This window comes from Cataglyphis hispanica, chromosome 21, assembly GCF_021464435.1.
Source record: "Cataglyphis hispanica isolate Lineage 1 chromosome 21, ULB_Chis1_1.0, whole genome shotgun sequence".
NCBI lineage: Eukaryota > Metazoa > Arthropoda > Insecta > Hymenoptera > Formicidae > Cataglyphis > Cataglyphis hispanica.
The window spans coordinates 4,551,884-4,696,062 of NC_065974.1; the positions used below are offsets into that span (position 1 = coordinate 4,551,884).

Consider the following 144,179-nt stretch of genomic DNA (forward strand, 5'->3'; position numbering starts at 1 on the left):
CTCTATGAATTTATGGAATCACTATTATTCTGTTATAGGTTTTCTCAATAAGGAGCTTAAAAAATTTTTTTATATTAATTATGTAAAATAAATTTAATATCTTTCTTTTTATATATTGACAATTACTTTTTTACATAATACATTTAAATATTTTATACTTTTAAATATTATATTTGATATAAAAAAAAAGATTATTCATTGTTTACCTGGTTACTATCTTTAGTTTCCGAGCAAATATAAATATTGACATTTCCGGTCATTTTTCGATTGTCGGTATTTACGTTATTCGGTGATTTTTTATTTTTCCTTTCGTTGTTAACTTTATTTTTCACAGGCAACGGTATTGTATTCTTGCGTGTTTTGGTGTATGGATACGAGTTATCGCACATGGACAGATAATTATATTGACGTGAAGCATGACGTGTTGTTTGTCGATTGTTACAAACATTGGGCAAGTTGTTACGATATTTTTCCATTATATGAGATTGATACACTTGGGATTTTTGTTCAGAATCCTTCAAGCAAGGCAAAATCGGCTTTTTCTCTTCCTATTTGAAAGAAATTTATTTTTATCACTCTTGTTTAACCAATTTTATTCTTATACATTTGAAGAAATAAAAAGGTCTTTTTGACATTAATTGAATCAATATCTTTGTTTGCTTTATTCTTCTAAAAACTATAAAATATCTACGGAGAGAGAGTATGAAAAATTCCCAAAATGGATACTTGCATCCTAGGTACCATTGAGTACTGTTTCACGATAGTTTGCACCGTGTCTTTGATAGAATTGTTGATCTTTTTAATAGAATTGTTTATCTCTTTGTTAATTATCTCATTCAGCTTTATCGAATTGATGCTTTCGTCGTGCACGAGCAATTTCTTTCTCGCCGATACATTCGCGCAAGTTTCTCTATTGATTTTCTCTTCTCTGCATGTTTTCAAAGCGCGCATGCAATTCGCTTCCCGCGCTTTCTTATCATTTTTATATACTTCATTTCCTAACTCTTGTGCTTTCATAATATCTTATTTCTTTTCCCCTCAATTACGTCAAAAGTCAAGGTTTTTAAAATTTCTTCTTATCCTTTTTCAATTTCGTTACTAATATAGGGGTTCAAGATTAATGAATTGATCGTCTGCGAAGAAATATAATCTTTAATCTTTCATAAGTCACGAAAAGGATAAGCTACGGTTGTATTGCGCAGGAGTGTCTCTCATGTAGAAAATATTGTGTCCTGTCCCTTGAGTCTTTAAATTCTTTGTCGTTTGAGAATGTATCGCTTTTCCGCTCGTTTCGATTTTTGATGCTAATCATCTCTGGTCGAACAAATTTCTTAATCCCATTACCGTTTTTCATGATTTCCTTAAGCTTTACTACTATATAAAATGCCCTGTTCTTTCTCTCTTTCTTATATTTCTTTCTTATTAATTTCTAAAAATACACACATTTCTTGTCACTCTTTATTCATACTTAAAAATTTGAACTACTTGGTTAACTGTCACATTATACTGACATTGAATAATGGCTTCTTCTAATGACAAAAAAAAAATAGAATATCAAAAAATAAATTACATGCCTTTCATTTTTATAACATGTCAGATATGATTAATTCTGAGTTTTATTAAACCGAATTATTTCATCTTCAATATGAATTTTTACTTAGGGTCGAGACTCTTGGAATTTATTACTATATGTATATAAAAATATTCTACATGTTGGACAAGATGAAAAAGTATACATCTGTTAGGGAAGAAAACCAGTATAACAGCTAAAAGAAAGGCTATTTTTAAGGTTCTTTTTTTTTTCTAGTAAATAATTGATTTTTTTTTACATCACATTATTCACATAATTTGAACTACTTTTTGTCAAATTTTTGTTAAATAATATTGATATATTATTTTTACAATAGTGTGAACCGCTTTAAAATACAGGCGCACGCGTAGCGAGCCAACGGAAGCTTTGAAACAAAAAAAAAAAAAATATTTACTTAAAATATAAAACAATAGCTTCAGTTGCACATATGGATTTAAAAAATAATAATTTGTTTCAAAATGACGGACTTTGGAAGGAAAAAGTTCCAAAATCGATTGACCTCTGTTTTTTAACATTACAAAAAAAATGAAAAAAAATTATTTATCCAAAAATCCATAACGTGCAACTGAAACTATTGCCTCATATTTTAAGAAAATACTTGTTTTCTCTTCTGCTTCGGAGCCTGTCTTTTTTAAAGCTCACAATATAGGCTATTGCAGCTATAAATATTAATATTTTTTAACAAAAATTTTACAAAAGGTAATTTAAATTATGTACTTTGTGATGTTAATAATGCAATCCGGAAAAAGAAATTATTTACTAGAAAAAAAATTATTAAAAATAGTTTTTTTTTTAGCTGTTACATTGCGGTTTCTCTTCTTAAAGTGCCTTTTGATGCTGACGCTCGATACTCATTTTTAGCATCAAAAGATATTACGTGAATAAAAATGACAAATTAGTACATTATTTTAGTCACATGATGTTTTTTGATAAAAATAAGAGTCGAGTGTCAGCGAAAGGCACTTTTATACTGATTACAAAATAGAAAATATTTTTGATTATTAAAATAATAATAATAAATAATCTAAGAAATTATTAAAATTAATCTGGAAATATAATTAAAAAACGCAACTTAAAAACAAAAGTGATCAATTGCATTCTCAGGAACTTTGATTTTATTTATTATTCTCTCATTTTACTGGTTTTTAAAAAAGATTAATTAATTGATGTATTATTTAGCTTGTTAATTGCGTTTCCATAATTAGAATTTTTTGTAATTTATAAGCCTTTTTAACAAATTTTACCTGAAAATACAGTCATCTATTCGCTTTAAGAACTACAGTAGATCAATTCTTATATGATAACCTTGGCTTATGCCGACTGATTAAATATACGAATCAATATTGTTTGGTAGAAATATTCGGTACTACCGAGAAATCTGTTGTACTTTTGATTTATAGTTGTTTTAGAACAGATATATTAACAGCAGCGTATTGTTTAATTAAACATATGATTAGCATAGGCTTAATTAAAGCCAAATTAAGTTATTACACTCGCGTATAACACCCACAAATATAAGTAACACGAATTTTTTAATTATTTAATTAAATCACAACTATGTGAGAAATATTTTTAATACATTTATAATACAAATTGTCATTAATCGTATTTTAATTTTATGACATTCTATAATGCTAATAAATTAATTTTCTCTATTGCACGCCCTTTTTTTAAATTTTTGGTTTTATAGAACTTATCAATATTTGAAATAAAATTTGTTAAAAATTTTATAATTATTAAAACATTTGGATAATAAAATTCTAATCTAATTACAAAGATTCTTCATGGCAACACTACGATAGGTTTATAGGACATCATCATTATTATCCGTGGTCTCATCGGCTGAAGTCGAAACACCAGATCGATGATGTTTGCCAGGATAATTACAAATCGATGACATTTCGCTAAACGATTCACTTTGAAATCTTTGTTTTGCTTTGTGGATTATACTGCACTCTTCTTCGTATTTCTCATGCATTGGCTGAAAATGCAGATATTAATTACAATATTAATTATATTATATTAAAACAAAAAATATTTATATACAAAACGACTGAAGAGCGTGAATTAATTTTAAATTGCCTTGGGTTGAGCATTTTGAATGACAAGATATAAAAATATATAAAATATGACAAAAATATAAAATATATAAAATATATGAATATATCCTAATTTCTGATAATTTCCTTTTTTTTTGCTTATTTGATTAAATTTTAATTATACCTTAAGCCAATTAACAGCTTTGTTACACTTTGACATAATTCCTCTACGATCTTTTGTAGGTGGAAACAATTGTTTTAATTCTTTACGTTTGTCTACGCGCTGGAATAGTGATATTAGAGGCCTTTCGGTTTCCGTCACCTTCTTCCGAAACTCACACATCACATCTTTAAAGATTTGCGTTTCTTGATAAGGAAGGTTATTCCCCTCGTTTAGCTTTGTAGAGACCTTGGAAAGTATCATATGAGAGATATTATATATCTTTAACCTTTTATCCCCACAATGTCTGCACATTGTTGTATATAATCATAATAATACACATAATCTCTAACAACCGCACATTACGATTAATTAAGGATAATAATAAAAGAATTGATTTATTTATTAAATGCTTATAATTAAAAAAAAAAGAAAATATATCAAACTGCATTGATATAACACATTACAAATCATATGAAATACACAAAAAAAAAAGTTTAAAAATTCTCTATCAACTTTCAGATAATATAAAAGTAAGACAAATTTTCCTACTGAAGTTAATCTGCTGACTGATTCATGAGCACCGCATGTAATGGATGTATCATAGGATACAGGATCTCTTGATTTAGCGCTTAATGAATCCTTCATGCTTCGAAGAGCGTTCAAAGTCGTCCATCTTCTAGCTTCGCGTTCCTGAATTAATCTCATCCTATCGTGTTCCTTCAATTCTTCTATTAATCCCGGTGTTTGATACGGCGGTAGATATTTTTTCAACATAGGTGTCTCCAATCTGGTTTCGCGGACATTAACATCGTATTTTGTCTTTCTCGTTTGCTGTGATTTCTCTGGTAATGAACTGCAATAATTATAAGAAAAGTAAAAATTTGTCTCTTATTTTAAAGATTAATACACTTTCTTTAAGCATTTTATTTAACTTGACGTTAAAGACAATTTTTCGTCGTTGAAATATCACCTTTTTTAGTACCTTATTTTTGCTAGCTCTGATGAACAAACTTCTGCACAACTTGGAACATAACGTGAAGCTTCATCTGCATAAGTATTTTTAGCTTGTTTGCAATATCTGTAAGGTTCGTGTGCAACGTTACATGGAAGCAAAAATTTCCGTTGATTCCAATCATTATAATCTTGACAGTGGATTATTTGGTCAGGTGTCCTAAATTGCGGTTGAACATTACAAGACCAAACTTCTGGCTCGTTTGTAAACTTTGAAACACAAGCACCACCCTGCCTTCCTCGAACATTTCTCATATCGCGAATATTACACTGAATTTGACGATCTTTCCTTAATTCAGTGGCTGATCCAAACGTGGAAGCGATTCTTCCATGTCTTTGAACATCGGAATGTCTTTCTGCTCGATTTGTACGGAAAAATTCTTCTGCGTGTCGCGTACTGAACAGTCAATGATATCAGAAACTATGTCAGACTTAAAAACATGTGTATATTACCTGGATTGTCTTTGAGTTTGCACATCGCGATCACAAGTTTTTCTTCGCTTTCTTCTTCTGTTATATTGCTTCTCTTTAATTAACGTTGCCTTGTCACAAGTTCGTTCTTGTCTTGGTGAACTACTATCAGATTCACTGTAAAACATCGAGTTATAATTTTTTTTTTTTTGCATGAGATGTGTGAATTAATTATAATTTTTAATATTTTTTCCGTCATATACATTTTATACCTTTCCTTATAATATTTGAATTTATCGATCCAGCTTTTTCGTCCTTTCTCGTCTCTCTGGTCCTTTTTTTCTTTTAAGCAAGCTTTGAAAATTTTGGCATCAGTATGCGGTGTCTTTGCACTTTTCTTGTATTTTTTAAATTTTTGCAGATTCGTTTGGATACTCTTCTCGGGTATTTTCGTAGATCCTCTAATTTCACGCGCAATGATCTCTGCGTCTTTCTGCAACATTTTAATGTCTTCTTCAAACTCCGTGGATTTTGCCATTTCTGTATCGCCTATACATGCTTCCTCCGCTGCTTCCGGTTGCTTCGTTAATTTTTTCTCCACAAATTTTTCACGCCCTTTTCCTTGGTACGTGACGCCGTACAGCAGCAAACTAGCTAACGGATCGTACAACTGAGCTTTTTCATTTACTCTTGATGCTTTCACGTCTTTACTCGCTACTTCTAGGTTTTCAGTTTGTCCTTCTTTGACAGAATATCTCTTTCCGTCTTTTTCTTCCGCAATATCATTTAACTCTACAATCCCTTCGCCGTTTTTCGCTAATGATTTTCTCCGATTAGCTCCAATTACAACTTTTTCTGGAATTTTTTGCTTTTGATCTGGCTCAATATCTATCTCAGCATCTACTGATATTCCTTCCGTAGCGACAATTTCCCTTCTCTTCTTTCCTGCAAATTATACGAATAAGCAGTTTGATTAAATATTCTGTTCTCTTCTTCGTGTAGAATTTTAAATCGAAAATCACTATCCCCTGACCTGATTTTTGCCAATCGATAGTCAGTAATTCGTTGCCTGCTTCCGACATTCCGTTCGTTTCAGATATTTCCTTATTATGTTCGGTTATGGTACTCATAACCGATTGACAAACTTCATTGTCTTTTTTAATATCGCAAAATGTTTGTGGTGTGCAAGTGCAGGAAATCTAAATAAATTCAGCTTTCATTAATGTATAGTTTAATACAGTAGAATTAAATATACTTACAATAAAAAATTTCTGATATTTTAAATAAAATATAAGAAATATATATATATATATATATATATATATATAATCAATACAATAGACATATATAAATAGATATATATATATACATTTTAATTAATTTGTATAAAATTATATATTTCTATTTTTGCTTCCTCATAGAGGAAGCTTTGTTTTTGTGGAAATTTTTTTTTTTTCAAATTTTGATGCCAATGTGTTCAGAATGTTTTAATACATAAAAAAAAACATATTTTTACAAAATGTCTGTATGTGTGTATGTATGTATGTATGTGCACCAAAAGAATGTGATTGCTTTAACTTCCGTAAATTTTGAGATAACGGGCTGAATTTTTTGATATGAATAGAGTATTGTTGAAGGTTAATGGATATTGTACTTGGGTAGGATCGGTGAAGGGGAAGTTCATTTTTTATAAAATTTTGAATTAAAAAAAAAAAGATGTCTTCCGAACTTCCAAAAATTTTGAGATATCGGTCTAAATATTTTTATGATATGAATAGAATATCATTAAAGGATGGTTGGTATTGAATTTGATGAGAATTGATGAAAATCATCAATTTTTTATGAAATTTTGAATTTTTCTAAAAATAGATTACTCATATTATAAAGGGGAGGAAATAAAATTATGAGGAAGCAATATGCAAGTTTCTAATTTGCACAATTTTTTACTTGTTGTGTAAGTTTCTGCGCGCACACATCGATATTGAAAATTTAAGATTATCACGGAACTAAGAAATAGCTATAGCATACGCGAGTAAAATCACTAGAGACATTTCGCTTATTAGTCTCCTGACTATCGAAGGATGTATCTGATAAAATATTAATACGCTCTCTTGGATGAACGCATCTCCGCTTTAATTGCGAGTCTTTGATCTCGTCTACTTCGAAATATACCGTATCCTTTGAAATCGGCTGCAGATACCTAAAACACGTTATATTATATAAACACAAAATAACTATATATCATGCACATCAGCCTCTCATTTATTATATATTAATATTCATTAAAAATTTTACCTCGGTAATTTTTTTGTTGCAAATTCCTTCTCGTGAGGATATTTCAACTTTACACCGTCAGCTCGTACATGTGAGTCTGGTTGACGACAAATCGTCCTGCGTCGTGCACGATGTGAATCATAATTTCTGTTGTAAATATTATCTTCGGAATCGTCATGGTCCGAAATGATTGGTAAACAGTCTACTTGCCGATCGTGTGTCTTCAGGAGCGTGCTCCGTTCATTTTCTTCGTCGGAGGTAGACGTGGAATCAGAGGTAGTCTCTTTACACTTCGCCTCCTTTTTCGTAGTACGGATTCGTCGATAGATATTCGTTCGAACAGGCGAGACATATCGAGCTCCACGAAGCATCCGAGCTATTCTGTCTACGAGAGACGGTTTTCTCGTTCGCCATTCGCTATCGCTCTTCTAAAAGGGAATGAAAATTCGACGTAAATGGCCAGCGTAGAAATAATTGATTAAAAATAAAGTGGATACACGTCAGCGAAGTAACAAGAAGTTATTTTATCGCATACCGTTTCCTTTGCCAGCCAAGGAATTTTCGTGAGCGCAGCAAGGATTCTCCTTACGTGGCTCCGTTTCTTCTCTTTGACAACGTCGTCTTTTAAGAGTAGCTTCTCGGAGCCATCGTCCATCTCGATGTGAACCACCTCTTCTTCATCTAGTTCCTCTGTGGGCCAAGACTCGGTATTCGCTATCGACGTAGACGAGCTGGAATCGTCCTTGCGCGGGGAAGAGCAGGATTTCCTTTTCAACCTAGTACGAAGCCTTCTACGAGCTCTCAGCACGAAACAGGACGTCGGATCCTCGCTGCTCGAGGTAATTTCCTTCGCCAATGGATCGTTAAAAATCTGACCATACATTTACAGCTTAGTTCTCTCCATTATCGATATTATTAATTATTAAGGTCAATTTATTTTTTTCTTATTAATTTAATTAAAATAATGCCTTTTTACTGAGAAGATTAAAATCGGTTTTATGAAATAAAACCGATAATTTAGTTTTCTCTTATTTAATAATTAATTATTATTTTATTTTAATTTCAATTATAATTAATATTACATACAAGATATGTTTATGAATTAGTTTCTTTTCTTTCTTTTGTTTGTTGAAATGTACAGTTATATATTTTCATCAATTAGAAAAAAGATTATGTATTTGCATTCTTGAAAAATTGATTTTGTTGTACAAACAAGTCCCTATTATTCTTTAAATAATATATAATAAATTAAGATCTTGAGATGAATAAAGCAACATCTCACTTGAATCGTAACGTCTTCTCTTATTTTTTGTGCTTCGATGTCTTTGAAAGGCGTTTTTCGACGCTCAATTTCGATCTCTCGTGATGATCTTTCCTGATAAGCTAAAACATGTATCAATGATTATTTTTATCATTTTGATTTTCAATCGACTTTCTAAGTCGTGAGGTAAATTGTAGATTTGGAATAAACTTGTATTTTTTTTTTTTTTTTGTAATATGAATACATGTAGCGCAAAAATACATAATTACTGTACATACTATAACTATAGATCGACTCTGAACTACTTTCATCGATATCGTCATCTGTTTGAACGGATTTATCCTTTTTTTCTATGATTATTTCGTCAATTTTTTCTCTCTCTTTTTCTTCGAGTATTTTTTCTTCCGGCATTCTTTCTTCTATTATTCTTTCTAGAGGTATTTCTTCCGGTAGTTTTTCTTCCGGTATTATTTTTTCTTCCGGTATTATTTCTCTTTCTGGAAGTCTTTCTTCCGGTATTATTTTTTCTTCTGGCAGTCTTTCTTCCGGTATTTCTTCTTCTGGCAATTTTTCTTCTATTCTTTCTTCTGGTATTTCTTCTTTAGGTTTTTCTTTTATAATTGGTTCCTCTTCTTTATCGATACCTATCGGTACTGGTTCCTTCTTTGCTATCAGTTGATCATCCGATGAATCTCTGATACGATCAAAAATATAATCGTGTCATCATAATCAAACTTAATAAAAAAATAATTACGTTATGCACATTTTTATACGATATTATGTTTTAATTATAAAATTATAAGTGTTTTTAGATTGTAATAAAATGCAAATATGATTTTTATTAAATATTTTATTAAAAAAAAATTATAGTATATATATATATATATATATATATATATATATATATTTTTTTTTTAAACTTATAGTAGAAATAAAAATTATATAATTAATATTCATAAATAATAATTTATGTTTTTAAATTACATTAATTAATTGTTTTTAAATTACATTGTTCGCAACGCGCAATAAATAGCTTATATTACTATCGTTTTCATACTTTGTCAAATTCTTCGTTGAAAATGTGACATATGATCTAGATTGAGTAGTAACTAATTAAAGTAGTAACAGTTAAGAGTTGAAGTTAAAAGTATTAAGTTAAAAAATTGAAAGGTTAATAACTTTTAATTTTAAACATGTTAACTTTTAATTTAAACTAATTATTTTTAAATGCATTAACATTAATTTATTAATTTTCTTTATGCAAGTTAAAATAATTCATATTAAAATTGTGTGAAGATGGTTGATTGTAATGCGAATATTTTATTTAACGTACAACAAGTTTGTCTCAAGAATGTGCCAATTCGCTGTTGGACAGAAAATTAATTTTTAACTTTAATGCGTTAATAATCTTTTAACTTAATTTTAACTGAGTTAATTTTTACTTAACTAACTTTAGTTCATTTTTGCCATTAACTTTAAACTTAACTTGATTTAAAAAAAAAAAAAGAAAAATTAACTTATCTATTTCGCATATGATTTATTAACGGAGCTCACCTTTCTTCGCTCATGTCCGACAAATCGCCGTACTCGATGGGCGATCGACAAATCGTGCAGAGATTCTGCAAGTCCGCGAAGCATTGAATGCAGAACAAACCGACGCAATCAGGTGTGGCGCATTTAATGTGCGGTTCCTGATCGGGACGTTCCACGGCACCGCACAGAAGACACATATTCTCCTTTCGAGGGAATAACTTGTTCAGGAAAGGGCAGATCGCCAGGCATCGCTCTCTGAACGTGACCCTCTCTATTCTCTCTCCCTCGGTCATGCCGAACTTGCGGCGCAACTGGCGCCGTGCAATTTTCAGAAAACTTCCTCTCGATCTGCACGAGTTTGGATCCATTAACTAGATGCGGTTTGTATGCATGAAATTGATGTCTCGCAAAGTAAACGCGAGTGAAGTAACCGTGCTGTACGGTTAATCGAAACAAGAGTTTTATTCTCGATCGGTGTTTTAAAAACGGTTTAAGAAGAATCTTTATTTTGATGAGAAATTTCATCAACAGTTAAATAATAAAGTGTAACGTTTAATAATGTGATTATTAATTAAATTTTATTAATATTTGTTTTTACAGCAATTAGACCAAAACTTGATATAGAAAGTACTTATTTCATATTGCTTATAAATCAAATACTTTGCTATAGCTAATTGAACAGGTGCATTACCTGATTATATGATTGTACAACCAAGCGGCTCTTTGTTTGGCTCTTTCCGGATAATATTTGCACATCACAACGTGCCGCAATCTCAATCCGTATGGTTCGAATATCGCCATGATCCAACAGAAACCGATCAGCGTCATAATCTGCGTATATCTATCTAGATCGGGAGGGATGGGATCTGGAAGGCAGGGCATCGTATCGATCTCCATATCCTTTGCGTGCGGCGTGAAGGCTTTCACGATACTTCGATAAAGGTTGGCAAGATAGCCGTTACCAGACACATAGACGCCTACAGAATTGGGTCGTTGGACCTAGAGATCGATATGTACTTTTTGCCATCACATCACGCGATATTACTTTTCATTGTGATTGTTCTACGTCATCGTATATCCGACTACTGATATTCCAGCACTTCGCGCGAGTCACGATAACAAAATCACACTTCTAAGCTAACAGATAGTTCGATCAATTCAATTCAATTTTTAAAATATATTGCAAATGTATATTTTGATTTTTTAGTTCCTCTTTCTCTTATATTGTATTTATCATGGAATCAAATCAATAATTATTTAAAAACTGAATATGTACTATGCAAAAAAATTAAAGGACCACTTTTTTTCTTCTACAGAAAAGGCAATTTTCAAGTGGCTGCAACATCGTCGCATGTAATCGGATTAGGATCAATAAAAAAGCGTTACAATGTTTGAAGTTTCTAGTTTTAGTCAAGTTCAATTGTTTTTATTTGTTATAAAATTATATTATAAAAAAGCGACATCAGTTGAGTGATCAAATTTTTCAAAAGTTTATCAAAGAATGTTGAAGAGAAAAAAATTGTAGCACAATTTCGTTAATTGGATTTTAAAAAGCAGAGTTTTATCTTTAATTTGCTTTTTCAATGAATGACCTACGATTTTTTTCGAGTTATTTGTTACTGAAGTAAAAACAATTTATTGATTTTGAGCGTTCATAATAAGTAGTGAAAATAATTATCGCACAATAATTATTAAAACAGCAATTTAAAGATAGAAGTCGATACTTTAAAATGCACTAATTGCTTCGGTCTTTTGCATGAGTAATTGGGATATTTTTTACTTATAAATATTGTAGAGTTAAAAAATGTTAGCGTTTTTTTATTAATTTGCATTGATTTAAATGAAAAAGGATAAAAATGCAATTTTTACTTGATTTTAAAGTAACGATTACACTTTAACAATGGATATTGATTGAAAAGGCAATTAAGGCATTTTAAAATGCTGACTTTTTTTTAAAATTGCTTTTTTAATAATCATTGTGAGATAATTTTTTCACTAATTATGAATGCTTAAAGTCAATAGATCAATTTTACTTCAGTGTAAATAACTTGGCGAGAAAAACTCGAACATTTATTAAAAAAGCAAATTAAAGATAAAACTTTGCTCTTTAAAATCTAATTAACGTGCTACAATTTTTTTTCTTCAACACCGTTAAACTTTAAACTTTTAAAAAATTTGATCAATTGATGTCGCTTTTTCATAATGTAATTTTATAAAAAATAAAGACAATTGAACTCGATTAACGGATTCTGAAATTAGAAATTTTAAGGATGTTCTGGATGTACAATAGTAGCAAAAAATTGTCAAAATTAAAAAGGAAACATGTTTCTTACGTTTATACTGTTTGAAAAATTAAAAAAATAAATTTGGGTTATGAAAAAAATTAAAGTATCACAAAATAATATGGATTTTGACGTCTTCATAAAAAAAAATAGTTTTAATTAATATTTTTCCTAATTTATAGCAAAAACTTTTGATCGTGAATATTCTCTGAAATCAACTGCAAAAAACAATGAATAACAAGTAATTTGCAGAAAGAGAAAAAGAGACAGATAATATTTTTCTACAATTTTTAGTAAATAATTTTTAAACAAATTAGTGGATCTAAATCAAGTTTTGCACAAATATTTATTAGAATTTCCTTAATATATGAGAAAATTTTTATTTCATTGATAATATTTTTTCTTTGTCAAATTTGTCAATAAGTGCTACAATAGGCGATTTTCCATAAGAATCAATAGCAACTTTAAATTTAAATAACTTCCAAACCGTTAAGAGAATTGTGCTTAGTTTTCGCACAAATATTCAGAAGAAATAGTAGAACAATCTATGAAATTTTAATGCTTTTGTTAATATTTCGATATATGTCACATACATCCTTAAGTTTTTTTATTGATCTCAATCCGATTATAAGCGACAAAGTCGCAGCTACTTGAATATTGCTTTTTCTGTAGAAGAAGAAAAGGCTTTTTAATATTTTTTTTGCCTAGTAAATATTCAAAGTATTCCAAACTTTATAAAATATCGAGACACATTATTTTTTTAAACAATATTTGCAATTAAGATACCTTTGCTTCGATCCGTCCATGAAACCTAATAGTGCTAAGGATCCAATAAAGACTGTAATCCGCCATCATGTGGATACAGATTTTAAATGTTGTTATGCACAAGAAGACTGCGGATTTGGCGAGTTTTACTTTCTCTACCCTAATCAACGTGATGGACGTTAATGGAATATATTGATTTCTTTCGCGACGGTTTAACGGTAATATGGTTTCCTTTTCCTGACGCGTTCTTATCAAATCGATAGTGCGCAGATCATCAGTCAGATATCGATTATCGAAACGATCGTTCGTTAACCATTTGTGCCGATAATGTATAATTCTGGAAAATATCTCGATTTATCGAATATTAAATTGCAGCTTGTTAAAATAATGTCTTTAATATTACCTCAGTAGCATGAACAAAATAAAAAAGCTGGCCATAAAACTCATCCAATCAAAAGCAGCCAAAAATTTATCGGTCCTCGATCGCACCTCAGTGATTATAGCAGTCGATATATCTTCGATAGTTTTACTTTGATTCGTTTCAAAATGGAAAGAATGCGAAAATTTCACTTTGACGTAAAACATCGCTTTTATATGGCGAGTGAACTTCTTGATTTCTGTTTGAGAACGAGATCTTTTTTCAAATTATTTCCGTGAAGTTTATATGAAAATATTTAAAGGCTTCGTAAAGCTTTATAAATATCTGTATTTGTAGATTTTTAATATTTTTTTTTTTTTAAAACTGCAAATTTTTATTTAAAAATGTTGCTTAAAGTTTAAAATGTTATAAATTTTTTGTGAAAGAAAAAGAAAAAAAATAATTAATTAAAAAAGAGAAACTTACTTTTGCGTACAGCATCAACTATAGTATCGGCAATGTAAGAGACGAGCATGCAAATGAAGTCTAAAGGTTTCACTATGTAACACAAGGCGCCCACGATGTACGTCAAATTGCATACCCATTCGAAAAGAGGGCCAAGCTTCGCCTTGCAGTCAGTCACCGCGCCATCGAAAACTCTCTGACACCTGTCGAACGGCGTACCCAGTTTCTTGTTGCAGATATTCACGATGCTGCCAAGCCATTGAAAAACCGACGTGATCACTCTCACTGAAAGATACATTTTCCGAGTTACAATGATCGATGGATTCGCGAAATCGCGAGGCGAAGTACGTGACTTACGTATACTAAGCACGAGTCGTTTGATAGCCACAAGAGTTCGCTGAATCTTCTTTACAACCATCTTCACTGTTTTTATTACTTTCGATATCGCGTCTTTCAGAGCGTAGAATGGCTCTTTTATTAAGTCAATTACATTTTTTAAGACTTGCTTTAACTGCTCCTACAGATGCAATTTATATTAGTAAGAGAGATTTAAAATAATAACAAATCAAGAAGCTTAAATAATCTCACGAGAATTTAATGATTTGATAATGTAGAAGTAATATGGAGCGAATAGTGCTTGAATAAGTGTTGATTAATCAAACAAAGAATCTAACAATTTGTAAAACTAAGAAAACCGATAATAGATTCAAGGAAGTATCAGCCGGATAATGCGTAGACATAATAGGAATATATAAATGAACTTACCTATAAGAGCTTACCTGTCCACAGATTAAAGACTCCGAAAGGACACTGGTATTGTGCAAGGTATTCTTTCCCGGTCCGGTAATAGTTAGAATAAAGGCATAGGCCATCAAGGCCTGTCTGCCACGTTTAGAAAAAAATTGCGGCAGCAGTAAGAATACATAACACCTATTTATTTATAAATACTTGTAGAAAAATGTGTTAAAGAAAATAATACTCTATATATATACATGTTAAAATTATCTTAAATTTTTATTTTTTTATATAGGATGTCCCATTTTAAATGACAACCTCAAATATTACTTGAATAATGCATTTTAGAGAAAAATGTTTCTTATATATATGTATATATATATATATATATATATATATGTATGTATGTATGTATGTATGTATGTGTGTGTGTGTGTGTGTGTGTGTGTGTGTCAACTGGTATAAAGAAAATAATAATTTTTAAGAAAAAGTATGTAATTATTTACAATATATTTTTTTTTTAATTATTATTTGTTTTTTTTTACATCAATTAATACGTCTCATTATTCTGTACATAAAAGTATTGCGATAACAATATCGAAAACTAAATATTTTACGAGATATTTTGTATTTTGTATCAAAATATGTCAGATTAATATATCAAATAACTCAGAAATTACTTAATTAAAAAATACTTTATTATAGTGTTTTAAAAAGCTATCGAGATAAGCTAAATAAATATGTAATAAAATATGGGAATTTCCGTTTGAAAAAATTGACTTGGGCCTGACTGGATCCAACACGGATCCCCGATCTAATATCTATAGTAAGATAAATAGATAAAGATAAATAAGATAAATAAATAAATAGATAATAAGATTAATAATGAGATTGTCTATTGGGCCCCTTTGAATCCTACAACTTTCATCTGAAACATTTTTCTCCAAAATGCATTGTTCAAGAGATATTTGAGGTCGTCATTTAAAATGAGACATCTTGTATAACAGGATAAAAATTTTAGATAATTTTGATTTTTGTTTTTTTAAAATAATCTATAGATTTGGGATTTTTATATATTTTACATACATAATAATTTATGTTTGTATCTTTATATTTGTGTTATCACTGAAATTCGTAAGAAATCACCTCGCGCGGTAAGAAAATGCCAATCCGAGCGTGAGAATCATTCCAAGAACCGAGCATAACATCGTGGCAGACGTAAGGGTGAAGTTCAATTGAATCACGAAAAATACGAAGAACATATATGTGAGAAATATACCGCCCAAAAACCCGAATAAACTCTTCAGAATATAATTCTCGAGCGTGCCATCCGTGCGAAGAAGCTTCACTTTTTTATGAAGCCAAGTATATTTTAAGGGAGAAATTATGCGGTTCCAGAAATTTTTAACCCTCTTTCTGCATCTATAGAAATATGATTTCACATAACAGTTTAATTTTTTTCTTTTTAATTGTATAAAATAATTAAATATAAAGGAGAATTTATGGGGCGTTAAATAAATACCAAAAATCTGGTAAAAACACTTGTACACTTTTAAAGGTAAATATAATAAAATATCAGAGAGAAAAATTTCTAAAGATTAACATTAATATCGATTGTGTGTAGGTAGGTCATTGCTTCAAGAAGTTAGTGGGGCTTACTTTAATCTCTTTCGTCGGAGGCGCTGCTTCAAAGTGAAACGTGGCTTGACACCTTCGAAGATCTCAATCGATCTCAATTTCTCATCCTCATAGCTTAACCTAGCTTTTTCAACTTTTCTAGCTTTAAGAAGCAATTGAAAAAATGCCATGACCTTATCCACTTATTCCATTTAATCTTTTATGCTATTCGATACTGGTACGTTCATATACGTCTTAAGAAGTATATTAATTGCTCGAATATACAATAAATCACTATATGATAAAAACGTCACTGAATGTCATGATAATTTCAATATATAAACTGAAGTTTCAAACAACTTGTTTTCATTCGTGTATTCCTTGATCTTTTATTGTTTTTACATTTTATCTATAAATGAGCTATCTATGATTAGAATCCTAGATGGATATTACAAACTTCTATATATACATTGTGTCCTGAAACTTTTGACACACCCAAAGTGTAAAGGTAGATTGGGCCAAACTGAGTCGGAAAGTCCTGTATCATTTTCCTCTATAACACTTCAGACAGAAGTTATTATTGAGTAAAGTCTGGCTAATCAGCGCCAATCTTTAGCCGGGCATACGTCAGTGAGCCGCGCGCCTGGTAGTGGGGCGTCGCTGTAACAGCTGAACGCTCACGCACAATATCAGACGCGCGGCTCACCAACGTGCGCTTGACTAAAGATCAGCGATGATTGGCCAGACTTTACTCAATAATAACTCTTTTATTAGACGTTATACGAAAAAATGTTACAGGACTTTTCGACTCAGTTTGATTCAATTTATCTTCACACTTCAGGTGTGTCAAAAGTTTCAGGACACCCTGTATATATACTAAAGAAAAAATAAATAATTGTTATATAGAAAAATGTATTGCAAATAATTGCATACTTTTTTTTTAAAACAATTATTTTCTGTACACCATTTGATTTATTCTTATTATTCTATATATAAAAGTATTACGATACAATTATCGAAAACTAAATAATTTTCGAGATATTTTATATTTTATACTAAAATATGTCAGATTAAAATACAAAATAACTCAAAAAATTTTTAATAAAAAAATACTTTATTATAGTATTTTGGAAAGTTCTCGACATAAGCTATAAGAATATGCAATAAAAAAGGGGGATTCCATTTAAGAAATTAAAGGTGACCTTGACTTGACCTTAACAATGCCATCCAAGGTCAAACCAATGACATCATTTTATGTTCCCCTCAAAGCCATACAATTTTTGTTCAAAATGTTTTTCTCTAAAAACAAAATGGTTTTCTCTAAAAACTCTGCTTAGTTTTTGAAAGAAAATGGGTGGTCTAGGGCACCCTGTATATATATATATATATATATATATATATATATATATATATATATATATACAGGGTGTCCTGTATATATATATATACAGGGTGTCCTGTATATATATATATATATATATATATATATATATATATATATATACAGGGTGTCCGATAATTCACGGATTATTTTCTATTCAGAATAATACTCTCTACCTTCCCTTAAAGGGTAATCCACGAATTATCGGACACCCTGTATATACATTATACATATACATAATATTGTACATAATATATGTATATAATATATATATATATATATATATATATATATATATATATATAGTGATTCAGCAAAACAACCATTGAAGGTGAGTTCTTCATGCAAAAACAAAACAAAATGTCACATGAACATATGTTTAGAAATGCCTGGCTTATGAGCGATAATTGAAAAATTTTTTTAACGATAAAAACTGACAGAATATATCTATAATGACACATGATCTATGTAATACATCTTCCACTCAATTGTTTATCTACTCACAATTCACAACAAATACTCAAAATATTTTTTGACCTACTTCAATGCATAGACATGTCTCATATCATGGACTGTCGCACCTTTCCAAGATCCCATGACGATTGCAAATAGTTTTGCAGGCATTCATGCGTTGCTTTTTCATTTGTAATTTTAATTGCATAAACTAAAGCTTTTAAGTGCCCCTACAGATAAAAATCTAATGGATTTAGGTCAGGTCATGATACTGGAATTGCAATCTTTCGATTACAACTCATAAACCAGACAATTCCAGACATATGTTTATATGATATTTTTTTTTTGTTTTTTTTTGTGTAAAGTTTTATCATCGAAAGTTTATTCAAATATTTCTGAACCACCCTGTATATTGTATAGAAGCCTGCGATGGATACAAATGTTTTTATATACTTTATTCAGATTAGATACTAAAGATTGATTATCTTTTAATACAATATATGTATAATGTTTTATACATTTATTTTATTACATCTACTTTGAAAAAAAAAACTTCTGTTTTAATTTCCAAAATTTAAAAAAAAATTATTTTAAATAAATATGTACTCGATATAAATATGTATCGAGAAAGATTTTTCCAAAGGTACATTAACATCAGCGGCACAGTCTGATATAGTAGAGTTCCAAGCTGCCAACAAATGATTACAAAGGCAGTCATCGGCAATTGAGCGAGTAATGATAAAAGCTTACCTGTGTTATCAAATCTTATTTATCAAAGTATAATATTTGAATATAGAGAAATATATAAATAAAGAAATTTCTCTTTTAATTATAAATACCATTATTTTATATGACGGTATATATAAACAGGAAGACCGAATATAATCTCCAGAAATATTAATAACCAATTAAATTTAAATAGCAAACTATAATTGTACGATGAAAATATGAAATAAATTTATCTTTCTTCTTATCATCTCATAACACTTATCATATCATTTATTATTAAAATCGAGGATGTCAAATATTTAAAAGATATAAAGTCCTTGCGGTTGTTCAATATTTTTTGCAATATTTTTATATAACATATTTACAATAGACATCTTACACTTTGCCAACTATATTTTGAGTGTCTTTCAAGTGAGACCAATGGAGCAGCGCTCGTATCATCAGCTCCGTACGTTCTCCAAGATCTCACTCTACATCGAACGTCGCCAGTGTTGGTCTTCGATCCTTCGAAGAGGACCACCTGACATGTCTCGCTGAGCGTCAGAGCGAGATATCGATGTCACTGGCGCGGTGGGCGTCGAGGTGTCGTCGGAGAGGGGCGCGCAATCTAAACCCGATAACGAGCCAGCTGGCGGCGGCAGTGCCGTCGTTTACGTGGAGGTACGATCGTCGCGAGAACCCGCTCTCGGCCTGGTGGACGATACCCCGGTGCCGGACCTCTCGTGTCCGGTGGAAGGCCAGGCTGCCGCGGAATAAATCGCGCGATATATAGCTCGCGGGCAACTGAAATTCTCCCGCGAATCGCCGCGAGGGGCGAATCTGAAAGAGAGGGAGGAGAGGAAGAGAGCAAAACAAACATGCCGTGACCTCCCTCAGATGTGACAATGTGTACAACCCGACGAAGTCGACGGTGCTCATAGCGCGTGCGACTTTCGATCGCATGCCACCGAAGCCGTAGACGCTTCGTCGTCATCGTCGTCGTCGCCTTAGCCGCGTGTGTAATCGTGTTGTGCAGTGATATCTCGATCCTGACCTCCCCCCCCAGCTTCTACCACCATTCAGGTGCTCAGACCGATCGCGATGACTACGAGGGAGCTCTACGTTAAGGTATTGTTCGCGAGTTGTTGAGGGAGAGATACTAGATATCTGATGCGCATCCTCGAGGAAGATGGCAGGTCTCTTTTCTGACGTAAAAATTGCGCGCCGAGAATTCTCGCATCGTTTTACATCCCCCGAGAGAGAGAGATCGACGCTTCAAGGGGATGTTTCCGTTCAATATGTAGCTTACACGAACGCGATCAAAGCTTTCAGGTATTCATCCCAAATCGATGTCTTGGATTCTTCCACTTGACAAATAATGATTCTTAATGCGAATTCAGGTGATAATTGAGATTGTTAAGTGATTTTCTGGAATTTCTGAAGATGTTTGTGGAAATAAATGTGAAGTATATGTATGTGAAATACGTACGAAGTGTATTCAGTAAGCAAAAGGGATTATTAGAAGTTCATTAAGATTTAATACCAGATTTTCTAAAGATTTTAATTGTTATTTATAATTCAATATCAATCATACGCTGTTGCGATTTAGACAAATTATATTATTATTGTGGCTTATTTTTTTTTTTTAGTCACATATAATATAATCTTAGAGTCTCTCTTGACATATGTGAGATGATATACGAAACTTACCAGCATCAACCAGGAAACTCGTGGAGCTGAAAATGTCTCAGTATTCAATCAGTGGAAATTGCAGAAACGATGTCGGATAAGTTCATGTGGCTGCGCATGCGAAACTGTAATCCGACTTCGTTCTTACATTATTAAGTGTGCAAACCTTTGACATTTGGAGTGAATGTCATTTTTCTCGAGGTGTCAACTTATAAATTCGGCCCGCTGTCAACAACTTGCCAGGCAGGAAAGCCGTTGACTTGTTTTGATTACATGATGACATATTTTTTTTAAAACACCTGGAAAAGCAAATATTCAATCCTTTAATGATGACAGCCGTTCTATTGTAAGGATAAAATCAAGCAAAAATTATATATATATTACGAATACAGTTTATTCATTTACACATAATGTATACGTGTGTGTATATTGTGTGTGTACGCGTGCGCATGTCATATTTTCTATAGAATACGAGACTCGTATTGTAGAGAAAATTCTATCTCTCATTGCTATCCTTCTCTGATTTCGATTTGAATATGGGCCGACATTTCTATCACATTTAATTATACTCGCGAATCTTTCGTTTACTCTCCTCTCGATGAGCATTTGTGCACTTCGCATGGAACATAATCGTTTCCCGTTTTTCTAAAAGCATTCATCTGAAAATGTATCCCGACGTATTGCCTCAGCGTATTTGCCCTTCTGAGATTTCAAATATTTTGATACAAAAATGAAGCAAACAAGTTCTTATATCTCACTAACATGCTTTAAACTCAAGCTTAACACACTATAGAATCAACAATACTGACCTAGCATTGCTATCTTAAGCGTTCTAAAGTTAACAAGTCTTATACCTCCAAGTGTACATGCATATTTCACAATTAATGTCTTTCTTTTGAAATCGATGCGAGCAATTTTTTTTTTTTTAAATAAAAAAAATATATATACAGCACGGTTTTAAAAAAATTTATAATCGATATATCATTATTTAATAATTCGAAAAAATTTATTATTTATTTTCCGGTTTTTTTTTTTTTAATAAAAGCTACTGACAAAGAGAATTTTCTCGGTTTTTTTTTTAATTAAATTATTCGTAAATCAAACTTTTATTGACATATTTTTTTACGAACAAATTGCAGAACCCATTATTCGAATAAAATAAAAGATATATATTTTATTTTTTGTGTTAATAATAAGATTTACACAAGGATAGTGCATTTCTCGGGCCTTCGAGATTTCTTTTCAAAACTAAAATCAATAACTCGGGAGAGCCATTGCCGAGGGACCTAAATTCTGGTTTATACCAGGTGGCACGACCAGCCGTAGGAACAGCAGTTTATTTGTCGCGATAATGTTTCTCGCACGTTGACAATACGATTATGATAATAGGATCCGTTCGACTAACAATAAGACGTAATTCTTGTAAAAGAAGAAATAATTTACAATTGATATAATCATTAATTTTTGAAATTTATTCAATTATTATTAAAATATGCTAAGATGTTATAAGACAATTTAAATTTAATTTTTATGTCATGAATAATTTAAATGATTTTTTTAAGTGAAAGAGATATGATTCTGTCAAAAGGTATCTGTACTATATTTAAATGAAATCTACCATCTTTCAATTATACCGGTTGAAATGGTAAGAATCTATAAATTATTATATGACAGATATAAATCATAATGGATAATTAAATCAATAATTGGTTTATTTGATAGAATTTGTTATCAGAGTTTACTGCATCATTTTGGGGTAGCTGTCAATAACAATGGTCAATAACAATTTTCCACGATTATGAATTATATTAATTGATGTTGAAACTGCGAAATATCACTAATATGTCAAGACCGGCAATAGTTAATTGTATCTCGTTATCCGAGTCACATTCCAGAGAGAAATCATTATACTAATGATGTGCAAATATAGGTAAATGTACATTCTAGACGCTAATTTTGCCAGGTGTATGATTAATTAAAATTTTTAGAATTTTATTCTGTATATAAAATATGTATATAATTAGAATTTTATTATATATACAGGGTGTCCCAAAAATTTTGACACACCCGAAGTGTGAAGGTAGATTGGGCCAAATTGAGTCGAAAAGTCCTGTACCATTTTCCTCTATAACGCTTCAGAAAGAAGTTATTATTGAGTAAAATCTGGCCAATCATCGCCGATCTTTAGTGAAGCGCACGTTGGTGAGCCACGCGCCTGATAGTGTGCGTGAGCGTTCAGCTGTTACAGCGGTGCGCCACTACCAGGCGCGCGGCTCACTGACGTGTATCCGGCTAAAGATCGGCGCTGATTGGCCAGACTTTACTCAATAATAACTTCTTTCTGAAGCGTTATAGAGGAAAATGGTACAGGACTTTTCGACTCAGTTTGGCCCAATCTACCTTCACATTTTGGGTGTGTCAAAATTTTTGGGACATCCTGTACATAAAAGTACATCTTTATCACTAATACATTATAATCTTCCTAAATTATTGATAAATCTATTAAAATACGCAAATAATAATATATAATATATACTTCATACAATATGCACTTTGTGAGTATACCACTGGGTAATGAAGATCAAGATTAGAAAGTGACGATGCATTATACAGGGTGTCTCAAAATTAGACAGACAAATCTGAAAGGTGGTAATAAAGGTTATAAATGGTTATAAAGAATTCTAAAACAAGCCAATTTTATCAATAAATCCGTGTCCACAAATGAACTGTTTTGATACTAGAGAATCAAACATTACCGAACAAAAACTAACAAGAGCAAAAATTCTAAGTTTTTTTTTTTTTAATTTTATTAGTGTAGTTAAATAGAGGTGTTTTTACAATGAAACTTTTGTATAAAACATTTTTTGTTTTCCCCAATAATTTTCGAAATATATCGAGGATAAAGCAAAAAGCTGCTCTATCTAGGAGTGATTTCATTTAGAATCGTTTTTGAGTCAGCAACCAGAAATTTCTAAAGTCATCTATTTATCTTCCCCCTCCCTACATATATGTAAAGTTTCATAGAAATTAAAATTTTTGGGTTGCCAAGGTTCCCTTGTTAGTCTTTAATTCTCTGATGTCAAAACGGCTCATTTGCGGACATGGGTTCATTAGCAAAGTTGGCTTGTTTCGATATCTTTTTTTATCACCTGAAGTTTGTCTAACTGGGACACCCTGTATACCTTGACTCTTTAGTTTAGGCTATTCCCTTTAAGCCTGTGCTGCTTCTCTCCGACATTGGTGGTTGATTTATCGGTGTGGCCAGATGAGCGGCGAGGGTTGTCCGAGGTCGGGCGTCATGGTTTTTGTTATAACAGGTTTTCGTCTCTTCGGTGACTCGAGGGTTTAAAAAAAAAAAAACGACGAAAATAATGTCGACGATGTGAACATATATATATATATATATATATATATATATATATATATATATATATATATTCTTTTGGTATGTTTTCGCATCGATCATGTTAATTCGAGCGGAATAATCATATTCGGAAAATTTTAAACTTGAGTACTGAATACGCTTTTAAAACGTTTAGAAAGTAAAAAATATTTTTGCTGCTGGGAGGAAAAAATTGATAGAGAAAATATTTTATTTATATTAAAAAAAAATATTATTACAAAGAAAAACATCTTATGTCCCAAATAATGAAGCGCGAAAAAAGATTGGTCAAATAATTTTTCTTTTTTTTACATTAAATATAAATTTGCAGGATGATATATATGGTGTTTATTTGTTGGGGAATAAGATTATCATTTATCAGCATAAGAAAACTGAGAAAATTAGAGACTCGAGTCCTAATCCAAGAAATTTTAAATACGACGAGAATTATGTCTGAGAGTGTAGGTACAATTTTCTCAAGATTATTTCGATGCAAATATTCGTAAAACTATCGTCGCGACTATCTGCAGATGAAATGCATACGCAAAGGATCTCCCGGTCTTAAATGATGCTGGAGGGCAAAGAGTGCAGCAAGATGGAGATGCTTTGCTTCTCTAGCAAGAGAAAGGGATCTTGGCAGTTGGCCGATCGTGTTCCTGGAACTGATCACCCAACTCGGCTAGTATATTCCCAACGTTTCTAGCTCACTTTTCAGCATAAAAGCGCGATCGTGACTTTTCCCCTCGAAAGATATTGGATGAAACCCAAAAAGTCAAGCTTTATTTAATAAAAATCTTGAGACTTTGTTACGGTGGCTTTTGACTTGTAAAGACGTTTAATGTCAAAAATTAAAACATGACAAAACAATGTTCTATCAAATTCTCATTGGGAAAGGATCCTGTCTGTATATTATCAGATATTTATTATTATTATATTTATTAGATATTTGTATTATTGTTCGTTCCATCAATGTGACGTATTTGTATTTTTATTGCGTGAATGCTAGCGAAAATCCTTTCTCTTAACAGACCGTTCTCCTTGTATTGATTGCACCGCGCCGTGGAGAGACCTCGTGTCTCAAGATCACTAGTCCATGCTCTCGAACCTATGTTGATTATGTTTTTGCTATCAAGTAATTAAGATTAGTGCGTTTTGCTTGCGTCGCGATAAGAAACACTTAGCAACAATTGTGTGCGTTTTGTAAATAAAATATTTTTTTTTTCGGCGAAAGATTTTCTCTAAATTAAATAAGACATTACCTTGGTCTTTTGTGGCGCCAGAGATATCCCACGAAAGTATTCCGTTTTATGGAACGCGCGCTATGTAACTAACATCCGCGCTCGAAGCGGAAAGTTACGTTCTCTCACGTGGCTTTTCCTCCATGAAAACTCAATGACTAAATTTACTTTTATCCGTACTAATTATGCCACTGTAAGTTAAGCATGGAGAATAATAATTATCGCAATATATTACGGCTACGATATATATTTTATATTGCATCGAAAAGTCTCACCTATTATTTTAAGTTGAATTAAATCAAGTGCAGTAAAATTTAATAGCGTATATTAATCAATTCTTACAATACTTTATGCATAATTAAACCGGATTTAAGCATGCAATTTTATATGACGTAAACCGTCGCGTGAGATGCATTTTCAGTTCTTATTATAAATCATATATTTTCGCGTGTGTAGAAAAAAATTAAGAAATATTACATGTGTTAATAACTTAACATACATAAATTTTATAATTATATTTACGATATAATTCAGAAACATATAATAATATAATGTTGCGAGAAATTATGCAATTTTTATACAGTAATGATATTACGTATGGTTTTAACGCGTGTGTACATGTGTTCTTTTATCTTCAATAATATATTAGATATATTAGATAATAATAATATATTAGATACATAGAAAAGCACAGAGAATACGTTGGCACGAACAGAAAATGTAAATTCGATAAACTTGTTTATCTCGTTTGCTTTTTATGGATCTTGTGGTATATATATATATATATATATATTATATATATATATATATAAATCTGTGTTTACTTATTTATTTCATTTTGTTTTTTTATGAATCTTGAGGTTTATATGTATATATATATATATATATATATATATATATATATATATATATGTATGTATGTATGTATGTATACGCATGTACAATATGTATACATATACATATATTAACTTGTTTTATTATCTTGTCTCTTGCTTCACCTGATGAAGATTGCGAATTTATCAGCATATATTCTCTGAAGCGATTAATCGAAAATTTGTGCTTACCAAAAATATAAAATCAAAAATATAAAGCACGAAATATTGATAAATATTCAAATATAAGTCGTGAGTAATTGCAAATATTACAATATAATTAAGTATTTGCAACGTGCGCTTATAAATTTATCCGCAATCTGAATTTTTGTTCATTTTTTCATACTTCACAACTTTTTTTTAAGAATTGTGTCGAAAAATCGTTATCATTTTACATGTCAGAAACTTTATTCTACATTTCATATTTCAAATATTGATGTTTACGAATCTTGAAAAACATCTACACGTAATGAGTAATTTAATTAGATTTTTTTTCGCTGATGAAATCCATGTGAGCATGAATCACACCTTCCGGGACGACCTCGTAGTGATAAGATTGCGGCGTTCCTTCAACCGTTTCCACCTAAGCTTGAAATTGAGTGTACAACTTGAATTTCAGTCGCAAAATATTGTCGGATTGCCACTATGACGTAACGTGCGCGAATATTTTAAACCGCATGTCTGATCGGGTTTGACATAAGCGATAAAAAGTGTGCATTAAAAATAGAATAATTCATAAGCAACACAATCATTGTTATTTTTGTTCCATTATTGTTCTATTTTTCAGTAATATCAGAACATTCAGTAATATCAGAATGTTCAATAATATCAAAAACTTTATACAGAATATTATATTTAAAAAAAATAATATATTAAGCATATTTTTATAAGATATGGCTGCACAATCATATATCAATTCAATATCGATTATCAAGTTAATAAAAAATGCAGTTATTTTTACAGATGTTATGCATGTAATTATGTCTCCACTGGATCTTATATATATTATTAATATTTATCAACTTTTTAATGATATTTGCGGTTTTATTGAACAATAACGTAACGTGGAAAGTATCTTTTAATCGTTTTTTAATCTTTTTCTTATTCCTTCCGTTACAATATTATTTCCTTATTTTGCGGTCGCGTTATTTCCTTGTATCTTTTATTTGCTTATGATATCACTCTCAGTAAGTCCAAACTAATTCTATCTTAATCGTAATCTAGCTTAATCGTAAATATATCAGCCAAAATTATTTATAAAATTTCAATTTTTAATTATTATTGTTCGTAAAAAATTTAACATTTTACTTTTTATTTCTAATACTATTCTTAGTTCTGATTCGTTCTTATATATATATATAAACATATTTACGCGATAGTAATAGAAATCGAGAAATCTCACGTGCGAAATGTAACGGAAGCCTTAGATCAGTGGTGAAGCTCGGATACAACACGAGCGAGGGTTGCGTTGCCCGATCAGAAGCAAAACGGGTGTTGCTTCGTGCACTTGCGTGATGTGATTTATTTCAAGTTTTAAAGAAAATGTAACTCTTATTGTTTGAATGGCCTCCGCAAAATTGGAGCACCATCGATCAAAATGCGAATTGTGACAAAAGCGTACGCTGCGCAAGAAGTTTCCTCATTTTTTTAAAGAAAATATATTTTATAAATTTGAAGTATATATACATACATATATATATATATATATATATATATATATTTATTATATATTATTATATATTATATATTATATATTTATATTATTTTATTTTTTATTATTATATATTTTTGTTTATTATATATTATTATATATTATATTATATATTATATATTTTATTATATATATATATATATATGTCTATAATTATTTTAAATTTTTAAAATCAGGATCTATATATATTTTTAAATAATATTCAAAAGTTCTAATCTGATTGAGAAAATGCTTCGCATTTCTTCTTCTCACAAGACATATGAATCATTATTTTTCGCTTAAATATTTATTTTATTTTCAATTCTTAATTATTAATGTGTTATTCTAATCTTATGCTTGTAGAATATATGTGGACATAGCTGTTACTTATTCGCGACAGAAGGCGATATAGAGTGAACCAGTATAGCTAACTTACATTACGAGTTACATAATTGTAAGCAAAGTGCGCCGTAACTTTCTAAGGCGCGAACCCACGGATTACTTTTGTCTTCTGAACATTTCTTCAATTAAAGAACTACGTGGGAACCCGGTAGAGAGCTCAAGTTTTTCATTCCTCTTCCCGTAAATCCGCGAAGATAATTGCTATTGCTGCTGCGCTGTTTCTCTCGCTGCAAATATATTATATGCTACAGAGAGTATGAGAATAATTTCTTTAGTATGTCGTAACCAAGTGAAAGACAAGATATTAATCCGTATAAAATCTTGAACAATTCAAATTTGCATAATGAAAAAAGATATTTGGGAAGAAAGTAATTATAAAATCAGAGAGCAAAATGAAAAGAATAATTAAGAGCACTTTCTGTTCAATTAATCCCAAAACTGAAGAGTTTGTATTAATATACATATATTAGAATTGTTGTGACCTCTGTGTGTGATTCTCGAATTTGATTCTCCAGAATATTTCGAGTGATTCTTTGCCTCTGTCCCTCTATTGCTTTTCCACTCTGTGAACTTTACTTGGAGCGGTTCAGCGAAAGTCTGTTATATAATTAGCTAATATATTATAATGATGGTCCTTTAGAGAGGCAAAAAGAATTTTTGCATCACAAACATATATAAAAAATTTTATTTTATAACTTTCATATTGATTTTCTTTACAAATTAAAATATAATACTACATGATTATACATATAAATCATATAAATTAAAGAAATTATAAAATTCCTTTGTATAAATACTTTTTTTTTATATATGTATTGCTTTTATGATAAAGCTTGGAAATTTATAATATTAATATTAATTTATATTCTTGCTCTTCGTTAATGCATATTTTTCAATTTAATAAAATGGATTGACTCAAATTATATTTATATAGAAGAGACATAATTAAATATTTAAATTCTCCATTGAGTTCATTTTTCTTCATGTTAAACAAACTATTTAAATTCGAGCCGTAAAATATCAGAAATTCCTAATATTTAAAATTAAATGTGACGTGCCAATTTTATTCCATATTACTCCACATTATGATACTCCAATTTTGATTGAATAAGCATTTTGATTCGTAAATTGTCACGATGTTTATCAATATGGTGTCGCGTCGCAGAGCGTGATATCGCGCACATTTTGCAAGGATAATTCGCATAAATATGCATAATACGAGTACCGTGCGTCTTATGAGTCACAGACGTAAGAAATGTGTGTCGATAGAAACAAACGAAGTGATAAGAGATACAATTATACCGCGCTGCTGACTTTGCGACAATTACACCTTACCTTACGTTTTTACTTTTTTTTTTCTCCATTCGATGAAACGGTATCTTGCGTAATTAATGACACACACGTGCACCGTGGGAACGAAGTTCAGGGTCACGCATTTCGTTGCCTTTCTAAATGCGGTTAATTGGCTCGCATGTAAAAACTGTTAATAATAATTAATTATAATAATTATAATAGTTATAATAATAATTAGAAGAGAATTGCGTTTTAATGACGGAGAGAAAACATTTTTGAAAGATTTTCGCACGGCAAAGATACGATCGATTAATTATTATAAATAATTATTGCTCTAGTAATTAATAAGAGAATAAAGAGCTTGTTATTATTAAGGTAAACGCGATATGTTGCGAGTTTACGAATCTCGTCTGCCACTTGGTGCATCATTTTTTATAATTACTATTTCAGTGTAAATTATATATATCTTACCGCGATTAGCTCGTTTTACGCTTATTTAAGTTTTATCAGACTGTAAAATTAAAATCGCATATTGCGATTTTTCAATATAGTGTTTTCCACGATTAAAAAATATATTAACGAGTTTTAATTAATTAAATATTATTTTTAGTAAATATTATTATTATTAATATGCATTTTTATTTATATATACATAGAATAAAATAATAGATAAATTTGTAGAGTATGTAATTATATTTTAGACAGTAACATCTCTTCTTATTGTTAGAATATTTGTATGCAACAGAGATAATTTTATCTCTTCTATGCGAAAGGAAAATACAGTCGAATTGTATCCGTTGAATTATTTCGATCACGAAACTTACCGATTACGGATCGTTACTTGTGGGATGATCTGAAATGTAGGGCGGCAAAGGCGAAGTCGCGACCTCGGCGAGGTAAAACAATTTTACCGTTGCTTGACATTCTTCAAGATAGTACATTTGTAATACAATTAGGTGGTCCCGGTAGAGCGACCCGGTAATACATATGCTTTGATGTACGCAGTTTTATAGGGAACCTCGTAAGGACTGTGAAAGTCTATTAGATTTGACAGAGACATACATATATTTTACTTTCAATTAATTTATAGATTATCCCACAAATTTTTAATATATATTTTAATTTATTTAACTAATAAATAATAAATATAATAAAAATTTATATTTAAATTAAATTTATATAAGAAAACTAGACATCAAAAAAATTGATTGAAATATCTTCTCTAAATAAATATTTAAAATAATTATTTTACATTAATTTTAATTTTTTACTTAATTTTTTTTTTAATCAAAAATCTTTATTAAATTAACTGTGATACAAAAGGCATGATAATAAATTAAATTTCATGTTTATATAAATCGGAATAAAAATATCTTAGATCAGCTATCCAAGCAATCAATAGAATGTATATGGTGTTACAAAATCTGTACGATACCCTAGTTTTTTGGATTTACAAACTTTTTAAACTTTATGTTGTTTTGCAATATTATTTAAATACTTAAATTTTTATGACAAATACACACACACACACACACACACACACACACACACACACGCACACGCACACGCACACACACACACACACACACACATATAATATATATTGTGTGATTTTTTGCATATTATATTTTAGTTAGATAAGGATTAAAAATAAAGTCAAATTTTGCGGTAAAATTTTTTTATAATAGAAATGAAATTTTCTTTTACAATTTATTATGTGAATCAGTTTTATGTTCGCTAAAGATAAAAGGGATCATTATATTGTCATTAACTTGTTAGTCGCATATTTAATTAATGCACATTAAGTTAAATAATAATGTTGAATAGAAAGATGGGGTTTCTATGGTCAAACGGTAAATCTCCTATCGTACGTAAATGATATATCATAATATTGAAAGCATAAAATGACGGCAAATTAGAGCACTCGTCAACCGAATCGATATATTCTTATTGACGACCTCATGCTGTTTATGCATCATTCCAAAAGAGGAAAAGCGGGTCGTCTTTGCAATGCTTGAAAAGTCGCTCGGTGACTAATTAAATAACAATTACATAGCATGATATAAATAAACACTGTCAATATAGATAAAATTATAGTTGATTTCGCTTAAACTTAAAATAAAGCTAATATACCTTGCCTTTAATACACGTTTTTAATAAAAATATATTTATAATTCGCCGCGCGATATCTGCGTGTTTCGATATTTCAATAATTTTAGAAACTTTTGTCGGTAATTAACAAGGCTGCGTATTTTTATTAAGCTGTAATAAAACCAGCAAAACTTTGTTGATGCAAAAAAAAATATACCAATCGATCGTAGGGTGGCCGAGTATGGGTGCCACATCCGGAGAAAGTGTGGGAGGGCGCCGTGCTCCTGGAGGACTACAAACAGAATCAGTCGACGCTGAAAGTACAAACGGAAGAATCGAATCAGACGAAGACGTTGGAGATCAAATCAGACGCGGATCTTCCACCGCTCCGAAATCCGGACATTCTTATAGGAGAAAATAATCTCACGTCGTTGTCCTTTCTTCACGAGCCCGCCGTCCTCTACAATCTTCAGATCCGCTTTCAACGGCATTCCATCTACACCTACTGCGGCATCGTCCTGGTAGCCTTCAATCCGTACAACGAATTACACATCTACGGCAATGACACGATATGGGCGTACAGGGGCCAGGCGATGGGCGACCTGGAACCTCATATATTTGCCGTAGCCGAGGAAGCCTATACGAAATTGGAGAGGTGACTAACTGTCCGTCATAATTTATTTATTGATTAGATCACCGATATATATCTACATCGCTGTTAATCAAAAAGTAGATCAGATTTTCTCGTTGGATAAAAAATAAATGTAATTAAACAAACAAATAGATAGATATGAACAAGTGAAAGAAGATATAGCTTTTAATATGAAATTATTGCATTTATGTATAAAAGAATACACGATTTTTTTATTTTATATATATTTTATATATATTATATTTAATAAATATATATTATATATTTGTACTCTATAAATAGATGAAAAATTGAATTAGATCTAATTTAATCATATTCATTCAACAAAACCAAAAAAAAAAAATAAAAATATTAATTTTATTCAATTTTATTTAGGGAGAATCATGACCAGTCGATTATCGTCTCCGGCGAGTCGGGCGCGGGCAAAACGGTCTCCGCAAAGTATACCATGCGGTACTTTGCGACCGTTGGCGGATCGGCGACGGAAACGCAAGTTGAGAAGAAGGTTCTGGCTTCTTCCCCCATTATGGAGGCGATAGGTAACGCGAAAACCACTAGGAACGACAATTCCTCGAGATTCGGCAAGTTTATTGAAATTCATTTCAACAAGAACTACCATATCACTGGCGCCAGCATGAGGACCTACTTGTTGGAGAAGTCGCGGGTTGTGTTCCAGGCGAATGAGGAACGGAATTATCACATATTTTATCAGATGTGCTCGGCGGTGAAACGTCTTCCCAAATTGTATTTATCCGACCAGGATCAGTTCCACTATCTCAATCAGGGCGACAATCCCACGATCGATGGCGTGGACGATCTCGCGTGCTTTGACGAAACAATCAGTGCACTGACGATGCTCGGCTTCACGTCCAAGCAGCAGGAAGATATGCTGCGCATTCTAGCCGCCATATTGCACTTAGGTAACGTAGAGATAAGTAGTTGCAAAATTAAGGACGCGGGGGATGAGGAAGTGGACACCGAATCCAGCTACATCTCTCCATCGGATCGACATTTGCTGATTATTTCCGAACTACTCGGTATCGACGTGAAAGCGATGCGTAAGTGGCTGTGTCATCGAAAGATCGTGTCAATGCGAGAAGTCTTTCTGAAGCCGATGAACGTGGAGCAGGCGATCGGCGCGCGGGACGCCCTGGCCAAACATATCTACGCCGAGCTCTTCAATTGGATTGTGATTGGCATCAACAATTCCTTACAGTCTCTCAGCAAAGCACAGCACTTCATCGGTGTGCTGGACATCTACGGCTTCGAGACGTTCGAGGTGAATTCGTTCGAGCAGTTCTGCATTAATTATGCAAACGAGAAGCTCCAGCAGCAATTCAATCAACACGTCTTTAAGCTGGAACAGGAGGAGTATTTGAAGGAGGACATTGAGTGGACCTTTATCGACTTTTACGATAACCAACCATGCATCGATCTGATTGAGACCAAACTCGGTATTCTGGATTTGCTGGACGAGGAGTGTCGTATGCCAAAAGGCTCGGATGCCTCCTGGGCGGAGAAACTGTATGCGAAATGCGGCAAGTTGAAACATTTCGAGAAGCCGAGATTTGGCACTTCAGCTTTCCTGATTCATCATTTCGCCGATCTCGTACAGTATGAGACAGTGGGCTTCCTGGAGAAGAATCGTGACACGGTGATCGAGGAACAGGTAGACGTGCTGAGAGGCAGCGAGAACAAACTATTGAAGAAACTATTCAGCGACGAGGATCCGAAACTGGCGGTACCACATGTTAGAGTGAAAGTGTCTACGCAAAAAAGTGCACCGATAAACGCATCTAACAAGCAAAACAAAAAGACTGTCGGCTCGCAGTTCCGAGATTCGCTCAACATGTTAATGACCACGTTGAACGCCACAACGCCGCACTACGTCCGCTGTATCAAGCCCAATGACTCAAAAGAGGCTTTTGAATACAATCCGGTACGAGCGGTGCAGCAGCTGCGCGCTTGCGGTGTTCTGGAGACCATCAGAATTTCGGCCGCGGGCTTTCCAAGTCAGCGAACGTACGGTGACTTCTTTCAAAGGTATCGGTGTCTCTGTAAATTCAAGGAGATACGGCGGGACGATTTGAAGGAGACTTGCCGACGTATATTGGCCAGATATATCAAAGACGAGGATAAATTCAAGTTTGGCAAGACCAAGGTGCTCTTTAGAGCTGGTCAAGTAGCGTATTTGGAGAAACTACGAGCGGAGAGACAACGGGACGCTTGCGTGATGATACAGAAAACCGTGCGCGGTCTGATCTATCATAACAGGTACAAGAAGATCCGTCGGTCTATCCTCGGTCTTCAAAGGTATGGCAGGGGTTATATTGCGCGACAGAAGGCGGAGGCTATTAGAAGGGAGAGAGCCGCGATAAAGATACAATCGCACGTAAAGAGTTGGCTGCAGAGACGATGGTATCTGCAGGTGAAACGCACAATCCTCGGCCTGCAGACGTACGGCAGGGGCAATATGGCTCGCGTCAGATATAGGATAATGAAGGACAATGCTGCCGCGACGGTGATTCAAAGATTCGCCCGGGGATATCTCGTAAGAATGGCGTGTAAGAAGAAACTTAGGGATATAATTATTGTGCAGTCGTGCATTAGAAAGCGTCAGGCAAAGAAAGTCTTTAGACGATTGAAAGCCGAAGCTAAAAGCGTAGAGCATGTGAAGACCCTCAATAAAGGATTGGAAATGAAGATCATCACGTTGCAACAAAGGATAGACGAATTTGTAAGTGATGGATTATCTGTGTCACGATATTGTATAAGCTTTATAAATTACTTATTATTTTATTATTTTTTATATAGGGTGTCTAATAATTTTTGACACATCCGAAGGTAAGTAAAGGATTGGGTCAAACTGAAAAGAAAAGTTTATTTTCTTTTATAACGCTTAATAAAGGAGTTATTATTGATTAAAGATTGGTCAATCAGCGCCAATCTTGATACAGGACTTTTCTTTTCAGTTTGACTCAATCTACCTTCACACTTTGAATGTGTCAAAAATTATCAGACACGTATATTTTATATAAATAATACTAAGTTTTAAATAATACTAATATAAAAAAGATTACACTTTAAAAATGCATAAATTTATTGTTTCAGGCAAAGGAAAATCATTTCTTGAAGAATATGCAAAACGAAATGATAGACTTGAAGCACAAACTGGACAGCTTGAAATCCGTCGATATTGAGAATAAAAAATTGACGAAAATAGTGCAGGAAAAAGAAAAGGAATTGAAAAATATACAGGAAATTTTGAAACAGGAGAGAGACGAAAAGATGGATATATTGCACGATAAAGAGAGGATTTCTCTACAAAAGAACGAGGAAATTAAAAAGTTGCAGCAGGAGAACGAGATATTACGAAAGGATCTTTCAATTGCAACCGAAAAGTTGAATAGCAACCAACGTGGTGCCGAGGAAAATCTAAAATATCGTCTCGAGCAAGAGAAAGATCTGCTTCAGCTGGAACAGGATCAGGATCGCACAGCTTATCAGAGACTACTCAAGGAATACCACGAGCTAGAACAACATGCGGAAATGTTGGAACAAAAACTAGCGTTACCTGGACATTCGCGTTCCTTGAGCAATGCTTCCAGCAGCAGTGGTCAAATCGCGTCTACGGAAAATCCACAAGATGATCAAAACATCGTAAGTCAATACGTTGTAACATGTTATTAAATCAACGGGGCAATTAACTGTGTAAAAGAAATTTGAATTGTAATACAATTAAACGTACAAAAAATTAATGTAACTATAATTTATTATTACTATTTTATTATTATTTTATTTTATCGATTAGAGTTGCATATTTTTTGATTGTAGGATTTTGGTTACGGTTCTGTGAGGTCCACTGCTTCCTCGTCGACACCTTACTCGCGAGTAGAAACGATTGACTGGAATCAACAACGGTCAGATAGTCCACCGGACGGAGAAGTACAGTCGAATAAATCGCCTTCGGAAAAATACGGATCTACGCACGCACCCGTGGACATTGGTCTCGTTCTAAAGTTGCAACAGAAGTTGAAGGATGTCGAGAAAGAGAAGGGCAGATTGATCAGAATGGTCGAAGATCTGGAACGCGATAATAACGAGGAGTCCTCCAGAACGCAGGATTCGTTCAGAGTAAGCAAAGGAAATATTATTTAAAGAAATAGCTCTTTTTTCAATTTTTATTTTTGATTTATTTATGTGTTAAATTTTAAATTAAAATTATTCTAGTATGTACTTGTCAATCTCGTTTTTCCCCAACATTTGTGCGATATCACATTTTTAAACATCATTAAGATATTATCGATATAAACCCACTACTCTCTTGTCTTATCGCCATTATCAATGGATTAATGACGAACCAACGAGACAATGTGGTTTGTTTGCAGCTCCAAGAACTGGAAATGGAGAATTCACAACTTAAAAAAGACTTGAATTCATTGAGGAAGACAGTGTCATCGGCCAATCCATCATCAGCGCAACAAAATCTCATGAGTAATTTATTATTACAACTTATTAATTATCTTCTGCACATCTGTTAATAAGCATTGTAGATATATACTGACTTATTTTGACATATGAGTTAATCAACTTTTGTATCTTTCAATCTGAGGACTGAAGCGCAAAAGATATAGATAAACATATTGTATATCTTCTGTAATTTCTATTTTCTGTTTTCTACCCTGTGCTAAATTTCTGTTTTCTTTCCTTTCTATCCTCCGAATACTGTCTTATTCGTTGTGTTTTGTATTAATTAACTTAACAGAATGTCTCAATAATTATAATTGATATTTCTTTTCTTATATACTTCATGCATCCCTATATTGTTTGTGAAATTGTCGATTATCAGTATTATCGATAATTTTAATTCCTGCTATCTTTAAAAGCTAAAAATATTTTAAGCATGTGTAAAAAACAACAAATTTGCAAAAGTTTCATCAATTATTATATAATTTTACAAACGCTATAAAAATTATATATATATTTGCAAAGTTAATTCTTTAAAATGCTTTTGATACACATTTATTATACATTTGCTTTGTATGTGATAATTGTATACTCTGTTGCTACCAATTCCCAAGGTCATCAATGCTAAATAACTGTGTAAGAAACAACAACAATAATACGACTAAGAAACACAGGATAATACTGGCATAATGACATTACAGTACAATTCGAGGCTCTGCAAGAAGAACTGGAAAGAAGAAGAGAGGAGTGTATCCAGCTGCATAGCGTGCTGGCTGATCACACACGCAGGATGAAGAGCTTAGGTGCCAACTACGGTCGTGACGTAGACATCATAAATGAGGACGGCGAGCTGGTACTTGCCTTCGAAGCGCAGAAAAAGATTAATAGGTAATATGAAAGCAGATACGCATTTAATCAAATGAATTGACTAATAATAGAGTGCCGTGTCTAATAGTCTTTTATCGTTTGTGCATGCACTTCGATTTTCAGTAAACTTAAGACAAAGGCACCGAGAGGAGAGTGAGTTGAGCAGATTCACATTGCAATCCGTATAAGCATTTTGTTTTGAACTGTTCAATCAAAAAAGAAACTTTATAATTTTACAATATCATGTATGTCTTGAAGCATCTTAAGCCAAGTCATTAATTAGCAAAATATTAGTAACTACATTAGTGTTGTGTGAATCATGTTAAATTTTCTTAACGATTTATTAGCTCTGGTCATTGTCTCTCTCTCTCTAACATTTTCATTATCACTTCATAGTGGCACTAATAACAGGCATGATTTCATGCTTAACATAATTCAGTTCAGCAATTTATTTGCGATTGAACAATTCAAGAAATTTATAATCACAGTAATTCTCAAAAAAAAAAAAATCTGTATGTTTTGAAGACAACTGGAGGATGAGCTGCAAGCAAAAGAAAGGAGTTGGCGATCTCAAAGAGATGAATGGCGAAACGAAATAGACAGGCTGCAAGAAGAAATAGAGAAGCAGCAAAAATTACTTTCCATTAATTTAAGCAAATCGCCGCAGACCCAAACGGAACTTTACATGCAGCATGAGGTTGCTAGATTAACGTCTGAAAATTTAGTAAGTGAAGCGAATTTTGTTATAATAATATAAAATTCATTATATTAGTTTCAGTCAATTTTGTTGCGTCGCTTTCATTTTTTATCATAATTTTAATTTTATATATATAGTGTGTTTGGTCTAAGTATATACGTTCACTTAATTTTTTAAGTAACAGAATTATATATGTGTATTCAAAAATATATGTTTCGAATAAAAAAGTTACTTTGTTTAAGAAGATTTATATAATAACTTAAACAAAAATTTTAAATTATTTTCTTTAAAATGTCTATGACATTTTTATTTATTTATTTATTTTTTTTTAATAGAATAATATATCTATTTTACTACAGTTTTATAAGATATTTTATTAAAAAATTGATAATTTTATAAAATAATTGAAATATATATATAAAGTGAGGTATTCAATAGTTGTTCAAGATATTATCAGTTGTTTTTTTAGGTACGAACGGAAAAACAAGATATCTTCAATAAAAACTGTCATGTACAACATTAAAAAAAATTTAAAATATTTGTTATTATATAAATATCCTTTTAAAGAAAATAACTTTTATTCAAAACATTTTTTATATAACTCTATTATTTAAAAAAATTACTGAGTATATACACTTTAACCAAATACACTGTATATACATTTACACACACACACACACACACACACACACACACACACACACACACACACACACACACACGCACACGCACACGCACACGCTACGCACACGCACACGCACCGCATACGCCACGCACACGCACACGCACACCACACGCTTACCACACACACACACACACACACATTGTATATATATAATGTGTACATATACGTTTATACTGTTTATATATATTTTTGATATATGTGTTAAAGGAACTGCAAGAGAAATATGATAAAATAGCAGAAGAATGCAGACGCTATAAGAAACAATGTAAAATCCTGGCAAAGCGTCTCAAAGATGCAGGCTGTAAGTATGATAACTATGCCTATCAAAAATAAAAAATGTTATTAGGGAGAGAAGTGTTGGAAAATTTTTCGATCACGTCAAGTATACATATATACACTTAAATATACATGTATACATATTTTAAATGACTTTATCTTAATGCTTTCAAAAAAAGACGAAGGAGAGGAACGTCCTTATGTGCTAAGAGGCACCGGTGAGTGAGTGTGTGGTCTTGACAGATGTCATGAATCATCATCTTATTAAACTATTCGAAAAGTTTGTGATTTGTGTGAAGGAGCACAACATTCTATTAAATTGAAGAAAATTATATCATAGAACAGGCATTTACACTAATTAAGAGTTAATAAGAATTTTGCATGTGAATATTAAGTTAGAATAGATAATTAAAAGATATCAGAGAGAGAGAGAGAGAGAGAGAGAGCAGACTTTTCAAATAGTTCGATAATATCATACAGACCATAACTCACCATCGTTTGCATGTTGTGTCGAGCACGTGACACAATTTGGCAAAATGTTGAGAAGTCCATAAGTCGCATCGAATATAAAAATTTGAATTTTTTCAGTGCCTAACGCGGTGGAATACGCAAACGGCACCGCCATTGTTTCCAGTACTCACGCAGATGGAAGTAACATGCCTGTCATTCGCAAGAAAGAAAGAGATTATGAAGGAATGTTTGAATTCAGGAAAGAAGATATTAACGTCATTATACGTCATCTAGTCATTGGTAAGTCTCTCACTTTAGTAAACTTTTAATAGCTTTAATAAACTTTCTTAAAATTTTAATAAATATTTCTATCACAAGATACAGTAAAATACATCCACGTTACTTTTCTATATAAATACATCTATTACATCATTATAAGTATCATTTTATCTTTATAAATTTATACTGAATGCTTTACTGATTTTGTGCAGAACTGAAACCTCGTATAGCAGTGACACTGCTACCGGGTTTACCGGCCTATATCCTCTTCATGTGCATCAGGCACACTGACTGTATCAACGACGAAGATAAGGTTCGATCGCTGTTGACCGAATACTTGAACGCCGTTAAACGCGTGCTGAAGAAGCGCGACGATTTCGACTCCAGAGTACTCTGGCTGAGCAACACCTTGCGACTGTTGCACAACATGAAGCAATATTCCGGCGACAAGCCATTCCAGATCGAGAATACACCTAGGCAAAACGAGCAGTGCCTGAGGAACTTCGATCTGAGCGAGTATCGTGTTGTACTGAGCAACGTGGCACTCTGGATTTTCAACAATCTTGTCACGAATCTCAAGGAGAGAATCCAGGCGCTTACGGTACCAGCCTTGCTGGAGCACGAGGCCATACCAGTGCCGACCGATAAGACCGGTCGACCCAGGTCATCGTCGATGGGCGGCGAACCAGACTCCACGCAGCAGAAACTAGATAAACTTCTCAACGAATTAACATCGGTGCACAAGACTTTGCAGTATCACGGCGTCGATCCCGAAGTTGTGGTGCAGCTGTTCAAGCAATTGTTTTACTTTATGTGCGCCAGCGCTCTGAACAATTTGCTGCTAAGGAACGAGCTCTGTCGGTGGACGAAGGGAATGCAAATAAGGTATGACAAAAATGCCTCGATTTTATTTTTATTTGCGGAAATAAAAAATCTGATTCAAATATAAAAAAATTGGCATTACAAAAAAATATAAAAATTTAAAAAAATTAATAAAGAAATTTACTTTATGAAGTCATAAATTTCTAATTTCTTTGAAGTCAAGACTGGACTTTACTTATTATTAATTCTTAATTTTGTTATTGTGTAATAAAATATTATATACGTATATATTTCTTGCAATAATATGTATTCTGTTTTTTTTTATTAAGGTATAATATGAGCCATTTAGAGCAATGGGGTAGAGATCGACGACTAGAGGCTGCGTCCGAAGCACTTCAACCCATCATACAAGCGTCTCAGCTTTTGCAAGCTCGTAAGACAGACGAGGATGTTAATTCCGTCTGCGAGATGTGCAACAAACTCACAGCTAATCAAATAGTGAAAATCCTGAACTTGTACACCCCAGCCGACGATTTTGAGAAGCGAGTTCCTGTTTCGTTCATTAAGAAAGTGCAAGATAAACTGAAAGAACGTGGCGAGAACAACGAACAGGTAAACCTTTTTTGCGTCGATAAAAATAATAAATTTTCTTAGCCGAAAATTTAATTACATTAGTCTACAAGATTTTGTGCCAGAGACTTTGAACACTGTTTCTAATGTAATTTTAATCGCTTAAGCACGAAACTGCTATCAAAAAGTTTTTATCAGGTCAGGTTTTCGAGAAAAACGGGGTTGAAACCCCTAAAAAACGCGTTTTTTATCATCTTTAAAAACTCGTAATAGATGAACCCAATATGCGAGGGACTTCAAATAAGGCTCAAATAAAAGCTTGAACTTTAATATAAAAATATTGAATTTTTTACCTGCAATCGGACTGCATAGGACAATCGTTCTACTTGACACAGTGCGTGAAAAACAAAACGTATCTGAGGTTCAATTGTACCTGCGGTAAAAGATTCGATATTTTTATATAAAATTTTTATATAATGTTCAAATTTTTACTTGAGATCTCTTGCGCATCGGGTTCGTCTACTATGAATTTTTTAAAAAAGCATTTTTTGGAGATTCCAATACCGTTTTTCTCAAAAAACTAACCATTTTGCTTTGAGGACTTAGATTCAGTGTCCCAAAATACGTTAAAAAGTTCTTTTCATTTCTGGCACTAAAAAAAGTGCAAAATTCGTAAACCAGTGTTATCGCTCTCTGAGATAAGCTTCTATAAATTATAGAAGCTTTATATTGCGGAAAAATTTTTCGCACCGCATAATGATTGCACTTTTCATTTTCAGCTGTTAATGGATCTAAAGTATTCCTATCCTGTAAGATTTCCGTTCAATCCGTCGGACATTCGATTGGAAGACATCGAGGTACCCGAGGTGCTTCATTTGCCCATGCTCAAAAAGATATAATGCAACAAGGCAAGCATAATCTTGATCAAGATTTTCCCGTTCTATTCCAATCTTTAGTTGAAAATGTTATTCTCGCGGATAATCGACACTCGCTTAGCCCAATCCTTATTCGTACGTGAATTAGGGATACCGATAAAATTCGACTAAATTAGATGTAGACTCATCGAAAATTCGCGATTCATCAATAAATATATAAATATATATACAGGATGTCCTAGACCACCCATACACCCATTTTCTTTCAAAAACTAAGCATTTTAGAGAAAAATTGTTTTGAACAAAAATTGTATGGTTTTGAGGGGAACACAAGATGTTATTGGTTTGGCATCGTTAAGGTCAAGTCAAGGACACCTTTAATTTCTTAAATGGAATTCCCTATTTTTTATTGCATATTCTTATAGCTTATCGAGAGCTTTCCAAAACACTATAATAAAGTATTTTTTCATTAAGAAATTTTTTGAGTTATTTTGTATCTTAATCTGACATATTTTAATATAAAATATAAAATGTCTCGAAAATTATTTAGTTTTCGATAATTGTATCGTAATACTTTTATGTACAGAATAATAAGATGAATCAAATGGTGTACAGAAAATAATTGTTTTTAAAAAAAAGTATGCAATTATTTGCATACTATATAATATATTTTTTTATAACAATTATTTATTTTTTCTTTATACCATTTGATTCATCTTATTATTCTGCACATAAAAGTATTACGATACAATTATGGAACACTAAATAATTTTCGAGATATTTTATATTAAAATGTCAGATTAAGATACAAAATAACTCAAAAAATTCTTAATGAAAAAATACTTTATTATAGTGTTTTGGAAAGCTCTCGACATAAGCTATAAGAATATGCAATAAAAAATAGGGGATTCCATTTAAGAAATTAAAGCGTCCTTGACTTGACCTTAACGATGCTATCCAAGGTCAAACCAATGACACCATCTTATGTTTCCTTCAAAATCATACAATTTTTGTTCAAAACGTTTTTCTCTAAAATGCTTAGTTTTTGAAAGAAAAAAAGTGTATTGGTGGTCTAAGACACCTCTACACATATATATATATATATATATATATATATATATATATATATATATATATATCACGTTTTATATGTGTTTCCTTTTTTTACTCGGGTAATTTGTAAATTTTACGATATGTCGTCATTCTAAATCGTGCTCGCGTTTCAAGTCAATTCCGTTGTGTAGATAGATGTGCTCGGGTCTAGGTGAGAAAAATCGATAATCGAAAAGAAGATCGAAATATTTTTCGTTATTGTTGCTGTACAGCGTTATACATCAAAGTATAAAAAAGAGGTGCGAGTATAATAAATTCTTACAAGGATTATTTTTCCGATTATTTCATCAGAATATTGATGTGAATTTTGAAGAAATAATAATTAAAATAATAATTAATTTTATCATTTATATTATATTTATAATACGAATGGTAAAATGTAATATATTTAATATTATATTATATTAATATAATAAATATAATATAATAAAATATATTGTAATAATAATATTATAATTATGTATTATATTTATTCTTTCATTCGTTTCATCTCGATGCAATTTTCTAATTTGCTTAGATTTGTAGTTACTTTTTTAATGAAGTGAAAGAGATAAATATATAGATAGATTGAATTATTTGATTATTACAGAATTGCTATTTTTTCTGATACACAAAAAAAATTAATCTCATTTGAATGAAACAGAAAATTGTGAAGTTTCTAAAAATATGAATAACGTCTATTGCAAGTTCCAGGTGCGGAATATTTCCAATTTCCATGGTATTGGAAAGTAATAATCTGACAAATCTAAAAAAATAATAATCTAAGAAATAAATATATGAGAACGGTAATAACGATTGTGATTATAAATTTTTATATAATTTCGGTTTATTATATACCAAAATATTATTGCTTTATATGAATCCTTGTAAGAATTTTGTATATATCATGAAGTTGAAAACTCTTGTTGAAGATGTAATTAATGTATAAAAAGGAAACGTATGCATGGGAAAAATAGAAAGAGAAAAGAAAGATATAATGTTACGTTGGAATAGATTGTATATTTTGATACGAGAGAAAAAGAAAAAGAATTATTATAAAAAATTGAGTCTGATGTCGAAACGACATAAGAATGAGGAAAACAAAAATATGAAGGCGACCGAAAGAAATTAGGAGAATATATTATTATATTTTAATTTATAAATATATATGTATATGCGATTGTATTTTGTGCCATTTTACGAATAGATCGTAATATATTGTTATTCCGGACTGTCATTGAGTTTGCGCATTACAAACATATTCCACAGAGTGATATTTGGAAAGAAAAATAGAAAAAAAAGAGAATACATCACTTCTTTCGAGAAATGTTATGGACAGAATATATTTACACAATTACACACCTTGACTCGATGTGACATAATTTATTTGTTGCTAAAGTGAAAATAAAGTCGTTGATAACAGTTCTTACCTCATTTTTCATATTTCTTGCGCTAAAAAGTGATAGAGAAATGATCTTTTATTATATATAAAAAAAATCATAAATTAGTAAAATTCTTGTAATAATTTTCATTATATACCATAAAAAAATTATTATTTTTTTTTTTAAATAGATGCAGGAAGTATAAGGATACAAGTTCTCTAAATTAGATGCTGTCATATATTAATGTTATCACACTGGTACAAAAATCAGATAATATATCATAATCTTTTATTGTATAAATTATGACGTTATATTAAACGACAAAAAATAGTGATCTGATTTAAGTAAATAAAATTCATATCATTACAAATTTAAATGCAGTATGTAGACGTTATGATTGTATAAATTATGACGTTATAACAAATTGATGAAAAACAGTACTTAATTTAAGCAATTGAAATTCATGTTATTAAGGAGCCTATTTTGTAACTTTTAACGATACTGTTTGATGTCATTGCGCTGTTTTGGTTGCGCAATGACACATAACGACATCGTTAAAAGTTACAGAATAGACTCCTTATTACAAATGCGAATGCAGTATGTAAAAACGATGTCAAGAGTAGCAAATAGAAATTAAATATTTAGTATAACGAAGAATATGTAATAAGAATTAAACTTGTTATGTTTTAATTAATTATGAAGATTTATTAATGAATTAATTAATTTAGGATATGTCGCCAAAATCATTAGGCGAACGTATATCATCAATTTTCAATATCATCTTAACCAGCTGCGTAGCCAACAAAATTTGTTGTGTCTTGCTCGTCAGAGTTTCGATGACGTTCTGTCTCTTCATATCTGCAATGCAATTTATGACAATTTAAATATCAATCTACAAAAGATAGCATATAAAAGTATAAAAATTGTACGTACTCGCAGTGCCTCGATTTAAGCAATCGATACCAAGAGCGGGATTCTTCTCAGCCAATTGACGCGCTTTAATCTCCGATATGGTATCCACTGGAGAAAGACCAGCATTCTCCGCGAGTGCCATGGGAACACTCTCCAGAGCTTCAGCGAAGGCACGGAAGGCATATTGTTCCAAGGTGCTGATTTTATCAGCTTGCGCCGCGCATGCCAACGCACAGGATATTTCCGCTGCGCCTCCGCCGTACAAAATTTTGTTGTCCTTGACTACATTGCGCACGGTACACAATGCGTCATGTATCGACCGTTTCGCTTCTTCAATAATCTAAAAGCAAAAGAGAACAATAAATAATTAAATAATTAAATAAATAAATAAATAAATATATATATATATATATATATATATATATATATATATATATATACATACATACATATATTTAATTATATAACAAAAAAAGAAATCTTGAAATTATTTGAACGATAAAAATAAATGTTGCATCACAAAAAATTGAACCCAATAATTATAAAAAATTGCGAACAGTTTTTATAATTGCAATGCATTGCTATTGCAAGGTGTCTGGTCAGTTATGCACATTGAAAAATAACATACTGAAATTCTCCTTGCATAGAAATTATTTGTATCAATAACTGTTATCACATACCATTTTGTTGCCACCGCGAATAAAAATTGTCACGGCGCGAGAATTCTTGCATTCCTCGATGACTAACATTCGATCCTTTGTCGTCCCGAACGTTAATTCCCTGACCACACCAGCATGACCAAGTTTCTCCGGTGTCAATTCCTCGAAGCGAGGTACAATGCGTCCACCAGTTGCAATGGCGATAAGCTGAAAAAATAATTTCATTCTTTCGTGTGCATCTTTATATGAAATATTTAAAACAACAAAAAGATATATCGCAGTTTCTTCAGATCTCATAATCTTTGGATCATTGGAGCCACCGCGAGAGAGCTGGATCGTTGGTTATTTAATTTTGAAAGTACTTACATTCTTCTCGAAAGTCAATATAACATTAACTTGCGAAAAAACTAATACAACCAAAACCAAAACAAGCCAATTACCAGAACTCTCACATCTCCTCTGGCATTCTTTTTTCATCATTAGAAAAAGATGATAAATTTTTATGCAAAAGCATAAAAATAAGTAAAATAAAATTGATTAAAAATCAACTTAAAATAAAATTACGAAATTATTACTCACTTCGATCTCCGGGCCGCCGACCCATCTAATCGCAGGCAAATTGTTTTGTAATAGAAGATGATTTGCTTCATCATCGAAACCCCATTGACAAATAGCCAGTGTCGTACCGGCATCTTTGACCTGCTTCACCATTTCTGTGAATTTTTCACGCTCGTAATCGCGCAAAGCTCTGTAATCCTCGACCGACGTGACGTCCAACTTATGCTTTGTTTTGGGTTTCGGCGGTTCAAAGGGGCATGTTAGGATAGCCAGTTTAACGTTTTCTAATCTCTGTATAATTATAATCAAATATAATATATATAATATATAACATTTTTTTGTTATAAAATAAAAATCTGTGACATCAAATAAATGACATATTTTCCGAATGTTACCTTTGGCATCTGTGGATGACTGAAGTCTTTGTCGACAACGACACCACGTACCAAGACAGTATCTTCCAATCTACCACCGACTTTTCCTTCTATCTTGATTAGTTCAAAATTAACATCACGAGTAGCAGGATCCATTACTGCCAATACAGCTTGTACAGCAATTTCTGCCATCTGTCTATGATGCTTGTTAATGCTGTATAAATAAAATATATAAGTAAAAAAAGATTACAAACAATATTTTTGAAAACTATAAGATTGCTTTATTACATCTTTGAACCAAGTGATGTCATAGCAATGTTGATATAAGGCTCCAAATTTTCTGGAGTTCCTTTAAAATCATCCGTTATTGTCTTCAGATGTTCAGTAGAACATCTCGCTGCTAACTCAAAACCATCAGCTATTCTAATTGGATGAATTCCCTTGTCTAATAATTGTTCGGCTTGTTCCAGAAGCGCACCAGCTAGAACAACTACTCCAGTAGTACCATCTCCAATTTCATCATCCTGAGATTTTGATAGCTGAACCATAAGCTTGGCAATTTCGTGATCTACATCCATATTCTTCAGGATTGTAGCACCATCGTTGGTAACAGTGACATCTCCATCAGAGCTTATCATCATTTTATCCAATCCCTTAGGTCCCAAGGATGTTCTAAGTATATTAGCCACATTACGTGCTGCCATAATATGTGACTGCAATCAAAATATTTCTCTATTTATAACATTTATTTTAATTTTCCATTTAAAAAATTATACGTATTTTTTTTTTATTTAATGGATCAACTTTTTACAAATTCAATATTTCCAAAGAAAATTATATTGAATATTAGATTGAAAAATTAAAATATTAATCATAATAAATATATTTTTTGTGAAAAGATATATATATATATATCTATATATTTTTACAAAAAATATATTTATTATGATTAATATTTTAATTTTCCAATAAAATTATATATATATTTTTTTTATTTAATGGATCAACTTTTTACAGATTCAATTTCCAAAGAAAATTATATTGAATATTAGATTGAAAAATTAAAATATTAATCATAAATATATTTCTTGTGAAAAGATATATATATATATATATATATATATATATATATATATATATATGTATATATGTGTGTATATATGTATGTGTGTATGTATATATATATGTATGTATATATATATATATATATATATATATATATATATATGTCGTGTGTATATATATATATATATATGTGTGTGTGTGTGTGTCGTAAACGAATTTATAATTCAGTTGCGTTCAATAATTTTGATAAACCCTACGGATTGCCTTATATGGTCACAAATTCCAAAGGTATCATTCATGATATGAAAAATTTATTTACATTCCTTTCATCTAGATGCGTATTTAAATCAAAAGGCAAAATCCGAAAACAAGAAGTAAGAAAAAATTTCGCACATAAAATTTAATCGAAAATTCTCTTTTATTCCTCGCCAAGTCCTAATGCCGCCATTAATTCTCTCACGTGGCCATTCTTGAGGAACCGTAATATCATCGAGAATAAATTGCGACACATCCCGGCATCCACGAGAAAAAGATCGCCGAACTATATCGAAAACGCGATACGAATCGGCATCATCCTCCTCCTGATCTCTTACCTTGATCGCATCGTGACCGGTGAGGCGTTGCTGCTTCTCTTGGTTTCGCAGAATGATAAAGGGCCGGCCGAATTCGTCGAACGCCATCGTTCCGGGTATCGCCGTCATTTTGATAGTTCAATGCAACTCTAAATGGATTATCGAATAAATCGTCCTCAAACGAAACAGCGATTGTTTCCACTGATGCAATGCTCTCCTCAATCTTTCGTCGATTTCACGCAGCCATCTTCTTCTTCTACGCGAAACTTGAACAGCACCGATTGGACAGCCTAGGCAGCAATGGACGCTGCTCAATACATAACCGGAACTGACCGTAACAAAAAGACGCAGGCGGCGTCAAAATTTGGAGGTGGATTTAGAATCGATTAGAGTGTCGTATATCACGAAGGCGCCATCTATAATCGCTTTCTCTCATACATACTACTTTGCAAGAAAATAGTTACCGATTAACGGTAAAACGAATTTTTTAAGAAGATAAGTTTCAATAAGTTTTCTATATTACTAGCTCATTATTGAAGCTTTGTGTCATATATAATATATTAAAACATTGACAAAAGTATGAAAATTTTGTAGACTGTTCTATTATTTCTTCTGAGGATTTGTGCAAAACTTAAGCACAAAATTCTCCTAAGAATTATTAATATTGATTTTTATGGAAAATCGCGTATTCTAGCACTTATTGACAAATTTAACAAGGAAAAAACATTGCCAATAAAGTAAAAAATTTCACATATATTAAGAAAATTCTAATAAATATTTGTGCAAAACTCGATTTAGATCCACTTACTCGTTTAAAAATTATTCTCTAAAAATTATAAAAAAATATTATCTCTCTCTTTCGGCAAATTACTCATTTTTTTGTTTTATGCAGTTGAATTAAGAGGATATTCACAATCAAAAATTTTCGTCATAAATTAGGAAAAATATTAATTAATATTTATATTAATTAACAACTATATTTTTAGGAAGACATTAAGAACTATATTATTTTGTGATACTTTAATTTTTTTTATAATCCGGATTTATTTATTTGATTTTTCAAACAGTATAAACGTGAAAAGAAACATATTTTTTTTATTTTAACAATTTTTTGCTACTGTTGTATTATCAAAACATCTTGAAAGGGCGCGATCAATTTTTTCAAATATAACATTTAAATAAAATGTCCAACACGACAAAAGTAGAATTTTTTTCTCTTTTCATTTCCTTGCTGTTTAATTATAGCTTCTATTTAAATTCTTAGATTTTTTAATATTCCAAATTTTTTAAATCTTTTAAACCTTTTTTTTAATTTTAATTTCTTTGTCTTTATATTTTTTTAGGATATTTAAATTATTCCATATATCTCTTTTTTAAGATTAATATAAAAAGATATTTTATAATCTTAGACAAAGAGAAAAGCTCTATCGAAAAGAGTAAAAAGTATCATAAAATTCTCTAATAAAATTATAAAAAAATCATAAAGTATCTCTTATGAAATTTTTGAATATTTCTGACTTGGAACATCCTCTCGCTCACTGATATCGGCAAATTACAAAAGCAAAGTAATAATAGGCAAGTATCACTCGTTTTATTCATCCATTCACTTCGCATATCATGAAATAACGAAAAGCCGGAGAGAATCGAGCGCTTGCTACTAGTTTAACGGCCAGGTAGTATAAACTTTGACATCACCGGGCATTATCGCGATAATTAAACAAACTGCAGTTCACGTTGGAGAGAAAGAGAGAGAGTGATAGGGAGAGTGATGAGAAGAAAGAGGAAACTGCGAGAATACGCGAGAGCGGGCTCGCTCGCTCTCGCGCGTTCAAATATACAGGGTGTCCCAAAAATTTTGACACATCCGAAGTGTAAAAGTAGATTAGACCAAACTGAGTCGAAAAGTCCTGTACCATTTTCCTCTATAACGCTACAGAAAGAAATTATTATTCAGTAAAATCTGGCCAATCATCGCCGATCTTTAGTGAAACGCACGTTGGTGAGCCACGCGCCTGATAGTGTGCGTGAGCGTTCAGCTGTTACAGCGGCGCGCCACTACCAGGCGCGCAGCTCACTGACGTGTATCCGGCTAAAGATCGGCGCTGATTGGCCAGACTTTACTCAATAATAACTTCTTTCTGAAGCGTTATAGAGGAAAATGGTACAGGACTTTTCGACACAGTTTGGCCCAATCTACCTTCACACTTCGGCTGTGTTAAAATTATTGGGACACCCTGTATATCTCCGTTCCACGCTCCACTTTCTCGCCCTGAACTTCCGCTAAAAGGCTCCGTAACGCTCGGGTTATAGCTTCAATATGCAGTAAAACCGGGATAGCCGGTAACCGCACGGCACGCCTGCATGTACGTATCTAAAACGTTCCCTGCTCGCCTTTCATCCCCCGTCACATGATATGTCGCGAACATTTTGCAGGATGCTTTCAGAGACGTTGCGCATGGACTGCGCTCGTAGATACGAAAGATATTCGCAGTCGACGGATTGGAAAAAAATCGGTGAGTAAGAAAATAATAATAATTAAAGAAGAGCTATAAAAATAAGATTTCACAAGATTGAAGAAACAAATAATATATTTTAACAAATAATATATTTTGGAATAGAAAATCTTTTTTTTTTGTATTTTTGCGGATGGTATTTTTTATATTGTTGCAATAAAGGAATTAAAATATGTTCTTTTCGAATAAAAGCAAGTCTATTCAAATCCTAAAAAATTTTCCTAAAAATTCTCTGATTTTCTAGGTATTTTTGTTAAAAATTCCAGTTAAAGAGAATATTTTAATAAAGAATTTTTTGATACAATTTCCTAAAATAAGTTTTTTCATTGTACGCGTTTTCTTATGCTTCTCATTCAGAAGAAAAAACACAAAGTCACTTAAGTTTTAAGTGCTAGATTTACAAATATATTGAAAATAAAACTGAATAGCTTTCGTTAAGACAAAATTTTTAACTTGCATAATTTTTTTATTTTTTTAGCACTAAAAATTAAAATAAAGAACATGTATTACATATTTAATATTTTGTTAAGACATTGAATAAACAGAGATAGATATATATATTTATAATATATTTTAAACACGTAATTCTTATTGGATTATCTACTATATAAGAACTTACATAAGAATAAAATTTTTAAAGAGAGAATTTTTTAAAAAATTTCCTGAGTCCCAACAAAATTCCACAAAAATTCCCTGATTTTTCTAGGAAATATAAAAAAATTCCCTGAGGATTTCAGGTTATCCATGTTTTTCCAGGGAGTAGATACTCCAGGGCAGCATTCCAAAACGTACTCTCCGAGGAATATTTTACTCGATTTTACTCGCCGTTCCGAAATTTTCTTAAGCATTTCTGATTGGTTCCAAGCCGGCCGTCGAGTAAAACTTTCCTCGCAGAGGAAATTTTTCACCGTTTTGGAATCTAGCTTAGAAAACGAAACGAAAACGGAACGGAACGGAACATGGCAAGCGTGCATTTCATTACGCGCGAAAACAATCTCCTTGACATTACTATTCAAATGTCGCTTCGATGATTGACTTAATTTCCCTTATCAGATCGCATTTGCTATTGTCAGTTTAACGTGCGTACGGGAATCTACTGGCGAGAAACATCGTTAGATTCTCAGTAACACTGTGGTGTGTAATACACACGAGAATAGTTCGAGGAAGTGACGTGACTTCAGAAATCAAACACTCGTCGTCGTGTGTGTGCGTTTCTCCCAAGACGGTGGCGGCGGCGAATGCGAGGAAAGAGCCGATAGTCGGCTTCTCGGAAGCAATTTCACCATCGGAAAAGCGTAATTACCGGTTGGGTAAACCGTTGTCGGAAACTTGGTAGGCAGGTGAACACATTTTGTCCGATGAGCGAAGTCCGCGTATCCCACACATCCCGTTGAAGCTAAAAAAATAAGCAAAAATCGCGAAAAAGCGAAATTTCGTCTTTCGCGAAAATGCAGAATAATAATTGCTTTTTGTTTTATGCAAGTACACAATTCTAGTTTTAATTATATATAAAAAGAAACAATTATATGCGCTATTTCAACTTTCTCTCTCTCTCTCTCTTTCTCTTTTTGGATCTTTTTTTAATCACAAAATTTTACAATAAATTTTATGGAAAGAGCTGAAAGATTTATAGATGACGATTTCATTCGGTTAATTATTAATTATGAACTCCACGAGATGATACTGATGATGCATGGTTAATCATGATGAAATGTAATCGTTCTAAAATTATGTACATAGATATAGTATCGAGTGCGTGAATTAATTATCGTGACATATCGTGCAGAATTCTGCTATTTGCGTTTAATCGGTTTATCGAAATTACAGAACAAGCCGATAGGTGGCGACATTGTGATAAAAATTAGATTGAACGTGTGTGTACGTATGTATGCATTATGCATTAAATTATTTATAATGTATAATTTTTTAATTCTTTAAAAATCATTTTACCTATGTATATTTTTTTATTATATTTTTATTATATTTTTATATTCATATTTATTATATAAATAAGATGAAAATACAGTTTAAAATAAAATAGATTTTTTTATAAATCTTTCCCATTACACATTTATATGTATTACTTACATATGTATCATTTCGTATAAAATATTCACATATCTTTGCTATATAAAGACAATAATATTTTATTATGTTAAAAATAAATATGCGATTTTTGTATCGTTTTAACGGTTTATTTAGGAAATAAACGAAATTTCTAAATAAAACTTGCAAATTATCGGTCAGTAACTATACATGGTTTACGTTTGTGAGGTCTGGCAAATTCTAAACAAGAGAGAAAGATAAATAGATGGAACAATATCGTAAATCGTCTTGTAAACATCAAATGCAAAAGCGAGAAATCGGAGCGATCGAAGCAGTGGTGGAGTTACCGTGCTATCTTGCACACCAGATAATATTAAGTATTAAGTAATAACAGAATTTTTCATCTGAAGCATGCAGCTGATAAACAAGCCTTATTAATCAATAAAAGATAAATGTCGGCGCCGTTTTAAGAACCAGCAATATATATCGAGACTCATGACTCATTCGAAAATCACGTGTACACAATATTGCGCATCTGATCAGACCTGATCGTTTTGAGAAAAGAAAATCAGATAAAAGCGATACTTTTTGTCCATATTTTCTTTAAATAAAGCGATTAAGAATCAACTCTCATATATTTAACGAGTTTCTGCGAAATATAATCAGATAGCCAAATAGTTTATACCAATTAGATTTTAATTTTATCACATTTTATCACATTTTAATTTAAGATTAAATTACCAAAATATTTCTTTTGGTTATTTAAAAGTTTTACACTCACGTACATACAAATATATAACAAATATTAGTTTTATTTCCTTTCTGAAAAAATTTTGAAAGAATCTGCAAGCAAAATCCAATTTAAATTTTTGGAACAATATCCTATTTATTGACATAATTTAAAAAAAATATATCATTCTTTTTATAAAAATTGTATAACATTTTATGCAAAATGATAGCCTCTACACTCGTGCAAACGCAATATAGCCTTTTACATTATCTAATGATTAATCGACTGTCGAACAATCGCATTTTTTCTGTTGCAGACTCGCAGCTTTTTTTCTAAAAAGCAACAATATCCTTCAGCGCATATAAAAAGCAAAGTTCCACTTTGACCAAATAAGTCCATATCATTTTATATACTTAAAATTGTGATATAATTGACGAGGAGCATCTGAAACGATCGTCATTAAACCGAAGATCGAAAAATTAGGTAGGTCATGGCGTGAAAAAGTTCTACGACAAAATCACAAAGTGGCGATTAAATGACAGTTCATTATTGTTATCGTTCGTTCTTCAGATGATTGCAATATTATGCCAGTCAATCCTTGAGAAAGTCATTCGTGTTTTCGATATTTTGACTACACGTTTAATTTGTCCCTGTTATCTTATCTTATCGGAGAGTAGCTATCCTTGAAACGCTTCTATCCAGAAAATTTTGATGCATTTTATCGCATACAATTATGTACGTCACGAGAGGACAAATATATTAATGGACATAATGTGTTTTCGATCCAACGATCCAAATTAATTATTCCACTATTTTGCATCGACTTTTAAAAGCGTCATTATGTAGTGAAAAAATCATTAATAAGATTTAATCGGATCAATTAGCAAGATTGATTAGATCGCATGTTATGGTGTGCATGTCAAAAAAAAATAATAATTAATTCATCGCTCAGCATAGGAAAATTAAGTTTTCGCGTTTTTACATTTTGGCTTGAAACGATGCATTTTAGCTTGAAACAATGCTTGCTGTTCTTGGATAATTAAACGTTGCGACAGATCATATAGCAAACATCATTTCGCTGAAAGCAGTTAAAACGTCATATCGCGTGCGCGTATTTAAGTGGTGTTATAAATGTATCTGGAGCAATGGAGCGATGAAACAGCATCAGAGGTTTTGTCACGTTAATATACATGACTGATATATAGATATCAATTGCACAAAATTTATGTAAAATATTAAAAGAGACGTTTTATCTATACGAGAATCGACATCATTCTCGAAATTATCGCTTCTTTTCTCTCATTGCTATTTTGCTTTAAAATATTGTGAACGAGAACAACGTACGTAAATAACTTTATTAGAATCTACGATTATGTATCGGTTGTAAAAAAATTGCATAGGCTAAATATACTATCTCTCTATATTATAATATGATTATATTCTCTCAATCTAATCAATCGACAAATTAACATTTGAAGGATGTGTCATATGTGTCATATGTCAAAACATTGACAGCATAAAAATTTTGTAGACTGTTCTAACTACTATTTCCTTTGAATATTTGTGCAAAATCTGAGCATAATTTTCTTAACTTAATTTGAAAATTATTTAAATTTAAAAGTAGTATTGATTCTTGCAAAATCGTGTTTTATAGCACTTATTGACAAATTTGACAAGGAAAAAAAACATTGCCAATGAAATAAAAATTTTCACATATTTTAAGAAAATTCCAAAAAATATTTGTGCAAAACTTGATTTAGATCCACTCCCTCATTTAAAAGTTATTTATTAAAAATTGTAGAAGAATATTATTTCTTCTCTCTCTCTCTGTTTGTGTAAATTATTCTTTTTTTTGTTCTTTTGCAGTTGATTTCAGGGGGTTTTACAATCAAGTTTTTCGTCATAAATTAGGAAAAATATTAATTGCAACTATTTTTTACGAAGACATTAAAAACCATATTATTTTGTGATAGTTTAATTCTTTTTAAAATTCGGATTTATTTATGTGATTTTTCAAACAGCGTAAATGTAAGAAATACATTTTTTTTCAGCAGTTTTTTTTTGCTACTACTATTACACAGCCAAAACATCCTTAAGTGACAAATTCAGGACATACGAGATACTTTATTCAAAAATTTCAAAGCGTTGATAAGATCTCGTAACATTATCGAAATTTCCAAGAAGAAAATAGACGGACAGTATTATTTACGGTTCATTGGAATTGTGATTATTTTTCTCGGTGTTGTATCTTTTTCATCAATCTTTTCGATCGCGTAACAAGACGCCAACTCCTCGTTAAGAGGAGGATGTCCTTTCGGATCGATTCACACGTGGGAGAAACCGCGTGGGTTTTCCAGTCGAGGCTTGTCACTCGATATGTCGGTATTACTTGGATCGAACGATGAACCAGAACGACGAGTCACGACAGCATCACGAGTATTGGACTTTGTATCCAATACAGCGTGTTTCGAAAGTGCAAATACTTTATCGATGTATTTTCATACTTAGCTTGATTAAAAGATGCCGTATTGATGCAAATTTAATTTACAATGATTATTAAAATAAATACAAATAAATCGATATAATGCGTTATAATTAACTCTATCATCATTTGGTACACATATATAATTAATTATTCTAATTTAATTGTAATTTGATTAATTAAACATGATTCATTATTAAAATAAATGCATATATGAGAGTTTGATCTTTACATATTGTATATAATATAAACAGAATTTATTACTACGGTATTCTATTGAAATCCTAAATGTTGTGTGTGGCTGTGATATTTTTACATTCAAAATAATTATCTCCAAAATTTAACGATATTTGCGTCATCTCTGTTATATCACCATACATGCACGATACATTTTAACGAGAATATGCATCGTGAAGCTGGTGTAAAAAGTAAATAACGCTCGCATCGCGTGACAGCGAAATAAAATTAAAATCGAGCGCGCGCGCACGAGGGACGCGCGATATAGGTATAAATATGTAACAATATTTATATTCAGGACACCGACATATAAATATTGCATCACGCATTCTTCCATTCACGCATATAAATATTCAGCTAATTTAATTCCGTAGAGAAAAAAATAAGATAAGCGCGGATGAGACGGAAATAATTCATAATTGCGAAAGCAGAATCAGTTATAAATATTTGATAATATATTTCTGGAAATATATTTTTATACGAAAGAGATGTATCATACGTATGTAGTAAGAGATTAAGGATGTTTTGGTTGTACAAAGGCAAAAAACTGTCAAAATTGAAAAAAAATACAACATATTTTTTTACATTTATAATCTATCTCTTACTGTTTGAAAAATCAAATAAATAAATCCAAAATATGAAAAGAATTAAATATTACAAATAATATGGTTTTTAACATCTTCGTAAAAGAAAATAGTTGTGATTGATATTTTTCCTAATTTACGACAAAAACTTTTGATCGTGAATACCCTCTGAAATCAATTGCAAAAAAAAAGAAACAAAACAAAAATTAGTAATTTGCAGAAAAAGAGAAAAAGAGAATATTTTTCTACAATTTTTATTAACTTTTAAACAAGTAAGTGGATCTAAATCAAGTTTTGCAGAAATATTTCTTGGAATTTTCTTAAAATATGTGAAAATTTCTATTTTGTTGGCAATGTTTTTTTTTTATCAAATTTGTCAAAAGAATTAATAATACGCGATTTTCCGTAAGAACCAATATAAACTTTAAACTTATATAATTTTCAAATTAAAATTTTTAAACTTAAGAAAATTATTGAAACTCAGATTTTGCACAATATTCAGAAAAAATAGTAAAACAGTCTACGAAATTTTCATGCTTTTGTTAATGTTTGACAGATCACATATACATCCGTAATAAAAAATTCTCTTCTCGATCGCTTGTAGAAAGATGTAACTAGTCGAATCAAAATTTTATATTAAATCGTCAATTTAATTGCTTACTTGTTAAATTTTTAATAATTGATTCATTAAATACAATATGTAAAGACACTTATTAATTGAAGTGTCGACAGAGTTTTAAACTTATATATGACTCTATTTTTACTCAATTAACATACATGAATTTTATTTTTTTAGATTTTTAATTGAAGGATAAATGTTTATTTTAACATAATATTCACAAATAATTTTAATCTTGACATGTATTGTCAAAATCTCGGTGTTATGCTAAAGTAAACATTTAGCAGAAACACAATTGCATTATAAATTATTTTAATTTAAATGTTTTTTTATTTAACAATCTGTTTAAAGATTTATAGTCGCAAGTTTTTAAATTTAAAAAAAATTATTTATGCATTATTTATGCATTGCAGCGTTAATAAATGTTGAACAATCTTTACAAAGAAAATTAATAAAAAACATTAATATTTCTCTTATAAAATGATGACTTTAAACAAGACTGCAATCTTCTCTCTTTCAATTCATTTCTAAGTAACCCTATTATTTACAGTTTTATTTGATCAAGATTTATCCTACTCGCGTCGTTGCCATTGCGCAAAGAGAAGGTTAAAAGAAAGGTGCATCAACGTCGAGATAGAATTAATTTCCGAGACTTTCATCATGCACGGCGGCGGATGGTAATCATTAAGAAAAGTATCACCATGTTTCGTGCGTACAATGTCGTTGATAAATTCTGACGTTAAATCTCTCTTTCTCTTTCTCTCTACTTGCCTCTTGCATTTCAATTTATCATCCGTATTCACTGTTATTAGCTGCCGTGCGTCCATCTCGTTAAAAAAGCGGCAATAAAGATGGCCCCATCGGCAGACTTAGAATTCTCTCTGCGGTATAATTACGTCGCAGAGAGAGTATAAATTAACATAAAGATATACGCGCAGCGACACGTTAGGACGAAAGAATTAAGCGCATCCTGTACACGGAGACCGCAAGGAAATCCCGTGTCTATTACAGTCCACCTCACCGCGATGAGACACGCGATCCTTATCCTCGATAATATCGTGTACCTTCCAAAAAATCTCTATACAGTTCAAAAGAGATCGTCCAATGTGGTACCACATAGTATATTTTAATGCAATCGTGCATTGCCGAGAACATTCTTGGTAGACTCGTTGCCGCATAAAAATGCTTAGAAAAATATTCTCATATTAAATTTTGAAAAGAAAGACGATTATCTTTTATTTTCATCTATTAATCTGCAGGATGATGAAGGTCAGGTCAACTGAAACTTCAGGATCTTATAGGAAATTGAATTTGGAAAAAAAAGGTTCCTCTAATAAATTCTCTGTAAGTAATTAAATATGATCAGAATTTAATAAGAACATTTTTGTGCTTACATTTGCATTGTTTGCACTATGAATGTAATGTTTACACAAAGACCATCAAAAGATGATTTTTTCAAGTTTTTTTTTTTCGTTATTTTGAGCTTATTTTCCTTTAAACGCCTTATCAGGATTAAATAAAATTGGTGTAATTTAAGTTTGTTATTTGATTAACCATCAGATTTATTTCATTATTTTTTTTTTAATGAAAAATTTTTAAATTAAAATGAAAATTTTGAAGTTATTTTTAAAAATTATCAAATAATTTCTCGTAGTTTATTAGCTATAATTTTTTAACGAAGTTCCTGGATCTATGTTTATAGGAATTTTTTTGTTTCAAATTCAATTTTCCTTCAATAAGACCTTAAAGTTTCATTAGTTTCACCTGGAATACCCAGTATAAATAAAATGTAATATAAACATGATACTGTCATCCCTAAGATTTGATGCATATATTTCCTCAATATCACAATATTAATCGCTTTAATTTGAGAAACAATTTTATCAGATATCGTTGCAAAGAATATTAAAACGAATATTTTTATGCAGCTGGTCTTTATGAAAAATATTTGTTTAATAAATTGATACAATGCGATTTAGGCGTTTAGGCACGCGTTTATTCTTCGAAAATTCGCACGAAAATATGTACTCCAATATCGTTTTTAAGCGTCTGGCAACGCGCCAGTGTAACAACCAACCTGTCAGAAGATAGAACGCATATACCTTTCAAAGAATTTTTATCCTACACACTATACGCGATTGGACATGTGCACTCTTTGTTCCCACGCTACTGCGCTTTAGCACGCATAAATAATGTATAGACTGGCAAGAAGAAGGAAGAGACGTGGGTGTACAAGGTGCCGTGCCTATAGAGTCGCAAAGAGGGTCCGTAAAGCCGGGGTGTTAACTTCCGTCATCCGGTGTGCGAGCGTGAAGGGGTTTGTTTAATGAGGGTGGTTCGCCTCGATGCAGCCGCGCGATCGTAAAAGCTAACGCGCGCACGTGCATTTCAGATTATTATTTAGTTAAAATTACAGCAATTAGCGTTGCTAGAATTATCACGATATTTTGCATCAACGCGCCCCTGCAACTTCAACGGTCTACCCTCGAATGATCCAGCTATACTTTGCTTAATCATTATTTTGGAATGTGATTAATGATTTATGAGCGTGGATTTAAACATAGTGGTAAGTCGTATAAATAATGCGAAATAATAATCGAACACGTATTTCGCCATAAGCTGAAGAAAAAATCTATGAAAAATTCTGAATGTTGCTTGACAGTAGAGATGTTAAAAAATCGGTTAAAAAGAAAGGTAAAAGAAAAACAAATTTTTTTTTTAAATATAATATTACTTCTCTTTTTTCGTTAACATAAAAAAAAACTAAAGTTTTATAGTTTTAACTTATTTTTTTTTTGCAAACTAATTTTAATGGATTAATGAGATTTTTGCGGCAAATTACATCAAACTTGACATGATTCGAATAATTTTCAATTAAATACATAACTTTGTAGCCAATTGAAATGCGAGATACATTTAAAATAATAATGCTTACTCAAATCTAAAAAGTTAAAAATAATTAATCAATTTGTAGTAATCAAAATTAATCAATTTGTGGGAAACAAAATATAAAGAAATATCTTTAGTAATCAAAATAATAATAAGTAAGTAATCAAAATATAGTAATAATCGAAATATAAAAAAATATCTTTATATTTTGATTATTTTATATTTTATTAAATATAAAAAAAGCAAATTTAAAAAAAAAAAGACAAGGCTTGTTTTTTTTCTGTTGATATCTCTACTTGAGAGATTTCAGGTTCTGAATATTGCTTCATATCATCACTTCAATCTCTCTCTTTGGCATTAATGAAATAGACGCAACTTTTTATGATATTTCATGAAGACTTTTGCAATAGTCATTCTCGCATTACGGCATAATAATCGCTCGTTTCCCTTCGCCATTAGCGCCTCGGTCATTCGTGGCTAGTTTCTTGATGACTCTGTACAGATCGTTAAGACAAACTCTTACGGATCGAGCCATCAGTTATCAGATATCTTTGCAATCTGTAATATCGCACTCGCAGAAGCCGGGATATCGTTTCCGAAATCTGATAACGGAACCCCTGATTTCCATATGTATCATTAATTACGAGCCCTCTGATGCCACATACAATCTGCCATTTTTAATCTCTCTTCGAAAAGGATTACCATCCATCAATATTCTGTTAGACATACTTTCTTTTCTTTCTCTTCTTCTTTCTTAATATTAACATTCATAATTAAAATAAACTAGTTTATTACCGCATATGAAACTTCATTTCATTTACAGCAATGAAAATCGATGTTTTATAAGCGTTGTATAAATAAGAGAAATCGCGATCCAGCATCTATTCATAGATTCTAAATAAAAAAAAAGCTGCGCTATTGAATGCTGCATGCGTTATTCGCGACGAACGATTATAAAATCGTGGTGTAAGAAATTCCACAGGCTAGCGGAACCGCTACTTTCCAATGCCTCAGGTGTGTCGTTGTTTGCTGGTCGCACTGTATATATCCGGGCGTCTACTACGCAAACCGCTTTGACTGTCGAGGAGAGCAGTCTATACCGGCCAGACACCTTTCTATCCTTGTAAGCTCCGCGAACAGGAGTTACCGGTTGGAATGCCAGTGAGCAGTCATGTTTAAGGTTTATCCACACGCGTTAACCCCCGTTCCAGCAATCTTACGTCTGACATCATGTTGATAGATCCGGGATTCACGCGCGAGTCTATCCAAGAATCCCGCTGATAAGATATCCTGATAGCTTCTGCTTATATATATATATATATTTATATATATATATATATATATATATTTATATATATTTATATACATATGTATATTTATATATTTATATTTTATATTTATATATATATTTATATTTTATATTTATATATATATATATTTTATATTTATATTTATATAAATATAAATATATATATATATATATATATATATATATATATATATTTATATAATATATATATATATATATATATATATTTATATTTATATAAATATTATATTTTTAATAATTATATTTCTATAAATATAAAATATAAATATATAAATATACATATATATATAAATATATATATAAATATATATATATATATATATATATATATATATATAATGATAACAATTTATAGATAATAATAATAATAAAATTATATATAAAAATGTTTTATTATCATTATATATAATAAAAAGTTATATATAATAATAATAAAAAAATTTATAAAAAAATCTAAAAAAAATCCAATCCATGCTTATATCTTTTATATAAACAAGAATTTATGCGAAAATTTTATTATAAACGCATATATAAATTTATATATACATAGATTTACTATAGAAATTTTTATTATGCAAATTTTATATATATATACGTAATTAAAAGAATTTTTCGACATTTTGTCCAATACAATAAAAATTATATAATACAGAATAATTCCTTTTTGTGATATAAAAAAAAAAAATTTTGAAAGAAGACAGTTTGACAAAGATAAATATATAAACAATATTGTAAAATTTTGTCGTATTGCGAAATAAATAAATAAATATAGGATTGAACAAGTAATAGAATTTGAACGATGTAATAGAATTAGAACGAGATCAAGATTGTACATAATCTGTATGATTACACTGGAAATCAGTATTTTACGAAGAAAAAGAATACGCGTGTATAATCCACTATATTTTTCCCATTATCGCATGCTCTACCAAGCATTTCATTATCAATGCATTGTCAATGACGAGCAGACTCTTACGTATGAATATACCTTAATGCATCGCCCCGCTCGATAGGTGTTCCCTGGTGTTTCCAGCGATGCCACGCGACGCGACGCACACACGTGCGTCGAGCGAACGCGCGGCGTGCGTTCGTTCGATTGACCAGCCGCGATATCGTGCGTAAAACTATTATCGAGCCTGTACGTGAGCGCGCGTGAGGTTGCTCGCCTTGCACGACCTCGCCACGTCACGCGCGCGCGCTTAATTCGCCGCCCGGCGTGTTGCGTATCGCCGAGCTTGAAATAATTAGAGACGAGAGCACATGATAATGCGGACTCGTTAACGTGCGGCAAGTACATTAACGCGAAACAAGAGCGAAAATAAGTGCTCTCGCTGAAGATTAAATGTTCTGAGAATGAAGCTAGTCGCGTACCTCTCGTGTCATTTTTTTTTTTTTTTTTGTTTTATTTAAGGTGCCTTGGCTGTACAATAGTAGCAGAAAACTGTCAAAATTAAAAAAAAAAAAGAAACGTATCTTATATTTATATTGTTTGAAAAATCAAATAAATAAATTCGGATTATAAAAATTAAAGTATTATAAAATATTGTGGTTTTTAACGTCTTCGCAAAAGAAAATAATTGTAATTAATATTTTTTTCTAATTCATGATAAAAATTTTTGATTGTGAATACTCCCAAAAATCATCTGCAAGAAACAAAAAAAAATGAGTGATTTACAGAAAGAGAGAAAGAGAGAGAGAGAGAGAGAGAGAGAGAGAGAGAAAGAGAGAATATTTTTCTACAATTTTTATTAATTTTTAAACGAATAAGTGGATTTAAATTAAGTTTTGCACAAATATTTATTAGAGTTTTCTTAATATATGCAAAAATTTTTATTTTGTTGGCAATGTTTTTCCTTTGTCAAATTTGTTAATAAATGCTTTTCATCAATACGCGATTTTCCATAAAAATCAATACTATAACTTTAAATTTAAATAATTTGCAAACCATTAAAAGAATTATGCTCAAGTTTTCCACAGATATTCAACAATATACAAATAGTAAAACAATTTATGAAATTGTTATACTTTTGTCAATGTTTTGATATTTGACACATACATCCTTAAGAGGAAATTTTTATTGCGAGGCAATATTATTTTAATGCGAAAGAATTGATGAAATTATTTCAATGTAACATTAATGTGTTCATTATTTCCCTGCAAAAACGCGACATTTTATCTCTTAAAATTTAACAAAAATTATTTTTTTCTTTCTTTTATAAGATATCGAATTCGTGTCGCACAAAAAAAAAGAAAAAAAAAAAAAATACAAACAAACGCAACAATGAAATCAAACAATCCATCAAATTTGCGATGGCTTATCTACATTTATGTCGATTGATAGATACAGTTAACCCCAGCTAGAACCACCCTTCCTATCAGGAAGTCCTGCGTTGCTGGAGGTGTTCTCGTCTATCCTGAAAGTAACCCGGAAAAGCTGGTACATCGGAAAACATTCTCGAAAAGTCTAGGTGATTCTTACCAGGAATGCAGACTGGCTAACAAGCTGTATTTGTCTATCGAACTGTTTTCCAAGATGATGGCATTTCCACTAAAATTCATAATGTCAATCTGATGACCTATCGTCCATTATCGCGTAGACAAACATTTAATTTCGCTTCGAGAAACTCATCGACAGTTTACGCACGTTATTTATAGATCGTATGTCATTAAAGCGATATGCACATTGTTTGCTATTTTGCATATATAATTTTTACAATTTTATATGAAATACAAGGTCTGTTAATGTCATACTAGTGACGCTAGTTGCTAGAAAATCGAATATCTAATAAAATCGCAGTAAATGTTTCTATGAAGATAAACAATTGTTGCTGCGCGCTCTCTTTCGATATCATTTTAATTTCGCTAATTTATCACGGATTGAAACATATTGATAATCACGAGATTCTTTTGATGTATTCATAATTGTATCACAGGTCGAATTAACGTTGGATGAAACTGATAATATGCTGTTGCGATATCAAAGGCAGTTTTTACGCCTCAAACTAACTAAATTAATTATTATTATTATCCAAATGTTCTATTAAAACGAGATTGATATTCAAAGCTAATATTCTGTGCGAGGAACTTATTAACGAGTGACACCTGACTCGAAAATCATAATATACATTAATATCAATTATCGAAAACTTAAAATTTAGAGAGCAGTCTCTCTTTCTCAATAATATTAAATGCATATTTAATTTCTAAAATAAATTAATCTCTTTAGCCATGTTTCCAAAAAAAGAAATTTTTTTATTTTTTATTTATTTTATCTACAAATAATTATAAAAGTTTCGTTTTATCAAAATAAAAATTACTTAATTAAAACTGTCAGAGTTAAATTCCATTATTTCTAGATTTAATTATTTTTTCATCTTCCAAGCTGTTTTTACATACTATTTTTTATTCTATTTTATCATATATTTATTTCAGCTACCTATCGTATCAATGTGTTTAAATAAATAGGTTTGTCAGATAATGTTTGACAGTCGGGTCGACTGGAACTAATTTCACGAGATCGTTTGCTCGGAAAACGGCACAATTTTTCCATGAAAATGGAATTTTGACGAAAAATTGAAGCACCAATGTAACAGGCTAGCAAGCACGCGAGAAGGAAGCTAGCCTGGCCAGGGACTCCTGTGGGATTTACGTGGACGCGTCCGATCATTCATTTTCACCGGTTTTTCACCGGTGATCTTCGTGCGAGAATTCGACGCCTGGCGGCAAGTAGGCGCGCAGAAAACTCGCACGTGCTTTCGCTTTCCCTGACCTACCTCAATTCCGGAAATTGAGAACAATAAGGTCTTCGGGCGAGAAAATTCCCGGCACCGGGAGGACGAATTTCCCTCGCGATTAGGAGGTCATGTTATTGAAAGAAGCGGTATCCGGGAGAGCTTTGCCTGCGGGATGGACCGAACAGAAAGGTCCTTCATTAGAACTGATCGTTAACTAACGCTGATCAGATATCACTAATTGTAATTGGATATATAGACTTCCAAATATTGGGCAATGATGTTTGCTTTGTTCAAGTTTTCATTTAATTTTAGAATTAAGATTTAAAAAGTTTATATATTTAAATAATTTGTCGGAAAAGATTCAAATGTTTTCGAGATGACTTTTAAAGCGCGTGTCTAGGCTATTTCAAGTTTTTAAATCACATATAAATCTTGGCTTTATTTAAAAAAATTTATAATTTTGTGTAACTATTTTTCATGAGTATCAAATAAATAATATTTTGAAAAATTAATACTTTTAAAAATTTAAATTTGGGATTTATTATTTTTTATAATAATCAAATTTTCAGATAATATTGTGAGGTATAATTAATTTTTCTCTATTTTCAAATATATTTTTAATAATATTATTATAATAATATAATATTTAATATAATAATATAATATTATTATATTAAATATTATATTATTATAATAATATTATTAAAAATATATTTGAAAATAGAGATAAATTAATTATACATCACAATATTATCTGAAAATTTGATAACGGGGGTGGTGAATAAAATAAAAGATGGTAATAACAAATATAAAAAAGAGAGAGAGAGAGAGAAGGAGAAATATAATGCATCTAATTGCTCGAGAAATTGTTGCAAACAAGTCAAAATGAAAATAAAATATATGCGCATGTGAATAGTAAAATCTATTCTAGGAGCAGTAAAAATCCTTCTCTTTCCTGCACTCCTGGGACACGGGCTTTCATAGTTTCCTCAACTACGCATTTTCCACGCAGGTATGCATCAATTCGCCCCACTACGACTTCGAGCCTTCCCACTCGCTTCCCGCCGTCCCGGTCGCATGGCTTTCCCGTAGGAGGCAGGATCCTCATCCGCGCATGGTCTCCTAATTCGGGATAAGCCACAGCTCTCCCTCCACGTGCTGAAGCATGTACTTCCGGAAATCAGATGCGTATTGCATTATTCTGATGTCTCGAGCTGCATGCGTGCATATAGAATTCCACTTGACATTATTGTCAAAGAATATGATATGTCACTGAAGGAATATGCAAGAAGCATAAAAATTTGTAGGATTTAGCATCTGCTTTGGTACGCTTCTGCAAAATCATATGAAATATAAGACAGATTCATATTCAAAGACGAGAATACGAGACATGATCATTATCAGCGTGCAACTTTATCGCTTCCGAGTTTCCGCGAGTTCAGGCGAGACGAAGAGAATCGGGAATCCAGTGACAATCCACGTCACTGGAACTTGCCACGTGGCATCGAAACACGCCCGCACGGAGGGTATCCTGCCACCTCCCTGCACCCTCGTCCCAGGCTACTAACGCGTCCTCGGCGCCGGCATGCCCTCCTGTTTGCGCCTAGACGTCGGGTTGTCGAAAGTGCTTGCGTCACGAGTCGCGCGTACGTAGGTAGAGATAGGTCTAGCCGAGGCGTCGCGTCGCAACAGCGGCTGCTACGGAATTAGGAAATCAGTCGACGATCGAGACACGTCGTCGACGGTTGTCCCGGGCAGCGGGGAAAACGACGCGACGCCACAATCCCACCCTCCCTTCACCCGGCGTTTCCCGAGGGACGCTCACCTGCACAGGTGACCCGCACGGGTCCTACGGGGGTGCCGGGCCATCCCGGCAGAAAAACTGCCGATTTGCCCGAAAATCCGGGACTCCCGTATCAGGCTGCCAGGAGACCGGTCAGGGTGCGCGAACGGGCTCGAGGATTGACCTCGCGCTCCCTCGGGATGCGCGACGGGACGCGCGTCGATTGGCGGCTGGGCCGAAGCGCCAGCCCGCGCCGAAAAGCGCGCCTGTTTCACAGGATAGCAAGCGTCGCGGAGGTTTTCCGCCGCCCGGTCGGCGGGGTCGATGTGCACAGGCGCGAGGATACCGTTTCCTCGAGGGTTGAAAGGATATCCTATCCGACGTCACACGTTCATCTGGGCGTTTTAATCGAGAAAAAAAAAAAGATAGCGATAATTTTAACGAAAAGGCGATACAATTTTTTTCTCGTGTTGTAATGAAACCTCGCATTGAATTAGTTTTAGTCTTATTTTACTAATGATTAAACAGCAACTTCTACGTTAGACATTCTTATCGATATCTCAAGACGATTGCCAGAAGACGAGTATCATAGTATTCACACAAAACAAATGTAGTTTATTTTTAATATTCTTTTATGAGGGTCTAAAACGCTCGTCGACAAATCGATATTTTCGACGAAGTTATATATGTTTGCAATTATAAATAATCTGAATACAACTGCACTGTGTATCGTCTTGTCAGAGGGGATGAAACGGCGAATTTGAAGAAAAAAAAAATGCGACAGAATCGAGTCTGAAAAAAAGCGCGTATGCGGCGAACATGAAGATAGAGGAGCGTCAGCTGTTGGAGTATTAATGGCTAATTAATAATCAAGCTGATTAATATCAATGACATCAAATGTTGCGCATCCAGTTATTTCCAGTTTAATAGTATCCTGTTTCTGCGTTTAATGATATCCTGATTTAAGCTTCAGAATCTGGTAGCAGAATAAATAACAATTGTTTCCTTTTCCTTTCCTAAATAAGACGCACGTGAGAGGCACACTCACATTATTATTTAAAGAAATTCAAAAATCTCCAATTTTAACAAATGAGACTTTCTTATTTTTATATGCATAAGAAAATTATAAATTAGAAAATAAAAATATAAACAATTTAAATTAATTATTAATAAATACAGTTCTCTCTTTCTCTCTGTTTCTCTCTGTCTGTCTCTCTCTCTCTCTCTCTCTCTCTCTCTCTCTCTCTCTCGTTTTCTTTTTTTTATTATTTATTATTGCAAATATCTGCAAAACAGATGAAAGAGCCGGATCGTGTTATCTCATAATATGTTACAAAACTTTACCCTATTATATCTCACATGTCATGCAACATCAATGACGATAGTATCCCTCTCTCTCTCTCTCTCTCTCTGCAATTTCTCGCGAGACCATAAAGTTAAGTATTTAAAGCGTCGTGTGCCGAGAGGCAGCTTTCCGCGCGATGTAACGTTGATAGTAAAGCCGCAGGATGGTATATGATTTTCGCATCAGCGATCGCCAAGCTCCCCGCGCGATACGCTCCGTTACGGCCTTTCCATCCCCTATGTATGCGTTAACCCGCTCACCCTCTCCTCCTTCACCCTCCTGCCCTCCCGCCCTTGCGTCCTTGCGATCCCTTGCGGTCTACCGGAGCCTGCGCTTTCCCCGTTGGCGTACCTTCCGCGTGTCTGAGCTCCTGATAGGTTACCGCCCGTTCCTTTTCTTCCCTCAAAGACACCCCCGAGGGAGTACGCGAGTTACGGACGAGCGCGGATTGTCGATTGTGTCCTTTATCAGGAGCACCCGGGGAAATCAATAGTGACGCGTATGTCGCAATAAGAGAGAAAGGGAGAAAGAGAGAATGATGATACAGTATCGATAACTCGATAATAAAAATACAAAATGCAATCCCGTTTGACGCGTCAAAGGAGTGACATCACAGCGCGAAATAACTCGTCCGTATATACAGGTAAAAGGATTAATTCGATTTTTCGATTGGTAACGTAACTAATTCCCGCGCTAAATTCGTTAGAATCAGTTAGACCTGTAGAATCACCACCGCTCCTAACGATATTTCTATATCAACAGAGGCAATAAATATAATTGCATTATCGCAAAAAGCATTTGACGATTTATTTATTCCAACAATTCTGATTATATTGAGCGAGATGAAAAATTAAGTGAGGACAGTTAGCTGAATTAACGAATTAATCTGCATTAAATCTTTCACTTTGTTTCGAATTCTCCAGAGACCGAAAGGTTATTGACGCATATATATATATATATATATATATATATATATATATATATATTTATATTTATATATATATTTATATTATATATATATATATATATATATATATATATATATATAATATAAATATATATATAAATATAAATATAAATATATATATATATATATATGCGTCAATAACCTTTCGGTCTCTGGAGAATTCGAAACAAAGTGAAAGATTTAATGCAGATTAATTCGTTAATTCAGCTAACTGTCCTCACTTAATAAAATTTTTCATCTCGCTCAATATAATCAGAATTGTTGAATAAATAAATATATATATACTATATATATATATATATATATATATATATATATATAATGAAACCTGCTATAGCGCGCGCAAGAAAACGCTTGGTTGGGCGTATAAATCGATCAATGGCTTATCGAAACAACCTGTGCATTTTCCCCCTCCGATTCGAAATACAAATGCCGTGATGCCGTTTAAACGAAAATCTACAATGACAATATTCCGACGAGATGCTATTATAAATTATAATTTTATTTATATATTAATCTCCTATATCTCTCAGTGACATAAATAATAAAATAAAAATAATAAAACATAAATAATAAAAATCAAAAATTATATTTAAGGCATTTTAAAATTTTACTAATTAATACTAATATGATTTGATTGTATAATGTAATATATATGTCAAATAGGAGAATACTTTTAATATAATATTATATATATTATAAATATATATATATATATATATATAATATATATATTATATAATATATATATTATATAATATATATTGTATATTATGTATTGTATATTGTATATTATATATTGTATATTATATATTATATATATAGAATATTATATATCGTATATTATGTAACATATATTATGTATCGTATGTTATACACATATTGTATATTATACATATATCATATATTATATAATGTATATTATATATTGTATATTATATATATTATATATATATACATTATATTATATATTATATTATATACCATATATTGTATATTATATATTAAATAGTACATATTATATGTTATATATTATATATTATGTATTATATATTATATATTATATATTATATGTTGTATGTTGTATGTTATATATTATATATTATATATTATATTTATATTATAAATTATATATTATATATTATATATTATATGTTATATATTACATATTATATATTATATATATTATATATTATATATTACATATTATATATTATATATTATATATTATATATTATATATTATATATTATATATTATATATTATATATTATATATTATATATTATATATTATATATTATATATTATATATTATATATTATATATTATATATTATATATTATATATTATATATTACATATTATATATTATATATTATATATTACATATTATATATTATATATTATATATTATATATTTTTAATATAAAATTTTTTTGTTATGAATATTACATATTTAAAGAATCATTTATATTAATCATAAAGAAAATGAGAAATAATAAAGCTTTAACAAATTTTAAAAATACATTAAAAATTTTTATATTACTTTTGGATGGTCGTTTTCGCTGTAAATTATACAGTGTCTTCAATCCTCTCATTTTCATCAATCTCCTTTCACTCCGTCTTCAACCCTTCGTCTTTCTCATTTCACGCTTCCCTCCCTCTCCACTCTCTTCTCTAACCGACACGCCTATCCTTCTTACTTGTTCCTCATCTTCGCTCCCATGTCCACATCCATCTCCTTTCCCCTCTCTTCTTCCCGGTTTGATATCTTTACGTGGAAGTTTCGACTGAGCAACCGACACGCCCGGATGAAGTTACGAGGATATAACCGTCGTATATACGTACAACGTAAACGTAAAGCGTAGGGTCTGAGACGCGTAGCACATAAGTCGTAAAAGCTAGTTGAAGTCAGTGCAACATCGTCCAATACGAATACTTCGTCTTCTATGAGCGTAAATGTGCGCACGTAAGCGTGTATGCGTGTCGTGATCCCCGTCTTCGCTTCCGCATACACAAACGAGTATTGCGCGACATATCCGCTTTTACGCCCGAAGCGGCAGAAGTGAAAGGGCGTTTCGTTAGGAAAGGGCCTTTCGACCTCATCGGAAAACTCGACGTCACTGCGAATGAACGTGCAAATGGTAAAAGCCGAGCAACCCGAGCCCGGGTCGGCTATTTTGTGTTAGGATTCTGGCTGGACGAACGCACCTTGCCATGTAATACTGGCAATAGTTTCCATTCCCTTATGTTAAACGCGTAGTTTCTCGTAGCCCCTAATTGCCGACGCCATTCGACTGCGGCTAGTGCGGAATAATGAGCCGATGGAACGATGATGCGTTGCTTAGAAAAGGATTCTTCGAACGACAGCGCTTACTAAGTCTCATCATTAATTTTAGCGATTATAATAATTAGGCACCAAGAAGTAATTACGGCGCCGTAAACTGGTTTCTCCATGTTGGGTCTTTCCGAGATATATATTTCGCCGATATTTTAAATATACTTTGTTGGTCGAAATTTTACAATGCACTTTTATTATAATATCTTATATCACATTTATAGAAGATATAAATTAAAGGTCTAAATTGTTTTGCTTTAAATATATTAAATTGTAAATAAATCGTTTTAAAGCTACAATGACGCGCTCAAGGGGATGAAGACAAAGTTATAATATTATCCTCTTTTTCCAAAAGTATCCTCTTTTTCCAAAATTTGTTATAAATATTACAAAATATGTAATATTTATAACAAAAAAATTTTACATTAAAAATATATAATATATAATATATATGTAATATATAATATATAATATATAATATATAATATATATGTAATATATAATATATATGTAATATATAATATATAATATATAATATATAATATATAATATATAATATATAATATATAATATATAATATATAATATATAATATTATAATATGTAATATATAATATATAATATATAATATGTAATACATATATATATAATATATAATATATAATATATAATATATAAAATATAATATAAAATATATAATATATAATATATAATATAGAATATATAATATATAAACATCTCATGTTTATAGTTTGAAGATCATAGAATTTGAAAAATCATAAAAATACGAAAATATGCATATGGCTAAGCCAATTCAATTATACACAACACATTCTAAGCCAAGTTATTTTTTTATCGTTAATATATTTAATCTTGGAATTCGGAATTCCTTCTCCCTCCTCTCGACCTCTCTCCTTCTTTACGAAACGTGTATCTTTTTGGGGAACATATAGATAAATAACTGTCATATAAAAAAGAGTCAGGTACGCCGGGATGATTAAAATTCTGGCAGCGAGTCCGGGGATAACGGTTACGCGACATCCACTTTGCGCGACGTAGATCAATACCGAAACTATGAACGTAACGCGACGCGAGGAATGACTCCAAGGAATAATCCGCCCTCGCCTTGTATTGCGTTCTACCTGCGCGCGTGGAAACGATGGCAAGACGATGAGCGTGGAGGGTTGAAACGTTATGATGCTGCATTGTGGCACTTTACGACTTCCGGCTCAAACTGCCTCGCCTCGCTCGCAACCCTTCGCAATTCTCATGCCCTTTCCCGATCCCCCTACTTCTCCTCCACGCTATATTCCACGTTCCATCGAAAATTACTCCACATTTTCTGAAGACCTTTAAAGCGATCCTATACCAAGGTTGTCGTATCCTGAATACTAATGCTACTTTTTGAATAGTTACATACATATAGGCATGCAAACTGAAAATTTCGTTTCCAGTCTTCTAGTTGAAGAATTCTACAGGTAATATGAAGAGAATAATATCTTCTTCCGATATATTAAAACAAATAATGGAAGTAAGATAGATTGACTTGGAGAGCAGAAAATCCATAAATAATGCTTCTGATATTAAAATTTTAGCAGAAAAAATAAAAATATAAAATATTTATTGCTTCCTTATAGAAAAAGCTATGTTTTCATGAAATTTTTTTTTCAAATTTCGATGCCAATGTATTCAAAATGTTCTAAAATGTCGAAAAATCATATTTTTACAAAATGTTTGTATGTATGTATGTGTACAAAAAAGATGTGATTGTTCTAACTTTCCCAAATTTTGAGATATCGGGCTAAATTTTTTTATATGAATAAAATATCATTAAATGGTTTCAATTATGAAATTGAATTTGATGACAATTGGTGAAAGAGTTTATTTTTTATGGAATTTTGAATTTTTCTAAAAAAAGAATGTGGTTGCTCTAACTTTCGCAAATTTTGAGATATCAAGCTAAATATTTTTGTATAAGACATTTTTACTAATATGATAAAGAAGGAAAGAAAATTGAGGAAGCAATGTGCAAATTTCTAATTTTTTTTTGCTTATTTTCCTATCTTCTTTTGCAAAACTTTCAATAATCCGTTATAGCGCATTCCAGTAATGACATTACTTAAAACGTAAACAAAATGTTGTTTTCGCAATTAGCAGCGTTTAGTTACAGTTAAGATTCTCTCGGGAAACAATAGCACTGTAAGTCGCCGTATAATAGAACTACACAGCCACGAGGTACAATATTAATTAACAAAGCGCGGATCGTAGCGCATTGCGTAATGCAACCAATTTGTGCTTCTCTAGAGGCATATATTGTTCCACACACATGAGAGATCGTCGTATAAATACGGCCTGAAAAATTGGTACCGCTCGATGCGGCACGCGCTATCATTAGAAGAACCGGCCACGTCAATTAAACTCGCCCCGGCCTATAACGCCGGCAATTATACGAGAGCGTCTTCGTCGCCGCGATGGTTATTCCGTCATTAGTGCTCGAAATAGAGCGTCGCGCGATCCCGAGATGAAACGCATGAGAGAATTTCGTGGAAGCCATCGGGAGGAATAAAGTCGATTAACGGGCCGAATTTTTGCTGCGGGCCTCCACAAAAGCGTGATACGAATGTTGGGAGTGAACCCGAAATAGCGACCTCCCTGCAGCACTTCGCAAGGGGAATGAGGTCAGAAGTTCCCGGAACTTCCCATAGCGAGCTTCCCTTCTCAGTTCACGGATAGAATCAAAGCGAGCATGCTTTCGAGTTCCCAGAGGAACGTTTCCAAGATTTGTTTCCTTTCCCGAATCGGGTCTTTCGTCGACTCAGAGGGTATGCTCTCGAAGCAATAAAAATGACTATACTCTCCAGAGAAGATTGCAAGTAAGGCAGTAAATGTGAAGGGGCCATAAACTTTTACATATACGTTACGTAATTTAAATAAACAAAGCTTACTGGAGAGAGAGAGAGAGAGAGAGAGAGAGAGAGAGAGAGAGAGAGAGAGAGAGGAGAATATGTCAGAAAATGTCAGATGTATTCTTCATTAAAATAAAATCTCCCATTTTCCTCTTTCAAGCTAAGCCAGTGGTTGAATCCTCTCGTTAGAAGAAAATACTTTCATAGTCGAGAGTTTTCCGAGTAACTTAAAGTAGGTCAGGGAACGCGATCTCTTGACGTTTACATTTCGCAGCCCTAAAATGTAAGCGGCGCTCGCTCGATAATAGGTATTTTGTACGTTATACAAAAATATACACGTCGTTCGTCGTTCCAAAAGCGTACTTTCCGTTCCGACTAACTCTTTATTCGTGAGATCCAATTATCGTCAGACCAATCATCGTATGACCTCCGCGGGCTCGCTACCTGCTCCTGGCAGATAGTCGATATTCGGTATTGCATAATTGACCGGAGGAGGGATATCTGCTTGAAATCCCGTTCGTTCTTCGCTCCTCCTTCCACCGCAATCACCTAGAAATCTCACCCCCTTTCTTGCGCCCTAATCGCAAAACGCGACAATGTTCCGCCCGCTATATAGCGGTTTTGTCTCGTCGCGTGCAAGATACGATCGGACCCATTCATTGCGGCGAGCGCTGCAATTTCGTCTCAAATAGATATATCGAAATAACGACGAAATCGCGCACGAATCGATTTCTCGATACGGCAGTTTCTTGCGTGCATCCCTGGGTACGAGCTGTATTAAATAGCTCGTATTCTCGCCGCGGATTCGGCGTTAAATGCGGCTACCGGACTCTCGTCCCGGTTTTTTTTATCCCGAAATTAAGTCCTATCCTGCTTGCCTGTGCGCAAATACTGGCATTAGATGGTTATATTTAGTGAGCCAATATTAAAGTAAACCACTAAATATAATTGGCTGCACCAATGCAATGTGCAGTCCCAGGCACGTTCCTTAATAAAATTATTAAGTAAAAATAATTATCACGATAATAATCATACAGATGCAGAGTGTTTGAAAAGTGGAGGTCAATCATTCGGGAAATGATTGGAAACTCAAAAAGAAGAAAAAAAATTTGTACAAACTGTCCGGGAATGAATTATTTTTATTTTTATGTTCAAATTTCAAATTGCTTTACTTTCGAATCTTTTGATCAAAATTAAAGGAAGAGATAGTTTTTATAAGTTTTACATCATAATTAAAGTCGTATAAAAGTTGCGGGCTGCTTTAGCACTACCCAAGAAAAAAAACCATGATAAAAAAATAAAAATAAAATAAAAAAATTTAAATAGATAAAACAAATAAAATAAAAACAAAATAAAAAAAAATAAATATAATAAAAAAATAAAGTAGATAAATAAAATAAAAACAAAATAAAAATAAATAAATAAATACAAAAAAAATAAATAAAATAAAATAAATATAAAATCATCTCTTCTTTCAATTTTGACAAAAACATTCGAAAGCAAAGCAGTTTGAAATTACATCAACGTTATAAATTTATATACTTTTCTATTTTTTGACCACTCTAATGTATTATATTTACTAATTTTATTTTTCGGGATCAATATGCTAGATCCGTAAAATTTTTTATCCTAAACCAGGACTTTCGAGGACCTTCGAATATTTCTTCGAATCCCTTTCGACTGCAAGTATCCACCTGATAGACATAATCCATCTGCGTCCTTCATCCCCTTAATGATGCCGGACAAACGACATCGAGAATAAGCGAGGCGAGGGTGCCTCTCGCTGCGGTATAGCACGGCTTTCAGTTTCGTTATGAAAGGGAAAAAGAAGGAACGAGCTGGTTTCAAAGACGGGAGAGATGATCAGTTTATTGAGAGTGGTGGGAAGAGATAGATGGAGGGAATAAATATTCTCGAATCGTAGAACTTCGCGCCTTTGAGAGATTTCCTCGATGATCCTTAGGAAAATTTTTCTGTCCTTGCATCGCGTAATTATTAAATGCAGTCGTCGAATCCGGAAAAAATTCTTTCAAAGATTTTAGAAGATTCATATTACTTTATGATGATAATATTATTTTATGATTACTTTCTTGCATTATTTGTTATGTATGTGACCCGTATTTTCTGAATATTACGCGTCATTATAACAGTTTTTTCTTTGAGGAAAAAGAATCTTTTTTTTCTAAAATAATCGGCGAATGTATTGGGTTGCTTGTATTTCATAGAATATATTAAATTACATTACATCTTTCTTGATCACTAATGCTTTTTAAAATAGAAAAAGATGTTTAATGGATAATTTTATTTTGATGCTGTTTATCGCCAGGATTTTTATCGAGAACTTAAAAGCTGATATTGAAGCTAAATATTTGCTGAGAAAAGAAAGCTAGAAAATCTCCACATTTCAACATAATATTCGCTTTTTGCTTGCTTCCTTGAACCTTTCAATATAGTTTTATGCATGCGTTTTATGCATGCGTTGTGTGTCATGCAAGGTGAACCAAAAATTAAAATTAAATCTGAATAGAAAATTATATAAAAAAAGATTTGATAAAAGAAAAATGAATTCGTTATATGATAAATTAGAAAACACAGTCCTGTATTATTTCAGCAAAATAATATCCCAATCACTTCTCTGAATATCATATTTATTCTCAATCTTGATATATTTTACAAATAATGTATTCCACGATCGTTTTTATATGTACCAAAGAGTTGTAGAAAAAGTTAAATAAAGCAAGCCTGTATATCATTAAACAAAAAAAAAACCGAAAATTTTATGACATCCGCTTTTTCGAGACCAGCACTGTGGGGTGAAACTTTCTGGCGCCGGACCCTGACAAGGAATTCCGTTTAATTTCGAGAGATCCCATAAAGGTTATACGCTGGGCGTTCGCTTTACGCTCAACACAGGAAATACGTCCTCGTAAAATAGAGAAGGTAAAAGAAAAATAGAGAAGAGAAGAAAGGGAGGGGTAGGGGAGCGGTGAACGCACACCGACGCCGTCCATCGCGTAGATGCAATGGGTAAGCGAAACAATAGCAAAGCTTCCGAGCTTTGGGAGCTTCCGAGCATACTTCTGAGCAGATGAACAGTGAACGAGAAGATAGGACGAGGAATAAAGAATACTTTTAGCGGTAAAAAAAGGGAAGCAAGGACGAGAAGAACAATGCCGATGAACCCCGGGGCGTGCTTTGCCCCCGCATGGACAAGCAAACTGTGTATGAGTGTAAAGCGAGCGGATGATGAAAGGCGCGGATGTAGGTATAAAGTTCTTGAGTAATGCTGTGGTGAAGAGTTGGATGAACGAAAGAAAGAGAGAGAGAGTAAAGAAAAAGTAGGCAACAGTATGTATTGGGTTGGCAACTAAGTTGCCGCCGTTTTTTTTTTTTTTTCAAAAGTTTATTTTTCAATAAAAATTAACAACTAATTAATCAATAATGTATTCTCCCTTGTTGCTTACAACTTCTTCCCAACGTTCAACAAGATTTTCAATACCTCGTTGGTAGAAATCACCCGGTTTCGACTCGAAAAATTCATCCAACCAAGCTCTCAATTCTGCATCAGTATTGAACGAAACTCCGCGCATAGCACTTGAAAGAGATCGAAAGAGGTGGAAATCCGAGCTTTTGCGGCCTTAGAACCTTGATTAAAAGCAAAAAGAAGGAGGTGTCGAAAATGCTCATTTTTCTCAACTTGACATTCCATTTTAATGATCTGAAAATTAACATAAATTAACTCGAACAAAAAAAAAACAGATTCCGGTAGAACAAAACATCCTCTTTCGAATGATTTAAAACATTATGCCAAAAACATTTAATGACATGCGGAATTTAAAATTTAAAAAAACCGCGGGAACTTAGTTGCCAACCTAATAGAATTGAAACGGCTTACTAATAGATGATTGTCAAAAATGGCATAGAAAATAGCACATTTCAATGAACAAGAAAACTTGTCTTTAGTTCGTGGAATGTAAATCTTTTAAGAAGTTACATGTGGTTGACAGAACTAAAGCTAGATCGAAATTAATAAATTTTTATTGTGTATAAAATGTTTTATTAAAAAATGAAAATACATGTCTTATAATCTTTTGAAAATATCTTCCTAAAATTTTAATTAAAAATATTAAAACTTGAAGTCTTGGCAGTTAGTTTCCCGAATGGTGTTTTTAAAAATGGCGTTTGCTATCAGAAATAGCTCCATCCCCTCTCATCTAAAATAAAAAAAAATTTTTTCTTAAATTAGATGAATAAAATTAGTCATAGCCGATTTTGAAATCATTGATTTTTCAAAAAATGGCAGCGGTTTATAGCAAAAAATGTGGTTTTTGACTTAATAAAAAATGGGTCTTTTATTTATTTATAAAAAAAGAACTAAGTCATGAATCAAAAATTTTATGACACGCACTAGTTTTATTCATCCAGTTTAAAGGAAATTTTTTATTTTTTGTTTCAAAAGAGAGAAGGCAGAGATATCTCTGGTACCGTTTTTATAAATAACGTTTGGGAAAATAGCTGCCAGAAAGTATCAATTTTTGATATTTTTTATTGAAACTTTGGCGAGATATTCTCAAAAGATTACTTTACAAGACATATATTTTTATTTTTTAATAAAATATAATTTTACTCAAATAAACAATAAATAATAAATAAAATAAAAATAAACAATAAAAATTTAATTTTGATCTAATTTTAGTCTAGTCAAAGGTGTTTAATGCCTTAAAAAGATTATAAATAATTTTCATGGGACAAAAAATAAAGAATTAGGCAAACAAAAAAAAAAAAACAGAAAATAGATGACAATACATAAAATTTGGATCATTAATAAACGACTGTCAATAATGGCATAGAATAAGATATTTTCAATGACAGGAGAACTTATCTTTGAGATTTGCGGAATATAAACATTTTTTTAAATGATTATGAACTGTTTTCATGGTGTAGAAAATGAAGCATATATTTTTCTTTCTTCCAACAAATTTTTTTTTAATTTTTTGCAAAAAAGAGTATTCCCTTTTCTCAAAGAGATAATAATAATTTTATTATAACACTTGCTAGTATCAGACAGAATCACTCTGGAACAACCTCATTTGGCGAAAAATGTAAAATACGAATACATGTAAACCAAATTTGGTCTAAAAGGATTCGCAATCGGAGAACAACATGAATCCTTTCTCGCGAAGAGAGAATATTGGAGTGCGTTGACCCCGAGGGGATGAACTGTGCGCGGAAGCCTTGTGTTCGCCACGGTGCAACGGTTCAAGTGTGGGATCCTCGAAAGGTCAAAAGTTCGTTCTCTTTGCGTACACCTTGCGTGACATCTTCGAGGATCGACGACGATGACGACGATGTTCCTGTCGCCTGGCAACGCTTGGTTCGGCCGGGGAGGAAAGAGAGGACACGGGAGAGTCGATCTACACTCTCGTCCTCTCTCTCTCTCTCTCTCTCTCCTCGCCGGGGATCCATTCTTTTCTCTTAAAACTCTCCGCGTCCTTTCCTCCCTACGAATGGCTTTATTCCCTCGCGCCACTCGACTCATCGCCAAGTGGCGGGCGCCACCTTAATTGGACCGTGGCAATCGCCGGAGTCAGCTGCCGCCCTCCTGCAAGGGTCCGAGCCGAGGGCGGGAATACGAAAAAGAGTCCTCTTTCAGAGGAGCCACCCTCCTGCTTTGGGACTGCGTCTTTCAAAAGCTATCGTTGTCGAGGAAACTACAACCCCGAGTTGGTCGAGATCGTTTGCAAACGTTCGCCAACCCTAACTTTAACTCGTTGAATTCGTACGAGTTTTAATAAAAGTCGCGAGGCACAGTAAAATCTGCAGACATACAATGATCATAGTTACATGTTTGTGTTAGTAAATTTAAATAAATTGGACTGTTTAAGATACTGATGTATTCAATGTTTCATTTTCGTAAATAAAAAATTATTTACATAGACATTAATATTTTTTGGTTTTCTCGTTCGTATGCTTATGATAAAATGACAAAAGCAAATTTTGCAGAAAACAAATAATCTCTCAAGACAAAGAGAGAAATAATCATCACTTTTAAAATTTATGCACATGTATTTTTATATCAAAATCTAATGTAATATTATATGAGAAGAAAGAAAAATATAGTATTAATAATAACAATAATAATAATAATAACAATAATAATAATAACAATAATAATAATAACAATAATAATAAGAAAAATAGTAATAATAAAAATAATAATAATAAGAATAATAATAATAAGAATAATAATAATAAGAATAATAATAATAAGAATAATAATAATAATAGGAATAATAATAATAAGAATAATAATAATAAAAATAATAATAATAAGAATAATAATAAGAATAATAATAACAACAACAATAATAAGAATAATAATAAGAATAATAATAAGAACAATAATAACAATAATAATAAGAATAATAGTAATAATAATAATAATAATAATAATAATAATAATAATAATAATAATAATAATAATATATATATATATATATATATATATAATTTTGTATTTTACATGTTTTATTTTATTATTTTTATATATTTTATATATGTTAGAATGCACGTTTTATGGGGTTGGTCAATGCTATAAAGATGTCTCTCAATCTATGTCTTTCGTAGTAAACCGCTACTATAAAATTTCAGAGATAAACGCGTGCTCATAATTCTTGCTGTAATCCGACCGTGACTCGAGGAAGATTGCAACGTTCATGAGTATATATTACATCACTACAATATATCGTGAATAACGCGACTTTAGCTTTGTGATCTCGCTGATATATACGTACGTCATTCTATTATAGTTAATAGTTAATAGTTTATATATTATATCTATTTATATTATATATACATACATACATACATACATACATACATACATACATACATACATACATACATACATACATACATACATACATACATACATACATACATACATACATACATGCATACATACATACATACATACATACATACATGCATACATACATACATGCATACATACATACATACATACATACATGCATACATACATACATACATACATACATACATACATACATACATACATACATACATACATACATACATACATACATACATACATACATACATACATACATGCATACATACATACATACATACATACATACATACATACATATATATATATATATATATATATATATATATGATATATATATTTGGAGATTTTATATTGTAGTATCTCTTCAAAATGTAAAGAAAATAATATCTTTTCCATAATATACATGTTAGAAAGCTGTCTTTAAATAGATGCAATGCAACTTTTTATTGTATATATACATATATATATATATATATATATATATATATATATATATCTGTTGCACATATTTACTTTTATATAATCTAAATTATAAATGAATAATTTATATTAAATCGGAGAAAAAAATTGCGCAAGAATCTATGAAAAAGTTACAAAGTTAAACAAAAACATTATTAAATTAAAATCTAAATTCCCTTGTTAAATGTGGAAAAATTTTAGCAGACTTTAAATGTCAATTTAGTCGAAGTAATTTCCTTCTTAATTAGTTGCACAAATAATTATTCTGATTGCAATGTATTAGGATGATGTATATATTCGATATCAAATAAAAAAAAAAAATGTGACAATTTACTTCGTAACCGCTTTTGTCCAGAAAGTGATAAATAAAAGAAAAGTATATATTGAATAATTAATCACGCTTAATTGGATAAGTCCTGAAAAATTTGGATTAAGTAAAATATCATTATATTACGGCTGTTTGATTGCGCAAAAGTACATATATTTTAGTCGCTTTATTTTTATAGCCGAGGAAGCGAGATATTATCACCTACGAACACCCCTTAGAGTAATTAGCAAACGCAGTGTTCAGTTTTCATGATTTTCCGCGTGGCTTTATCTTCAGATAATTATAATATGTCGGGGAAACTAATCACACATATTCACCTAATTTTACATGAATTATATAACCCGTTTGTTAAAATTTATATTCCTAAATTATGCACGCACGCAATCTCGCATACTGAGGATAAAAGATCCCATTTAGGGTGTCGAGATTTTAAACATTAAAAAACAAAGAATTCCCTGATTCGCTGATTCGTGACGGTGAAGGAAATAAGCGGTCGCAATTATTTATATATGTATATAAGTGTGTGTGTGGGTATGTGTGTGTGTGTTCCAGTTTATTTTGCTAAATAAATTGTACGTCAACGTCATCGTTTAAATATAAAAAACTATTTATTGCCAATTATTATTTGTGTAAAATTTCTATAGGAAGATACAGGATGGGCGAAGTCAAGTCAATGAAATTTCAAGATGTTATAGAAAATTGAATTTGGAACAAAAAAATTCCTATAAACATAGATTTGGAAAAGTTTCGTTAAAACATTATAGCTGATAAACTCTCTGTAAGTAATTAGTTATGATCAAAATTAAATGAGAACATTTTTATGTTTGCATTAGAAATCTAGTGATTATAAAGATCATCGAAAAAATGATTTTTTCAAGTTTCTCCTTTTTTTTTCATTTAAACTTACCTTCTTTGAACGCCTTATCAGGATTAAATAAAGTTGGTGGAATTTAGTTTGTTATTTAATTATCCATCAGATTTATTTTATTATTTTTTTCAATTGAATTTGAAAGAGTTTTAAAATTATTTTTAAAAATCAAAAAAAAGTAATTTTTCGAAATTTATTAGTTATAAATTCATTAGCTTTTTAACAAAGCGTTTTTGGTCTCATGTTTCTTTTCTTTTGTTCCAAATTCAATTTCCTATAAGACCCTGAAGTTTCGTTGACCTAACCTAAAATACGTCAGGTTCCTGCATTATTCGAAACACATAAATATTTAATTTCTGATCATATATATATATATATATATATATATATATATATATATATAAATTAAATATTTATGTGTTTCGAATAATGCAGGAACCTGACGTATTTTAGGTGACGTATTTTAGGTAAGAAATTTCATTGACTTGACTTCGCCCACCCTGTATCTTCCTATAGAAATTTTACACAAATAATAATTGGCAATAAATAGTTTTTTATATTTAGTCGACGACGTTGACGTACAATTTATTTAGCAAAACAATATATATATATATATATATATATATATATATATATTTAAGATATTACATAACACACATTTATATGTTTATATAATAATTTAATATTATTATTATTATTATACTATTATTATAAAATATGATCACTGCACATAGACATTTCTTTTCTCTCCAGCAATAGTATCGAAAATTACTCTCACCACAATTTATGCATCTCTCAAATATCGATCACGATTTTGCGGTCGAACAATTGCGGAGTTGCGGTCGAAACTGTCCAACACGTGCCAATACACAGTTTCTTCCTTGATCCGTGCATGCGATCTGTAACAGCTAAAGGGCATTCTATCTAGATCCTATCTATATAGAATCCACGTACTAGATGTAAACCGACGCGTTTTGGCCGGCTGATTGCGGCATCGGATACCAACGTCGAGCTTGAAAGCCGGTCGTGCACGCGCGGTATTCCCCGGATTCAATAAAAGCGACGGGGTAGGCAGGCGGGCAGGCAGGTAGGGCGTAAGCCTCGTAAACGGGTAATCTGCTATTCAGGTCATAATCTAGTACACGTCGAGCTAGGGACGAGGTCGTTTTGCCGGCAGCCATCCTAGATTCTCTTCTATCCCGAGATTCCGCGAGATACGACGATGCCGAAGGACCGAGACGGGACGCCAACAGAGAAAAGAGGAATCCCTTACACGCTTCTTCCTTTCTTCTCTCTCCTCTCTTTCATTTCGCCTCTCCCTTTCCCCTTGGCCGGTTTCTTATGTTGATGCCTAGCGACTGCCAATCGGATCGATAAAGGTGGCCCTTAATATCGCACAAGGCGATTGCCAAAATCAGATTATCGGAAATCTATTACGATTTTGGGAGAAATTTATTGGGGTCGCGGATGCGCTTCGAAATTTTGCCTTTCGCGAAGAGCCTCTTATTGAAATCCATAATCTATCGCGAAAGTTGGCGTGATTGATGGCGCGAGCTTTATAATGCTATTGATCCGTGACTTAGAATGGATTAATCTCTCTCTCGAAGGAACATAATATTTTCGCTTGCCCTATTTACACGCCAACGATCCAATATTTACTCTGACATTAAATTTAAAGAAAGAAGATATTATTTTAACTGTTCCTTGCACAATTACTCTAATAATTCAATAATTGCACGCAGCTGCTGCACTCTTTCACTGAAATACTGACGAGAGAAATTATTTATTTTCTCCGTCCGCCGCGCGGCTGATATCTCATGAATTAAAATCTAATTATTCATGACGATTGTGCCTTGCAACTATCGATGGAGCTTAATCGTGGAATTAATCGCAACGTTGGAATGCGATAATAAATGCATTCACAGACGTAGAGATTCGCAGACATAGGGTCTTTTAAGACCGCGTATGAATTATGTCTTCTCGTAGATCGTAGATCTTAAACAAGTTATGTAGAACAGATGATTTTCTTACGCGTACTGCTAATTAACCTGCACCGGATGTGCCGACTTTTTGCCTTTTCACTTTCCGTCACGCCCTGTTTTTCCCTGATACACACGTGCGTCACTATTTCTTGCTTTGATCGCTTAGCATTCAATGAGATTTGGTATTATGGCTGTGACAAATCGATAATCGTAAAAAGAAAGAGAAAAGAGAGAAGAGAATTTTTGTCATCTCGATATCCGAGGGAAAGAACAGGGCGAGAATAGAAAAGCGATCGACAGCCAATTCTGAAATTTTCTTCAGTATCAAGATCTGACTTTTAATATGAAAAGTCTTGAAAACCAAAATCGATATCTCATCCGAATCATATATTTTCAGCGTAATAAATCCGATCAATAAATTATCGGAGCAAAAGTCAATTTTAAATTGAACCTAGTTGGCAGGTTTTATATTCGCCATTCGTCGTCCCGGGATATCTTTTTACCCTACTCGCAAACATACGATGAGTTCAAACGCGCCTCGATTATCAGGATGACAAATTACAATTTTTATTACATAAATTACAATTAGAAAGCAGAAGAAGAAGAAGAAGAAGAAGAAGAAGAAGAAGAAGAAGAAGAAGAAGATACATCGTATGGTTCGGAGTCATCTTTAATTGGTGATCGCATGGGGTGTTCAGTAGGTTACGCGATTCGCATGATGCATGCACGCCATAAATGTGCAAGGGGGGTACACGTACAACCTTAACAGGTTTCCACATATGCCACGCGCGTTTGTATACGCGCACGCATCTGTCGTATACATCGCGGCATATGCAATAATATGTATGTACGAACGAGCGTAGGCTTCGCGGAGTTGCTAGGCGTCCGATCTCTCCTCACTCTTTCCTCACTGACACTCGAAGCTGTACCAAGACACGCATGCATCGCACGCGAAATAAGTTGCTGCGATTTTTATATGCCCTGCAATTTTTTATTCCTGAAGATTTGTATGATACTCGAAATCCCCGCATAATTCCAAACTTATCATAGGAATTAATAGGAAAGTTACATGAAAGAAATTTACATGTTATTATCTTAAGTAAATAAATAACAGACAATGAAATATTATTGATATTTTTTTGTATAATGCGCTATTCGAAATTTGTGTAAGATACAATTGAGCAGGTGAGTGGAAAAAGAATAACATTTCAAAATTATAAAAAATAAACTGAGTTGAGTGGAAGAAGAGCAACATTCCAGGAATCTTATCATTTATGATTATAATTATAATAATTATTATTATTTTTATTATAATTTTATGATGAAATTCTTAAATATCTTACTATAAACACAAGAAACAATGACAATAATGAATAAAAATTTTTGTAATCTTCATTATTTTATGATGTAAAATTTATTTTGTAATTTTTCATTCGCTAATAAATATTTTCAATAATAAATATTTTTTGTCATAGAACTTATTATTAGCAATTTTATTCACTGTTAAAGCATTGAGTAGAAAAAGAACAAGTCTGTCATTTTTAATTAATAATAAATAATAAACTAATAAGCATTTTACATTGATGTTTTGGGATTAACTAGGGACTAATTTATTAACTAGGCCTACAATTAAGCTATATTAACTTTTTCAATTAATAATAAATATATTATATATATTATATAAATATATATATATATATATATATATATATATATATATATATTAATATAAATATATTATATATAATAAATTATTTACTATTTATATTGTATAATAAATATATTTATATATTTATACATATTTATAATTTATATATTTATATATATTTACATATTTATATATATTTATATGTTTATATACAATAAATATACATGTATATAAATATACTATAATAAAACTGATAGAGTTTTATTAATAATTTTTTTTTTATTTTCTCAAAAACTAGAGTATCGGAATATTATCCTTTTTCCATTCACCCGTTCAATTGCCCTATATAAGACTACTAAAAAACAAAAAAAAAACTATAAAAAAAATAAAAGAATCAATTTAAAAAAATAAAAATTATTATATATATATATATGCCACTTTCAATATATCACCGACATTTTATATTTTTTTCTTTATTGCATTTTAAACGAGATATTTCAAAAGGATATTCTCGCAGTAAGTTGACTTTGACAGTGAGTTTATTCGCCGACTTTTATATCATCCGAGTTAACTCTCGAAGTCACGCGGCATGCGTAATTTATTCCGATCACAGATCTTAGAAAGGTGATAACTGAATTGGAATTTACGAAAGCGAGAGACAGTTTATGCAAATGCTTCGCAATCGTCTTTCGTGATATGTATACTGAAAAAAAAAAAATTGGTTACAATCAGAGGCGTCCGTAGAATTTTTTTTCAGTACATACAGTTTCGTGACATAAAATGTCACTCAGATTAATTGAAATATATATAATATATATTTATACACCTTTGATATTTATACCTTTATCTTTTTTTAATATTGATACATGATGGAATTACGATTATGAATTTTCTTTATTTTCCAGGGGGGAGGGGGGGGGAGGGCATGTGCCTCTCCTTGTCTCCTTTTGTGGACGTCCATGATTATAATTGCTTATAATAATCCAGTCTTGGCAAAAATTATCTAGAAAATAGTTTCAACTAAACGTATAATTATGAAATAATTTGGTTAATTTAGTAGGCTCAATTAAATCAAAAATTGCCTTTTCAAAACGTTTGTAATTACCAAACGTTTTGTATTATTATTATTACAATTGATAATAAAAACTAAAGATTCATAACAATGTATTACTAAAATTCCAAACTTACTCAAAACTTTTTTCAGTATAAGTGACATTCTACGAGAAAATCTGTACACCTGCTAATTATAGATACTTTTATCGATAATGCAATAATCAAAGTGCTGGGCAGAAAAAAAATATCAAAATCAAAACTTATGTTCAACGCGTTCATTGTTTTGTATATACCCAGAATCTATAATCTTCTTATAAGAATTTGATGAAGAATCTTAAATTTCAACAATATTTCAGTCTTATCTCAATATTTTAATTGTCACCTGAAGAATACAATATAATTATTTTGATAATTATTATTATAATAATTGATTTAAAAGAGTATTATTTTCTATCGAACATTTTTTTCTTTCCAATCGAGAAAATTATTCTTAAATAATAAGAATATATTTTTCTTCCTTGAAGTACATAAAATGGCTTCATTCAAGCAAGTTTTCTTTGTTTAACGCAATATAATCGCATTTCAGAGAAAAATTTTCAACTCAACACTAAAGATATTTTCAAAAGAAATTTTTTTCTTTGTTTATTTAAGAATCACAATAAAAAGTACAGTGGTTCTAACAATCGAAATTATTAGATATTCTGCAGGTGTCCCCTTAAATTCTCTCGGATTTCTTTTCACTTATACGATTTATCATTTTCTCTTTTTACCTCAATCAATTTCTGCACATAAACTCTTCAGCGGATCAATGCACCTCGCAAGCTCACTTCCACACTTCGTAGTACGCACATATACACACACACACACACACACATGCACACATGCTGTTGGATCGCATCAAATAATGATAAATGCAAGATCACTGATGTTTCTCATCGCTTGCAGCTTCTAGTTCGTGGCAATTAGCCGCACGACTGCTATCGATCTTCGATGCAGAAACTCGATCTGCTGATTCCGGAAATTTGTGACAGGAGACTAACGTATTTTTGCGCTTATTGCGGAAGTAATTATACGATTAAAGTGATAAATTATGTGTCGAGGCAAACTTCTCACTCTCAAACGGGATTCGCGCTTGTTTGACAGAATGTGGATATAAATATACGTGCGATCGCTTTTAAATTATTTTATTCTGCATGGATTTTGATAATGAGATTAATTTTTATTTTAATCTATTACCTTAAGGTAAAAAATTTTAACATGTCAGATTGCAAACATATTTATATCCAAAAAATTAATTATTGTTAAGAGATCGATAATATAATTATATAAAATATATTAATTTTTTTTTTCAGTCTACTATTTTCAATTTAAAGGTTTCAATATTTAATCAAATACAAATCATTATCAATTTATATTCGGAAAATGAATTATATTATATAAAATACCGATAATATAATTACAAAATATTCTAAAGTATTATGTATGATTTGTACTTGCCAACTCTTACTATATAGTATAGGAATAGATTTTTTATGCTAAACAAAGACGTAAGAAGAAAAAAGTGACACAATATAAATATGCGAGGAATGCAAATAGCGCGGTAGCGCATGTGACTGAATATTTCGAAAGCTTCGTAATGGCAACGAATGTGCCGCCGTATTTCCGCACTCTCACGATCCGCAGCCATTATAAAACAAAGGGCATCGAAAACGCGACGCGACTTGTTGCGACGAAAAATGAAAAATTCATCGGAAACATTCATACGTTGCATGTCGTAGCATGGCCGGATAAAAGCCCGACTGGCAATTTCGCGTAAATAAAAAATAGCTCAAACGCAAACGAGAGAAAAAAAAAGAGAAACAATGCTCTCCCGAATATCGTTTCATATGAATAACAGATTGTTCATGCACAAGCCATGAATCCGTTTTGTGTCATCTATGGCTATCCGCATACTCGCTTTGCCCTCTCGCCACGTGTGCGTACACTGTGTAAAAAAATTTTGTGTAAAATTACACCGATGATAGCGGGTAATTTTGAGAGCCACTATAATAGTTGTAAATTTCCATGCGTTTGTAAATTTTCAGTCTGCAAGTAAAATAAATTTAAATATTTTATGTGATTATCCAAATTTTGTTGTAATATTACACGATATACAACAATAAATTCTATGTATTGCTCGAGTACGGCGCGTCATATTATGTAATGTTACCCAAAAATTAGGATAAAATTACATAAAATATTTAAAATATTCTATTATTTATGTAATTTTCCATATAAATTAGATATATTTACACAATAAAAGACAAATTTACATAATTTTTGTGGAATTACTAAATTTCTGTGCAAAATTACATGAGTTTTTATATTTACAGGACTAATCATGTCATTTTTACACTTACTATTTGTGTAAATTTACTGAATTTTTTCACAGTGTACATCTATCTCCAGCGATATAAAATCGATAGACCGGGCACCGCTGGCAGCTTTCTACGCTCTTGGACCGTCTCGTGCGAGTCCTACCGTCTCTCTCTATTCTCTCAGAGACGAGGTTGCGCTCCTTTCTGCGGGTCCAGGTGAATAACCATCTCGTACCTTCGGCAAGGCCGGTTATCGTCATTAACCGGAATCTTTTCAGGCGGAATCCCCGACCGCGTGGGACGATCAAAATTCAGTTCGGAGAGCCAGCTTCTTTTTAAACTGTCTAAGTTTTTTTTTTAAGCCTAATTAAAATAAGATTTTTCATAAAAAATAAACAAATTAAATATTCTGTGTGAATTGTTTAAAAGTCGGATAAATCATTAATACGATCATTATGATTATGAAAATTAGTGTAAGAAATTAAATATTGTTTTTCTAAATAAATTACATGTGTGTTTATATGACAAAATAAAAATTTTCTAAAAAAAAAGAAAGAAATTTGACCCATTTCGATTTTGTTATATTTTTTAGCTTTAAAATTAATTGTTGAATATTATTTAAAAAACAGTTATATTTTTATTAAACGTAAAATTTTACTTATTCTTGATACATCTATTATTAGAATTATAAAAACTTATTGTAATTTTTAAATATACGATTAAAATATTTTTACAAAAAAACTAAAATAAAAATGAAATAAAATAAAATAAACATCATGAAAAAAAAATAATGGAAAATAATTGATTAATATTTTAATATGATAATTAGTGTATGATTGGGATGCATTATCAAAATAAACAAAGTTGTTTTGCTATATATTTTCTAATGCGATGAAGAAATTATGTTGAAACAGAAATGTCAATGAACGTTAAAGAGCTACGAGGGGAATAAATTTTAAAATACAACTAATGATTTTAAATATACAGATGTTCAGATGTAAAGTATTGCTATATAAATATGTCAATACGTTTTTCACTTATTTTTTATGCCATTTGTTTTGGCGAAGCGATAACTCGTGACGATATAAAATAAAACGTGATACTTGCATACTTGATAACAAGCACTCTCGATAGAATTATCAACAGAATCAGAACATTACCAAAACTATTACAAATTCATAAACGGTATCGAATCGATGATTCGGTTTCTACTCACCTGAGATTCATAGAAAATGAGCCGTAAATACATCGGGAGTACCGCGTATGCTCACGCCGAAGGCAAAGGTGCGAGATGATGAGCCACGCGTTTTTCATCTTGGAGGTAAAATCGGACGGGTGGATCGAGGAGGGTCCGGGCCACGTAAGTGGCCCAATCTACCGGTCGTGAAACGGTTTCGTGAGGACGAACAACAACGTTACGAAGGGACGACAGAAGAGGATGCCGAGCAAGGCAGGTTGCCTTGTCGGGATCGACGGCGGGCAGGTGCACTTTTCTCGCGCAGGGCAGGGCAGACAAAGGATCCCAGAATCTTCCTGCCAGCTAATATCCCGAGCAGAAGGCCGACCGCAGCAATGACGGCAAACCCGATGGATTCCGTCGTCCGACGAATTTCTCGAGTGAATGGTCCGGCGATACGCTCTGCGCCACCGCCCCACACGATATCCTATGGAATTTCACGCTATTGTCTGCACGGGGTGGTTGCTCCCGAGAGTTGGTCGAGATTGGGATATTTAAAATCGCCCTCCAGGTCGAACAGGTCTTGAGATATCGCTCTTGGGAATCACCTTTTGCCTTGTCTTTCGAAGAAATGAATAACAAAAACTGAATTCTTTTCTTTTTGATAAAAATTTCGAAATTTGATGTTATAAGTTTTGATTTTTTTGAAAATAATGCAAATAAATTGGTCAATTTTATAAAAAAAATATATCTATATGTAAATATAAATTTTCTTATTATAAAAATTATAAAAATTATATTATAAAAATTATTTCTATTGATTTTAAAAAACATCAAGACCATTTAATTTTACGAATTATATAAAATATTATATTTATTACAATAAATAAATTTATTTTTCAATTCTTTTTCTATAAAATTATGTTTAATTAATTACATAGATTTTTTATTTACTGTCAATATTTTATTTTTTCGCAATTTGACCGCTTCTTTGCAACTTATGTATGTAAGTTATGTATTTATTGCTTTTATTTTTTATGTAACTTATTATTTATTATTGTTTATTCCTGTACTGGAATATAATTTATTATTTGTTAATTTTTTCAATTTGCGATAAAGATGGCTCTAAACATTCGCCTCTCATTTTATATATCGATGCATTGTAATAAATTATTTTTGCGCCTCAATTATTGCACGTGTCTTTTATTGCTCTTTTTATTTTATTTTATTTAATCAAGACATAAATAAAAATTTTCTAAATATTTACTTGCGCTTTGATCTAAGTAATTTTTTGCAAATGCTGTTCAAGTAATTAATAATTTGACAAAAATAATTTTCCACAATGTCGACACATTTCGAGCAGGAGAATTTGCGATTCTTATCAAATTATTAATTTTCTATATAATTAATAATTTGATTAATTAATTGTATTACTTTAATTAATTTCATATATATTTCTTGCGGCTGCCTCCTTCCCTAAAAAGCATTATCGATATAACAATGTATGTACGTACATTATCATCACTATACGCGGAGATCGTTTCGTTTCGTTCGATGGATCGATGCCGGAGGATTTGGCGCGGATAGCGGTGCTACCAAGCCGCCACGTGCAAGCGGATAGCAGCTCGCCTTTCACGGGCGACTTACTCTTAGCCCGGACCTGCAATCAGGGCAAGATTGTAGACATCTGCCGGCCATCTGCCGGCAACAGCCTTCCGGAGGGCCGGCGATCGCTCTCCTGCCATCGGTCTCCCCATCCATCGGTTCCGCGTCCCTTCATCTCTCGCCAGCAAAATGCGCTCTCGTTGCAAAAGCAAGGTGCACGAATGCACCGAAATCGCACGCATGCAACCGCGCGCGCGCATTTCTGCCGCTCCTTCTTGTTTGCGAGCGCCGAGATTGCACGCGAGCAAGGTGCGATGCAGATTTGTAATGACGTAAGCGTAAATATATGTTGTTGATATTGCTTTATATGCTAATGCGCACGATGCATTCGCGGTAAACCTCCAAATGTTTACGACATATTTTTCGAATTATAATGACAAACGCAAGAAAATATAGCGAGATCTCTTAGTCTTTAATTAATTGATTTGTATACAATAACAAATAAAAAACCAGAATATTTTTTTTTGATTTAATATTTTTTAGAAGCTTGTGTATTTTTATCTTTATTCTTGTTTTATATTAATCTGTTTTTTTTTTAATCATATAAAATTTTCGAAATTTATTTTAATTTTTTTTTATTATTATTGTCATTATATAATTTATTCTAAAAATCAATTAAATAATTTAATTGATAAAATAATTTATTATAAAAATTTCTTATCTATTATAAAAAAATTTTTTTCTTGTATCATAATATTCTTCGCCTGAAATGGAATTATTGATTAATGACTATATAGGGTGGCCCCGAACGTTGCAGACTTTGAGATCTTATAGGAAATTTAATTCTGAACATTCAAAAAAATTTCCTGTAAACATGGGTCGAAAAATGCTTTCTTAAGAAGTTATCGCTTAAAAAAACCTTTGAAATAATGATTATTTTACACATTTTTCCAAATATCGTGGAAAATGTGCGTCTTTAAACAAAAAGTACCGAAACAAAAGTTGTAGAAAATTAAATTATCTTTTAAATAAGATTGAAATGTAGTAGTTCCATAGGTTTTGAGATAACCCGTTTCAAGTGTACAAAAAAATATTTTTTTTTTGCTGTCGACATAGCTTTTTAAAGATACTCTCCATTTAAAAAATATTCTACAGTGCGATTTTAATTTAAAAAGAAGAATTACTTTATTTTTATGAAAGAAAAAGATTTTTGTTTTTTATTTTTATTGATTTTTCTCCAAGAAATTTATTAAGTTTCATCTCCTTTTTATTTTATTTCTCAAAACTTATGGAACGTACAATCATTTTGATCTCATTTAAAAGATAATTTAATTCTCTACAACTTTTCTTTCGCTACTTTTTATTAAAAAACGCATACTTTCCCTGATATTTGTAAAAACATATAAAATAATCGTGATTTCAGAGGTTTTTGGGTGCTAACTGTTTAAGGAAGCATTTTTCGACCGATGTTTATAGGAAATTTTTTGTTCAGAATTAAATTTCTTATAAGATCTCAAAGTCTGGCTGAAACGTTCCGGGCCACCCTGTATGTATTAAATATCCCTAAGGCAATTGATAACTCAAAATTGAGTAATTTTATCTCTTTCTGTGGTTCAAATTTATGCGACTTTGAAAAATCATATGTATTATTTCACATATTTTCCGCTGACGCGCGATTCTTTGCAATCAATCACAAGTGCAACGACAATCTTGAATTTACCTTGCTGCCGCCAGGTATAAAATCACAGTGCCGCTGAGCACACCAGGTGTATGTAACTCCGGAGCGGAGATGCGGAATCCGGCTGTAAGCATCGGTCGACCAGTGAGATTAATTTAACGAGCTTGGCTCGTGCAGGACTACGGGCAGGTAAATTCCTAATTAGCACGGGCCATACGCACTTCAAAGGCATACGCAATGCGTAACGCTCGGGGAAACGAGCGGCAATTTCTTGTTTGAAGCTGCAGCGTCTCCCGCGTGAGCATACATCGATTAATCAAATGATGAATCGAATGCTGAATTTTATCGCGGCAATTTTGATTAATCGCGGTAAAATAAGAATCTGAATTTCGTCGACAGCCTGCGTTATCGTCGCTGCAAGTCATTAAGAGCGGATAATAAATCATCGACGTAATCGCGTATGTACTACAAGATCGTCGAGCGCATCCCTTATCTCTCTTTCGCATAAATATTTCTTATGCGAAAATAATGAGTAATGAGGATAAAATAATGATGCTTAATGAGCATTTTAGGATGCCTCCTATTCACTGTTGCAGGTATCCCCGCTTTTGCTCTTTAACCCCTGTTTTTCGGCGATCAGTTCATTATTTCTGCCGCCCTTAACTGGTACACCCCCCGTCACGCTTTTCCCAATCCATAACCCGAAGGTCGTATAATGTATGCGTCGTATGCGTGCTTGGCGACATCGTGGCGAGCGCCACAAATAAAGCGCAGACGGACGGATGGACGGACAGACGAATGGACAGACGGGGAAGGCGTTGTATTTTTAGACTTCTAACCCACGGTGGAGCATGTTGCACGAGCTCGCTAAAACGGGTAAGCGAGTAATAACGTTAGGAGAGATTACTATATATAAAAAGTCGCGGATTTTATTCCAGTCTAATTTAAAACCATTTTTTTTTAAGAGAATCTTATAAAAAAAGTCTTTTACATACGAAATCAATTATTATTGAAAATTATGAATTTTAGACAAGCCAAGGTTTACAGGGATGCAAATGGATTATAAAATAATCTTATTATTTTCGATTTAATATGACAATTTAAAAAATTATATGTCAATAATTTTTTGACATTACGATATCGAGATGACCTTCTAAGTTTAGTGCAATTTGGGAGACATGTCGTATCTAACAATTACTTCTATTCTCTTTTAAAAAAAAATATACTCTCTTAAAAATAATTAAAAAAATTAAAATTATACTTTGAATTTATTCTAGATTTATAACAAGTTCCTAATTTATTGCATAATCATAGAAGATTTCAATAAAATCGCGATGACATGCGAGGAGTACAAAATTCGAGATACATACATTCGATTTGCATTTCACTCGTCATCGCGTTACATAACGCGGCGTATAATAACTCAATAGATCTTACAAAGTCACACTGGAGCTTATACGAGGTGTAATACCCGCTAATACAGGCGGATGATATGGGACAACTCTTACGACGCTACGTATACATACCTACAAGTGCAAATTCGTCCTTATTGTCGTCGTGGTCGTCATGTATGTGCCGAGTACAGCCTGGAAGAAAAACTTCAATTTAGTTTATAGTGTCAATTGAATGAGCAGACGGGATACGTGATTTATTTTTAGACCTGCATCATAGGGGACTCCGCTGCATTAAACGGTTACGTGTGCGCTCGCTCATGCACGAACCAACTCATCTGCATCGCATCGGCGAACGCAGAAAACGACGTCACACGAGAGACGTGAATTTTCGTTTCCTCGATAATACGGAAATAATTAAGGATGTATGTCATGTGTCAAAATATATGATAAAAACATGAAAATTTAGACTGTACTTCTACTCTTCTGAGTATCTGTGCAAAATCTGAAGCACAATTCTCTTCAAATCTGTTCGATTTGAAAATTATTTAAGTTTAAAGGTAATATTGATTTTTGAGAATCGCGTATTATCGCACTTATTGATAAATTTGGAAACAAGGAAAAAACATTGCTAGGAAAATAAAAATTTTTATATACATTAAGAAAATTCTATTAATGAATTAATAATTTGTGTAGAATTTGATTTTAAATTTATTTACTTGTTTAAAAATTATTTATTAAAAATTATAGAAAAATATTATCCCTCTTTTCTACAAATTACTTGTTTTTTCTTTGTTTCTTGCAATTGATTTCAAAAGGTATTCATAATCAAAAGTTTTTGTCATAAATTAGGAAAAATTATTATAATTATTTTTACATATTATGTTAATATATTATATTAAATTAATATATTAATATATTATATTAATATATTTAATTAATATATTAACATAATTATATTATTATACTAATATACTAATATATTAATATATAAATTATATTATTATATTATATTAATATAATATATTAATTACAACTATTTTTTACAAAAATATTAAAAACTATATTATTTTTTGATATTATAATTCTTTTTATAATCTGGATTTATTTATTTGGTTTTTCAACGGTATAAATATAAGAAATAGATTTTTTTTTTAATTTTGACAGTTTTTTGCTAATATTGTTCAGCCAAAACATCCTTAAATATCTCTTTCTATATTTTGGAGAGCACAATGTTTTTAATTCATTGTAAAAAATATATTTCATCTAATATCCTGCTTTTTAGAATATTAATATCTAACGCTGGTCGATTATATTACTAATCATTATCCGCTCGATACGTCTCGTTTTACCAGATTTGTCGGATATCTACTCGAGGAGTTTAACTCCGAAAGATGAGAGCGATAGATTGCATTTCCGCAAAGTCTGCGCCGGGTGTTAGAAACGCTTACGATTTGGCAGAAACTTGCTCCGAGGAATTCCAAAGGGATTGGCAAACTGAACTTTAGTAAGTAATAGAGGTTTAAACCCTCTACGGCTGTGACGAAGGATTTACCTAGATCCTCAACCGGCGCTCAACAACATCGCCGTTTAAACGCCGTTTATACTAACGGATATCTTCTCTCGAACAGCTTGCTTGATTCGCATAAGAATCAATATATCCTATGCGAACTTATCACTTTCATTAATCTTCGATCTATTAAATTCGCTATCGATCAAAAGTAATTTTATTTACTTTTCGACTTGCCAAAATTGCAGAATTACAGACTTTGACAATTTGATATTTATTTTTGCAATCAATTATAATTTAATATGGGATTAGTATTTTGGCTTTTGATCACAAAGAATTATAATAAGAATGGAAGAATTTATTCCAAAAATATGTCTTGCTTTATGTAAATTAATTCAATTATTTAATTATTATTTATAAACTAATTCAATTATTTTTTTAACTTTTTATATTTTTTATTTTTTCAAGAGTGTTAAAAGTTACTAAATTACCTTTAATAAACATTGCCAATATTATACTATTCATGTTATAATTTTATTTTTGTAAACTTCTCTCTTTCATTAATCTTCGATCTATTAAATTCGCTATCGATCAAAAGTAATTTTATTTACTTTTCGATTTGCTAAAATTGCAGAATTACAGACTTTGACAATTTGATATTTATTTTTGCAATCTATTATAATATAAGATTAGTATCCTGGTTTTTTGATTATAAAGAATTATAATAAGAATGGAAAAAAATTCATTCCAAAAATGCGTCACGTTTTATGTATATATAAGTTAATTTAATTATTTAATTATTATTTATAAATTAATTCAATATTTTTTCAACTTTTTACATTTTTTACTTTTTCAAGAGTGTTAAAAATTATTAAATTATCTTATATTTATATATAATAAACATTACCAACGTTATAATATTCATGTCATAATTTTATATTATAATATAGAAGCCTTCTTTATGTATTACGATGTAAGATAATTGACTTTGTCCATAGTTTCAATCTTATTCCGCATCGTTATTACCAAAACTCTTCGGTAACTTCGTCCTTTCGCTTCGAATTAATGACCGCGAATAAAATCGCATCGTTCCGCCTACATCACGTTGCTCGTACGTATAACGAATTTAAACAAAGGGTGGAAACTTAGATGAATCCGAAATGGGTGGAGAAGGGAGCGAAGAAAGAGGAAGGAAGGAAGGATGGATGAAAGGGCAGCATCGAGGAAGGACGAAACGGCGTCCCAGCCCTTTCGCGACGACCGGGCTGGATCGATGGAGCGCGATTGAGGGTCCTCGAAGACAGGATCCGTCCTTCGATCCATACATACACTCGCCCCGCGAGTATAAAAACCCGCGCAGCCTGTCGACTTCCGGTCCCCGGACGGCCGATGCAACCGGGGCTTTAAGCTCGCACAGGGAAGCCTCGGGAGTTTTTACGAGCACAGTTTATGGAAGCGAGCCAGCTGGGCTAGCGATAAACTCGCTATACCTATGTATCTACGAGATTTCTATGTGTGTGTGTGTGTGCGCGCGCGCATTCGCACAAAACACACGCACATAAACGCAAAAACGCATATATACGAAGATCCGTGCAACAATACACGTACGCAACGGATTCGCGACAACAAAAACTCATTCCCATATATCGTGCGAGTGCACGTGTGCGATTTCGCATGCGGATGTACGTACACACACGTACACACTACGTACACATACATACGTGTAAAATTGCAATCCCGCAATTGGAGCGCTGCACATGTGCGATGAATTCACGTGCGGCGTGGTATTGCCCAAAAACCGTGTCGTCCGGATGGCCCGTGCCAAAAACTTCCGTTTACGATTGCACGAAAATGTTGATTGAAGTATCGTTGTGACTGACACGTGACGCTGAAACGTTTTCGTTAAATTTATCGCTGTAGCGGATATATCGGTATGTGTACTCTGCTCTCGCCATTTACGCTCGTCAGTTAGACGCATCGAAACTTTTACACATTTTTAGATAGAGATGGTCGGATATAATTTTTATTATCTTAGGTAATTTTTAATTTGTTAATTTATTCATTTTTAATATTAATAAGATTTATTGTGTTTATATTTGTGAGATCTTATTTATATATAATTGATTTGGGAATTATAATAAAATGATTATTATTTTCATATAATTCTATTAATACAGAATTATATGAAAATAATAATCATTCTATTATAATTCGGATATACGAATAACGTTCGGAAAAACATTTTTCGAACATGTCAGGTATATAGAAAATCTATTCATAAATTCTTTAATTAATTAATCGTATACAGAAATGCGATAGAAAATATTATAATCAATAGTATGCAACTGATAATAATATACAAAGTATTAAAAATTATTGCTAATATTTTATTACTTAAATTTAGTGGGGGGGAAAAATAGCAATGTACATAATAGCGACGAAAATATGAATTTTCAGCACAAAATCCTGCGTTTGATGGTGCAGAAAAAATCCACCATTTCCGACTTGATGCCTCACATTGCTTTTATCTATCCTTCTCGCGAAATGAATGACTTTAAGCCCCGCGTTCGTGAGAGCTCCCATTCGAGTTGGCGGTGAATGCTTATATTCTTTGGTGTTAGTGGAGGCCGCACGACGACCTTTCAACCGCACCCAGCTTGAGTCGCTGTCAGGACCGATCGAGAAAATTGATATACGAATAGTTGACAGCGAACAGTCCTGAATGACATACGTCACATTAATGGAGCTTCTTGCGTTAAAATAAATAATGAATAATGATTAAAATGCTTTATGTGACAACACAGGCTGGTTAATCGTGCACGACCGATTACTGCGGAGAAAAAAATCTTCTCGGCTGCAGACAGTCGGCGCGTCCGAAATTGTCCGTGCTTATCGTACGCGCGGCAGATAATGACAAGCAGTCGGGCGTGTTTCTATGGGACGGATACATCAGGAGGATTAAACGAAGCGCGGACGACACACGCGTTTGACTGAAATGCAAATTCGGTCACGTCGAATTAAACCGACCATCGTACAGGCGCCAGTCGCGCTCCATGTGCGACGCGAGGGTGTCAATTACGAATGCAGGAAACGCGTTTTCAAACACGATTAATGTTAAACGACGCGCATACCAAGCTTTTAGAATTTAATGAATAATACGCACTTGCTGCAATCTTTGCGATAAAACTCATCAATATGTTTTCAAAATATCTTACATTTTTATTTATCTTATTTATTGTGTTTATTTTCTTTTTGTTTTATTTAAGCATAATTATAGCATAAATAAATGCTATATATAAATGCTTATATATATATGTTGAGTAATTATTTATGTATTTAGTAAAAAATAAAGCCGCGAAAGAGATTAAGAAAATTATTAGATTGTTATTTTTTAATGCACATAATGTTTTTAAAATTATTTAATTGCCTATCAAGACTATAAATCTTTATGTAATTTATTACACCTCTGTATATATATATATATATATATATATATATATATATATATATATATATATATGTTAAATAATTTTAAATAAGTTAAATAATTTTAAAAACAATATGTGCATTAACAAAATAATTCTAAATGCATAAATAATTACTCAACGCATAAATTAATGATGCTATATAATATTTGATGAAATATACACAATGATACAAATAATAAGGCAAGTAAGTTCTAATAAAAATTCAAATTTGAGCGATGCTTGAAGATTTCGCATTCTACAGCCATATAAATTTCGATTTGTAGATTTATTCTCTTTTTTTACGGCGAATGCAATTGACGGCCGCGTCGTCGTAGCATAGGCATTCTCATTTGTTTCGCGACGCTGGCCGGGGGCTAGGGTGAAGAGGAACTCGCAAAAGAAATATAACTCGACAACCGGAGCCAGGAAGCCGGAGGATTCTCACGTACGAGAGGGTTCGTGACGGGAAGGTCACGCCGCATCTGCGACGAGGCGAACTTTGTTGCTCGGGGCGGCTTCAAAAAGACACTACGTAAACGTCACTCTATTTAGGAGAAAGAAATGGAAAGAGATGTTCTCGCACGCAAAAATAAGATAAAATTAACTTTCGTATTAATATATGTACATAGTATATCCCAGAATTAGATCGACAAACTTTAGGTAGTTAAGACACCAAAACAAGCCAATTTTGCTGATAAATCCACATCCGCAAATAAGCTATTTTGACATTTAGAGGATCAAAGATTAAGGAGAGCAAAAATCTTTGAAAAAAATTAATCTGAGTTTTTTTATAGAAAGAAAAAAAAGACATACTTTGACAACTCGAGCGTTTTTTAAAAATTGTCCAAATAGGAGTAACAATTTTTTGAAAATTTGCTTTTTCGAACTTTTACCCTAAGCAACTTTCGAACGTATCAACGTATCAATCTCCGGTTTGCGCCAAAAATTAATTTTTTTTATTTCCTTTCAAACGATATATACTATAATATGGAGAATTTAATTTAAAATTTTTGAATTGGGATTTTCTTGGAGCATTGATTTGAAGAGGCAACTCCACGACCTTAAAAAAGTAGTCTTTTAAAATGTTAAAAAAAGATATTTTTTAGTTTTTTATAATTTTGAACTATTTTCAAAATATAGGGGATGGAAACAAACCTTGTAGACACCCTGTATATATTTACAGAGTCATTCTCATTAAAAAATATAATTAAATATATTTAACAAAATATATAATACTGTATATATGTAAAATCTAAGTTTCTCTTAATTTTCTTGTTTTACTACAGCTTCGAATTTAAACGCGAAGGCAGCTTGAAGAACAAAAACAAAATATCAATCTCTTTTTTTTTAAAACAAAAAATACATAATGCAATTGTGTATTAGGTCCTCCCGAAATTGTCATATAAAACATCAAAGAAATGACAACATCTTCTAAAACGAAAGCATCTATTCAGCAGCATTTTCGAGAATAGATAGAATCCGCAGTCAGTTAACGGCTGCCAAGTCGAGATAATTTGCGTTCTAGCTCTGACACATACGCTTTCAATTAAATAGTGTCATTTTGGAATCTCTGACAAGTGCCCGAAATAAACGGGTGTTCTCTCGGAGCAATTTTACGATCGCGTATATATCTAACGATAATTCCATTCGGAAAACGAGACAACTTACTTACTTAATTCTAAAGAAGAGAAGTCTCTCTACTCTGAGATATTTTCTAATTTAATTACTTTCCAAGTTAATAATTTAAATATCTTTTATTATTTATTTATACTATTTGGATAGATATATTAAACTAAATCTTTAACCCTAAACTGAAGATTAAAAATAACGCCTCTATTTTGCTTTTCTTTTCTCAATTTTATATCAAATAATAAACATAGATATGAATAAAATTGTATATACAGTCATTTAAAAAAATATTTCATTTCAATTTTTAAAATTTCAAACGAGATAGATCAAACTTTTAAACTTTTCTTTAAGGATGTATGTGACATATCAAAATATTAACAAAAGCATTAAAATTTCACAGATTATTCTACTATTTCTTCTGAATATTTCTGCAAAAACTAAGCACAATTCTCTTAGGTTTAGAAATTATTTAAATTTAAAGTTACTATTGATTCTTATGGAAAATCGCCTATTATAGCACTTATTGACAAATTTGACAAAAAAAAAATATTACCAATGAAATAAAAATTCTCACACATATTAAGGAAATTCTAATAAATATTTGTGTAAAACTTGATTTAGATCCACTAATTTGTTTAAAAGTTGTTTACTAAAAATTGTAGAAAAATATTATCTGTCTCTTTTTCTCTTTCTGCAAATTACTCGTTTTTCATTGTTTTTTGCAGTTGATTTCAGAGGATATTCACGATCAAAAGTTTTTGCCATAAATTAAGAAGAATATTAATTAAAACTATTTTCTTTTACGAAGACGTCAAAATCCATATTATTTTGTGATACTTAAATTTGTTTCATAACCCGAATTTATTTTTTTAATTTTTCAAACAATATAAACGTAAGAAACATGTTTTCTTTTTAATTTTGACAATTTTTTGCTACTATTGTACATCCAGAACGTCCTTAATATTTTTTGTGCAAAATTGTTTATGCACCTATATAAGCCAGACCGTGCGAAAATATCCAATTCAAACATGACAACTTAAATTGAGATTCGATTATCCAATAATGCGAGTATAATCGGAAATAGCCACGGTTTGTCGGGTCACACGGTGAATACCGCCAACTACGAAAGAAGAGAGAAGATAAGGGACGGAAGAGATTACAATATGCCATCAAGAGGATTTCTCCGCGATATTCTCGATGACACCATCGCCAGTTTTCTCGCCGTGTTATCGTACTGACACGTGCCACCACGTCGCACTTCGGCATATCCTATATAGCGTTATCATTGTCGACCGTGATAGATTAACTATCGAAACGGACGTTTTTTATCGGCGAGGGAAAAGCCGTTTGATTAGATCCCCGCACATGGACGAATTTCACAAATCCCAAAAACCGGTCCCCGGCTTTATTACAGATTTTTAATCAATTTTAAAATAAATCGACCGATTAACAAAAGATAATGAAGGCATGTAGAAGGATTGATTAAATCCCTTGAAATTTATCTGAATTTATCGGCAGGCCGATCGGACATTCTATTCGCATGGATCATATTTTTAAAAAATGTACAAAGTATATCGAAAAATCTGGACTTTATATAATACGGCGAAATTCTCTTTGATCTTTCGAAATATTTTGTTTCAAAATAAAAAGTGAGCAATTAATAACACTTATTTAATACAACGAAAAATAAAGACATTAATATAATAAAATTCTATTATTTTTTTAACTCGAAATGGACTCAAATAAAATTTAATTTTTTAAGGTTTAGGTTCTATCAATAATTCAATATATAAAATTTCTAATTTTATGTGGCATTAAATTATAAAAATCTATTGACTTTATGTATACATTAAATGTTCTTATATCGCTTACAGCTAATTAACATTTACATCTGATTTTTCATCTATAGATAGATCTGTAGATCTATAGATATCAAATCCCGCTAATATTATCATAATCCATCAGATCCAAAGTGTTAACAATACTACTCTTGACATATTTCGAGCTCTGGATCGTATAGCGATCAACTATCTCGAATAAATTGCGTTTGATGAATTCCGCGAATGCCATTGAACGTTGCCAACGGTCGACGTATATCTTTGTCTTTTACAGTGGCGTACCCAGTTTTTTTTTTTTTTACTATCTCTAGACACACAAATGCGCCGTTTCTTTCAGCCAGATGATGAAACAGCAACAATATACCTTTAAATGCATCCAAAAAAAAAACACATACATCTCACTGAAACTTCTCTGCTTAAAAAAAGAATACAGAAATAAAAAATATACCCAAAAAATATTCGTTATATATCGTGTAGAAAAGAAAAACATATATTCAAAAAAAAAAAAAATGATTGTCATTATTTTATCATTTTTAATTTTTTTATATTGATTTCTGTACGGATCAATAGGAATTCAAACTTTGAATGAGGATTTCCACAGAGATACCAGAATACGCCACTGCGTTTACAATGTTGCGCGTATTAGTCGCTCGCGTTGTATGTGTGTGAATAATTGTGTGTATATGCGTGTGTACGGAAATACGATCCGTGTGTAAGTGCATAGAACGCGCCAGACGACCGGCGCCACAAGGAATCCCCACGCACACCTGAATGCCGACCGAATGGCGACTGCTTGCGTAAGAGTCCGACGAACGGCTGTCGAGTCGAGTCATTCTAAGATTTCCACGCCGAGCTCGCTAGCTTTCGTCGAGCGTGCCAAGTCGGAAAAGCCTCGGGAAAGAAAAAAATATCGAAGAAAATCTAGCAACGTACGTGTGTAGCAGCAATTCGTGCACCTTTAAGTAATGCATATGTGTGGCACACACATACATTTATTTTCCAAATAAAGATTAATTTAAGAAATTCGAAAATAAAGAATCTGAATGTTTCAAGTATTATCGTATAAAAATTCTTCTTCTATTTATTTTATATAATATTTTATTATATTTTTATATATTTTATTATATTTTATATAATATTTTGTTATATTTTATTATATTTTATATAATATTTTATTATATTTTTATATAATATTTTATTATATTTTATATAATATTTTATTATATTTTTATATATTTTATTATATTTTATATAATATTTTATTATATTTTTATATATTTTATTATATTTTTATATAATATTTTATTATATTTTTATATATTTTATTATATTTTATATAATATTTTATTATATTTTTATATATTTTATTATATTTTATATAATATTTTATTATATTTTTATATAATATTTTATTATATTTTATATAATATTTTATTATATTTTTATATAATATTTTATTATATTTTATATAATATTTTATTATATATTTTTAAATATTTTATGCAATTTGCATAATTAAATTTACACTGACATTCCGTTTAAAACTCATTTGCAAATTTTTATCACAATTTTCTGTTAGAGGTGCAAGAATGCGAAGAGTAATCATCATGAATTATCACTCAAACGTATCATATATATTGTAGTAATAATTGCATGATGAGTTATGGGGTGAAGCTTCCGGAACGGGAAATGCGCCTGCCATACTAGTTAACTATAGCGCGAGAAACGGCTACTATTATTATGCTCTAACGACTAGACAGCGAATGTTTAATAAGCCCGAACACGTACGGATTACAGGACAATTCCTGCATCCGTTGATTGATACGTCGCGATGTGAGGAAGACCTCGCGCATTCGCAATTTCTTTCCATTACGCATCCTGATTATGCATTTCTACTACGCGATCCTTGAACCTCGCCAATCATAATTCCAAGGTCTACTCTTATACACCTCACGTAATCTCGTATTTATCGAGATTTTTCATCGCGTACATAACTGCTGTATGCATTTGCACGTATTTATCTAGAAAGAGGAGGAAGTCCTATTTTAAGGCTGTCAGTTTATTTATATATTTTTGGATCTATTCAATTTCGTGCGTATTTTAAAAAAATAATTTTCTAGAAGATTTTAAAATAACATATTTAAAATGATTACATATCTCCAGTAATCGTATATACATTAAACAATAATTTTTATTAAAGCCATTACGGAATTAATCTGTCACGTATATATATATATATATATATATATATATATATATATATATATATATATATGTGTGTGTGTATTTTATATATGAATAGATATTTATAACTATTTATTTTAATGCAATTTTAAGACAATGAATTTTTATTAATTTTTTATTTTGATATTTTTTATAAAGATACATTATATATTTATATTATAACATAAATGTTAAATATATTACTATGTCTATGGAAATCTCTAGCAATATAATTTTTAATATTTCTCTTTCTTATGACTTAATCTAAAAAAAAAATTCCTACATAAAAACAAAAGTAATAAAATAATCGTGATACTTTATGAATCTGTTAAAACGGTTATCGAACTTTTGCGAAAGCTTTTTGGCACGAATTTTTCAGTGGTCCAGTTTTCTTTCTTTAAATATGCGAGCATTTATTAAACAATTGAATCTCTTTCTCTCTCCATCTCGCATGCTTTTATTTCTATCAAAATTTATCGCAAATTGTAGTAAAAAATAAAAAATCTTCGAGAATATCACAAAAGATACTTTGAACGCTAATTTAGAGATGCTCTCTATGTAACATTTTATTAAAATAAAATGCAAATATATATACCCTGTGTCGTGTATCAAGGAAGCATCGTTCGAACGATGCTCAAATGTCGCGTCGCGACGAGATTCTCGTGCGACAAAAGCTCGTGAATTACGACAGGTCCGTTGCATACATTACGCTACTCCGATATCGCCATCAGCCCCGTCCGTCATCGCTACGTAAATAAAATAAGACGCGTAGCCGGGGCTCGCGGCCTTCGCAAGAGAAAAGGCAGAACGGATCGGGACGAGGACGAGTTCTAACCGCGCTTTTATCGAAAAATCTCTTACACAAGAGTTATCCCGTGGCACGCACGCACGCACGCACGAGCGTCACCTCGAAGGCGAGAGGCGTGCCCACACGCGTGCCTCGCGCTCGAAAACCGAACGCAGCGCACACTCGCCGATTATTTATTCGTCCTCTCTGCACGAATGGAACCGTGTGATCAATATTTCCGTGTCTATAAAAAGAAGTCACTCGAATTTCGTCGAAAATGCATATTCTTATATTCCCGGATTGAATTTGCGCGACATTATTAATTAAAAAATTTAAGTCATTAAGTTATATTAAAAGCATGAAGAAAATAGATATTAAAATTAAGAAGTCAAGATTTCTTTTATTGGATTAAAAAGAAATGTATGTATATGTATATGTGTGTGTGTGTGTGTGTGTATGAGAGAGAGAAAGAGACAGAAACCTAAATAAATTCATAAAACTTATAAATTAAAATTTAATATTATAAATATAATAAAGATAATAAATATAATATAATAAATATAATATAAATATAATAAATATAATAAATATAAATATAATAAATATATAATATACAATATATAAATATAATAAATATAATAAATATATATAAATATATATATAAATATAATAAATATAATAAAGATTATAAAGAAAAACATACATTTTTTAGAAACACATATTACTAAAAAAAAAAAATTCAAGCGAACAAAATATTAAATTCTTAATTAAACGTCTATCTCAAAATTTATCGAGACAAAGATAACGCGTGTGCGATTACAATATGACTGCGGGATTGTCCGTCCACGATACATTTCCTGAAATCCTGTTGGCAGTCAACGTACCGTGAATCATCGACGCGACTCGATAAAATCCAGGCACGTCGATCACTCGCGCTTACGTGGAAAGGAATCGCGCTCGATCCCGCAGCGCGGTCTGGGCGCGCCGAGGTCACCTCTCAGCCCAGTTTCTAATAAATCGATCAAGAATCGATCGAGAATGCGCAATAGCCGATGAGCGTCGATATTTAATTGTATGGAAATCAGCCACTGTATGGAAACGCGTATATATCTTTATACGCGTGGCAAGGTTAACGCACACGTCGGTTCACCTTCTTCCATTGTTTGTTCTCTCTAGCGGCCGTAAACTCTGTTTAAGGATGTATGTGTCATATGTCAAAACATTCACGAAAGCGTTACAAATTTCGTAGACTGTTATATTTTTTTTTTTTTTTTCCGAATATCTGTACAGAACTTGAGCGCAATTCTCTTAACGTTTTGGAAATTATTTAAGTTTAAAGTTTGTATTGAGTCTTATGGAAAATCGTGTATTGCAGCGCTTATTGATAAATTTGATAAGGAAAAAACATTGCCAACAAAATCAAAATTTTTCATATATGAAGAAAACTCTAATAAATATTTGTGCAAAAATTATTTGATTTTAATTCAAATCCATGATTTGATTTAAATCCATTTACTCGTTAAAAGTTATTTGCTAAAAATTGTAAATCTCTCTCTCTCTCTCTCTCTCTTTCTTCCTGTAAATTACTCATATTTTTATTTCTTGCAGTTGATTTTTCAGATTCACATTCAAGAATTTTGGTCATAAATTAGAAAAAATATTAACTATTATTTCTTTTACGAAGATATTAAAAACCATATCATTTTGTAATCCAAATTTATTTATTTGATTTTTCAAACAGTATAAACGGAAGAAATATGTTTGTTTTTTTTTTAATTTTGACAATTACTGTTGCTATTGTATAGCTAAAATATCCTTAAATATATGTACGCTCAAAAAAAATAGAGATCGAATAGGAAGTATGGGGATCACCATTGCTTATAAATATATGTCACCCATGCTTATAAATATATATGTATAATAGGTACATTTAAGACATTATAAATAATCATTTTTTATCTATGATTAGTACCGTCATTAATTATAAATTAGCAATGAAGGATAAGAAATCTTCATTTCACAACTAGCTATTTTAAGAAAGTTTCATTTTATCCAACACTCGTTAATATTAAATATTTAATTCAGGTAGTGAATTTTTAACCAGGATAAAGAAAGACGTACAAGTTGATAGTGAAACATATATGATTATCATCTCTTCAACTTTTTTCCATGATTATCAAAATCCCTAATTTTATGGATGAAACGGAAAAAATACAATTAGACGGACAACTATCTTTATTTATAACAGAAACATAAGATGCCCTAAACGTTCTTCCGACAACTTTACTCTCACATGGATAATGGACGAAGGGTAGAGAACTCTCGCGGATAAAGTTTAGCGAGAACGGATAAGAAGAGCGGAAAGAGCGAGTTTAAGTTACTCGGCTATCCTGGGGATTGGGAAAGCCCTCTTGATTCTCTGTTGCGCGAGGTTATTCTCCGGTGTCTCGGCATGTCTAGGAATAGAACTTTAGTCTGTGTTACTTGCAGCACGTCAACGATTCTCCGCCCTTCTCTTCTCCCCTCCCGTAGCCGACGAGGGACACGGCGAACACGACTAAGGTATCGTTCACAACCGACCATTTGTCATCGCCAATGTCATTCGAAATTCTCGCAAGTAAATACGTCGCATCAACACCGACTGCTGTGTTATTCTTCCTGATTAAATTGCTTTTATACACACAATATTAATACATTGAACATTTTTTCAAGGACGGATATTCAAATCAACTAAAAAGAATATAGCTTCTTCAAAATAAATAAGTCTTGAGCAGGATTTTGAATTAAAAAATTTTGTAAAATTGTATTTCAAGAATGTAAATGTAATAGATGATACGAGAATTGTCTTTTAATTAATTTCTCAATCGCTTTTTTATTGGACGAAAATTGAAGTTCAAGTTTAATCGCATCATTCACGCGAAAACGTGACAAAGCTTCTTGGCGGGAAACTTGACAGTTAGATTCATTGATTTGAAACAAACAGTCTTCTTCTCAGAAAGAGACTCATTTGTTTTTAAGCGGAAACAAAGAGATTCTATTCATTGTTCTGTTAATTCATTGTAGCGACACATGACATATTTTGTTTCAGCATCGATTATTCTTGTTACAGATTTTAAAATATTAAAAAATATTTTGATTAAAAAATATTTTAATCACTAACATATGTTTCTCTTCGTATCATGACATCTACGTGATCTTTTTCTCTAGAAAAATTTCCTTTAGCTGGACAATCGCAGTTCTAACTTTTCAGTCAACACACATATCGAACCAATACAAATTAACAAAAGAAATAAGCCGAAGAAAGAGGAGCAGATTTTAAATTGTTTCGTCGCTCGCAAATAATCTCGAGTTAGTTTTAAAAATGATTATTAAATTGCTTAGGCTTTTGCAAAATAATATGACATATATTTGCATTTTATACATTTAAACGTAAATATCTGTCATTTCATAAGCTATACTAATAATAAAGCAAAAAATAAAACTAACGAGATTTATATTTATACATATATAAATGTCAACCTTTTTCTGTCTTGGCACATGTTAATGTCAAAAATGTAATATATCTCCTTTACAAATTTTTATGTAATTGATGTATCACACAAATTGGATTAAGCAATGTTATCTTGTTATTTAAGGATGTTCTGGATGTATAATAGTAGCAAAAAATTGTCAAAATTAAAAAGAAAATATGTTTCTTACGTTTATACTGTTTGAAAAATTAAAAAAATAAATTTGGGTTATGAAAAAAATTTAAGTATCGCAAAATAATATGGATTTTGACGTCTTCGTAAAAGAAAATAGTTTTAATTAATATTTTTCCTAATTTATGGCAAAAACTTTTGATCGTGAATATTCTCTGAAATCAACTGCGAAAAACAATGAAAAACGAGTAATTTGCAGAAAGAGAAAAAGAGACAGATAATATTTTTCTACAATTTTTAGTAAATAACTTTTAAACGAATTAATGGATCTAAATCAAGTTTTGCACAAATATTTATTAGAATTTCCTTAATATATGTGAAAATTTTTATTTTATTGGTAATATTTTTTCTTTGTCAAATTTGTCAATAAGTGCTACAATAGGCGATTTTCCATAAGAATCAATAGTAACTTTAAATTTAAATAACTTCCAAACCGTTAAGAGAATTGTGTTTAGTTTTTGCACAAATATTCAGAAGAAATAGTAGAATCTATGAAATTTTAATACTTTTATTAGTATTTCGATATATGTCACATACATCCTTAAAACGATATCTTTTAATTATTCTTCTTTCTCTCTTCTTTTATTTCCATTTGACTAATTGTCCCATTTTCTCGAATTACTGTCAAGAAAGTGACGTAATTAATATCATCCTCTATCTCTCGAGGACCAATGGAATATATTTTTTAAAAGTGTCGCGAAGGAGAAAAACATCGATGCGCGCGAGACATCGTGCCGGGATATCTTGCGGTAAATGAAATTAAGCGCTCTCATGGAAACGGGCTTTATTCTCCGTGAAAGCAAGCCATGAGGCTAGAATTCGGTCAAACATGAACATCATCACGCGGTGAAGGTGGGATGACCGTGGTCCTCCGTTATCGTAACCTCGTTTTCCCCCTCTGTGAAATTATATCGCTCGATGGAAGAAATCGGATGAAGTGTCCTTGCTCAATTAAAACAAAAAAGCATTCTTATCCTCATTATTTCCAAAATTTCGAATTTTACCGATGCAATCTTGCCATTCATAAACTTCATTTCTGCTGACACGCTATCGAATGTCACCTGTGATAGGATTTACTTTGTGACATAACGGCGTGGTTCTCTGCGCATAAAAATTTAAGATGAAGCAAGATAGTGTTTCTCAAGTGATGTTTCTTTTCTTTAATTGAAACTAGATTCACGAATATAAATGCGTAGACGATAATTATGTTTGGAGCGCGCGTACGCGCAACACGTTTAATTAAGCAAATCAAAGCGCATTTGTCGTCCTTGCGTAATCGCAGCGTCGATCACGTAATTGCGTTCCGTGACAGCACGCATTGTACCAGACGATCTCAGCGTCGATCGATCTCTCAGCCGGCGCCGCAAGCGTGCATGAATCACGCTCGCATCCAGATGACGGTATTCGTCCTCTCCTCGATTACTGGTTCTCTCCGACAAGAATAATAGACCTCGACAAGACGCTTCACAAAGAGAGACAGAGAGGTAGAATGACGCTATAAATTTAATATTAAAAAATTACACAATCGTCGCACAAATTAATAAATTCTATAAACATATACGTATCTTGCAAATTTTCTTGTCTCTCTCGTCACGCTTCTATTGGTACACGCACGCCATTCAATTTCTAGCTGTTCTGCGATTAAACAGCTCGCGAGCAACATCATGATTCACACCGGAATCCAGATGACGCCGAATAACTGCGTTCTCGGGAAGCGGAGAGGAGAGAGAGCGGATCTCTCTCTCTCTCTCTCTCTCTCTGCAATGGAGAAGGAGAAGAAGAAGGAGAAACGCACAAAGAGATAAAGAGAGCTAGCGCAGATGCGCGTGTATTTATATGACCCGCCGCACGCATACGAGCACGACGACGCTTACGCACGTATGGAACGCGACACGCAGGCACAAGCAGCGACGCGGGGCGCCGCCGGTCGTCTCGCTCGGCGAGGTTCCTGGCGTCACTCTGTCGGGTCTCCTGGGACCCTCCTTTCGCGCTCCTACGAAGCCCATCGAATCTACGATCCCTCCCTCTTCTTTCTCTTCGATCAGCCTCTCACTTTCTCGCTCCCTGTGTCGTGGCGCTGCCGGGACGCTTTCCAATTACATATTCGTCGCATCACGCTTCAAATTCCTCGAATCACAGACTTTAAAAATAAGTCTGTGATTTCGTCCTTATAATCTTAGATATTGCTAGAAATTTATTAGAAAATTATTATTGCGAGTCGAGTCTTTTTCGCTCATTTTTTCACCTTAATTATATTTGCTTTTCATTGAATCGTTATTCGACAAGATTCTAATGTCATTTGCATCGCATAATTATTTTATTACTCTATATATTCATTTTAGTTTAATTGTTAGTATATTTAAGACAATAATATAATAAAATTAATGAAAGCTTTTCTATCGAGATATTTTAAAGTTTTTCTTTTATCTCACTCCCAATTCTTCCTATTTTTATTAAATCCATTTTATTATGTTTTTATGTGTTATATAAATCCTTAAATCTTTGTATTTATTCTCTCTTTCTCCCTCTCTTCTCTCTTTTTTATTGTTTTTTTTTTCCTGCAAAAATTTATTCCGGAATAAATAGATTTTTTTCTCTCACTCTTGCTCTCGCATGCATTCTCGTCTCACAAGTTGAAAATACGTAATACGAATACAATTTTCTCTCATCCATCCTCGCAAAAGCACGTACGCGGTTACGCAGAACATCGCGATGCCCTCCCGATATGTCTGCAAAGTGGCTAGTCCGCGTCTGAGTTACGATACGGTCGTCTGCGGCTTCGGTTACGCTACGGCATGTTGTACACGATGAAGTTAAATTGAAGAGAGCTTTCCCAGATATAGGGTGTCCCAGAATTAGATCGACAAACTTCAAGTGGTCATAAAAGATATCAAAACAAAGTGAATTTTCCTCATCAACTCGTGTTGCAAATGAGCCGTTTTGACATTAGAGAATCAAAGCCTAACAAAAGAACCTCGAGAAAATTCTGATTTTGATGAACATCTAGGAAATGGGAATAAATAGATAAATTTAGAAATTTTCAATTGGCCCAAAAACGATTCTAGTGAAATCACTCCTCATACAGGGTGTCCTGACCACCCTTTTCATCCCTTTTCTTTCAAAAACTAAGCATTTTAGAGAAAAACGTTTCGAACAAAAATTGTATGGTTTTGAGGGGAACATAAGATGGTGTCATTGGTTTGACCTTGGATAGCATCGTTAAAGTCAAGTCAAGGACGCTTTAATTTCTTAAATGGAATCCTCCATTTTTTATTGCATATTCTTATAGCTTATGTCGAGATCTTTCCAAAACACTATAATAAAGTATTTTTTCATTAAGAATTTTTTGAGTTATTTTGTATCTTAATCTGACATATTTTAATATAAAATATAAAATATCTTAAATATTATTTAGTGTTCGATAATTGTATCATAATACTTTATGTATTTATGTACAGAATAATAAGATGAATCAATGGTGATGAATCAAAAGAAAAAATAAATAATTGTTATAAAAAAATATATTGCAAATAATTGCATTTTTTTAAAAAAACAATTATTTTCTGTACACTATTTGATTCATCTTATTGTTCTGTACATAAAAGTATTACAATATAGAATGGTTTTTTTTTGCTTTTTTTGATATATTTTGAAAATTATTCAAGATATTAAAAAATGTTTTATATAAATGTTTCATGATAAAAACATCTCTATTTGACCACATTAATAAAATTTTGAAAAAATAATTTTTTGTCAAGTTTTTTGGCCTTGTTGGTTCTCTAATGCCAAAACGGCTCATTTATGGACACGGATTTATTGACAAAATTGAATTGCTTTAGTGTCTTTTATAACCATCTGAAGTTTGTCAATTTAATTCTGGGACACCCTGTATGTATGTAATATCTGAGTACATACGTGTAATTTTTTTACATAAAAATATCTTTGCAATAACATCAGGACTTTCTTTCACACAATCTGTTTTTTCTTCAGAAAAAGAATCTATTATTTTGATATTTGTATTCAGTATTATTTTACAGATACGTGTATTAATTTCTTAACACCTGTTCTCATAGCAAGTTGCTCCAAGAAATAGAAAAACTTCACATTGTGTTCTAAAATTCATCAATAAAAATTTCGCATTTTTTGTAAAATTATGAATTTTGATATGCGTAGAAACGCAATTTAAACCTTTTTTGTTTTGCAATTAGTTTTTAATTTTTAAGCAGAATATTTTGAAAATTTACACATTAACTTACCTATTATTTTAGTCGTATTTGTAATTTTTTAATAAACATCGCTTGATCTATCTGGAATTCCACATGTCAAAGAAATTCCGAGTGTCAAATTATATTAGGGATTTAATTATAATTAAATCTTTAATGACACTTTTATTGCCTGCTCACACACACACACGCACGCGGTGATCCGATCTTTCTCCCCGCCCGTGTTTCCCTTCAGTTGCGTCCGCTCGACTCATCGACTGGAAATAACACACGTCGATGATCTCTCACCCTCTCGTACATGCAAGCCGACCTCTCGCCCTCCCTTACGCGTGAATAGCTCTCTCGCGATCGGCCTTTCACGTACGTACGATCTCACGCAGCTACGCGCACGCGCTTTGTGGTGTCTCCTGTCGCGCTCACATAATGAGTTAGGCATATATGTATAGTTCGCGTACCGAGATATCGCCGTTTACGCTTCGGAAATCAATTTAGGAGCCGTTAATATCAACGTCAGCCTCTCGAAAGGCTATCTTCGTTACTTTGTACATATTTGCGTTTCACGCGTGTATCGTGCTGGTATATAAAAGGAGAGAAACTAATAAAAAAATTATTGCACCATAAGTTCACGTATGTGTATTTTAAATAAATATAGGAAATCTTTTATAAAACACGCTATATATAAACGCTATATTTAATTCCGTGAGTTACGAGTATATATATATATATACACACTCGTTACATCGCATACATTATGGAGTAATAATATATATATATATACAGGATGTCCGCAAATTCGCGCAACACCCTTTAAGGAAAGGTAGAGGGTGTTATTCTGAACAGAAAAGTCCTGTATCATTTTTTTCTATAACGCTTAATAAGAGAGTTATTATTGAGTATAAAGTCTGGCCAATCATCGCCGATCTTTAGCCGGGCGTACGTCAGTGAGGCGCTGTAAACAGCTGAGCGCTCACGCACACATGCCAGGCGCCCGCCGGCTCATTGACGTGCGTCCAGCTAAAGGCCGGCGCTAAATTGCCAGACTTCACTCAATAATAACTCTTTTATTAAGCGTTATCGAAAAAAATGGTACAGGACTTTTCTTCTCAGTTTTATTTGCTCTATCTCCACACGACGGGTTATGCGATTGACGCCGGACACTCTGTATATATATATATATATATATATATATATATATATATATATATATATATATATATTTTAAATATATAATATATAAAATATATATATATATATATATATATATATATATACAGGGTGTCCAGCGTCAATCGATATCATATATATATATATATATATATATATATATATATATATATATATATATATAGTTACTCCGCAACGTATGCGATGTAATCCACGATGAGGAGGACAGCCTTGAGAGAAATAAATAGATGAAACATTAACGTGGCCATGAAATTATCTCGAATTAGAGTTAGCATCGTCGTCGTCATTCGAGCGAACACGTGTGCTGTAACGTCGGCATCGCAATGGTCAATCTCGCAACCTCACGTTCGTATATATTCCCCCGTTCGTCTCTTCGCTCTCTTTTTACACGCTCGATATATAATACATACATTCGCAGGTCGATATGTACGTCAATGGTCAATCTGCCAAGCCGCTGGTACATATGTATGTATACGTATCAACGCAATCCGTGAGAGATTGCTTAGCACTAGGCAACGATCGACCGCCATGTGATACTAGAGACCATAGCCATAGGGTCAATCGGGGTAATTGTTGTATAGAGTAAGGTGACATTGCAATGTCCTTCGAATAAGAGCAATAATAATCGTGGCGATCTCGTATAATTATAATTAAATATAAACTGTTGGAGCTTTCATTAGTTTATTTCATTATAGCGCTTGAAATTATAAATTAATTTTCTTAAATAAAAATTGAGAAGTTTGTTAAAAAGTAATATTTTATCACGTCGAAAAAATAATTTTAAATCAACTAAGAAATTTATATATAATGTACATAAAGAGATAAAAATAATAGACACGCGCATGTAAATAATAAGATATATATAAAATATATATTTATAAATATAAAATATACAAAAATATATGCACTTTACATAAGGAATCATATTTTAAGAGAGAGAGAGAAATATAGCAATAAAAATTTATGATTAAATTTTAAATTTTAAATAAAATTTTAAATTTTAAATAAATTTTAAATAAATTTTAAATAAATTTTAAATAAATTTTAAATAAATTTTAAGTAAATTTTAAATAAATTTTAAATAAAATTACTGTATATCATTATAGGCGTACATGCATTACTATTAGATAACAGTTGCATTTAACGCTCGGTTCCGCGAAGAGAGATCGAACGAGCGTGGCCGGCTGGATGATTTAAATGTCACGGGGAATATCACCGCGCAGACGATCGATGAATCAACAACCTGATGCCAGCCGGCTCGCTGGAGGAGAAGAACAGTCACGGTGTATATTCTATGTGACCCGCAGCCCTTTGCCGTGTCTTGTCGAGATAGCCGCTATGTGCAGTTTATTATTGCATCATAGTCTGCTTCTCTCTCTCTCTCTCTCTCTTGGAGCGCAATCCGCCTCTCATCCACGGATCAGATTCGCGAGCTGTTGCGAGAAACCTCATCGTCTTCCGGATATTCTAACTTTGCAGCAACATCAAAAGCGTCAAAATTTAACTACAACCAGCATCGATGAGACAGCTGACGAGTTCGTGTCGAGTCTCGGTTTGTATTCTCGTCGCATATTTTATTGCTACATACGAGATCTAGCATACAATGTAATGAGATGATATTTTAAATGTAATTAAATTAATAGGGAAAATTTTTACTTTTAAATTATAAATTATTTTTGAGCAATAATTCCATATAGATTAACTCACTTAAAAAAAGAAAAAGAAATAAATAAACAGAAAAAAAACAAACAAACGCTTTTATCGCATTTATCGTCACAGCACTGTCATCATAACAAGATGCGTTGTATTGAATTCGACTCCGTGCATGTATGTAGGTGCACACGTGCGCGTTTTTCATCCGATAATGAATTAGTGATGAACGAGGAATGGCCGCGGATACAGATTATCCAAATCGTCATCGCTTCAATTCGTCATTGGTTCAATTCGGCCAGCCGACTTGCCCTAATCTAAATCGAGCGCGTTCGCGCAACGCCGCGCTCATTAATTAATTATTGTTACTAATCGAAGCTCTCTCTCTCTCTCTCTCTCTCTCTCTCTCTCTCTCTCTCTCTTTGAAAATCCGACACGCCAAACGCGCCGATGATTTATCGCGCGCAAAAGGTCGTGTGCACGTTCACGCGCGTGCACCCGACCGATCGCTCACGAGAACGAGCGGCGCGATCGATTCATTTTCCGCGCAGGGCTAATGAGATCACGTGGGCGTGATTCGCAATCCCCCCCCCCTCCTCCTCCTCCGCGCACGCCGTTGCAACTTTGGCATTACGGCATTGCTGCAATGATAAAGGGCATCGTCGGATTACGCTCGTGGGGATATTCGAGCGATCGTTGAATTTCAAATGAATGCGAGATTAAACGAGCCATTAGAAAGCCATCACATGTTTAATAGCATGTGTATGCCGACGAGTAACGAGATACCGTGGCATTTATTTAGAGAGAGCCAGATTCGCGTAAACGATTTAGTATGAGCGACTCTAAGGGAGCGCGGTAAATAATCGCGCGAAAAAAAAAAGAATAATGATTCGAAATCAACTTTATTCGTGAATCTTTTTTTTCTTTTTTTTTTTGCACGCGTTAAATCGCGCGCACGTTTTATCGAAGCGCTGCCAGCGATTATGACAACATTGCGCGACCGAATGACATCTTGTTATGAGCGTCGAGTCAATGGATTTGTACCGGGATATATATATATATATATATATATATATATATATATATATATTCTGCATATAAAATCACAGATTATTTATGCAATCGAAATTTTTTGCATCAGTGCATTTGCACGTGCAACACGCAAACAAAATAAACAGGATATGATAATCCGTTGTCGCGTATTTATTTACAATCTAATTTTACTTTAGGAGAATTTTAATTCATTCTCTTTTCTTAATTCCATATTCTACAACTTTTGTCTCATGATACCTTTCGATAAACCTAATAATTTTGTTTGTAATAATTAATAATTAATAATTAATATCGTTTTACGTTTTTTGTTGAATATTCTGTTTCCTTTTTTTGCGATTTTTCTCTTAAACGAAGCAAAAACAAGCAAATCTCTAAAGAATTTTTTCTTTAGTTTCTTGATTCCCCACACGCTCTCTAAATTTTGACATTTAATTTCGGGACACCCTGTATATGTATACGTACATGTACCAATATTGCACTTATCGAAATTCATATCGTTGTCGAAATGTCACAAACACACAAATTAAAACAAGTTCGAATTGAAATAAATTTCTGAGAAATAATAACACACCCTATATATGTATACGTACAAGTACCAATATTGCACTTATCGAAATTCATATCGTTGTCGAAATGTCACAAAAACACAAATTAAAACAAGTTCAAATTGAAATAAATTTCTGAGAAATAATAACACACCCTATATATGTATACGTACAAGTACCAATATTGCACTTATCGAAATTCATATCGTTGTCGAAATGTCACAAAAACACAAATTAAAACAAGTTCAAATTGAAATAAATTTCTGAGAAATAATAACACACCCTATATATGTATACGTACAAGTACCAATATTGCACTTATCGAAATTCATATCGTTGTCGAAATGTCACAAAAACACAAATTAAAACAAGTTCAAATTGAAATAAATTTCTGAGGAATAATAATACACCCTGTATATGTATACGTACAAGTACCAATATTGCACTTATCGAAATTCATATCGTTGTCGAAATGTCACAAACACACAAATTAAAACAAGTTCGAATTGAAATAAATTTCTGAGGAATAATAATACACCCTGTATATGTATACGTACAAGTACCAATATTGCACTTATCGAAATTCATATCGTTGTCGAAATGTCACAAAAACACAAATTAAAACAAGTTCGAATTGAAATAAATTTCTGAGAAATAATAATACACCCTGTATATGTATACGTACAAGTACCAATATTGCACTTATCGAAATTCATATCGTTGTCGAAATGTCACAAACACACAAATTAAAACAAGTTCGAATTGAAATAAATTTCTGAGAAATAATAATACACTCGGCTGATATTACATAAGAAAGAATTAACGATAAAGATTGTGCGTTTTAACGCAAACTATCGTCATGGCATCTTTTCCGTTTATCTCGGACGCCAAATAATCCGCAACCTCTTGTCGTTTCTTCTAAGAATCCGCCTATCTTATCGAAAATTACTCAACCGACGTTATTGAACACAACATCGACAGAGATCTCGATTCAAAGGCCGCACCGTGAATGGAAACTATGCAGCGATTCATGACTCGACTCGCTTCGGGGAAGTTGTTATTCCGCGGAATAATTCGCAAGGATTCTGAGAATTTCATTTTTTGCGCAATTGAAAGCGTGCGACGTATCATTATGTATTTCTCTTTTTAATCCATTCATCGTCAATCATGTTTCAACGACAATATCAAGTCTATACTTATAAAGAAATATATTCTTTCGGCAAATCGTATTAGTTCTTTAATGAATAAGATAATAAATAAAAATACATAAAAAACTGAAATAACAATTTTTTATGCAATTTCTAAATTAATTTATTAGAAAATAATTGATAAACTTTTTAGAAAATATATTATTAGAAAGACAGGATATTTTTGTATGAATACACAATGCACATTCAATTGCATATATTACGTAAAAAAAAATTATATTTGTTTATCTATTTTATAAGTATAATATTTAAGAGGCAAAAGAGGTAAATGTCTTTTTAAGCAAATGTAAATTGCGTGGAAAAGTTTCTCCTTGATTCTTCACATGCGTTATCCAATCTGGGGTAAAAAGTTGTCGATGGTAATCGCAATAGGTGACATTAATAGGAAAAACGACATAAGCGGAGTTCAACAGGTGGATATAGCGTGAGTAGCTGTCATTCGCGGGATTTATTTCGCCTCCTATGTAACAGATAGCGACTACTATCGAGCAGCCGGCATAGCAATCAGTGTTACGTGACCTAAGTAAGCCTAACCGACCTAAACCTTACATCGACCTGTTGCAGGCGTTCAATATAGTGTGTGCCGATACACACGGGCATGCAACGTCATCGCGAGCGAAGCGTTCGAGTGATTTATAGATGCGTTTATTGTCAAAGCTTTCGAATAATTATTTCTATATTCTCGGCGATTACATTAATTATTGCCTCGAGCGTGCATTACAAACGTGATTGATTGCTAATATAAATGGCGATACCGCAGAGATTAACTCGACGTTTCACTGTAGCGATGTTTGCAATGGATATTCGCAATACTTTGACATTATATAATAATGCCACTCTTTAATAACATGTATCGCATATTAAGCTATATATTTTGTCTCCAATGCGATATCGTATTTTTTCCATAATATGTTATTGCGCGTAATTAAATGTCACGGATGTTACATGGTTTTAGTCTCTAATCGGAAAATTATTATAAAGTATATAATAAATACTATATACTATAAACTATATATTATATACTAATACTATATACTATATATTATACTATATACTATATATTATATGCTATATATTATGTACTATATTATACGCTATGTTATATATATTACATACTATATATTATATACTATATATTATATTACTATACTATATAGTATATAATATATAGTAATGATAATATGTAGTATATAGAATATAATATAATATATAGAATATAATATTTAATATATACTATATACTATATACTATATACTATATACTATATACTATATACTATATACTATATACTATATACTATATACTATATACTATATACTATATACTATATACTATATACTATATATTATATGCTATATATGTATATACTATATACTATATATTATATTCTATATATTATATTATATTCTATATACTACATATTATCATTACTATATATTATATACTATATACTATATGCTATATACTATATATTATATACTATATACTATATAATACATACTATGAACTATATACTATATACTATGTACTATATACTATATACTATATATAATATAAACTACATACTGTAGATTAAATGCTATATATTATATACTATATGCTATATATAATATAAACTATATATTATATACTATTAACTATCAACTTCTGATATTAAAATAGAATTTAAATAATTTCAACATTATGGATTAGTTTAGCTCGCGTTAACATCTTCACTATTTGAAGTTGGCGGGCTATTAACATAATGACAAACTAAAAACATAAAAGTGAAGTATCCTCAAATAAATTCATAAACGCTAAAATTCATCTGACAATAATAAGACTACTGAATCGTCATGATTAATTAATCGTCTTGTGAGCTTAACATCAAGTGTATTGTTTCTCGAACGCTATTTGAAATTCGTATGCCCCCACATTGCTGCATGTTTATAAATCCACTACCACCTGCATCAATCAGTTTCAACCTTTTTATTATTATTATTTTTTTTTCTTTTCTTTTCTTTTGCAATACCATTTCACACAGGTGGTCTTTTGTAAAATTCAAGCGTGTCGTTTCGAGGCGTCCTGTAAAAGAAGATACGAGCACGAAAGAGGCGCTCTCTGCGACCGTTTGATTACGGCTTTCACGAATCAATCTCATGCAGCATCTGGTGCGTCCTCCTTCCGCGAACAATCGAACAAGAGCGAACACAACAAGCATATGGCGTTACACGGATATATTTGCGTTTGCCAACCGATTATTGAATACGCGAGCCGATACATGGCGACGGTCTCCCTCATTCAGGAATTCCACATTTATTTCGCTTTGCGTCATCGTTTCGCACGCACTCTCGCGCGACCACACTCGATGAAATCTGGACCTCTTCGGCAGCTGTTGCGTTTGCTCACACAGCCAAAATAGTTGGCAATATTTTCGGCACCTGTCAAGTCTATGAATAAAGACGACGAAGACTATATAAATTACGAATTTCAAGACTTTGTATAAATCTAAATTTTAGGACAACCTCTTGCCTAAATTTTATTTCGAATAAACTGAGAAAATACAGGATAGGGTGCGCAAAATCATTGAATTATTCATATTTAAATTTTCTTTAATATAAATCACCTCCTTTATACTTTTCTCATCTGCTATATTGCTGTTTATCTGTGTTGGTGTGACAGAAAGCGATAAACGTAACGATCGAAATGCCACGTGCGTAATTGAAGTTTCTCTCTCTCTCTCTCTTTTCTCTGTCGCACTTTGGCGACATTCATAGGACGCTTCGCGGAAATTTCTTAACGAGCGCGAAACTAGGTACGTCTCGTCGGTCCATTCATAAATTCCGAGTATCGCGGCAATTTCGTTTCACGAGTTTCGCGGCTAGTGGGCACGACTATAATTGGAGTGACTCGCATTAAATTAGCGAGAAACTCGCGGGCACGTGGGAAGTAGATGGAAACGATGAAGATGACACGCCACCGACACAACGCGCACGTCGCGTATCTTGAGATTATCGCGGCACTCCACGTGCATGTAATTTTATTCGAATTTGCTCGAATCAATAAATGACACATTCACATTATTAAATATATTCACAATGTTACGTAAATGTACGTATATGTATTGCCCGTTGGAATAATTATTTACAAACCTTATCGTAAATATTGTACAAAATATTATTGCTTTTATGTTAAATTAAAAATGCAAAAGGTTTATTTTTTTCATAATATCTGAAATTATTTAATACGTGTGTTCAACTTTTTTTTTTTAATTATATAAAGTGCTACTAATAAATTATATCTCTTTAAAACAGTATTATTAATAATTATATTAATTCAAAATAAAAATATTAAACCACTTGATATATCAAATATATTGATATTTTAAGTAAATAACAATTAAGAACATTACGCAAAGCAACTGGATTGAGACTAAAAAATTCGTATAAAATTTGCAAGAAAAGTAAAAAGAAAATTATTTACGCATTATTGACACATGCGTGTAAATGAGAGAGATAGAAGAGAGGACATACAATTTTTATGATGATGGAAATAATCTTGTATCAGTTTTTTTTTTTTTAATCAATTATAGTTTACAATTTCATCAAATGTCAATAATGATTAACAGCGTGTTCTTTATCATTCAGACATCATACGCTAGCGGGAAGCAACTTGATTGCGCGTTCGACGTGCGTGTCCGACGTATAGGAAGCGATGCTGAAAATTCCGGAACATTGTCAATGAACAATGGCGATTATCAAGCCGTCCGACACGGAGATATCCTCATTGAGGCGGGTATACGTGGCGCCTCATTCATGAATTCCAAGTATATAACCGCAAATTGGTTTCGCCGGTTGTGCATTGCCCAGAAACTGCACGTAATTACACACGCGTCGCACGCATTAGTCTTGTCAGTGCACTTGCAATACACGTCGAGAGCGATTTTTCATTCACTGAAATTTTGAATTGATATTTATCAAACATAGCTCATATAATATTATTAATTAATATAAATATTATTAATTAAATGTAAGATATATTTTTGATTAAGAGTTCTAGCGAGGTGTTATTGGAAATTATTGATGCAAATAATGTTTATTGTTGGGGATGCTTTATATTGTTATCAATTAATCACTGAAATTTATGAATCTATGTTTTATTACGATATTTTTAGACACAGCAATATCTTGATATTTTCTGATTATTTGTTGTATAATCGGAATAAAAATTTACATGTTTTTATACGAAGAAATCTTGACATTTTTGATCGATGCTATAAATTATTGCGTGTTCGATTAAATGCAGACGTCTTCGCACGCATTAGTCTTCTCAGTGCACTTGCAATACACGTCGAGAGCGATTTTTCATTCACTGAAATTTTGAATTGATATTTATCAAACATAGCTCATATAATATTATTAATTAATATAAATATTATTAATTAAATGTAAGATATATTTTTGATTAAGAGTTCTAGCGAGGTGTTATTGGAAATTATTGATGCAAATAATGTTTATTATTGGGGATGTTTTATATTGTTATCAATTAATCACTAAAATTTATGAATCTATGTTTTATTACGATATTTTTAGACACAGCAATATCTTGATATTTTCTGATTATTTGTTGTATAATCGGAATAAAAATCTACATGTTTTTATACGAAGAAATCTTGACATTTTTGATCGATGCAATAAATTATTGCGTGTTCGATTAAACGCAGACGTCATTCTTCGAGCTAGTGCCAAAGATCGACAAGACGAAAACGCCGCTATTAACAGCTTAATGATCCATCAAGGGAGGAAGGCAAACCATTAGTCTTGATGCTCTCTCGAGATGCGAAGAAAAAAACTGGCGCTAAAAAATTTATGCTATATTGATTAAATAATTAACGAAGCGAAAATTATGCCCACATTTGGCTTGAGATGCCTATCGCGTATATGACGTGCGGCGTAATTAGCGGGATCATCGTGCTCACCGACGACGGAATTAATGATACTTAATCCTTGCACAATGATATTCCATAATTCGTCTCATCGATAGGGGGAGTTTCGTCTGGATCCACCCCGCGATCCATCCTTTTCTTCCTTTACGACGAGTCCCGCGTGCAACGTGTAATTTGATCGCCTAGTCGGGCCATTCATGCGAGCAGGGAAATGCGTAACACGAGCACGAGCCGATGTGAAGCACACGAGGTTTTTTCGCGCGCGCAAAGAGAGACACAGCACCCATCAAACTCGCGACGTGAGATTGTCGCCTGTCTGATGAAACACGTCACCGAGAGAGAGAGGAAGGGGAGAAGAAATAGAGATACGTGTATATATATATATATATATATATATATATATATATATATATATATATGCACATATATCCGGATCCTTTTTGACGAAGTTACGCCGCCATCAGCATTAAGCCACATTCAAGCCGCGGCAGTTACGCGGCTGGTAGTACGCAATTTGCGCCGGTGACGAGTCACATATTTGACTCGAACGCTAATTGTAAGTGACCGCCGGAGTGTGGGCGTCACAGGAAGCCGCGTGTGGTGCATACATACACGACGAGCGATGCAAGTGTGACGTGCTGCCGGGAAAAAAAGATCACACAACGCACGAGTTGGCGACTGTCATTGAGCTTCCTGGCGTTTACTTTGAGATTATCTCTCCGTCGCAAACATGTATTATTATTCGTTATAATTGTAATTTGATATTTTTTAGAATAAAAAAACAAGTTTTTCCTATACATACAGGCATATACAGGGTGTCCTAGACCACCCGTACACCCCTTTTCTTTCAAAAATTAAGCATTTTAGAGAAAAACGTTTTGAATAAAAATTGTATGGTTTTGAGGGGAACATAAGATGGTGTCATTGGTTTGACCTTGGATGGCATTGTTAAGGTTAAGTCAAGGACACCTTTAATTTCTTAAATGGAATCCCCTATTTTTTATTGCATATTCTTATAGCCTATGTCGAGAGCTTTTCAAAACACTATAATAAAGTATTTTTTCATTAAGAATTTTTTGAGTTATTTTGTTTCTTAATCATATTTTAGTATAAAATATAAAATATCTCGAAAATTATTTAGTGTTCGATAATTGTATCGTAATACTTTTGTATACTGGTGTACAGAAAATAATTGTTTTTAAAAAAAAGTATGCAATTATTTGCAATATATTTTTCTATAACAATTATTTATTTTTTCCTTACACCATTTGATTTATCTTATTATTCTGTACATAAAAGTATTACAATACAATTATCGAAAACTAAATAATTTTCGAGATATTTTATATTTTATATTAAAATATGTCAGATTAAGATACAAAATAACTCAAAAAATTCTTAATGAAAAAATACTTTATTATAGTGTTTCGGAAAGCTGTCGACATAAGCTATAAGAATATGCAATAAAAAATAGGGAATTCCATTTAAGAAATTAAAGGTGTCCTTGACTTGACCTTAACGATGCCAAGGTCAAACCAATGACACCATTTTATGTTCCCCTCAAAACCATATGATTTTTGTTCAAAACGTTTTTCTTTAAAATGCTTAGCTTTTGAAAGAAAAGGAGTGTACGGGTGGTCTAGGACACCCTGTAGATCGGATGTCTCAGAGTTACCGCACCACCTACTGATGGCAAATTCTTGAGATTATTTCAAGATGATTTTTCATCAGCAAAACTATAGAGACATTAATTTCCGTGTTATAAGCGATTAAAAAAAAATCTTTTTGCAAACTAAATTTTATAAAGAGTTAAAACTACATTCTTTAGTTAATTTCAAATAGAGTTTACTTTAATAGAGAGAAAGAATTTTGATTTAAGAGTAAGTTTTGCAACTTAGTTGCAAAAAGGTATGAAAAAAATTAGAAATTTGCAAAAAATGATCTTTCTTGATATTTTTAGAAATTTTGAGAAAAAATCATCTCCAATGATCTCAAAAATCCGCTATTAGCAGGTAACTCCGGGACAATCTGTACATATAAAAAATTATAAAATTATAAAATAATAAAATTATAAGAGTATTGTGTTTTATGAAGAGTACTGTGCTTTAAACTTTTTTCTTAATTCGATCAAAATTAAAGTTGAATTATTGTAAACAACTAACATTATAACTGTATCTTCAATAATCAGATGTCATTAAATCTCATGGCATTGTGATGGACAAGCAAAATACGAAATATGTCGATAGTAAATGTATTTCGGTGATTTATTTACATACTTTTTGTAAACAAAGGCTTATGAAAGCTTAATTATAAAATAAAATTTCATGTTTATAATCGAACAAAAAAATTTGAATTGAAAATTAAATAATGTATAAAATATTAGTTCAGTATTCAAAAGCGTAATATATTTTTACATATATCTTTATTTATAAGCACGTATTGACGCAAGCGAAGCACAACAAACACACTTAAGCAACACAGATACATTGTATGGCGTGTTATGTATTAACTTTTTTCTCCCGGCAATGCATGTCATATCTCTCCTCCCGTGCGTGTCCATCTTTGCAGCATTTCATGGAACAGACGTAACAGTAGCCGGGGCTTCTCTAATTGTACCTGGAATCGCTTAGGACGCGAAAACTCATCGTGTCTTATTTATTCCGTTTTCTGCAAATACCTCATCCATTCCTTCTTCTTTAACCTCATTCAACTTTTTACAATGAAAATGCTCTAATTGAATCGACAGTTTTATGTTCCTCTCATGATTAGGCTTAAAAAATTCATAACGACTACCTTGGTAAATTGCGAAATATTATTTCTTAAGGCTGTATGTTTTCTTAAAAGTCAGTATCATATGTCAAAACATTGACAAAAGAAAATTTCATAGACATTTTTATTATCTCTTCTAAGTATCACAAAATTTGTGAAATCTGAGCACAATTCTCAATGATTTAGAAATTATTTAAGTTTCAAGTTTCTATTGATTCTTGTAGAAAATTGCATTGACAAGGAACAAATATTGCCAGCAAAATAAAAATTTTATATTAAGAAACGCTAACAAAACTTTAATAAATATTTGTGCAAAACTTGATTTGGATGCATTAGAAAAATCATTGTCATAAATTATAAAAAATAATAATTACAATTATTTTCTTTTACGAAGATGTTAAAAACCATATTATTTTGTGATATTTTAATAACTTTTTATAACTCAGATTTATTTAATTTATTTTTTTTTTTTAATTAATTTATTTTTTATTTTTTAATTTTCCGATATAAACAAAAGAAATATGTTTTTTCTGAAATTTTAACAGCTTTTTGCTACTATTGTACAGCCAAAGCATTCTTAATATATAGTGCATATGTAATGCATATATGTACAGTACATTGAATTATGTATATGCATATCTTGTTATCCAAAATCACATTACATATGTATGTATACGAGCCTTGTCTTTTTCAAATGAGAAAGTATTATATAAGAAATTCTTTCTTTCTCTCTTGTCTTTTAAAGGTCAGTTTACGCTGTGTTTTAAACTCGAACCCGGATTTAAAAAATCAAAGTAATCAGATGGAAGTCTACCTTTTCATTATCAACGTTTGTATCAACAATCGACGATGAATATGAAAAATAAAACAGCTACCTATCACGTATTTCGAAAAGTTACATTATCATATATGCATTTTTCTCAGCATATATATATAGCGTGCGTTATCAGTTTTCGCATAAATTATTGACTACAAAAACATGTTGACAGAAGACAGTTCGAAACTGCACGTATTTATAAGATCTATTTTTTTTTATTCCTTCTAAAATTTCATCGAAAACCTGAATAGCTTTTTGCATATACAACACTTTTTTTAAACATGATAATTATTAAAAATAACAAAACGATACGAAAAACATAGTTGAGTTTATTTACTGTTTTGTTTACTGTAATAATGAAAATACAATTTTTTTCAATATAACGTCATTATGCATACTATGATACAATTATGTTCTGATGATACTGTGTCGCATTATTGGAAATTAGCGGATATTAAAATCATTAAGTTTCCCTGCATGTCAACATATAAGGATGATTCATTTATGAAGCAGTATTAATTATTGCTGATCAGTGCTGCCATACACACATACACACACATATAAATAGATGTACATTTAAACTCGCATGATAATTATGTTTACATCCTGCATATATCTATAAGCCGTATTAGAATTAATGTACATTGTCTAATGAATTATAATTTTATTGTCTGAATAATTGGAAATTTTTTATGCATTAATAGTCAAGAAAGTGATTTGTTATAAAACAGTTAAATATAAAACAAAATTATATATAAACATAACTGTCAAAAATTATTAGATTCTTATTACGCATGATTTGACATTATTAGGCGAAACTATTTTTGGATCGCCATGTTGTACATACAACATTCTACGATTTACTTATGTTTACATCCTGCATATATCTATAAGCCGTACTAGAATTAATGTACATTGTCTAATGAATTATAATTTTATTGTCTGAATAATTGGAAATTTTTTATGCATTAATAGTCAAGAAAGTGATTTGTTATAAAACAGTTATATATAAAACAAAATTATATATAAACATAAGTGTCAAAAATTATTATATTCTTATTACACATGATTTGACATTATTAGACGAAATTATTTTTGGATCGCCATGTTGCACATACAACATTCTACGATTTACTTCGAGCATCATTGATTTTGAATTTTTTTTTTACCATTTCTTAATATACAACTCTATCCAATACTGTACCTAATTGACATTAAATGTCATATAATGTAATAAAGTCTCTCGCAATCGCATCGGATAAGATGGCGAAAAATAAGACGGGTAACATGGAGTTAATATAACTACGAGCTATAGCCGGCATAATTTCATTTCCCTCTTACTGTCGATTAAAATGCTTCCCTTACTTCTTCGGTGTATTAAAACTTTCCACAAAGTATCGGGGACCGATTTTATCTCGACTCCCTCGCAGCGCGCAGTCTTTATATAGGTTTTCACGTGGTGTAATTCAGGTTAAAAGTCCAAAGAACTGCCGATTAGAGTTTCTGCAACTTCATTTCCCTTCTGTCATCAATTTAAACGAATCTCCCGCAGCGTTCGTACTATACATCGTAATCAAATAAATTCTGACTTTTAGAAAATACCTCAGATATTCTTTGCCCTCATAAACTGTGTCTTTCTATTTCATACAGAAGTTGCTCGAGGTCTCGAGATTGCTGGAATCGATATACGATTTACGTTAATCTCGTTAATGATATAATAATATATATAAATATATATAATGATATATAAGTTAATATATAAAGTTAATAAAAAAAAATAGTATATGCCAATTTGTGCGTGTAATTATTTTGTTATGATATTTCTAATTTTTTTTATTTTATTAAATCATGAAAAAGTATTCTGATAAAGCAACTGGATTTAACTATAACGATAAAGGTAACTGGATTTAATTATGAGTAATTTTTCACAAATCTTTTTCTTTCTTCCAACACACACACAACGCAATTACACATGAGCCAATGGGCATAATTACAAAAATTAATTTAATTGAACAGAAGATATATTATTTTCTTAAAAAATAAATCACCAAATCTTTAATCAACCTACAGAAACTTTTCTTTAAGAAAAGTTGCGTACGCATATACATATAGTCATTACGTAATATAGATAAATGATTCTCTAAAACTTTAGTTAGCATAAAAATAAAAGAAGTACATTAGAAAAATATGTAGTGAGGCAAGACTGACAAATTGAATTTAAAATTTCTCGTGCAATTCTTTAAAAAAAAAACAGGAATTGAAAGAATTTTTTGTATACACATGTGCGCACATACAAATGCAAGCGGTTCACTTTACATTGTCGCCGCACGTGCGCATACGCGTGCGCGCGTAACGAAGGAGGCATAAAGGCACGATATGAATAATGTAAACTTATGTAACGTCCCATGTCCGGGAATGTTATAAATAACCCTTGCCACGACCAACGCTGAGATCATATACGTGAAGTATGTAATAAATATGTGCACTTGCTATGTGCACTCTTTACTTGCACATTAATTCGTCGATACGCAAGGAGGATAGCTAGTCATATATATTTAATTATTTTAAATATTAAATATTAATTTTTAAAATTATTTAAATTTTATAAATATACTAAAATTTATTTATATTTTAAATTAAATAACTTTAAAAAAAAAATTTATTTTATCAATTAGATTTTTTTCATATTTATTTAATCTTTTTACATCATAATTATCAATTTTTTATTATTAAATTTTTTTCCGAAAATATATTTATACACTTATATATAACAAATTAGATAAATAATCCCCTAAAATTATTTATTTCATATACGTTTTATATTTCTTAATTATATTATTATTCTTAATTTTATTAAAATATAAATTATCTTTTTGCATCATAATTATCAATTTTTATTATTAAATTTTTTTCCGAAAATATATTTATACACTTATATATAACAAATTAGATAAATAATCCCCTAAAATTATTTATTTTATATACGTTTTATATTTCTTAATTATATTATTATTAATTTTATTAAAATATAAATTATCTTTTGCATCATAATTATCAATTTTTATTATTAAATTTTCTTCCAAAAATATATTTATACACTTATATATAACAAATTAGATAAATAATCCCCTAAAATTATTTATTTTATATACGTTTTATATTTCTTAATTATATTATTATTAATTTTATTAAAATATAAATTATCTTTTTGCATCATAATTATCAATTTTTATTATTAAATTTTCTTCCAAAAATATATTTATACACTTATATATAACAAATTAGATAAATAATCCCCTAAAATTATTTATTTTATATACGTTTTATATTTCTTAATTATATTATTATTAATTTTATTAAAATATAAATTATCTTTTTGCATCATAATTATCAATTTTTATTATTAAATTTTCTTCCAAAAATATATTTATACACTTATATATAACAAATTAGATAAATAATCCCCTAAAATTATTTATTTTATATACGTTTTATATTTCTTAATTATATTATTATTAATTTTATTAAAATATAAATTATCTTTTTGCATCATAATTATCAATTTTTTATTATTAAATTTTTTTCCGAAAATATATTTATACACTTATATATTATCGGGCCTTCTCTTGAACCATATAACTGAAAAGATTCTAAACTATAGGGAAAAAATATGACAGCGATAAATGCTAGCAGAATTTTTTAATAATTGCGATAACGGCATCTCTTGATCCTTTTTATGATTTCGATAAAATTGAGAGAATTCTTCAAAGATTATATATTAGAATAAAAAAACACAAAAAGAAAGAGTATGAAAAAACTTCATAAATTTCTCCAAATGTAATTTTTCTATGATATAACGTTGTAAATAAAAAACAATGTTAATTTTAAATTAAAAAGAAATTGAAATTATACATGTGTATATGTAAAAAGGCATACATAAATATATCTGTCTAAGATTCCAGAGTTTAAAAGTATTTTTTTTTTATTTATAAATAAAAAATTGAGGGCCAGAAAAAAACAGATTTATTTTTTAGAATACATTATTAAACTTTGAAGCTTTAATATGGCCGTACTCACCGTACGATTCAAACAATGGCCGGATGATTCGAGGGAAGTCCTCGAACTTCAATTCAAATTCTCACAAGTGGATGGCATGATATCGAACTTGACCGTGTATATCGAGAAAACATAAAAGCAATGCTATGAAAGATTAAAAGTCAACGACCTAATAAAGTATGGTAGAACAAGAAGTGAGTGGACTTTAATCACTTTGATTATGTTAACAATGAAATATGGAAAAATCGCCAAAAAATTATAAACATTACAAATTGATTGTCATTTAATGCGAAGTAAAGATTTTATTGTTTCACGCATATGTCAAAATTATTTAAATATTTAAAAAATATTCTGACGTGGCAGACGAGTTATTATCATTATCTGCGACCATTTGCATTACAATTTTTGCATGATAAATGAGTAGTTAAATAATATTATCCATTTATTCATATGATAAAAATTCAAACGAATAAAAGTAATCGTTTAAAATGCCATCAATATATTTCATTATTATCATAAGCATTCCCATAAACTTACAACGATGCAAACTAAAGGAAATCGACAGATAAGAAAGACGGTTCAACGAATTTCGTAGAATCATGAATGCGCGCTTTGGTTATAAAAGAAATCGAAGAGAGAAGTAAGGAAGGAGAAAGAATAAGCTGGCAAGAAAGTAAACGAAATAAAACATAAAAGAAGGATTCTCTTGGAAAGGAGAGGAAGAACGAGGAACGTGCATCGAACGAGGAGGATGAGCGGCAGATGACCGTTTGCTTATTCTGTTAGTTCCAAGAATGACCATACATCGATATTTAATAAGTAGTGGACGATAAGTAAATTTCAAAAATGTCATTAAAATGAACAAATCATATTAACCGTATATAAGGATAAGAGCGAAATATTTTTAACATATTAGAATTTTTAAAGCAAAAATTAAATCAAGACGCATGTTAAAAAATGTCCTATCATATGCTTGTAATATTATAATAAAAATGAAAAACCAATTCTTTTCCTCTCGCAGCGAACTATAATTAAAAAAAAGGGCAGCCAGATGCGAATAATTTCGACGAATAAAACGATACGTATGAATCGAATGTAAAAGAAAATGAAAAAAAGAGAGAAAGAGAGAAAGAAGCGAGGCTCATCCTGAATAATGAAGAGGAAAGGAGCAACATGAAAAAGAAGAACGGTAAAGCCTTGTGGAAGAGGACCAGTGCTGGAAGAGCCTGTTGGCTCTTTCGATTCTGAGAATGAATCAAAGATGGCTCCGACAATAGGACGCCTTCGTTGATAGTTTGATGCTACAAAAGAGGCCGATGATCCCACCGGCAGTTATGCGAAATCCATTCAAGTATAGATAACGAAACGTATTTACGTTTTGCTCTTTATATACGGTTTTATGGACTTGTTTATCTAATTAACGATACTGTTTTGCAGTTTATTTATTATCCGATAATTTATTAAATATTAATGTATATGGTCGTTCTCGGAGCTGGCAAGCAGTCATTTTTTGTTCTCCTTTTTGACAATGCACGGTCTTCCTTTCTTCTCTCTGAGAGAATTTTTCTTCTCTTTTATTTTTCCTCACTCTTTCGCCAGCTCATTCTTTCTCCTTCCTCATTTTTCTCTGCGATTTCTTTTATAACGAAGGCGTGACGAAGTCTCCGATACGGTTGCTTAACGACTATTTTCTCAGACATTCTACAATTTTAAAATCATTGTTTAAAGATTTTTTGGTTGTACAATAGTAGCAAAAAAACGGTCAAAATTAAAAAGAAAGCATTTCTTATGTTTATACTGTTTCAAAAATCAAATAAATAAATCTAAATTATATAAAGAATTAAAATATCAGAAAATAATGATTTTTAACGTCTTCTTAAAAAAAAATAATTATAAATAGTAATTAATATTTTTCCTATGACAAAAATTTTTAATCATGAATACCCTCTAAAATCAACTGCAAAAAACAAAAAAAAAAACGAGTAATTTACAGAAAGAGGGAGAGAGAAATAATATTTTTCTATAATTTTTAGTAAATAATTTTTAAACAAATAAGTAAATTCAAATCAAGTTTCGTACAAATATTTATTGAAGCTTTTTTAATATATGTGAAAATTTTCATTTTGTTGGCAATGCTTTTTCTCTGTCAATTTTGTCAATATATGTATTTCTATTTATTCTTTTATGATTGCGTCGCATTATAATTTAGATAGAGTTTTCTCGCAGGAATAGCTAAGAAAACTCCACTAATAATCCCTCCCTCCTCCCTCGGATGTATAAAAACCGGACGATCAACGTGTGGAATAACGCCCTTTCTTTTCGATTCTAGTTGGCATTAAACGAAGAATTAAACGCACCGGCAAAGTTTCACGCGCGAGCCAGATCGAAGGAGCGGTGGGAGACGCTAGAAGGATAGAAGGAAAGGAGCAAAAGAAGCATCAAGGCGGATCCTCTCCAGAGTACGGAGTTCTTGGAGGGAACGCCGTGTTCCCGGAACTCCCGCCATCGTGGCCCTCTTCAGCCTCTGCTTTTACGGTTCAGCTAACTTTCTGCCGGCTCTTATTACGAACAGCTCGACGCTTTATCAGACCCGCGTATACGTGCTACACTCCAGCTTTTTCTACGCTTCCTACATCTTCTCGCCACGTTTCCTGTCCCTCCCCTCGATGTCTGCCCCGAAATTTCTATCATCTCTTTACTTTCTGTATCAAACTTCCTCGGGCTTTGAAGATATTCATGTCAGAATTTCAATATGCGATGCACGAGTGCCATCAACACTCGTAAAAATATTCTTGTGTACGAAACAAAAGATTGTCTATGTCTATAGCACTTTAATGAAAGATAACTTTTTTCGGAACGGGACTAATTTTTTTTCTTATTTTTGGACGTTAAATACAGTTTTGAAATTGCTCGATCACGTCAGAATTTTGAGAAAATTGCAATTAAAGTTGCAAAAAAGAGCTATTTTCATGAACTTTGTCATATAGCTATAATATGTGACGTGCGGAAGAAGTTTTATTGCAATCAAAATAAAGTATGTTGTTGGGATCTTCAACCCTCAAAAGGAATGTTTGGTTAGGTTAGGTTAGGTGTCGGTTATGGTTAATAAGATATACATGGTAAATATCCATGGTAAATATGGATGTATTGAAAAAGTTAGTTGTGACTTGGGTCATTGACGATTTACTAAATAGCTTTCAATTTTGTTTATTTAAACTTAATAGTTTTCGCTGAATACAAAGCCAATGTCAAAGTTGTCAAATTCAAAATGGTGGACTCAATATGGCGGATGTCAAAGCTTAAATTTTTATAATACTGAATCCATCATTTTGAATCTGACAATTTTGACATTGGATTCGTATTCAGTGACCTGAAAACTCTTAGATTTTAGTAAACATATTAAAAATTATTTGATAAATCGTCAATGACCTAAGTCACAGTTAACTTCTGCAATACCCCATATTTAATGGACATCTTATTAACCGTAACCGGTATAAAAATTTCTTTTCATAGTTGAAAGTTTTAACAACATACTTTATTTTGATTGCAATAAAAACTACTCCAGCACGTCACATATTGCAGCTATAATATGACAAAGTTCATGAAAATAGCCTTTTTTGCAACTTTAATTGCAAATTTCTCAAAATTTTAACGTGATAGAGCAGTTTCAAAACCGGATTTGTATTTATCGTCCAAAAACCTATAAGAAACTAGTCCTAGTTCCGGTATTTTTTTTTAATTGTAATCAAAATCTTGAAATCTTAAAAAATGTGGAACAGGAAGAATTTTTGATTACAGGTGTAGCGACGCAATAAATTCGATACTGATGTGTACGTGAATATAATAATAATGGTTTCGGTAATATTGCGATCGTTATCGGATCGATATACCATTGACTAAATTACATGGCGCACTTGCCTCTGGTAAAATTCGCCACAGGCAGAAATGAGCACCATATTGCGCGTTCTTTGACTGTGGTATATAATTTGACTAGCTTTAAAAGAGTCATACCGGAAATATTTCAAATTGTTAAAAGAATTTTTCAACAGAATAAGAGTTATCACAATTTGTGGTTGAAAGATAAAACAAATGCTTCACGTCTTTATACAATACAATTGGAAAATTTATGTTTTAATGTTAAAAGATATGTTGGTTAAAATTTTTGTGTTAAATATTTAGCACATTCAATGTTAATTTAACATATAGTTGTTGTGTTAATTAAACTCAAGTGTTAAATTGTTAAAACAATTAAAAAAGGTGTGGAAAATAATACAATGTGCACCTATTTTTAATTTTAGATATATATTCAATTTGTAGATATATTTCGTATTATTAGTGACAGAATTTATCAGTTAAAATTTACAGAAAAAAATGTTGATTTTATTCTACAATGAAAATAAGAATGACTACAGACCGTCAATAACATTTTTCCAAATAAATTCAAATTATCATTAAAAATATATTGACTTTACACAAAATTTATTTCGAATTACTTTGAAGAAATTTGCATTTATTTCGTGCTAAAATATTAACATAATGTTAATGTCATCATTTAACATGTCCATATTATGGCAAATTAACACAAAAATTTATAAGGATCGTTTGGGACATGCGATATTTATTAAATTTAACATAAATTTTTCAACAATGAATATCAAGCAGGATAAAAAATTTTTTTCACATTTTAGAAAAATTAATGTTTTGTTAAAAAAATTTTTGTGTATACTATATATATATTATTAGCTTACTAATATAATAATGTTTAAGAAAATTGTCAATAGTGCGTCATGCAAAATTGTGACAGAAAATTGAGAAAATTAATAACAGAATATACTTTGCCTCGCAATCCGATAACTGGAAAAGTTATAACTTCCCTTATGTGACGTAATCTTCTATAATCGAGAAATTGCGCGCAATGTTATTTTTATACGTCGTCATTCGCTGTCGGAATATTCGCTGTCGCGAGTTGTGGAAGGAAATGTCGCACGTCCGTTATTATTCCAGTCACTTCCGTTATCTATTTCAATCGAATTACGATCTCGCTGACATTAAATCGCGAGGCGAATTTATAAACGTGATTAATTAACGCGCGCCGTGTAATGATCGCAGCCGGAGAGTTTTTCATAGCATATATATATACAGGGTGGATCTTTTTAATCTTAACAGGCAAATATTTCGAAAATATGCAATTTTATAAAAAACTTTTAAAATAAAAATTTTATGGTTTAGAGGGGGACGTACGACGGTGACCTTGATTTGACCTTGAGATGTTTATTAGGGTCAGATAAAGGTCAATTTAATTTTTAAAAATGGAAATCCATATTTTTTCATTACATTTTCAAATTAAGCAAATTTAAATAAACATCTCTGGTATCTCGATAATTTTTATATGGCGTGTCAAAAATACGTAATTTTAAGGAACAAATTAATGTATTATTCTTTCAAATATAGAATAAAAAAATTTAAAAACTACCGTAAGCTTGTTAAAGCTGAAACTTCAAGCTACAAAATGCTGTTTTAATTTTTGGTCTACATCAAATATTTGCTTGTTGAGATTAAAAAGACTCACCCTGCATCTGTATGTGTGTACATGTATCGCGATGATATCCGTGATCGCTCGATACGTGGGAAGGAACGAGCACGGGAATTCTTTTCCGATGATAGCGCAGGCAGATACGTGCGATGAAGCTTTTCCATTGTAATTAGATGAGAGAGGGTTATCGACCGCCACAGATCAGTAACATTCGAAGAGAAACAGGTCTTCCGCGGCTGTGCTCGATGCACGCATAGCGTCCACAATCAAAATCCACTACATTCACAATATCGTCGACACGCCTTTACTCGGATGCCGCTGCAGCAGAATAGAGTGTGCCGTAACCTTGCTTAGAATGTACCAAGGCTACATAGCGTCTCGGCGAGGCGACGTGGTTTTATATCAATTTGCTTGCTAGACATAGGTGCGATAAGAGCGCGAGGATCGTAAAGTGAAAATCTCGCAGCTTCTATCTCGTGTGAAGTTTTTTCACACATGTGTTACAGAAATGTTAATCAGCGGAGTTGGGTAGTAACTAGTTAAACAGTTAAAGGTTAAGTTAAAAAGTTGAAAAGTTAATAACTTTTAACTTAACTCAATTAATTTTTAACTCAATTAAGCGTGTTAACTTTTAACTTAAATTAATTATTTTTAAACTCATTAATGTTGACTTATTCACTTTTTGTACAAGTTAAAATAATTAACTTTTTTTTTAAATAATTCATCAAAATCATTCGTCAAAGTCGTGTGAAAATGATTGATCGTAATGCCAATGTTTCATTTGTCGTACAACAAGTTTGTCGAGTGTGTTGATGTGCTCTTGATAAAGAATTAATTTCCAACTTTAATAATTTAATAATTTTTTAACTTAACTGCAATAATTTTTCTTTCAGTAATTTTTAACGTAAAGTTAATTATTTTTGACCCATTAAAACAATACACACACACACACATTTTAAAAACTTAACTTAGTTAAAAAAAATTAAATAACCCAGCCCTGTCAATTAGTGAAAGATACCAGAAAAACTGTTTTGACACTGAAACAAACATGATTCCTCGTCGTAGCTTTTAATATTTGAGCAAATTGTACATATATAATAGTGATTAAAAAATTGGGTTTAATTTATCAAAGATTTGATGAAATTAATAGTCGTACATACAGTTTCTAATTGTAAGATATTCTCTATTTTTGTTATTTCGATTTAAAGCAACGCTTGTATTATTATTATTATGACTATATATTATGACTTAACAAGTTTGCTATAATTTGCTTTTCAGAATCATTATTCATGCGGTTGTAGGATGACAATTCATTTGCATCATGGCAAACTTCGATTATTGTAAAATTATCGAACTTCATTGATAATCGATCTGTTCCAGCTTAATTGACTCCTGTAATTTATAATCGATACTTGCCGACTGATCATACGAAATGCAAACTGACAGATATAAAACAATAAAAATATATAAATAAATAAATAATATATATAATAAAAAGATAAAAAATGTAATAAAAGTAAATGCTTATGTAAACAATTCTGTGTAATTTTTATTCACCCAGCATAACTCATTGATGTCGAGATTTCAATTTCCATTTCCAGTATTTTTTTTTTTCTTCAGCTTACTTCATAACGACAATTTTTATGCAAGTAATCCTTCCGCGATCGCGACATTTACCTTGAAACGGTGGCTTTTTCATTAAAAGACGAGGCGAGATTTCCGCGAATCGGCGACTCGATCATTTCGATTAATAGACTCGTGAAGTCATAATTAAATTGCACTTAGGTCACGCGTGCATCTTCTAGGAATGATTTTCCTAGAGCTGTATTTCAGAATGAAGCTGGGGGCTTCCTCGAATGATCAAACGAGATTAATCTTGTTGTGAAACGTAAAGTGCGATGATCCGTGTGGAAATTTTTTTGCGCAAAAATAAAATTTGTGCCAAGTCACAGTTATTTTCATAAGCCTCTTAGTGTCTTATGTAATTTTCGATTCACTTGTTCATTCCGCGGGATTCCGACGCAAACGTCAAAATTTTATTCCGGTTATTTAAACCGCTTATTTAAAATACAATAACGTGACTCGATTATTCGCATGATTTAAACGGCAGGCAATGATTATGCTTAAAATTAACATAAAGACACTCGTTCTAACAAACTTGTGATCATAGAGTGTCAAATAAATGAGATACATAAATCTTTCAGGAGTCAAACTTTTAATAAATATATTAAATTAACGAAAGGATGAATAAATACAAGCAAATCTTCTCTTGCTTCACATATTAAATGTTAATGACAGATTAATGACAGGTATGCTCGAATATTTTGCCTCGTATTCTTTTTAATTCTAAATAGGCGTTATTTGCTGCAAAATAGTAGGCATGTAAGTGTACGCAATGAATGTGTATGAAAACCACTACGATATTTACGAGGAAATAGCAGGATCATGACTGGCTCTGGCGTGGCGATCATAATGCGCAAGAAAAAACATCACTTTCACAAGAAACTCGCGATTAGTCAGCTTTAGATCCGCTCGGCCTGATCTAACCGACCGCAAAGAAATTGCGCAAGAGTTCGATTCATTCGAAAATATTTTCTGAGAGAGACAGAAGGACATAAAGAGAGAGAGAGAGAGAGAGAGAGAGAGAGAAAACGAGAATAATAATAGGATAACTCACATTATTCTCCGGAACAGATTTCATGCCGCAGATATTCTGACAGCTGCTCGTGTTCTTATATCTCAGGACTATTCGATAGTAGATTTAATAGATCCTAAAAAGAGAATATCCAGATTCAAAACGCGATCTCGAGATGATACTTACTGCGATATTAAAAGATAACCACCTATAACATGTTATTTATACACACTTCAGCGCTTTACAGTTAACTGTACGAGGAAATGTGTAATTAGAAACCATCGTGTAATGCTTGGCGGTACGCAAGGAATTTCTTTACTATGATAATGTAAGTCATAAGATTAGATCTTTTATCAGCACTTAAATTAGTGTTGCAAACAGATGAAGATTATATATACATATATAGAATAACGATATAAATATTGTAATAAATTATTGTTGTACAAAATCTGACATGCAAAATCATGTATAAAATAAGTACGTTTAATAAAAAAGATATTAAACCGTGTTTTATTTTTTAATTATAACCTTTTCGCTAATTTATCGGTTCTTAGTTTTATTCTGCCTTTCAAAAATAAATATAATTTATCTATTAAATATCTATATAATTATCTCGATTAATTAATGAAGAAATTATCGACGTTCTATTTACATATGTTTCGAATATTGTTACAGTTAAATGATTACTAAATCTAACGCGCAATTATCCAAATTAGCGCATGAATACAACTCAATATTAATTAATCAATTTAACAAACGAGAATATTAATTGATAATATTATGATTAATGTAGAAATGCCCTCATATGCTCGCATGCAAGAAAGATTTTCAAAATTTCAATCAGTCAACTCATATGCTCTAATGTTAATCACCAAAACATCGATCAAAGCATTTATAATCGAATTATACTTGCAATACGATACACGCGCAATCAGATTTTGAAAAAAAAAAAAAAAATCACAATATTATTCCAACGTCGGCGAGTAGAAAAAGGTTTTACGCCGCTGCGATCGACGTATGAGTCTGTCAGTTTTTTTTTTTTCTTCGCGGAATACATGCGCTCGTTAATGAGGGAAGCAGCAGTGCAAATGATTTCCATGAAAACTGAGTAAAGATGTGTTCTGCCGCGCAAATATATCCCAACTTCCTTGATCGAAAGCCACTGTTTATTAAAGTCAAGATAATCACAATTGTTCTTTCATCCTTCTAATCGTCGGATATGAAAATTACTTTTTCTCGGTATCGTATTAATCGTACTTGATTGTAATTTTAATTTACAATTTTATCAGAGTTAAATAAAAATCAAAGAATAAAAAATCAAAGAAATAAAAAATCAAAGAATAAAAAATCAAAGAAATTAGAAAAATAACATTTCGCAGCTGTTGCAATTCTGACGAGAAACTAAGATGTAATTATAGCGAAATTATGATAGTAGAATTACAATATACAGGAAGGAAGATTAAATGCAACGTGCATCGTAGATTGCTATGCAAAATTTGAAATGTTTATTGTGCAATAAATCATTTGCCTGTGACAGTAAATATCGC

The 144,179-nt window shown here is 31.7% G+C and overlaps 3 protein-coding genes and 1 long non-coding RNA gene across 4 annotated transcripts; 1 reads left to right on the top strand and 3 right to left on the bottom strand.

Annotated features, from left to right (window-relative positions):
• Positions 1-3,395: 3,395 nt before the first annotated feature.
• LOC126857498 (uncharacterized) lies at positions 3,396-16,696 on the bottom strand. Its single transcript, XM_050606962.1, has 22 exons — positions 16,548-16,696; positions 16,035-16,310; positions 14,933-15,083; positions 14,511-14,670; positions 14,175-14,438; positions 13,734-13,947; positions 13,352-13,667; positions 10,975-11,282; positions 10,305-10,631; positions 9,160-9,444; positions 9,029-9,051; positions 8,772-8,872; positions 8,025-8,360; positions 7,511-7,917; positions 7,244-7,415; positions 6,249-6,414; positions 5,488-6,160; positions 5,258-5,392; positions 4,776-5,201; positions 4,343-4,646; positions 3,815-4,039; positions 3,396-3,572 (listed from the first exon to the last, which is right to left on the bottom strand). Exons 1-22 carry the CDS (start codon positions 16,694-16,696, stop codon positions 3,396-3,398), a joined length of 5,595 nt encoding a protein of 1,864 aa, XP_050462919.1.
• Positions 16,697-19,701: 3,005 nt separating this feature from the next.
• LOC126857200 (unconventional myosin-Va) lies at positions 19,702-42,497 on the top strand. The gene is made up of 13 exons (XM_050606387.1): positions 19,702-20,175; positions 31,935-32,359; positions 32,732-35,093; positions 35,468-36,016; positions 36,191-36,490; positions 36,745-36,850; positions 37,525-37,711; positions 38,216-38,414; positions 39,280-39,373; positions 39,937-40,098; positions 40,290-40,962; positions 41,229-41,511; positions 42,249-42,497. The coding sequence occupies exons 1-13, from the start codon at positions 20,149-20,151 to the stop codon at positions 42,366-42,368; spliced, it is 5,487 nt and encodes a 1,828-aa protein (XP_050462344.1). The 5' UTR covers positions 19,702-20,148; the 3' UTR covers positions 42,369-42,497.
• A 2,535-nt stretch (positions 42,498-45,032) lies between these two features.
• LOC126857208 (T-complex protein 1 subunit epsilon) lies at positions 45,033-49,286 on the bottom strand. Its single transcript, XM_050606410.1, has 7 exons — positions 48,980-49,286; positions 47,610-48,034; positions 47,343-47,535; positions 46,969-47,238; positions 46,411-46,596; positions 45,752-46,070; positions 45,033-45,676 (listed from the first exon to the last, which is right to left on the bottom strand). The coding sequence occupies exons 1-7, from the start codon at positions 49,085-49,087 to the stop codon at positions 45,543-45,545; spliced, it is 1,635 nt and encodes a 544-aa protein (XP_050462367.1). The 5' UTR covers positions 49,088-49,286; the 3' UTR covers positions 45,033-45,542.
• Positions 49,287-109,685: 60,399 nt separating this feature from the next.
• Positions 109,686-116,480, bottom strand: LOC126857228 (uncharacterized). Its single transcript, XR_007688470.1, has 2 exons — positions 116,291-116,480; positions 109,686-114,220 (listed from the first exon to the last, which is right to left on the bottom strand). It is a non-coding gene; the product is annotated as an uncharacterized LOC126857228 (long non-coding RNA).
• Between the last annotated feature and the right edge of the window lie 27,699 nt (positions 116,481-144,179).

Coding starts and splice junctions, on each gene's coding strand:
- LOC126857498 (XM_050606962.1), bottom strand. CDS start 16,696: ATGGCATTTTTTCAATTGCTTCTTAAAGCTAGAAAAGTTGAAAAAGCT. Junction 13,668..13,733: donor ATTTTGTTCATGCTACTGAG/GTAATATTAAAG, acceptor GATATTTTCCAG/AATTATACATTATCGGCACA. Junction 9,445..10,304: donor TCGGACATGAGCGAAGAAAG/GTGAGCTCCGTT, acceptor TGATCGTATCAG/AGATTCATCGGATGATCAAC.
- LOC126857200 (XM_050606387.1), top strand. CDS start 20,149: ATGACTACGAGGGAGCTCTACGTTAAG. Junction 32,360..32,731: donor GCCTATACGAAATTGGAGAG/GTGACTAACTGT, acceptor AATTTTATTTAG/GGAGAATCATGACCAGTCGA. Junction 39,374..39,936: donor GCGTCTCAAAGATGCAGGCT/GTAAGTATGATA, acceptor GAATTTTTTCAG/TGCCTAACGCGGTGGAATAC.
- LOC126857208 (XM_050606410.1), bottom strand. CDS start 49,087: ATGACGGCGATACCCGGAACGATGGCGTTCGACGAATTCGGCCGGCCC. Junction 46,071..46,410: donor TTCGCGGTGGCAACAAAATG/GTATGTGATAAC, acceptor TTTTGCTTTTAG/ATTATTGAAGAAGCGAAACG. Junction 45,677..45,751: donor CTTAAATCGAGGCACTGCGA/GTACGTACAATT, acceptor ATTGCATTGCAG/ATATGAAGAGACAGAACGTC.